Source organism: Myotis daubentonii, chromosome 8, assembly GCF_963259705.1.
Source record: "Myotis daubentonii chromosome 8, mMyoDau2.1, whole genome shotgun sequence".
Lineage (NCBI taxonomy): Eukaryota > Metazoa > Chordata > Mammalia > Chiroptera > Vespertilionidae > Myotis > Myotis daubentonii.
Window position 1 is genome coordinate 32,900,860 of NC_081847.1, and position 144,179 is coordinate 33,045,038.

General features: G+C 46.8%; 3 protein-coding genes and 1 pseudogene across 5 annotated transcripts; 2 read left to right on the forward strand and 2 right to left on the reverse strand.

Annotated features, from left to right (window-relative positions):
- Positions 1-5,716: 5,716 nt before the first annotated feature.
- On the reverse strand, positions 5,717-8,931 carry C8H20orf202 (chromosome 8 C20orf202 homolog). The gene is made up of 2 exons (XM_059707558.1): positions 8,695-8,931; positions 5,717-6,097 (listed from the first exon to the last, which is right to left on the reverse strand). The coding sequence occupies exons 1-2, from the start codon at positions 8,758-8,760 to the stop codon at positions 5,864-5,866; spliced, it is 300 nt and encodes a 99-aa protein (XP_059563541.1). The 5' UTR covers positions 8,761-8,931; the 3' UTR covers positions 5,717-5,863.
- An 18,282-nt stretch (positions 8,932-27,213) lies between these two features.
- On the forward strand, positions 27,214-31,884 carry TMEM74B (transmembrane protein 74B). Of its 2 annotated transcripts, none has more exons than XM_059707559.1 (2): positions 27,214-27,237; positions 31,145-31,884. In XM_059707559.1, the coding sequence occupies exon 2, from the start codon at positions 31,186-31,188 to the stop codon at positions 31,882-31,884; it is 699 nt and encodes a 232-aa protein (XP_059563542.1). In that variant the 5' UTR covers positions 27,214-27,237; positions 31,145-31,185. The 2 variants fall into 2 exon arrangements, with proteins under 2 accessions (XP_059563542.1, XP_059563543.1); XM_059707560.1 differs by lacking the exon at positions 27,214-27,237 and adding an exon at positions 27,288-27,479.
- Positions 31,885-44,175: 12,291 nt separating this feature from the next.
- PSMF1 (proteasome inhibitor subunit 1) lies at positions 44,176-88,648 on the reverse strand. Of its 2 annotated transcripts, none has more exons than XM_059705786.1 (7): positions 88,364-88,648; positions 81,016-81,168; positions 79,399-79,481; positions 64,647-64,832; positions 49,780-49,833; positions 48,295-48,453; positions 44,176-46,549 (listed from the first exon to the last, which is right to left on the reverse strand). In XM_059705786.1, exons 1-7 carry the CDS (start codon positions 88,490-88,492, stop codon positions 46,522-46,524), a joined length of 792 nt encoding a protein of 263 aa, XP_059561769.1. In that variant the 5' UTR covers positions 88,493-88,648; the 3' UTR covers positions 44,176-46,521. The 2 variants fall into 2 exon arrangements, with proteins under 2 accessions (XP_059561769.1, XP_059561767.1); XM_059705784.1 differs by lacking the exon at positions 44,176-46,549 and adding an exon at positions 47,327-47,738 and having other exon boundaries at positions 88,364-88,647.
- Positions 88,649-107,413: 18,765 nt separating this feature from the next.
- On the forward strand, positions 107,414-108,809 carry LOC132240094 (serine/arginine-rich splicing factor 6-like; annotated as a pseudogene).
- Positions 108,810-144,179: the final 35,370 nt, after the last annotated feature.

Genomic DNA, 144,179 nt, shown 5'->3' on the forward strand with positions numbered 1-144,179 from the left:
TCCGGGAACAGTGTCCCAGCAACCACTCAAGCAGATGCCTGAGACACCGTGATGCCCGCCTGGCCTCTACCTTAATGTCCATCCATCAGCAAGCCCACCATCCTACCTTCAAATGTGACTTTATCCACTTCTTACTGTCTCTACTCACTTCACCCTTGCCTAAGCCGCCTTTCTCCTGAAAAAGCTCTAACAGCCTCCTTCATGTCACTTGCCTCTCTTAAGCCCGTTGTCCACACTGAAGCCAGAGGGGTCTTTGAAAAACATAAATCAAGTCACATTACCCCTGACCTTCCCCTTTAGAGCCCTTTAAGTCTTTCTGTTGCTCTTAGAATAAAACCCAAACTCCCTTCCAACAACTATAGGACCTTGCATGGTCTACCCCATGCTTATTATTCTAGCTTCATTTTGGATGGGTGGGTTTATCTTGACAACAGTGAATCTTCAGTTTTAGGGCCCTTGCTTTCATCGGTCCCTCCACGGTCCTGGGGGAAACATAGCCACGTGTTCACCTGGGCACATGTTTTTGGAAATTTGGCAGAAGTAAGATATTTAACTGTAATCCTTTAAGATCAATGTCTCTTTCCACTCCCACTCTCTATCTATCACACTGTGTTGGTGATGGCAATGGAGGACCCGAAGGATGCAGCTAAGGCAGAGTTGAGTTAGGTATACATTTAATTTAGGTTCAGAGATGTTTTGGGCTGAATGTTTGTTTTCCCTCAAAGCTCATATATTAAAACTAGAGGCCCGATGAATGAAATTCATACATGGGGGCGGGGAGGGGGGTGTCCCTCAGCCCGGCCTGCACCCTCTCCAATCCAGGACCCCTTAGGGGATGTCTGACTGCCAGTTTAGGCCCGATCGTTGAACATCCCTCTCGCAATCTGGGACCGCTGGCTCCTAACTGCTCAACTGCCTGCTGGCCTGATCACCTCTAACCACCTCTGCCTTGGTCCCGCCATCATGGCTTTGTCCGGAAGGTCGTCCGGAAGATGTCCAGTCTAATTAGCATATTACCCTTTTATTAGTATAGATCTTAACCCCCAATGTGAAGGTGGGCCTTTGGAAGGTGATTAGGTCATAATCCTCAGGTGAGGATGAACAACAACAACAAAATCATTGTCTTATGACTAGATGGTCAAAGAATATACAGAAAAAAAGTAGAGAAAAATTATTAAAGAGCTATATCATGCAGCTAATTAGTAAAAACATGTTGGCTCTATCGAACAGATTGTCAAACTGCAGCGGGAAGGCCGGTGAGGGTTGGGGGGCAGAAGGGAGGGGGGTAAGAGATCAACCGAAGGACTTGTATGCAAGCGTATAAACATAACCAACGGACATAGACACTGGGGGGTGGGGGAGGCCGGGGATTGTCAAGGGTGGGGAAAAAAAAGGAGACATATGTAATACCCTTTGTAATACTTTAAGCAATAAAACAATAAAAATAAATAAATAAAAACATGTTGGCTCTAGATTGTATAATATTTGTGGTATTTGTCAGCTTTTTAAATTTTGTAATTTGTTATTATTTCTTCTGTTATTCTAAAAATTTTTATTTGCTAACCAAATTCTGTATTTATGACTTTGTATTCTTTTTCTTTTTAAAAATATTTTTATTGATTTTAGAGAGAACGGGAGAGGGGGAGAGAGAGATAGAAACATCAATGATGAGAGAGAATCATTGATGGGCTGCCTTCTGCATGCCCCCTATGGGGATCGAGCCCACAACCCGGGCATGTGCCCTTGACTGGAATCGAACCCAGGACCCTTCAGTCCGCAGGCTGACGCTCTATCCACTGAGCCAAAACAGCTAGGGCTGTATTCTTTCTCTTTAAGAAAAGAATGCCCTTAACTTTAAAAGCTTTAAGCCCCATAAAACCTGGTTCAACCCTGTTCCTTTTGCTCCCTGTGCTCCAGCCATATTGGAATCCCTCCATGCCCACTGCTTAGGAAAGTGCCCGACACATAGCAGTATCAGGAAAATATCTGTAGATGAATGAATGACTCAGAAACTGGAGTGCTAGAATGTTAACTACATAAGAACATGGATTTTGTCTGCTTTATTCATTGTTACCTTCCCACACGCAGAATAGTGGCTGGCATACAGCTGGTGCACAATAAGTATTTTAAAAAACAGATCCAGGCCTGTTCAACTGCAGACTATGCTTCTTTCCATTGCCTCCAGTTATTTCCAGTTCACAAAGCATTTTCCCAAGATCCTCTTCACAGATCTAAGAGGTGTCATTTTCATTTTAGATTTAAGGTTAAATGGAGGCTCAGAGGAGAAGTTACTTGCCCCAGGTGACTAAGGGGCAGAGCTGAAATTGAAGCCCAGATCTCAAGGGCCAGAAAGCCTTATCCTCCTTGGCCCTCCCAATAAGATGCCCCACAACAAGAAAGCACGTGGTGAAGGAGCCAGTCCTACAACCCAGAGCAGGCAGGTTCCGGAAGAATGACTGTGCATGGACAGTAGGTGGCGCCCATCCACACAGTAGTTACCCTGACTGATACCTCTTGGTTAAGAGACACAAAAACATTTGTCGAACACCAAACTTTGAATTGCCAGTATAATTTGCTCCCAATGGCCCCGCTTTTGCTTCCTTGGCCATTGCTCTTTAGGCCTGAATAGAAAAACCGAGTCTTTCCCTCCTGAGTAGGGAAAAACCCAGTTCCCCATCTCCTGTGTGTTTTCCCTTTACTTTTACACAGAACACTTCCAAGCAATTCTCCATGACAACAGCTGGGTGTCTTACGATTTAACACAATTCTGACACTGTCTACCTGGAGGTCTCACGGGTTAAGGGCTCAGTCCCACAAGATGGCTCCCACCCCACTTCAGATGCCAAACAGAAGTAGAAGGTCCCCAGGTTACTTACAACTTCCACCCAACGTGGCTACAAATTGGAGGTTCCCGTGGCCCCCTTCTTGATTCAGTTAATTTGCTAGAAGGGCTCCCAGAACACAGGGAAGCACTCACTTACCTTTAGCAGCTCATGAAAGGATACCGAGGAGCAGCCAGATACAGAGATGCACAGGGCAAGGTCTGGGAGGGTCCCCAGTGCAGGAGAGTGTCTACACCCTCCTGCTATGTGGATGCCCCAAACTGGAAGCTCCCCAAATCCCCTACTGGTGGGATTTTATGGAGACTTCCTCATGTAGGCATGAACAATTAGTACCTCCATTTCCAGCCCCTCTCTCCTCTCTGGAGGATGGGGGATGGGGATGGAAATTCCAAGCTTCCAACCATGACTTGGTCTTTCTGGTGATCAGTCCACATCCAGGAGCCATCTAGGAGCCCACCCAGAATCAATATAATTAAGAATTTACAAGGGTTTTAGGAGCCTGTGTCAGGGTCAAACAAATGTTAGCACAAGAGATGCTCCCAGTGCTCTGACAGGACAAGGAAGCTAAGAGAGACTGGAGCATGTGTCTGACACCCTGGTACTCACCAGACTCTCCCTCTGTTTCCCACACTTCCCAGCCACCTCCTGGAACAGATCATGTGACCTATTCTATTGAATGGGCTGTAGGAGGAAGGGACATATACTAGTAGCACTTCCTGTCTAAAGTGTCATAGAGCCAGTGTGTGACTCTCCAAATGTATCTTCCTAGCTTGGCATTTGGTGGATGCCCATGGGGCCTGGGACCTAGGACCTTGACAAGAGGGTGCTGGTTGGTGCCCTGGGGAGAAATCGCTGCTGTGAGGTGAAGTATGGTGAGGCGGTGCTGCTCATAGGAACTGGAAGCTACAGAGAACAAAGATGAAGAAGTAAATTCTTTCTCCCTCCTCCAGCCGTGGGGTGTCCCTCTAGCCCCAACCTGATTATTGGCAAAGTCTAACAAACTCTAACATGGGGCACCGGTAACACAGAAATGTGGTTCGTAAGCCTGAGCCCCAGCCCCAGCCCCAGCATCACAAATGTTGCCATTTTAGCATTATAAGTGTACAGTTCAGCGTGGCATCAAGTACATTCACATTGTTATGCCACCATCACACCATCCATCCAGAATGTTTTTCATCTTGCAAAACTGAAACTCAGTACCCATTAAACTCACCACTCCCGCTCTCCAAGCTTCTAGAAACCACTATTCTACTTTGTGTCTTTATGGATTTGACTACTGTAGGCACCTCATATAAACGGAATCATACAGTATTTATCCTTTTGTGACTGACCAGCTTATTTCACTCAGGATAATGCCTTTGAAGTTCATCCACGTTGTAGCATGTGCCAGAATTGCCTTCCTTTTGAAGGCTGAATGAAATTCCACTTTATGTATATATCACATTTTGCTTATCCATTTAGCTGTCAATAGAGAAGTATTTTTGTATTATCAACTATTATATTTAAAAAGTCTCCGATTAGTCTGGCTGTAAACATTGTACATATAATGCAAATCCCCCACACTCTGTGTTTGTATGCAATGAGTTTACTTTTTCAAAACCATAAAAACAATATGCTAACAACATGCAAGTCGATTTTAAAAAATAGAAAGGCCTACCAATCATCAGACCATCCTAACAACAGGGCGTTTTATTTTCACCTCTTCTTTTTTTTTCAAAGCTATAACTCCTGCACGCCATCCCACTGAATGTTCTGCCACATCATAAACCTTGTTGCCTGCTATTACAGGGTTGTTATTGCCAACCCAGAATGAGTGAAATGCTGTTTTCTTCATCACTTCCCTCCTTTGCTTCTATGAACATCTGGATTGTATTCTCGAGGACTGTTTTGGTTGCAAATGAGGGAAACCCTACTCAAAGCTGCTTAAGCAAAAACAAATTGGTGTGTGTGGTGGTGGTGGAATTCACTGGCCTCAGTCACTGGAAAGAATGCAGGAGTAACTCATTGAACTGGGACCTGAAACCAGGGACTAAAACGAGCAAGCACTCTACCTCTCAGCCTATCTCTCGTGTGGTCCTCTCTCTACTTCTCTTTTAAGATTAGCCTCTCATGCCGAAACCGGTTTGGCTCAGTGGATAGAGCGTCGGCCTGAGGACTGGAAAGGTCCCAGGTTCGATTCCGGTCAAGGGCATGTACCTGGGTTGCGGGCATATCCCCAGTAGGAGATGTGCAGGAGGCAGCTCATTGATGTTTCTAACTCTCTATCTCTCTCCCTTTCTCTCTGTAAAAAATCAATAAAATATATTAAAAAAAAAAGATTAGCCTCTTTCTTTCTGAGCACAGACAGGTCTTCCCCACCTGGCTGGTTACATGGCCTCTGGCAGCCCCAGCTTTGCAACTGCAATAGAACAAGCATCCAGCTAGCAATCCCAGAGAAGGCTGTGATTGGCTGTGCTGACCCACTCAGCCAACCCACTTAGCCAATCCTGTTGTTAGAGTGGCCATGCATTATAATTGGGCAGGCCTGATCACATGTCCATCCCTACAGCCAGAATGGTGACAGCATCTGTTGCTTTCAGATAAAGGGGGATGAGAAGTCCTGTTGGAAGACAGAAAACAACCATCAAGCTTCACACAGGCTTCTGCTTGTCACCATTGCACGACTAGATAAACTTCCTCACACATTGAGCCCTTTGTTCTAACAATTACTTTTTGAGAAATTCCCAAGGGTAGGATTACTTGATGGTGCTTTCCAGAACCATGTAACATATTTGTGTTTTTCAAAGCATGTTCACACCCAATACCTTATTTGTGCCTCATCAAAAAATGCTCATAACTGACAGAGAAAGAACCAGTGACACAGAGAAGTTGAGTGATGGGTCCAGGGACATTTAGTAGATGAGGACAGAGGTGAACCTAGGGACTTCTTGACTCCCATCCCAGTGTCCCCCACCCCAACAGCATCACAAAACTTAGATTAGTGGTGGGGGGGGTTCAAGCCCAGGGTCATCTCTGACCAGTTAGGGGAGGGAGCTTCGCCGGCCATCTACCCCTTGGAGGAGCTGGGCCAGCCGCCTGGATGACACGGGCTGGTGACCCCGGCCTTCGGAGCCTGCTCGAGCTCTGATGGGCGATGTCCCTCTGCTGGACATGGCATCCTCCCAGTGGGCACTCTCGGAACGCAGCTCCTCCAGGACACTGCGAAGATGCCTCAGTGTGAGCAGGAGCTTCTGGTCTTGGATCTGCATCTCGGCCTGGGAGAGAGAGAGAGACAGGTCTTCAAGGGGTGGGCAGTGCACTGGACACTCCCCCAGAAAGCCTGTTCTCATTACTGTCTCGCCGGAGACAAGCCCACAGCTCAAAGAAGCCGTTTGCACCAAAGCCTCAGTTTCTTCATCTGCAAAGCGGAAAGCAAATTACCTACCTCCCAAGGTTCTTACTGTAACCAGCTCAAGATGGTCCTCTGACCAAGACCACAATCATGCCGCCGGAGCATGGCACAGAGGAGAGAACTCTGGCCTCCAGCTGCACCCAGAACCAAGGTCTCACCACAACCATCCCCCCGCCCCACCTCCCATCCTCCACCTCCCATGCCCCAGCCCGCACCTCACAGAACCACAGGACCAGGACATAACCGGAACGTGAACACTGGAATCCTTTCAGAAGTCAGGGTTCTGTTGTCCAGGAACCTTTTTACCACCGATGGCCAGGTTCCGAGGTCCTCTAAGACGTGCCCCAGCAGCACCAGCACTTCCTCAGAGCCCCTTAAGAACCCTTGGCCTGGTCCAGTGGGCAAGATGGATCTGAGGCACCACTAGGTCTCCCATCTTCTCGGTGGGTGCCTTCTTGATCAATGAACCTTTCCTTATTCCAAACCCCGACATTTTGAGTTTTGGCCTTTCGAAGCATTGGGCACACAGACTTCGGTCCAGTAACATTATGAGGATGGAATGAATTAGTTCCCACTCTAAAATAGGGCATGCGGAACTACCAAGATCTGTGATGATCTTCATTATCATCATCATCAATATTAAACATTGCCGGGAGCCGGTCCATCCTTGCTGTTCCAAGGGATCTGGCATATATGGCATACTGTTCTTAATATGTTTGCTCACCTTCTTGGCACTATGTGTTTTAACCAAGGTCACCTCTCTGAGAAAGGTTGTTTCCCCAGGTAGGGATTTTCCCCTGAAGTTAGGGAGGGAATAAAACCCCTTAACTAAGTGCCAGGAGGGTAATTAATCACTTTAACTACAAACAATCATGCTTAAGCTACATAATCTTTACTCCCTGGAATGGAGATAAGAAATGCCCTAACCTTTGGAATAGAGATTGATAGGATTGGAATCAACTGGTATAAATACAGATGTAACAAGACAACAACACACAGAACCTAGACACAGAACCTACACAGAACCTAGAGACAGAAGAACTTCGCTGGAGAGAACATGGCAAAAGATCCTGGACAGAAACTGGCCACAGAACCTAGACACAGAACCTAGCAAGAGAACCTGGCTGAAGAACCTAGAGACAGAACCTGGCAACAGAACCTGGCAACAGAACCTGGCTGGAAAACCTAGCGAGAGAACATGGCAACAGAACCTGGACAGAACCTGGCAACAGAACTTGGCAGGAGAACCTGGATAGAACCTGGCTGGAGAACCTAGCGAGGGAACATGGCTATAGAACCTGGCTGGAGAACCTGGAGAACCTAGCAAGAGAACATGGACACAGAACTTGGCTAGAGATCCTGGCTAGGCTGCTGATCAACTGAACGCTGTCTCCATGTCATTCCTTCTTCGCCAACTCCGTCCACACCTTTGGGGACCCCTGGACCTGCTGGGGTTTGACCCCAGCAAAACATGATTCTTCTTATTTACAACCCCACTTATATGCTATAACCCTCACTAACAAATCATTTTATAGGCATTAAGGAGATAGTGACTTCATATTAAAGTGAAGTACACCTGCAGGCAGTAGTAATAACACCGAGAGAGCAGGGAGCTAGAAAGAGGAAACCCCCGAGAACACACAGCCATCCCTTCCCAATTCCTGGGAAAACGTTGCCTGTGTTTTCTCAATTTTAGGATTTTCCTCCCACACATTTTAAAAAACATATATTTTTTATTGATTTCAGAGAGGAAGGAAGAGGGAGAGAGAGATAGAAATATCCATGATGAGAGAGAATCATGGATCGGCTGCCTTCTGCAAGTCCCCCACTGGGGATCGAGCCCACAACCTGGGCATATGCCCTTGGCCTCCACTCCCCATTTTCCTCACTCTCACTGCTCTGGGCTTGCACCTCCAAAATGAATTGTTAGTGCCCCACTCCTTGTGCAAGCCTCTGCCCCAGGCGGACACAGAGCGCACCCAGGCTAAGACAGCGGCTGTACTCCACAGCCACCTGGGTCAGGATTGTAGCAGACGTGCCGAGCAGACACTGAGCGAATTACACCATCTTCTCACCGAACCCTTTCAGTAACCCCTGCAGTGTTGGTACAACTGTTACCCTCATCTTGTGATAAGGAAACTGAGGCTCAAAGAGGTAAAGCCACTTGGTAGAAGCCACACAGCAGCAGAGCTGGGCACATACCCAGAACTCAGTGTAATTTCTGAAAATGGTCTGGCACGCAGTGCACCCAGAGCCTCCTATGTAGGCCATGACCTACTTATCCCTGCACCTGAGGTGGTGACTGTGCGCTGTATGGCTGGTCCCAGAGGGATGCCCGCAGGGCCTACACCCCAGCCTGCAGCCTCTGACCCAGCCAATGGGGCACCTGGGAAGGGGGACCAGCGAACCTTGGCATACGTGGGGTGGAGGCGTCAGATAAAAAGAAATGCAGAGCCTTACCAGTTCCTTCCTCAGCCACTCCAGGGTCTGCCCAAGACTCGGGGTTGGCTCTTCTGCTGTTTTCATCTCAGTGTCCTTGGGAGAGACCTTGACGCTGGCCTGGTGATGGGCCTGACGGACCGTTGACTTACACAGTCTCCTGCCTGCTTCAGGCTGGAAGCAGAGTCTGGCCAAATCACCGAGGATGAAGTTAATGAGACCAGGAAGTGGCTCACATTGGAAAATGTAGGGTTTTTTTTTTTTTTTAAGTGTTTCAGTGCTCTAAAGAGAAAAAGTAGGGAGGGCAGGAGGGAGACCGTTGGGATGACAGTGCCTCCGTGCCTGCGAGTTCCAGAATCCAAGATCTGATGCCAATAGGACTACAGAGACTGCAAAGCTTCACATGATGAAAACAACAATTATTATGAGAATAGGGGTCCTCTTCTGAGGGCTCCGAGTGACATATATACCTATAGTCTCTCCCTCTAAAACATGTATTTCTATTATTTATATATGAAATCTCACTTGGGGCAAATACCCCATCTATTCCTGCCGTGTCCCCAGTCCCTGCCTCCCTCCCTCACTTATCCATCGTGTCTAGATAAAGGGGAATGTTCACTCCCCAAGTCCCCCTGCTTCTGGGATTCCCAGGTGTCCGATTTCTAGTGAATGGGATCAAAACAGAAATTTGCTTTGAGACTGCTAGGAAAACTTTTGTCTAGCTGGCAAAAGGGAAAGTGTCAGCGATGCTCCCCTTTCTTCCTACTTTCTTCCCCATCTTTCTGCCTTGAATGTGGGTGCGATGCCTGGAGCTACAGTAACCAGCTTATACCCCTAAGTAAGACAAAGGGCAAGAAAACTGCATAGGCTTTGCGATCACGGAGTCACAGAATCACCAATAGCATCTGCCTGTTTTGTGAGACAGTGAACCCCAGTTTTAATTGGGCAAACACAGCCTTAACTGACACCCCATTTATTCTTCACAACTTGCTATGAAGCAGATATCCTTTATTGTTGTTGTTAATCTTCACCCGAGGATTTTTTCCCATTGATTTTTACAGAGATCGGAAGGGAGGGGGAGACACACAGAGAGAGAAACATCCATGTGAGAGAGACACATTGATTGGTTGCCTCCTGCACGCACCCCGACCAGGGCCAAGGATCGAGCCTGCACCCTAGGTATGTGCCCTTGACCGGAATCGAACCCAGGACCCTCCAGTCCACAGGCTGACGTACTATCTACTGAGCCAAACTGGCGAGGGCTGAAGTGGATACCCTTTAATTCTCTCTTTCCACAATCACTTATTGAGTGCCTACTGTGAGCCAAGTTCAGCTGTAGGAACTGGGTACAGAGGCTGGATTGTCACAAGGACCTCTCCAAACCTCTCCAAAACTCCATGCTTTCAAACAACAATTGTTTATTTTCACCTTTGAGTTGGTGGGTTGTGGGGGTGGTCTGCGTCAGACTTCAGACCTGCAGATTTGAGCCTGCTTCCTGGGTCTCTCGTCGTCCTCCTCCTCGAATCACTGGGCCACTGGGTGTGTTCTTCCCTCCTCAATGGCAAAGGATAAGAGAGCAAGGTGAACCCCGTGAGGCCTCTTAAATCCTACGCTCAGAACTGTCACTTTCAACACATTCCATTGGGCACAGTGAGTCCCATGGCCAAGTCCAAGGTAAGGGGCAGGGATGCACACTCCACCCAGGAAGAGGTCACGTCAAGTGTGTGGAGTTGGGGAGGGGTGGGGAAGTGGGACCAACAATCCTACACCAGGAAGGAAGTTAGTTCAGAAGTGGGGCCAGAGCCTGGAGGGGCCCAGAGGAAAGGCGGCAAGCGGAAACCAGCAGGCGGTGGGAGTCGGAGACAGGAAGTATGGCTGTGTGGCTGTGGCAGGAGACCCAGAAAGAACTAGAGAATTGAAGGATAATGTAGGACAATCAGCATTTATTGATCTACTCCAGACCAGGTATCATGGCATCCATAACTTCATTTCATCTTCAAAACCTTCTGGCTTCGATTCCCAAACCACGTGCCGAGGCACCCTGAGGTATGGCAGAAATCTCACAGATGCACCACTAAGTATTTTAAAATTTGAAGAAAACACAATAACCTCTGTTGGGTACTGTGTAAACTATAATTATTAAGTTGTTTAAAATGAATTGCTTAATAACTGTTAGGTATTTCTTTGGGCCTGGCACACTGTGAAAAAAATTACTGACATGCTAAGGGTGCTGTGAACTGAGGAAGTTTAGGAACCTCTGCCTACGAGGGAGACACCACTGTTATCTGCATTTTATAGTTGAGTACAGATAGATCCTACTATTCGCCCCTTTTTCTAGATGAGGAAACTGACATTCAAAGAGGCCCTGGCCCTGGCCGGTGTCACTCAGTGGTTAGAGCGTCTGCCTGAGGACCGAAGGGTCGCCAGTTCAATTTCCAGTCAAGGGCACATACCTCGGTTGCAGGTTCAATCCCCCCCCCCCCCCCCGCCCCGAGTCAGAGCACGAGCAGGAGGGAATCAATTGATGTGTCTCTCTTATGTTGATGTTTCTCTCACTCTCTCTTCTCCTCCCCCTTGCTTCCACTCCCTCTAAAAATCAATGGAAAAAATATCTTCACTCCTCTGATGAGGACTGAAAAAACAAAACAAAACCAAGAGGCACGGATTTCTCAGGATCACCCCCGCAGGGCTGGAATTAGAACCTGTTCCCCCTGACCTGTGTGGAAGGCCGTGCCTGTTGTTTTGAAGTGATGGAGCGCCAGGCAGGGGCTCGAGCCAGCCATCTGCTGAGCTCCTGGGCAGGCCCAGTGGGTTCTCTGCCCGACACAGTGGAGGGTCGATAGGAGTGCGTGGCAGTTGGAGTCTGGCGTTCGGTCCTTGGCCTCCAGTGCTGACACCTGATCACCTGGAAAGCCGTTTCTCGTGGTTAACTTGTTCTGATGCACTTTCATTTATTTTTAATCTTGGGATTCTGGCTCATTTTACTTCATAAGCTCAGAAAGGCTTGGCATGTGGGGTAAGGGAAGGGGGAGCCAGGAGGCCTGGAACAGAAAGGAACTTAAACTCTGAGCAAGGAAAAATGTCTCCACCAAATACAAAAGCCAGAATCACCATCTATTCATCATCCATGGGCAGCTAATACTATGGCTTCCATGTGTCAGACCCTGCACTGATGCTGAGGGTACAGGGATGCTGGGTTATAGCGGTGAGCAAGAAAGAGCCCCACAGCTGACCTCATGGGGCTTATGGTCCAGCTGGTAAGAGGACCCATTAGCAGTCAAGTGGTTCAAAAATAGTATTTTGTAACACAAACCTGGCACATATACTAGTACTAGAGGCCCAGTGCACGAAATTCGTGCACTGAAGGAGCGGGGGTGGGGGGGGGGAATCCCTTAGCCCGGCCTGCACCCTCTCAGAGTCTGGGACCCCTCAGGGGATGTCTGCTTGCCGGCTTAGGCCCAATCCCCGGAGATCGGGCCTATGCCGGCAGTCAGACATCCCTCTCACAGTCTGGGGTTTTCACAATCTGGGACCCCTTGCTCCTTACCACCTGCCTGCAGCAGAGGCGAGAGAGGCTCCCGCCATCACCACTGCACTTGCCAGCCATGAGCCTAGCTTCTGGCTGAGCAGTGCTTCCCTTGTGGGAGCACACTGACCACCAGCAGGCAGCTCCTGCATCGAGCGTCTGCCTCCTGGTGGTCAGTGCATGTCATAGTGACCAGTTGTTCTGCTGTTTGGTCGATTTGCATATTAGGGTTTTATTATATAGGATATGTAGAATGAATACATGAGTGAAGGAATGAAGGGATTTGCAAATGAAGAAACTGTGGCTCAGATGGAGATACGAGTTGCCCAAGCAATTCAGCAGCTGTGGCAAACATCAGTTGTCCTTTGATAGCCCTTCTCCTAGTCACTCATAGCAAAGACACAGTCCCAGTTTCCCTTGTAGGTAAGTGTGGCCATGTGGTTAAATCCTGGCCAATGGGATACAAATGGAAGTGATCTGTGCAATTCCTGGGTTGTGCCCTTAAAAGGAAGGAGGAGGGGCCCTGCCTCTTCCCTCATCCTCCTGCTGACTGGAATGTAGCCACAAGGGCTGGAGGTGGCGTAGCCGTCTTGGACCACAAAGTGGAGGACAGCAGAGCAACAAGATAGCAGGAACCCAGGTCTCTTGTGACTGATGAAGCCACCATGTCAGTCCTAACTGCCAAGTATACTTTTACATGAGACAGAATTAAGTTCTGCTTTATTAAAAACACTATTTAATACAGGAGTCAAACCAATGTCCTTAGAAATATAGCGGCAGAAGTCAGGTCCCTTGATTTCCGCCCCCCTCTGGCCCTTTCTATAATCCTCCCACCTATTTTATTTTCTTCCAAGTGTTTTCTTGTTCAGGACCTGGCCTGCTCCTCACAACAGCTCTGTGAAGTTCATAGCAGAGAGCGCACCCCCGTGACGCTCACAGGGCTCACAGAGACGCGAGAGGTGTAGTGACCTGCCCTGAGGCACATGGGCAGAGTTCCCATCTCTTGGACGGGGCAAGTGGACTCAGAGGTGTCATTTAGCTCTGCCCCCATTTCTGACTCCCAGTCTAGGGTCCTACCCACCCTTGGGGCTGTCCCCTCTCCTATTCTAGGCACCTTAGTCCTCTCCCCACTTAGTAAAATACACATGAGGCAGATGTGTAGCAGGAAGAAGCTTCCACATGTTAGAGCCCTCAAACCCTCCCACCCTCCCTTCCTCCCACGTGAGCACCTGCCACCGTGCCAACGAGGGGGAGCGTGGGGATGATGCACCCACAGAACACGGTGGTTAAGATGGTTGAGTTAATATTCGAAAAGCACTTAGAACAGTGCCTGGCGTACGGGGAGGCCCATATAAGTGGTTGTAAACTAAAATACACACACAAGTAATTCATTACTATTACTTCACCTCTGAGCCTGTGAAGTGTTGTCCCCTCTTCCAGGAATACTTTCCCTTTCTCCCCCTTCCTTCACCTAGCGAAATCTCAATCTTACCGGGGCTATTCTTTCATATCACGCCCCTTGACACATTGCAGGCTGTTTTCAGTTTTCTCACCTAGAACACAGGGGGTCAGATTTGATCTGTATTTTTCAAACTTCTGCTACTCACGTACCTCCTCCTCAATTTTTCCCTACCATCTCTGCTTTGATTGACATATATTTGTCTTTAAATTATTCTTTAAAGGAACAATTTTTTTCTGAGTGACAGAAATGAAGTGGTCTCTATTTTCTCTCTTGTCTCCTTGCACCTGAGGGAGAATGAGCAACCACAGGGAGAATATTTTCAAAATGCAAACCTCTCTCCTGCTCATTGCCACCCGCCACAAGGTTCACAAAGGGTCTTCTTCGGTTCAAATACACCCTCAGGCTCAGGAGATGATTGTGGGCCAAGGTGTTAGCCCACAGCTGGTAAGAGGACCCATGAGCAGTCAAGTGGGTTCTAAGTCCCACTTGGCATTGGCCTACGCTGCAGGATAGAGTACAGAAACCTCAGCTTGCTAGCATGGCACCCCACAAATGCTAGCATCAGGCGCTCCTCTCTCAGCAGCAGTCCTCGCTGCCATCCAGCAGGCAGTACAGTGCAGGTGCGAGGCTGTGAGATCCCCATCCGTTGGGTACAGGAGCCATCCTGGCTTAAAAGCTTCATGTCCCATGGAGCCAATATCTTTGCACCTGCCCAGTTATATGTGTCACCAGGTTCATGAAGCCCAAAGTATGATTTCCTGCCATGCATTTATAATTCCTCCTAGCCCAGATGTAATTTACCAATCAGTGTCTTTAAAAAACCACTTTATTTATTTATTTATTTATTTATTTATTTATTTATTTAATTTTAGAGAGAGTGGAATGGAGGGGGAGAGACAGAAACATCGATGAGAGAGACACATTGATTGGTTGACTCTCACATGCCCCCCAACCAGGGCTGGGGATCTTTTAGGCCTGCAACCAAGGTATGTGTCCTTGACTGGAATCGAACCCAGGACCCTTCAGTCTGTGGGCTGATGCTCTATCCACTAAGCCAAACCGGTTAGGGCAAAAAACTTCATTTTCTAGAACAATTTTAGAGTACAGAAAAATTGGGAAGGTAGTAGAGAGAGTTTCCATATCCTCACACTCATCTCCTCTATTATTAACACCTTATATCAGTATGATACATTTGTTACAATTAATCTATAATAATAAAAAGGTAATATGCTAATTAGACTGGACATCCTTCCGGACGTCCTTCCAGACAAAGCTAGGGCCAGAGTAAAGCCTGTGTCCCGGGTGCCGGAGGGAAGCCGGTGCTAGCAGCTGGGGGAAGGAAGGCCTACTCTTGCATGAATTTTCGTGTATCAGGCCTCTAGTTAACTAATATTGATGCATTATTAGCTAAAGTCCTTTATTCTGATTTCTTTAGTGTTTACCTAATGTCTTTTTTTCTGTTCCAGGACTACATTGAGGATAACATGCCACATCTAGTCATCATGTCGCTTTAGGCTCCACCTGGCGGACGGTTCCTCAGACTTCCCTTATTTTTGATGACCGTGATCGTTTTGAGGAGTACTGCTCAGGTATTTTGAAAAATGTCCCTCCATTGGGATTTATTTTATGCTCATCTCATGGTTGGACTAGGGCTATGGGATTGGGGAGGAAAACCACAGGGGTAAAGTGGCATTCTCATCACATTATATCAAGGGCATGTACTGTCAATATGATTTGACCGTTGTTGACCTTGATCGCCTGCCGGAGGTAATCAGGCATGTCAGGTTTCTCCTCTGCAAAGTTGCTCTGCCCCCCACCTCAACTCCCTTTCATGGGGGATTGATCTTTTCTCCCATTTTTTCATTTATCATACTTTAGGGTATAATCCAATATCCCTTTATTTATTTTGTTGATCAAATTTTTCCAGGTTTGGCCATTGGGAGCTCTTCCAGTTGGTCCCTATGTCCTTTGACATACCCCAACGTGTGTGTGTGTGTGTGTGTGTGTGTGTGTGTGTGTGTGTGTGTGAGAGAGAGAGAGAGAGAGAGAGAGAGAGAGAGAGAGATTTGTTTATTTAAGCACTTCCTTAGTTTCTGGCACTATATAATGCTCCAAGCTCATCTTGTATATTTCCTGCCCCAGGCCAATTTCTCCCTGATTCCTTTTTGTTGGAGAATGGTATTAGAAACCAGGATCTGGGCACGAGGTGTGCTTATTGTTATGCAGGATCATTGCTTCTAGGACCTTTTGGCTGACAGAGAAAGGAAACCATGCCTGTATACTAACCCGGTCTATATGCATATCTATAAATATTTCTATACGGAGTCAGCTGCATCTATACGAGCCAAGCACGAGTTCATACTGATATCTCCAATCCATCACCACATGGATCACTCCAGCTTCCTCCTCAGGGGTCATTTTTATCACAGCAATGTTGCCTAGTAACATAGTGGACACACATTTATGTGTTTCCAAGGAGACAGTGCTAGACAGTTAACGAAAGGTACAATTCTCAGGCAAAAGAGGAAAAGATTTTAAGCCTTTACTCTCACTGATCAGTGGCTACTCACTGCTCTGAGGATAAAGAACTAACACCTTGGCCCACAAGGTTCTGCAGTGACCTGGCCTGCTGACAGTCCAGCCTTTTCTCCTCCCACTTGCTTTCTGAGCTTCCATGGCAACCACGCTCTTCTCCTTCAAGCCTCATACTCACCATACTCCCTTCTCTCCTAGGGCCCTTGCCCAGGCCAGTCTCTCAGCTGAGTCTCTCTTCCTGGCCCTCTTTACCTGGCTGCCTCCTACTCATCTCTCCGATCTCTGCTCAGTCCTCGCTTCTGCTGGGGGGTCACCCCGTCTCCCAGGCTAGGTCAGCACTGTTTCGGGCTTGCGCAGCCTATATGCACCTTTGCTTTGTAGCACTTACTACAACAGCAGTATTATGTTTCCTTTTCCTTTTCTCCCACTAGAATACAAGCTTCTTGAGGGTGGGGATGATGTCTACCTAGTTAACAGTATATAACAGGGCTCATCCTCTCTTTGTTGAAGTTCTCACTGTGTTCACCATTCTTCTCTGCAGTTCAGTGAGCATCTTTATGACCTATACTTCAAAGTCTTTATCAGGTAAATGATTTATGTCCATTTCATTAAGGTTTTTTCCTGAGGTTTTTGTCTTGTTCTTTCATTTGGGACCTATTCCTGTGTTTCTTCATTTTGCTTGACTCTCTGTGTTGGTTTCTATACAGCAGATGAAGCAACCACCTCTCCCAGTCTTGAAGGAGTGGCCTGTGTAAGACATCAACTTTTGTGATTCAGCCCTGCCTCAGCTCTGGGCTGTCTCTCAAACCTCTGTACTTGTACTTGTCCAAGCAGCCTGTTATATTTTTTTATTAAAAAATATATTTTTATTGATTTCAGAGAGGAAGGGAGAGAGAGAGAAACATCAATGATGAGAGAGAACCGTTGATTGGCTGCCTCTTGCACACTCCAACTGGGGACTGAGCCCACAACCCAGGCATGTGCCCCCGACTGCAATCGAACCCGGGACTCTGCAGTCCGCAGGCCGACACTCTATCCTCTGAGCCAAACTGGCTAAGGCCCTATTATATTCTTAATAGCGCCCAGTAGTTGAGGATATGCCAAGACCTCTCAGTGTCCTAAAGGGGAGGATCTCAGCCCCTAGACATAGGCTGACTGGGAGCCAGATCCTCGGGCACCGTCTTTTAAAAGTATGCAAATATCAACAGTCCGTGGGACTGCTGCTGACCAGCAGAGCCAGGTGACCTGGAGGTGTCACTTGGGTGGCAGTGGCCAAAATCAGGGCTCCAGACGAGTGTATAAGTCTTTTCTGGGTGATACTGGTGAGCTGCAGCAAGGCAGAGGGGGAGCGCCGAGATGGCATCCACAGCCCACACTCCTTGAGAGGAACTCTCTAGGCCCCTAAACACGTGTCAGACCTGAAGCCTGTCCCTCAGACCAAAGCTCCAGGACAAGCAAAGAGGCCTCCTGCACAGAAAGACTGGGGGGTCGGCCTCAGTCCACTGTGTGTGCAGTGCCCCGGGGGCAGCAGCTCTCCAAGAACTTTCCAATTGCCATGGTCCCAGAATGCAAGCCCCACTGGCACCAGATCCAGGCAATCAAGGGGTGTCCCCTGGGCAGAAGCTGCAAAAACCAGTGCAGGCTCATGTAAAGCTCCCTTCAGGAGACACTGGTGCTCCAGAGCACGTCAGAGGGTGAGCGCAGAGACCCCCTCAGGGGTCTCTAGAAAGGATTACAATCAGCCCCTCGATGCATATTTAATGAGAATCCTGCCCCTCAGGCCTCAGGTATGACGATTACCTAACCAAGCTCTTGGGTCTGTTGTCCCTTGCTGTGTGCTGGGGTGGCTGTTAAAACTCCCCAGTGGTTATAGTCCTGTAGGACCCATGAGCATAAGCCCCACTGGCCACCAGAGCCAGAAAAGGTAGAGGTGTCCGTCGGCAGTAGTCATAAACATTGGGGTGCCAGCGAAGGGCATAAGCTCCTTTCTGGGTGGCACCAATTATAGTCCCTGGCTTCTCTGGCCTCCAGAGCCAAGCAACAGGTGTCCCCTAGGCAGCAGCCACAAAAATTGGGACATCAGACATGTGCAAAAGCTCCATTCTGAGAGATGCTGGTGCTCTGAGCATGGCACAGGGCGAGCGTGAAGATGGCACCTGCCAGTCTCCATCCCTGGACAGTCCCAGCAGACTCCCAGACACGTGTGTTACATGAGGTGCCTGGCTCCCAGGCTGACGCTTTAACACAAGCAGGTGAACCTCCTTCACTTTAAGTCTGGGCACGGCCGGCTGCCTCTGAGCTGGGCCCTGAGCTGAGCAAGTCTGAGCAAGTGAGACCTTTAAGAGCAGTTTCTCAAATTGCTTCAGTCTTGTGGGTCTCAGATGGGAGGCACATTGGTTTTCAAAGTTAGACATTTTGGGGGCTCATCTCTCAAATGTATGTCTTTTTTTAAAAAAAAAATATTCTATTGATTTTAGACAGGAAGGGAGAGGGAGATAGAAACATCAATGAGGAGAGAGAATCATTGACCGGCTGCCTCCTGCACACCCCACACTGGGGATTGAGCCCGCAACCCAGGCATGTGCCCTTGGCCGGAATTGAACCTGGGACCCTTCAGTCCACAGGCTGACGCTCTATTCACTGAGCCAAACCATCTAGGGCTCAAATGTATGTCTTAAAAGTTGGAATGCCCAATGTGGGGGTTCAAACCCTTTGATCCTAAGGGAGAAGCTCTGGGTTTTGAGTCCCACTCATTGTGAGTCACTGCACCTGGGGTGGTGTTATGGTGAATTGTCTCCAAGTCTCTCCTAGATGAAGTAGAAGACAGAATCAGTGAACTCGAAGACAAGGCAGTCGTTACCCGTTAAAGCAGCAAAAAGAAAAAAGAATAATAATAAAAAAAGTGAAGATAGCTCAAGGGACTGATAGGACAACCAGAGGCCTGGTGCACGAAATTGGTGTACGGGTAGGGTCCCTATGCCTCGCCGGCGATCAGGGCCGATCAGGGCCTTCTGGCTGCTGGCCGGAGCCTTCCTTCCCTGGCTGCTGGCTGGGGCCTTCCTTCATTCTGTGCCACCCCGTGGTGGTCAGCACACATCATAGCGAGTGATCAAGCTCCCGGTTTCCCGGTCAAACTCCCGAGGGACACTTTGCATTATATATAAAGGAGAAGATAAAGAGAAAGGGGCAGAAGTATTATTTGAGGAAACAATGACTGAAAGCTTCCCTAACTTGGGGAAGGAAACACATCCAGTCCCAGGAATACCAGAGAGTTCCAGATAAGAGGAACCCAAAGAGACCTATACTAAAACACATTATAACTAAAATGTCAAAATTTAAAGCTAAGGAGAGAATATTAAAAGCAGCAAGAGAAAATAACTTATTATGTACAAGGGAACCCCTATCAGACTATGAGTACATCTTTCAGCAGAAACTTCACAGGCCAGAAGAGATGGTATGATATATTCGAAGTGCTAAAAGAATAAAACTTCCAACTAAGAAGTGAAGGGGAGATAAAGAATTTCCCAGAATGGCAAAAGCTAAAGTTGTTTATCACCACTAAATCCGCCTTACAAGAAATGTTAAAGTAACATATATATACAGTTGTTAAAGGAACTTCTTTAAGCTAAAAAAGGGCACTTGTTAGTGCAAGAACATATATGAAAGGATAAATCTCACTGGAAAGTAGTGAATGAATCACTTATAAAACTAGTATGAAGGTTAAAAGACAAAGTAGTAAAATCAACTAGGATTGCAATACTTATTTAAGGGATACACAGGATAAAAAGATGTAAAATGTGACATCAAAAATGAAATGTGTGAGAACCAAGATGGCGGCATAGGTTAACGCCGGAGTTTGCTGCTTTGAACAACTACTTCAAAAGTGAAACCAAAAAACGGAAGGGACATCACCCAGAACCACAGGGGCGCTGGCTGAGTGGAAGTCCTACAACTAGGAGGAAAGAGAAACGCATATGGACACTCAGAGGAGGCGCAGTGCTGAAGTCAAATTCTGAGGTGCGGAGTGCGCGGAGCGGGCTGGCGGCGGAGGGTGCGGTTGTTGTTTTCAATCGGGAGGGAGTCGCAGACTCTGAGCTCCAGATCCGGGCGAGTCTTTAGGGACCCAGACTCAGGCGGGAGAAGCGGGACTGTCTGGCTTCGGTCAGAGCGAGTGCAGCTTTCTCTCCGAGCTTTGCAGCGGGTGCTGGGACTCAGAGAGGCAGAGCCCCTGGGGACAGGACTGAGAGCCGCCATAACTGCTCTCTCCGGCCCACCCTGTTGATCCTGTTCGACCCGCCCTGCCCAAGCCCTGCACAGAGGCATTTGCCGGATAGCCTCAGGCAAAGGCTAGATTAGCACCTCCCTAGAGGACAGAAGTTCTCTCACCGCTGACACAGCTGAATCTCATAGCCACTTGGCCTGGAGGTCAAACCCTCCCTGGAATTAGCTACAGCAATCAAGATTTATCTATAAGACTGCGAACAAAGACCACTAGGGGGTGCACCAAGGAAGCATAACAAAATGCGGAGACAAAGAAACAGGACAAAATTGTCAATGGAAGAAATAGAGTTCAGAACCACACTTTTAAGGTCTCTCAAGAACTGTTTAGAAGCTGCCGATAAACTTAATGAGATCTACACGAAAACTAATAAGACCCTCGATCTTATATTGGGGAACCAACTAGAAATTAAGCACACACGGACTGAAATAACGAATATTATACAGACGCCCGACAGCAGACCAGAGGAGCGCAAGAATCAAGTCAATGATTTGAAATGCGAGGAAGCAAAAAACATCCAACCGGAAAAGCAAAATGAAAAAAGAATCCAAAAATGCGAGGATAGTGTAAGGAGCCTCTGGGACAGCTTCAAGCGTACCAACATCAGAATTATAGGGGTGCCAGAAGATGAGAGAGAGCAAGATATTGAAAACCTATTTGAAGAAATAATGACAGAAAACTTCCCCCACCTGGTGAAAGAAATGGACTTACAGGTCCAAGAAGCGCGGAGAACCCCAAACAAAAGGAATCCAAAGAGGACCACACCAAGACACATCATAATTAAAATGCCAAGAGCAAAAGATAAAGAGAGAATCTTAAAAACAGCAAGAGAAAGAAACTCAGTTACCTACAAGGGAATACCCATACGACTGTCAGCTGATTTCTCAACAGAAACTTTGCAGGCCAGAAGGGAGTGGCAAGAAATATTCAAAGTGATGAATACCAAGAACCTACAACCAAGATTACTTTATCCAGCAAAGCTATCATTCAGAATTGAAGGTCAGATAAAGAGCTTCACAGATAAGGAAAAGCTAAAGGAGTTCATCACCACCAAACCAGGATTATATGAAATGCTGAAAGGTATCCTTTAAGAAGAGGAAGAGGAAGAAAAAGGTAAAGATACAAATTATGAACAACAAATATGCATCTATCAACAAGTGAATCTAAAAATCAAGTGAATAAATAATCTGATGAACAGAATAAACTGTTGATTATAATAGAATCAGGGACATAGAAAGGGAATGGACTGACTATTCTTGGGGGGAAAGGGGTGTGGGAGATGTGGGAAGAGACTGGACAAAAATCGTGCACCTATGGATGAGGACAGTGGGTGGGGAGTGAGGGCGGAGGGTAGGGCGGGAACTGGGAGGAGGGGAGTTATGGGGGGGAAAAAAAGGAACAAATGTAATAATCTGAACAATAAAGATTTAATTAAAAAAAAAATGAAATGTGTGAGGGATAGTAATAATATTGAGTTTTAAAATGGCATCAAATGTAAGTTGTTATCAACTTAAAGTAGATATAAAATGGATATAAGTTGTTAAATGTAAGCCTCATGATAACTACAATGTGAAACCTATAGTAAATACACAAAAGGCAAAGAGAAAGGAATAAAAGCATACCACTAAAGAAAGATATTAAACTTGTGCTCAGAATAAAATTTTAAACTATTTTATCTTTCAAGAGTTGAATTTTTGCCCAGCTGATGTGGCTCAAAGGTTGAGCGTCAACCTATGAACCAGGAGGTCATGGTTGGATTTCCAGTCAGGGCACATGCCCAGGTTGCAGGTTCGATCCCCAGTTGGGGCATGCAGGAGGCAGTTGTTCAATGATTCTCTCTCATCACTGATGTTTCTATTTCTCTCTTCCTTGCTTTTCCTCTCTGAAATCAAGAAAAACATATTTGAAAAACAAAAGTATTATGCTAAGTGAAATAAGTCAGACAGAAAAATACAAATACCATATGATCTCTCCTATATGTGGAATCTATCCTATATAATAAAACCCTAATATGCAAATCAACCGAATGGCAGAACGACTGGTCGCTATGACACGCACTGACCACCAGGGGGCATACATTCAATGCAGGAGCTGCCCCTGGTGGTCAGTGTGCTTCCACAGAGGGAGCGCTGTTCAGCCAGAAGCTGGGTTCATGGCTGGCGGGTGCAGTGGTGGTGGTGGTGGGAGCCTCTCCTGCCTCCGCTGCAGGTGGATGGTAAAGAGTGAAGGGTCCTGGACTGCGAGAGCCCCGGACTGCAAGAGGGGTGTCTGACTGCTGGCTGGCGGACATCCCCCTAGGGGTCCCAGACTGTGAGAGGGCTGAAGGACACCCCCCCCCCCCCCGTGCGTGAATGTCATGCACCGGGCCTCTAGTAAATAAATAAACAAACAAATGAATAAATAAATTAATCCAAGCTCATAGGTACAGAGAACATATTGGTGGTTGCCAGAGGTGGGGGTTGGGGGTTGGGGGAAGATATGGGGTAAACAGATTTTTTTCCCCTTAAAATAAATGGAAAAAACTAAACAAAGAAAAACAAAATTGGCAGGATATTCCTAGTGAAAAGGGGAGTTTGAGGTCAACCGTGAATAGGAAATGTGTGGTTAATAAAGCTACTACAGGTTTCTTTAGAGAAGGACTCCTTAGAGCAGTGGTTCTCAACCTTGGCTGCACATTAGAATCACCTGGGAATCTTTTTAAAATCCTGATTTCTGGGCCTCATCCTCCGGAAATTCTGTTTCTTTGTTATGGGGTGGGGCCACAACATTAGTAACAAAGAAACACAATTTCTGGAGGATGCGGCCCAGAAATCAGGATTTTAAAAAGATTCCCAGGTGATTCTAAAGTGCAGCCAAGGTTGAGAACCACTGCCTTAGAGCCTTTAAGGCCAATATGCTTTGCAAATCTCCGACAGGGGAACAAATTATTCAGCATTTCTCAAATTCACTTGACCCCAAAACTCATGTTTTACAAAGTTCCTCTTTTTATTTATAGAAGTTACAGAAACACTGTGTATGAAAGATACAGTGGGTGATGCAGATGAAGTATACAATATAGTTCCTGTCCTTCCTTTAAGGCAGACATAGTCTTGCTGGGGAAACAAAGCTTTTAGAACAAATGTGCATAAAACAATGATTGACCTGTTCCACAGAGAGCAGGATTTCAGGTAAAATAAGCAGGGAAGGGAAGAGCAGTGTGGGTTGAGACACCTGGAGGTGAGATGATAGGAAAGGTATAATTTAAACTGGGGCTTGAAAAAATAGGGTAAAGGAAAGGGGTGGGGGGATGATGGTAAACAAAACAGACAGAAGAATGAGTGAGTGAGGAAATGGGTGACAGGTTTGCATAAGTCTGATTTTTCATTTGTTCAGATAGATAGACCAACCAAGGGGGGTTTACTGGACAACCTATACACAACTGATTTTATTTTTTATTTTTAAAATATATTTTATTGATTTTTTACAGAGAGGAAGGGAGAGAGATAGAGAGTTAGAAACATTTATGAGAGAGAAACATCCATCAGCTGCCTCCTGCACACTCCCTACTGGGGATGTGCCCGCAACCAAGGTACATGCCCTTGACTGGAATCGAACCTGGGACCCTTGAGTCCGCAGGCTGATGCTCTATCCACTGAGCCAAATCGGCTAGGGCCACAACTGATTTTATAAACTACTTTTTAAAATATGTTTTTATTGATTTTTTGGAGAGAGGGAGAGGGAGAGAGAGATTAAAAACATCAGCGAGAAACATTGATCAGCTGCCTCCTGCACGGCCCCTACTGGGGATCCAGCCTGCAACCCTGGCATGTGCCCTGACTAGGAATCAAAACATGCCTCCTGCATGCCCCAACTGGGGATTGAACCTGCAACCCTGGCATGTGCCCTGACTGGAAATCCAACCATGACCTCCTGGTTCATAGGTTGACGCTCATGGTGCATGGAAAGATGCTCAATGCACTGAGCCACACCGGCTGGGATAAACTACTTTTTAAAATATATATATATATATATATTTTATTGATTTCAGAGAGGAAGGGAGAGGGAGGAAGAGATAGAAACATGAATGATGAGAGAGAATCATTGATCAACTGCCTCCTGCACACCCGCTGCACGACCCCCAACTGGAGATTGAGCCTGCAACCTGGGTATGTGCCCTTGACAGGAATTGAACCTGGGACCCTTCAGTCCGCAGGCTGACGCTCTATCCACTGAGCCAAACCAGCTGGAGCTAAACTACTTTAAAATGTCTTATTTTTAAGCTCAAATGATTACTAGCAATTCATTCTGGACTAGTTTTTCTTAGGAGAAAATAATATCAATAGCAAACATATCAACTGCACATCAAGAGAGGTGCCTCAGGCAGCCTGAAAGTACTCTGTTCTCCCACATATCTACAGTTCCTTATCCAGAACTCCCAAACCCCAAAGCTCTAAGTTCTCTTCTCCAAGTGATTTTCTGGCAAAACCTTTCCTGAACTGATAAGAGGCTATTTATAGTCTTTATCCAGCCCGCTTAGTGTGAATATCCACTCATTTGGGGATGCTATCCCAGACTACATGGTGTATTCTATAAATTGTAGTATAAGTATCATGTCATCTTTCTAAACTCTTAAAATTCTAAATTCTGACAAGGGTCTCTAAAAAGGGACTGTGGACCTATAATTCTTATTTGTACCCTAGATTTATGCTGTCTGTGAAAATGTGTTTGCTATGTAGCACAGCCTATGGGTGACTCTGATTTAAAAGGGGGAAACAATAGATGCTCAGTAAATATTTGCCTATTTTCTCCATTCTCTATTTAATAAATATTTATGAATGGCTTCCAATGTATTGGTTCTGTTTCTCGTCTCTAGGGATACAGCAGGGAGGGAAACAGCTAAAGCCTCTGCCTCCTGCAATTATTTTTGGTAGGAGTGACAATGAACAAAGAGAAGCTAGTGCCTGGAGTCGATCAATCTATGGAGAAAAAAATCAAGGAGTAAAGGGTTCTGGGGCATGTTATTTTTCAAAGGATGGTCTGGTGCCCAGCTGGTGTGGCTCATTTGGTTGAGCAAAAACGTCCTGATGCACCAAGAGGTTACTGGGTGGATTCCTGGTCAGGGTACATGCCCAGGTTGTAGGCTTAATCCCCAGGAGGGGGTGTACAGAAGGCAGCAGATCAAGGATTCTCTCTCATTGATGTTTCTCTCCCCCTCTCCCTTCTTCTCTCTCTCTAAACTAAATAAAAACATATTTAAAAACAAAACACAACAAAGGATGGTCTGGGAAGAAGCCTCTGAGAAGGTCACACTTGAGCAAGGACGTGAAGGAGTAAGAGAGTGAGTCTGGGGATCTCAGGAAGAAGTGTCCCAGGCAGAAGGGATGGCGAAGGCAATGGCTCTGAGGTGGGGCCGTGGGTGAGTGAGGGAGGAAAATGGACGTGGTTTATAGGGAGTATCTCATCTAATCCCCCAAACCCTTACGACGTCCACTTGGCAGATGAGGAAACTGAGCTCTGCGAGGGGAGCCTTTTGCACAAGGCCACACAGCTGTGAGTGGCAGCGCTGGGATTCGCTCTGGAGCGAGGTGTTGCGGCTAGCTTCCCCTCGAAGTCCCTGACAAGCCTTCCCAACCCTGGAGGCCCTGCCTCGGTCTCCCTCCTCAAAGGCCCAGACATCTGGCTTCCGGGGTGACCTTGGCTCTCCTGGCTGCTGAGGACCCTCCTGGCTGCTGAGAACCGCACCGGCCTTTGGAGCAGGGCAGGGCAGGGCAGGGCAGGGCAGGCTCTCCAATAAGGTGGCTCAAGGAGCCAGGGCAGGGCTCCTCCCCTACTTACCTTTCCGGATGGCGGACCTCTGCTAACCCCTCAGAGCCCCGGGAGCCTGCACTTTCAGGATCCCATCAGCAGGGCGAACACTGAGGCTCACAGACAAGAGCACTTACCTGAGGCCACGCTGGCGGCCACCGAGTCGTCCCAGGAGCCCATGACCTTCAGACCAAACTTCTCTTTGGACTTGGCCTGGGCCCCCAAAACGAGGAGCATCTCTTTAACTCTTGTGCTCTGGGCACCTCACTTAATTCACCTTAATCGAGACCCTGTAAAGGAAAAAAGCCGTGAAAGTCACCCCTACTCACCACCTGTTCACTCACACCCACCGCGCTGGGCTCCCGGGGACCAAGAGAGCACCTCGCTGGGGCCGTGCACACCACTGTCCCACTGAGAAAGAAGAGCAGGGAAAGGTGGTTGGTGGTGGGGAGGGTGGGGGTGTCTCAATGGCTTTCTTCCAGCCTTCAGGTGGCGCCCTCGAGCCGCGGAGCCGCACGAGTCAGTGAAGACCGTCGGGACCTAAGGACCAGGTCCTACCTGGGGGCTGTGTGTGCCGGCCAGAGAGGGGAGGGTTGGGGCGGGGAGGCGGCGTCTGAGATCGGCGCAGTCGGGGCGCCCCAGCCGTGGAGACTGGCAAGCGGCGGGGGAGGGGTCTCCTTCAGCAGCTCCCCCCTCCCAGGCCCCGCCCCTGCGCCCTGGAGCTTCGGTCCCCCCACTCGGCAGATAAGCCCTAAGGGGAGGGGAGGAGGATGGCGCCATGTCCCCCGCTCCTCACCCCTGTTTGTTCCCGGCCTCCCCGTCCCTCCCCACGCTAACTCTCCGGGCGCCCTCGCGGGCCGCGGGCGGAGCTCGATCCGCTGCGTTCGGCGATCCCCGGCTCCCTCCCCTTCTCGTGTCCCTCCTCCCCGGAGCCCCGAGCGGCCGCCGCCGCCGTGCAGCCCCGCGCGGCGCGAGCAGGTACGTGCGCCTCGGCAGCAGCGGCTCCGCGCCGGGCCGGGAAGGGGGCGGGAGCTGCGGGAGGCACAGGGTGGCGGCCGGGCCCGCGCCTCCCGGGCTGCGCCGCAGCGGCGACTCCGGCGGGCGGGCGCCGGCTGCCGGGAGGTGGGTGGGCGCCGGGGAGGACGCGCCCTCGCCTTCGTCCGCGGCCGCGGGGCGCAGAGCCGCCCGCGTGGGGAGGCAGGGAAGGACGCCCGGCACAGGTACGCCCGCGGGGACGACTGCGGGGCGGCGGGAGGCGGAGGCCCGAGGCGGGGAGGGCGGCGAGGAGAGCTCGCCTGACCTCGCGGCCCGGCCGAAGGACACGCGGCGAGGGGACCCGGGCGCACGCCGGTCCTCGCGGACCTGGTCTCCCTGGGCCGCCAGGCAGCCCTGCTACCGGCGCCGCTCGGCCCGGTTCCGTCTGTCCCGGCCCGGCCCAGCCCGGCCGCGTTAGTGGTCAAGGGCAGGAGCAGGGGGTGTGAGCTGCGGGCCGGCGGTGCGCCGGTGCGGCGGGCAGCCGGGTGTTGGCGCTTCCTGCGCGGAACTTTGGGTGTAACAGCGTGGACCTGCGTGTGCGTCTGTGCGCGCCCCAAGTCTTTGTGTACAACTCGTGCGTGTATCTGTCGACTGGGTTTTGTGAAGCTTCATCCACGCCGACTCTACGTCTGTCTTTCCGCGTGTTAGTGCGCGCGGGTTGGTGGTGGTGCTGGGCCCCGGGTGGGTCTGGCGTAGACCTTAGCAGTCCTGGGGGTAGTTAACTGTGTGTGTGTGTGTGTGTGTGTGTGTGTGTGTGTGTGTCCAGCCATATCCCTTTTGGGTGTGATTGCCTGTGTGACCCCTGAATCCGTGGGTCACACCGTGTGGCTCCCCATGTCTGTGGGTGCTGCGGGTGGAAACGGCCCCTGGGGTGTGACTGTAGGACTGGGGGGTGCCTCTCAGGTCTTGTGGGACTGCAGGTGAAATTGGAGTGTCACTGGTACAGTTACCATGTGAGCAGTGGACTCCAGCATCTTTGTCAGTTTGTCCATTTCTCCTTATGTTTTGGGTTATTGATTGGGTATGTGGGCATCTCTGAACCTGTTGTGAGAGCGAGTCTCCCTTTTCTCTGCCCTCTTCCTAACTCTGGCATCCCGAGGAAAAAGTTTCGGGCTCCTGCTGGTGAAAGCCCTGCTGCCAGAATTTGGGTGCCCTGGATTTCCTCTGGGACACGGAGGCATCCGTGTGCCAAGCTGGGAAGGTGGTTCCCAGGCCACTCCAAGAGCTGAGTTCTCTGGAGAGTGCTGAAAACTGGGGGTGGGGGGCACATCTGGACATTCACTGGGCAGCAGCTGTCATCACCAGTCCCTGTTTGTGCAGGGCACTCAGGAAAATGCGTTTGGTGCAAAGAGTAGAAAAGCCAAACAATCTATCTCTCCTCTCGGTTTACTGGGAGTGGGAGCAGTCGGCTGGGCCTGGCCTTGAGTTGGCCTCCCTTATCCTTGTGTGGGAGAGATGGTCTCCCTGGGCAGGTTGCCAAGCCACTCCTGGGGGCTGTCTGTGTTCTAAGCCCTGGGCAGGGGGCTGGGGATCCAGATGGAATCCACACATATCCCTCCCTGCCCTCAAGCTGCTCATAGTGGCTGATAAGTAGTGGGAGAAAGTCAGTCTAGAGCCAGGGCGGGTGGAATGATGCCGCTGGTGCAGGCGTGTGTGGGTTGGCAGGTTTGCAGGTGATAACAAGAAGCTGTGCTTGCATTCGGGTGCCCACACGCACGCCATGGGACCTTGGCCACGTTTTGTCAAGTGGAGAGAGTAATTCCTGCGCTCGGGGCTGGTGAGGGTTAGATCAGATACTCCGGAGGGAAGTGCCCACTGTAGGGCCCAACAGGGCGTGGAGGTGCTCAGTAAACACTTACTAAATTGGAACTCAGGAAAGAAGAATGTGGTGATAGAATTGGGTTGTAAGTGGAAACAGGCTTTGTACTCAGATGAAAGGCTCTGTGTGAGCTCAGAGGTGTCCAATGCAAGTCCATGTTGGAAAAAAGATCAGAAAGATAGAAAAACGTGTCTTCCTGCACTGAGGCTCTTTGAGTTTCATTTATTCACTCATTCATTTCATTCAGTTTTCACTTCATTAACTAACTCATATCCCCCCTCCCCCGCCCCATCTCTCTCTCTCTCTCTCTCTCTCTCTCTCTCTCTCACACACACACACACACACACACACACACACACACACACGGAACAACAATGCACTGGAAAATAAATTCAGGCATGAGAGTGCACAGAAACATCTAGAATCATGTGTATGGGTGTATGTAGACACACCAGAGTGTGTGAGCCACTCTGCAACTGGAGGGTCTCTGTACACTGTGGGGACTTGGGTCTGTGTGCCTGGGGCCCTGGGTATGTGCTCCCAGGACATCGGGTGTGTGGGGAACAGAGTAGTTCTGCTGTGGGACCGGGATTTTACATGCCAGGTGGGGAAGGGGGCTTTGATGGGACCTGGGAGGGGCAGCACGGAATCTGCTAACAGGAGGCCTCCATCAACTCCAGCTGAGGTGTTGCGAGGAAATGGGTGCCTAGGGTGTTGAGATTATTCATTTTATAAGAGAAGCCAGGAACCCAAAGCTTAAAATGTAAAATATTTTGCTTTTTATATATTGGCAAATACTTCACCAAAAACAAATGGACAGACCAGAAACAAACAAACAAACACCCCTGAAACTTCTGTGAGCCAACATTGGCCCACGAGCCCTAAATTGGTATCCTTTGGCAGGAATGCACCTGTGCTGTCTACCTGTCTGACTGTGTGGGAGTGTGTTCTGGTTTTGGGTGTGACACCTCCTCTTTGAGCAGCGTGCTCCCTCCCCCTCCCCCTCTATCTCCCCATCTGCAGTCCTCAGCCAGCCCCCTCCAACCCCCAGCTTCTACTTACATGAAGGCATTTGGCTTTGACTTCAGCGTGGCTCTCATGTATGCTCCTTCCTCTCAGTCCCCACCCGTGTGCCTCCCCTGACCACATCAGAGTCCTCCCTGGACCCCTGGCCTCCACACAGCAGCCAGAAAGAGCTTTCTGAAACCTAGGTAGTCCTCCCTGTCCCCACACCTCACCTCCCTGACTCCTTGGCCTGATGTGTAGAGTCCTTTGAGAGTGGATTCCCAGCTGACCTGTGAGCTACCCCATCCCTCTATCCCCACTCATCCTCTCAGATCTGGCTCAAATGCCACCCACTCCCAGAATCTTTTCTGACTTTCTCTGCTTTGTTCCCACATCACCGTCATCACCTCTATCCCTCCCCTGCTCCTCATCATCCTCACTTCATCACAATGGTGTCCATTAATTGAACTGGCTGGGCCTTACATGCATTATTTTATGAAACCCACAAGTTGACCCTGTGAAGGAGGCACTTCGCTTATTCCCATTTAACCGATAAGAAAATTGAGGGTGGAGAGGCCACATTGCCTGCCCAAGCCCAAGTGGTGAAGCTGGGATTTACACCTGACAGCCACTGTGTCTAAGTTCCCTCCACCATAAAATAGCCCGTCGCTGATCCTTACAAGCACTTACTGTCATGAGAGCTTTATATGGATTATCTCAATCCCTACATCAGCCCCATTGAATAAGGGAGGGGTAGTAGTACCGTCATTTAATAGATGGGGAAACCGAGGCGCAGAAAGGATAAATGAATTGCCCAGGGCCACATGCCAGCCAGTGGTGGAGCAGGATCCTGGCACGGATTGTCTTTGTCTCAATCCCACCTCCCCGCTCTCTGGCAGGCTCCCCCTGGTGGGAACTGTGCCTGGCCCATCTGCACATCGCTTGGGGTCCAGTGTGCCGTCCAACACCAGCAGGATCTTGGTCGAGGTTGGCTAAATTTTACTGACTTTCTGTTTTCTCTTCCAGCTGCCAAGGGGCCAAGGGATGAGCTGGGGCCCTCCTTCCCAATGGCATCTCCCCCTGCTCTGGAACTGAAGACACTGAGCAGTGGTCCCCAGACCCCAAGGAGACCAGCTCCTCTAGGCCTGCTGGCCCCATCCAGGCAGGGTGTGGAGAACGCCTGCTTCTCCTCGGAGGAGCATGAGACCCATTTCCAGAACCCTGGGGACCTCAGACTCGGCAGCTCCCCCAGCCCTCCCGGGGGTGTACCCTCAAGGCCCCGATCCCAGCGGGATGACCTGTCCCTGCATTCAGAAGAAGGGCCAGGCCTGGAGCCCGTGAGCCGCCCGGTGGACTATGGCTTTGCTTCTGCTCTGGTTTTCCTGGTGAGTGGGATCCTCCTGGTGGTGACAGCGTATGCCATTCCCCGTGAGGCCCATGTCAACCCGGACTTGGTGACAGCGCGGGAGATGGAACGACTAGAGATGTACTACGCCCGCCTGGGCTCCCACCTGGACAAGTGCATTATCGCGGGGCTGGGGCTGCTCACAGTGGGCGGCATGCTCTTGTCCGTGCTGCTGATGGTCTCCCTGTGCAAGGGCGAGCTCTACCGCCGGCCAACCTTCGTCCCCTACAGGGGCTCCAGGAAGACCTATGGCTCCATTAACCTGCGCATGAGACAGCTCAGTGGGGATGGGGGCCAGGGCCTGGTGGAAAACGAAGTTGTCCAGGTCTCAGAGACCAGCCGCACCCTCCAGGGGTCTTAATTAGGAGCTCCCCTGATCTGAAACCCAAGGCTACAATACCCCCAAGGCCTTGGGTTTTAGACTGAGCTCCACACAGGGGCCTGGGGCAGGAGTCTTGGGTGCTGGAAGGGGAGGCCAGGGGCGGGCTCAGGCTCCCCTGCAGAGGGTGGCCCCCTGATCTGTTTTGTAGCTTGAGGTTTTGTATAAGTTTTGTTCAGAGATGGCTTCTGCTGCTACAAATACAGAAGTTCAGAAACTGCTGCCCTTGGAGGATGAGGTTTCTTGGCATTTCTGACAATTGAGAGCAGTTTGAAAGGCTGCCCATCCTGTTCCTCATGCCTTGGGAAATTCCAGAATCTCTGTATACAGTCCTCATCAGCAAAGTGTGGGTGCTGGGCGACTTTGGAGGGACCCCTTTGAGCCCTGACCATCTAAGGTGGGAGGTGGCTTCACAATGAGGGGAGAAGTCAGCACTGGGGTGGCCCTCCCCTCTCCAGGCCTCTGTCCCCCTGACTGTAAAGTGAGGGTCGGACCGGACGATCCCTTGGGCGCCTCCAGCTCTGCCCTAGGATGAGCACCCATTACCTGCCTCTGGCCATTCCTTCAGGTACTGACCATTCTCTGTGCCGTTTTCTGGGCCACTCCAGGAGCTCTCACGGCCCTGCTAGAGTTCCCTAAGTCTCCCGGTGATGCCAGGTTAAGTCCAAAATTCGCTCCATTTTGGTTTTGGTCTTGGGATTGAATTTCCTGCAGTGACTAGATCTTAGCACACATTTCACAAAGTCAAGTGCACAGTTTTCACCAACTCCCTGAACAAGAGGGGTCTTTTATGCAAGAGAGGGTGAGGGCTTTGCTGTGTTTCTGTGGACACGAGGTGGCCCTGCATCACCTCCCCCTGCTCCACAGTATTTCTCGTGGGCCTGGCTTTATTCTGATAGCAGAAAAAAAAAATTTTTTTTTAGTGCGGAATTTGTAATCTCTCCCTCTCCCCCAGCCCTTCTCAGCAGTAAAGTGCAGCCCCAAAATATCTGGGGAGGAATCAGGCACATTTGGGTGGCCTGGAAACTCCGGCCACATTGATCATGGTTTGTTCATTGCTCTTGTGATCCCGGGCTCTGTCCAGACTCTTTTTAAACCACTGACAAGGAAAGGAAGTGAGTTCTAGGGGGCAAGGAGATGCAGGTGTTTGAGGACTGGGGGAGTCTCTGTCCAGTCTGCATGGCCTGGGAAGGCTTTGAGAGTCCAAGCTTTCTAGGCCATGGGCGGGAAGGGGTCATTTCAGTGAGCCCCCTGACTCCGTGCAGATCCTGTTTCACTCCATCTCCACTGGCCATGTGGGCCTTGGATCTGACTGTCCCTCGGGGGTGGGCAGGTGGGGTGGGCATGGGGTCTGCAGGCTAGAGCAGCCCTGATTAGAGCTGTAACCTGAGCCTCCAGTCTGGTGAGTGGCACATGGGGCAGTGTAACATCACAGCTTCTATGGGAGATCAAGTATCTGCTCCTGCCGGCAGGTTTTGCCAGAAGCAGAGGGCTAGGGGAGGGCTGGAGGGCACAAGGGCTGTTCAGCTTGGCCTTCCAGGTGCTGCTCCTGGTGATGAAGGGATGTGGTACGAAAAGAACAAGGCTTCAAGATGGGGAGAGATTCACGAGCCAGGGCTTCCACCACGGTGCCCGTTTCCCCTGGGCTCCCCGTGAGGAGTGGCTGCAGAAAGTGGCACGAGCCATTCTAGGGAAATGACAGTAGAACTGAGCATCCCAAATGATGAGCCAAGGCCCTTCAAATTCATAATGACAATAAAAACACAAACCCAGGCCATATGGATTCCTGGGATGGTGGGGGGCCCATTTGGAGACTAGACCCGTGGAGTAGATGCACCTGGGATCATCAGTTCCTATAATTTAAATGCAATGAATTGTATTTAGGAGCTAAATCAGAAGATGAAATCCCAGGAATCTCAGGTTTTCTCTAAGCCAGAGAAGCCTGCTTTGCATCCTAATGCAGAAATTCCTTTAGAAAATGTAATGGATTAAGGCAGTCATTACCTTGTCAGGGAATTAGGAAAACCTGAGAGATGCCAAAAACATTTCTCCAGGGTTGCAGCTGAACTCTCCCCACAGTGGATGGGAATGAGGAGTCAGCAGGGAGGGTGCCGAGAACTTTCTTTGCAGGATTTTGGGGGGGTACGTGTGGAGTGGTCCCACAGGACCCGGTGGCCACTGGAACGGGGGGCTCCCCTCCAGGAACGGCCTCTCCCACCAGACATGCTACTGCGGCGCACGTCTTGCTTCTCCTGGTGCATTAGAACAGATAGCGACTTGGGAGTTGGGAGAACTGGGTCTGAACCCAGGCTCTGCTCTTTACTGGCTGTGCGACATTAGGCAAGTTGTACTCCACCTCCGAGTATATTGCCTTCCTTATCTGTGAGGTGAGAAGAATGAAAGCTGGGCTCAGGGAGGTGGTAAGAGGTGAGCTACAGACCTGCGTGGAATGAGGTCCGGTCAGTGCTCGCTCTCCTCCCCGCCGCAGGGGAGACAACTGGATTAAGCCTCAAACCTCAGGGTCAACTGTCTGCCTTTTTTCTCTCACGCCTCATTCTACCCATCGGCAGATCTTTGTTCTGTCTTCAGAATCTGACCCTCTGCTGTCCCGCCCTCCCCCCCCCCCCCCGCCTCTGCTCCCCATTTAGCCTCCACTCTGCAGCCAGATGAATCCTGTGAAAAGGTTACTTGGGGCAGGTCACTCCTCAGCTCAGAGCCCTCCGATGACTCCCTCTCACTCCAGGCAAAAGCAGAAGTTGGTGCCCTGTCCAAAGGAGGGTTTACCGTGTAGGCCCCTCACTTGCATAGGCTCCAAGGTCCCGAGTCAAGTTTTTATAATTTTGATTTTTAAAAGGATGACTCCCTAAATTGTCTAAGTTTTAGGTTCCTCACAAGCCTATATAATAAAAGCCTAATATGCAAATTGTCCCCTCGGGCGGTCATTCGACTGGGAGTTCTACTGGGAGACCAGGAGTTCAGCTGCTCGCTATGATGTGTGCTGACCACCATGGCAACGTGCTGTGACCTCTTGCCAGCTACCTGGGGGTGATTGGGATGGAGGTGCGGTGAGAATGCAGGGTGTCCCCCGAGCTCATTCTCACTCCCCCTACTACCCTCCCCCAGGATGCCAGGGTTTGGCTCCAGGGAACCCCCCCCACCCCCCCACCCCTCATGGTGCTGGTGCCCATGAGGAGCCCTCCCCTGCACCCCCGCTCCCCCCACCGTGGCCTCTTCTGGGTGAGCTGGGCCATAGCCACTGGGACCTGCCATAGCGGCCTGGACCATAGGGGCCGGTCAGTCGGGTTCCCCGTGGGTTAGTGCAGGAGCTGGTCTGCGAGGTTGGCTGGGAGAGAGTGCTCTGTCCATCCAGCTTCTGTGTGGTGCTACTGGGCGGCCCAGAGGCCCACGCTGCGCCCCGGCCTGCAGAGTCTGGCCACGTTCATCGCCCCCTCGTGTGGGAACTTGGGCACCGTGACTCAGGCAGAGGGGCATGTACAGAGGTCACCTGGTACCTGCCCTTCCACACCAGACGCTCCCGCCTCGATCACCGGCCAGGCCTAGAGACCACACTCATGCATGAATTTCATGCGCTAGGCCTCTAGTGGCCTATAGAACACCAAGCAGTATGGCCCCTGGGCCTCCCTGACCTTATTTCCCCATCCCTTGCCTCTGGCTTATTCCAGGAAAGCCAGGCTCGCCTCCTTGTCTCCCACTCCATATGGGAGAGGTGAGGGTCTCCCTGATGGCAGAAGACCCCTCTCCCCAGCCTTGTCAGGAGACAGCCAGGTTCCAGCTCATCTTGGGGACATTTGCCAGGTGTTTAGGAGCCTGAGATCCACCAGCCTGATTCTCCTCACTCAAGGGAGTGCCCAGGCCTGGACCTTTGGAGCGCCAATATCCACCATTGCATCTGCCCATCTCAGGCATCCTCTGTGTCTCCCAGCTGAAAATGCTGCTGCCAGAGAGCCCACCATTACCACTCCCTTCCTTGGCAATAAGCATCATCTTCTTAGGGATTTTATTTATTTATTAATTTTTAAGTTTCTTTTTAAAAAATCTTTATTGTTGAAAGTATTACAAATGGCCTCCCTTTCCCCCCACTGACCCCCTCCAGCCCGTCTCACACCCCCACCCCAGGCCTTCACCACCCTATAGTCTGTGTCCATAGGTTATGTATATATGCATACAAGGTCTTTGGTTGATCATCTCCTACTCATCAATCTCCCTGTCCCACCCTCGCCTTCCCTCCGAGATTCCACACTCTGTTCCATGTTTCCAAATCTCTGGATCTTGAAGGTGTTGGTGGTATAGTGGTGAGCATAGCTGCCTTCCAAATCTCTGGATCCACTCCATTCATCAGTTTATTTTGTTAATCAAATTATGGGTATTCTCTTTAAATAAAATGTCCTCTTCCTTCCATGTATGCACCTACACATACACATACATGCACACCTGCAGGAGCACATGCCTGTGCATGTATACGCACTCACATGCACACACCTTGTGCGTGAACACACACACACTCGCGCACACACAGCTTCTCTGCTGTGACCTAGCTCAGAAGCCAAGGACACATGCTCCTGAAGCAGCTCCCAGCCAGGCAGCCTCTGGGTTATTGATAACGTTTTCTCTCTCCGGAAGCCTCAGGCTTGCAGCTCCCAGGATGCTAACCCACAGCAACAGTTTCCCTCCCCTCTCCATGCTAAGCTGCTCTCTCTGTGTCCTTCCTGCTCCCGACGGGAGGAAGCAGAGAGATGTCCAGGGAGCATTTTCTACCTGGAATTCGGTGTGGTTCTGGGCAGGGAACCAGGTGAGCAAGGTCCTGCAGGTCATCCCTTCCCTGTAGGCCTTTGGGCAAATCATTCTACCTCCGAATAAATATGGGAACCTCCCCACTCTGCCTTCTCCGGGAACTGAGGGAAATGGGGAACCAAGCAGAGGGCTCTTCAAAGCTACGGGCACGTTACCCTGTGCCTGGAGAGCTTTGGAGGAGCACGAGGAGGGGTTGGAAGGGAGGCGTCACTGAGAGGCCACAGGAGGCGGGTTTCTGTCTATAGGTTCTGTTTGGGAGGGAATGGGGTGTCGGTGGTACTGATGAAGTCAAGGAGATGCCTCCAGCTGAGTCTGCTGGTTTCCCTGGGAGAGAATGGGCTTCCCTGGATGTCCACGAGGAGGTAAACTTCAGCTACGGGAAAGAGAAGCTTGCTGAGACCTGCCTGGGTTGGAGTGGTAGGGAGCTCCTTGTCAGTGGAGGTATGTTAGCATTTACTGGTCAATGTTGGGTATTTTCAGGGATAGAGTAGTGGAGTCAGGCAGGATTTAGTCAAGAGGCTCCCCAAGCTTCCAACTCCCCTCCTTTGAGAAAACCCAGTGCCCCAGTGACCAGAGCCTGGCTAGAGAGAGTAGCATCCCTGGACATGCTGTATCTTCTTGTCTTTGGTCTGAACACCCTCTTCCTCACTCATTCTTCTTCCTGGGCCGGGTTGTTAATGAGCAGATGGGAGGGCCCAGGGTAGCTTGATGGCAAGATTATTGCCTCCCTCCTCCTAGGAGGCCAGGCACTTCTGAGCTTTCTGAGTGACTGGGAACAGGCCCCCTTATGGAGGGGGTCCACTGGGGATCATCCATCACATAAAAGTACAAAGGCCCTGGCTCTGGAATCTGATTCCCTGGCTGCTTGGTGGCTGCTTAATGTACTCGAGCCTCTGTTTTCTCATCTGTGAAATGGGGGTGCTAATAACAGTGCCTTCCTCATAAGACGGGGTGAGCAGTAAATGAGTTGATACCTGCAAAGCACTTAGCACAGTGCCTGGCACCTCATAACCCCTCAATAATGTCTCAATAATGTTAGCTATTCCCGTTCACTTGTCCATTCATTCACACCTAATCTGCACTCTTCCCTGGGCAAGGCACTGTGGGGCAAATGGCACCTGCCCTTGAGTTGGTCACAGACCATCTAGGGAAACAGGACAGTGCCCAGGAGGCTGTGTGTGTGTGTGTGTGTGTGTGTGTGTTGTGGGGTACAGAAGAAGTACAGGATTGTCAGATTGAGTTGGGGTCAGAAAAGGCTTTTGTGGAAGGGATATCTAATAGGAATCTTAAAGCAGTGAGGCAGTATTGGATGTGGGGGGCAGGAAAGGTATTCCAGGCAGAGGAACAGCATAAATAGAGGTTGAGGGGCATAAAACAGCCCGGTATGTACTGGGGAGAAGCAAGCTGGGAGGGAGGCCTGCAGGTTCTGTGCTGGAGTGTCGAGATGAGGCATGCGGTAAGGCAGGGGCATCATCATGGGAGTTTGCATTTCATCATCTATAGAATGGGGGCGACCAGTCCTCAACTCATAGGGTGGTTATGAGGACTCACGTTCATGCTGATACAGCACACAGCACAGGGCCTGGTATGTGCGGAGGCTGTCACCATTATGGTTGCTTGCAGATGTGTGAGGCAGGAAGAATCTTTGGAAGCCAAATGTATTGAAGGGCTGACCTCAAAACCCAGGACTCCATCTTGGCAGCCTGTCCCTTCTCAGCATCGGAGCTGCCAAGGCGGAGGTGGCAGCCGCTGCTCTCCTGGACCTGGGGGAAGGTTAATGAGGAAAGCTGGCCAGGGGAGTAGGGTGGTGGGGCATCTGGGCCAATACTGAGGTAGGGTCAAGGGCATTCAGGAAAGGCCATCCCTCTCTCTCGCTCCCAGTTCTCTTCCTCCAATCTCTCCCTACCCTTCTCTTTTTGATTCCTCTCTGTGTCCACATCTCCTTTTACTGAAGCCACTCCTAGGGGTTAAATACCCACAGGTGAATTATTATTGCTGACTCACCGACAGCATCTGACTCTCATCCTGAGAGTCTCCAGCCTCCCCCGTAAAAAATGAAAGCAGGGGCCCAAGTGCAAATGCCTTAGGTGCCATTCACGAATGAAGCAAGTGGCTGTAGGCAGCAGTGGCAGGATGAGAAGGGGTGCCTGTGTCAGGGCTGGCTGGCTGTTGCACTATGATGGATGGGTTTAGGGTTGCCAGGGTTCATGATTTTTTAAAAAGCAGCTGGACATCTGGACCTTTGTGTAGGTAAAAGGATGGAGAAAAGGATTATCCTACTGCTGGAGAATTGTGACAGGCCAAGTCTGAGGACAAGGGAGTGTCCAATGAGATGTTACCTGCTGGGCCCAGGCATCCCCCGCCCCCTGCCCAGGGCTTACTGAATCACTCACAGAGATGGGAGTTCTCTCAGGAAGTGGAGTAGCCTCTGCCTCCCAGCTGGAGGCTGCTGAACTGCATGGCCTGCAGACCATTCGAGTACTGCTCACCCAAGGGAATCCATTCTTCCAACAAAGGTCTGAGTGTCAGTGCTGTGCTGGTTTTGGAGGTATAGCACCAAACAGATGAAAAATATAAGGAAGCTGTTCTTGAGGGCTTGAAAGGCGTCTTCTGGAGCATAAGGGCGACTGTGAACGTGGAGATGAGGTCTGTTTCTACCTGCAGAATTTCTGATGTGGGAGGTCCATGGGAGCAGCCATGCTAGCCTAAAGGGATGGTGGTATTGACAGTCATGGAGGAAGAGGGAAGTCCTGCATCCCCTCCCAGTGTTCTGAGGCCTTGGAGGGAGGTGAAGGACGCTGGCACTCCTGGGCTCCAAGTGTTGATGAAGGGCAGTGAAGGGAGGCTGGAGCTGTGGGGTGGTATAGGTGGCTATGCAGCCCAGCATACTTCCTCAAGAAGCAGATGGACTGTGGGTCTCTGTGGACTGGACAGAGACCCTGACTACCCCGACTCCTCTCTGAGAGTCTAAGATGAAGCCCTACCCATTCCCCAAATTATTCATGTTGTCTACTAGAGACCCCAGCATAAAAAACAAACACAAAAACCCACCAACCAATCAAACAAGCCCCTCCACACACCAAAAGCAGTGTGAATTGGAACAAGAGCACCTCCCACAACCCCCAACATCATGGCCAGTGAAGAGACCGTTTATCTTTCTCCCTTCGTCCTTCCCACCCCACCACAGTGGGGCAAGGATTTAAGAGGCCTGAGGAGACATCCTAGAACTGGCTGTGAGTAGAAAAGTTTTAAATTGGACTGAGTTAGAAAATCAAATTGACCAGTTAGTTATTGGTTGGATGCTCACTGCTGAGATGAGAAAGGGGGAATTGACAGAGGTTGGTAGAATAAAAAGACTTCATGTCACTATATTTCAGTGAACCAGTCATGCATTACACATTAGATCATCAAATTTTTACATGAAATAGTGTCCTCTCTGTGCCAGGCACGCTTTCAAGTCTTTACGTCTACGAGCTTATTGAAGCCTCATAACCACCTTGGAGAGTGGACGCTATCTTACTTCCATTTTACAGACGAGGCAGCTGAGGAACAGGTGGATTAAGTGACTTACCCAAGGCCACAAGGTGAGAGCTGGTAAATAGCAGTCAAGTCTCAGATTTAACAATACGCCATTGTGCACCTTACCAAGTTTAATAACATGCAGGCCAGTCAGAGCATGTTTTGGACAGATATGGGCTGTGGGCTGCCTCTCTCAGGCCCATGGTTTAAATGTGAGCTGGAAAGTTCTGTGGGGGAGAGGGCAGGTGGGAGAGTACTGAACTTGGTCAGGTAGCCAGCCCACTTAAAACCATGGAATCTCATAGGTGGACAGGATCTTGGCAACAGTCAGGCCCACCTTTATCCCCACTTTACAGATGGGAAAAGCTAAAGGACTTGCCTAAGGTCACCATGGCTCAGGGCCCTTGCATATCCCTCTCTTTTTATAGGCTTCTCGCTTGAATTTATGCCCTGGGCACCAAGCAGTCTACAGGATGAAACTGTGCTCCTGTGGTTCCAATCTGGAGGAGGGGACGGACAGGGCTCTTTCCTGGAGGCAGGACACCTACAGCCAGGTCCCCTTCTTTTTTTAAAAAATGTATTTTATTGATTTTTTACAGATAGGAAGGGAGAGGGATAGTTAGAAACTTCGATGAGAGAGAAACATCAATCAGCTGCCTCCTGCACTCCCCGCTGCTGGGGATGTGCCCGCAGTCAAGGCACATGCCCTTGACTGGAATCGAACCTGGGACCTTTCAGTCCGCAGGCTCTATCCACTGAGCCAAACCCGTTAGGGCCCAGTCCTCTTCTTTTAGGGATGCCTGTCTGTCCCAGGGGTGGGCCATCCTGGATTAGGTAGTAGACTCTGACCTAATCTGGCCTAAAGGCTGCCTCTGGCAGCTGCGAGGAAGGTGGGCGCTGACCAAGGTGCTGAACTTGTATGGCTCCTTCCTCATAATGCTCAGACTGAGGGGAAAGAGGGAGGTGGAAGGGAAGAGGACTTATATTTTAGTCACTTAGGGGCCAGTTTTTAGTGGGAAAACATTGTAGCTAGAAATTCTGTGGTCTGCATGACCTTAGAAAGGCCACTTAACTGCTCTGGGCCCGCTTTTTCATCTGTTCAATGGGGAGAGTAGCTCCTATCCTACTAAACTCAGGAGGCAGAGGTGAGTGTTATTTGGTGACAGAGCCCTGCACAGAGCCCAAGCCCTTATCTGGGGTCTCGTGAAGGCTCTCAGGAGCTCACCATAACGGAGGGATTTCGTGGGCCTGTTTCTTCTGTTTAATGCTCCTGTGCTGGGTGGTTGCAGATGCCCCTAACCTGGGTGCCCTGGGCACCGTGGCTGTATGTGGAAGTGCTCCGAATATGAGATACACCTTACAAACAGGAGAGGACTCAGTTAGGAGTCTGAGACCATTCTGGAGTCATGTTCCTGTCTCACACAAGCCCTGACTTCATTTTCCAGCTTCAGAAATAGGTTTTGCCTAGGGATCCATGCTCTTCACTTGCATAGGGTGCAGCGGTTCTACAGAGAGAGCACTGGCTTTAGAACCAGGCTGACCCAGGTTCCCATCATGCTACCACCCCTAGGGGGCAAGTCCAGCACCTCAACCAATGCTGCCAACAGTGTTATGGCAGGGGTGGCTAAGATACCACACATGACTAGGAAAAGCCTAGTATGCCAAGTACCAGATAATGCTTGTTTCCAGCACTGGAGGGCAGCCAGTTTTCTTCCTCTTGTCCATGAGCCCCCAGGCTTACCTACTCACGTGGCCTCAGTAATAATAGCTGGTAGCCACTGAGCTCCAACTATCTGTTTATAAGACACAGTATCTGGCCGGACCCTACAACAATCCTGAAGGTAGAGGCGATACTCACTTTGCAGATAAGGCCACACACCAGCAAAGGTAGGGCTGAGAGTTGCACTCATGCCTGCCTGGTTCTGAGACCCCTGCTAGGTTTTGAACAAATTATTGGACCTTTCCAAAGTCTCTTTTTCTGGCCTAGAAAATGAGGATAGTATCTCATTATGGTTATTTGAAGATATAATGTATTCTATAGTATAAGAATATATGCATATTTAAAAACATATGAAACACATTTGATTCACAGGTCAAGCGAATGGAGTGGATACAGGGGGTAAAAGTAGAAAAACTTAAAACGAGGGGCGCCTGCATGCACTAATCATATTGTGCCATGAACCAAGACTGCACCTGATATCCAGGTGAAGGAAAACATTGCAGTTTGTACACTAGAACATCTTAAACTTTAATATGCATATGAGCCACCTGGGGAATTTGTTAAAATGCAGCCTCGCATTTAATAAGTCTTGGGTGCAGCCTGAGAGTCTACATTTCTAACAAGTTTCCAGGTGCTGCTGCTGATCTGAGTACCAAGAATGTAGAAAGTCTGTTCCTCCCTTCTCAGTTCTCAAACTTGCCTGATAATGTGAATCACCTGAGGAACTCATAAACATGGATTTAAAGGCCCTTCCCTGAGATCTGCATCCCGGTCTGGCTTGGGCCCAGGGTGTACAGGGTGTACAGCAAGCATCGCAGGAGACTCTCTAGTTCGGGTGAGCTGGGGAAGCATGACCGGTAGTGCAGACAGACACAGATCAGGACACCAGACCTCTGTCCCAGTGCACCTTCCTGAATGAAAGGCGGGAAAAGGGAACAAAGACATTTTCCTGGGCTCTCTTGCAGCTATGGTTAGAGAGATGATATAGGTTCTATCAGATGCATTCAATTAAGCCTTGAATTTGAACTGAGCTGAGTGAGAGTCAAGATGGCAGTATAAAGGGCGTTCACTTTCTGTTGCAGATCTATGCAGCTGCTGCATGGCTCTGGAGTTTTCTGATCCCCAGATCATGACAATGATGATGTAACCTGCTAAATCTCTATACCCAAACCTTTTTGATTTTTAAGACAAAAGCCCAAGTCATTTCTGTTTATTGCAGCTGAACCACAGGATTAACAGTTCAGCAGGAGCTCCCCTGCCCCCCTCCCTCTGAACCCCCATCACATCTCTCACACTTACCTTATGCAGCTCATATGGAACATGGCCTTTCATGTGGCCACCCAGGCTCCTCTATTAGACTGCAGTCAGCCTCAGCAGGGACTGGGCCTTCCACTTGGTACCTCCTATCCAGCCCTGCCACTAGTGGAATATTGGAACCTCATTATCATTGCTCCTCTTTGCATTTTAGAGTCTGTCCTCAGTCACCTGGGACTTGCCACTGATCATTGCCCACCATTCCTGCCTTTGACCCACCCTCCAGATCAGATCCAGGGTCAAGCACAGCTGGAGTGACTTGGGTGTGTCTTGTAGTATCCCACGGACAAACAAAAGCTGAGGACTTGGCTGCCTGTCACTGAATCTCTCCTATGGTTGGTAGTGGCCCACAAGCAAGCATGTTTTATGAGAGAAAGCTGTGGATATGAATGTGTGTGTGTGTGTGTGTGTGTGTGTGTGTGTGTGTGTGTGTGTGTGTGGGGCGGGGGGAGTGTCCTTCCTCTTCTTGGTGGTGGGGCCTGTCTATTGGCACAGCACCAAAGTAGACAAGATTAGAAGGTGACATTAACTGTCCCACACATTCTAATTCTCCTTCTCTGGAGAGAGGCATGGATCAGTAACAGAATGTCACCACGACAGTAGAAAAGGAAGCTGTGAGAGAAGCTGAGTTCCAAAGAATGAGGTTGTGTGGAACTTGCTACCGTTTTTTAACTATGTATCCAGCAGGAATATAAAGTCTCCATTTTTAACATAATACATTGGAGTCAGGGTCTCCAGAGACTCATGACTTCATAATGGAGGTTGACACAAGCTCATGAATGAGTAGATGATGCAATGAGAAACACAGCCAGCTCAAAACTGGGAGGAGATAAGACGAGAAGGTGGGGATGTGGGGGCTGCCAGGGATGGTAGTACAGTGGTCTATGGCACTTCACCAAAAGACAGGATTTGGAATAAGACCTTTATTTCACTTGTAAGCCACCAGATAAACAAAGTTCAAACCAAGTGAAAGTGAGGCCATGAGTGTCACTAGACCTAGAAAGGTCAGGGAACTTACCTGTGGACAGCACCTGTCCAATTCACATCCAGCCCAGAACCTTCCCCAAAATTCAAACCAATTCTTCTGTGGCTCACCAGCCATGGCCATCCCAAAGTGGTCATTACCAAAGCCATGGTCTGCTCCCTAAGGGGGACTGGCTCTGGTCTCTGCCTTATTTAGCCTAGGTCAAAATTCTTTTTTAAAAAATTTTCATCCTCACCAAAGGATCTTTTTTCCATTGATTTTTTTTTTTAAGAAGGTGTAGAGGGGAGGGAGGGGGTGGGGTGGGGAGAGAGAAACAACAATGTCAGAGAGACACATCAATTGGTTGCTTCCCATTTGTACCCCGACTGGGGGCAGGGATTGAGTCTGCAACTGAGGTACACGTGCCCTTGACTGGGAATTGAACCCATGATCTTTGGTCTAACCACTGAGAAAACTGACCAGGGCAAATTTTTTTTTTTTAAATAGAGGACAAAACCACAATGAGATACCACTTCACACCAACTACGAGGGCTATACACAAGAAGACTAACAAGTATTGGCAAGGATGTAGGGAAACTGGAATCCTCATATCCTGCTGTTGGGAATGTAAAATGGCACAGCCACGTTGGAAAACAGTCTGGCAGTTCCTCAAAAAGTTAAGTATCAAGTTATATGATACAGCAATTCCATTCCTCGGTTTATATCCAAGAGAATTAAGAACATATCACCACACAAAAACTTGTACACAAATGTTCACAGCAACAGTATTCATAACTGCCAAAAAGTAAAAAAAATCCAAATGTCCATCAACTGATAATGGATAAAGAAAATGTGGTATATTAATCCAACAGAATATTATTCAGCCATAAAAAGGAATGATGCACTGATAGATGCTACAACATGGATGAACCTTAAAAACATTAACTGAAAGAAGCCAGGTGCAAAAGGCCACATATTATATGATTCCACTTATGAGAACTATTCAGAATAGTCAAATCTTTAGAGACAGAAAATAGACTAGTGGTTGCCTGGGGCTGGAAAGGAGTGAATGGAGAGTGGCTGTTAGTGGGTATGGGGTAGTTTTTTTTGGAGTGGTGAAAATGTTCAGGAATTAGGTATAGTGATGGGTGTACATAATGCGGATACACTAAAAACCACTTAAATGCACACTTTCAGAAGGGTGAACTTCGTTAAGTATGTGAATTATATACAAAGTTATTTAAAAAAGAGAACTAGGTTATTAAGTACTGATATTTATTAAGGCTCCAACCTTAAGGTTCCAAAAAACAAACCCGAACCATTCCCATTTGCTGCTTGGCAATTACTTATGGCTGGAAGCAAGGATGTGGCCCGACTACAAGCACAGACAGCTTGACCTAGAAGTTCCTAAAAGCCCCTATGGAACTAAGACATCATCTGTGTTACTCAATGTCCTTGATGCAAGGAGACCCACACACAAAAATGGCTGATTCTTCAGATGAATCACTAAGTTTCTGTTTTCAGAAAACAGAGTTATGTATTGGACTATCCTTTCGACCTTTGCTACTAGTAAAACTAAGTGGCAAATTTACTGTTTTGATCTTGTCTTTTCTTTGAGTCAGGGTCCAAAAAGTGATCTACCCCCCTTCCCTGCTTGTCAGATGGTCTCTGCTCAGATGTTCCTTTAAGCCTCCTTTTAGAGTAAAGGATGCTTTTATGAGTAAATTGCCTATGTCGTTCTGGTAGCAGGTATGAGCCAATTGCAAAACAAAAACATTCCATCTTTGCTGGCCCCTGGGGAAGCAAACTAGGATTGATGACTACATTTGCAGCTCTGCCTGACCTTGGGCCCTTCTCCAGAGCACACGTGTTCTAAAGGACCAAGCTGGTCTTTTACTAGGTCAGTGCTAGAGATGGGGTCTGCCAGAAATGCCCAGAGAGCCCACTCATGCTAGCCTCTCCACCCTGGCCCAGCCTCCACATCTTAGGTTGACCTTGGGCCTTGGGCCTATGCGCCAATTTATTTTACCCCTAACCCACTCTCCGGCAGGGCAAACAGGGAGTCTCAGGCTATAGCACATTAGCAGATACCTCAGAAAGGCTCTGGTAGCCCCTGCCCACAGAGAAATAATATGTCCTAATTTAGGGGAAGGAACCCAAGGAGCTGAGAAGTGAAAGGACCCAAACATGGCTGAAATGCTAGTTGTGGAGCCAAAGTGACTAGTGCTTTGATGTCTTGCGTCTGAGCCTGGTGCTCTATGGTGCTCTCTCCACTCCAGCATAAGGTTCATCACTGACCACATCTGTCAGGCCTCGGGCTGAAAAGGATCCGGAGAACACCAAAGGTCAGGCGGGCCTGGACAGAGGGCACAGGCTTCCAGGGGTGGGGCTCCCTCGGGGTGAATGCCTTCCTGGGCTGTTTCTTGTGCTTGACTAGTTCTTCCATCCACCCCAGCCAGTGGCTTTGAGGCTGGCCTCCTGCTCCTCCCGGAGTTCCACACTGTGCTTACATGGAGCCTGTGCTCCTGTGCTCGGCTGGGCCCCACGGAGGGTGAGAGGCACAGAGTTAGACTCTGTAAGTACCACATAAAGCCTTGAACCTTCATTCTTTTCCTTCTGCCCCAGTTCCCAGGGGTCGACATACATAGCAGACATCAGAATGGGAAGGGCACCTCAGATTTCATAGGTGGCACAAAGCCATGGGAGGGAAGGACTTAGGGTCACTCAGGAAGTTAGTGGTAAAAAGAGATTAGCGCTCAGGTCTGTTGTGTAGGCTGCCACTGCCCAGGCACAGGCTCAGGACTGGGTCAGGTAAGGCAGAATTGGAGGGTTCTGCCCTCCACAGAAGCACGCAGTCTCTCTGCAATGTCCCTGCCCGTGTGAAACCATCCTTGTGACCTATGAGGTTTCCAGTCACTCATTTTTATCCACGCAGCCATACTGGGACCCATCCTGGTGATGTCAGGAGCCAACAGCAATTTATGAAGGGAAGGTGCCTGAGAAGTAAGAAAGGGCCCTGGGAAGGAAAAGTCATTTAGCCCCACAAAGATTCAAGCTCATAATTGGAAGGAACTGTGCAGTAAAGAAAAATAGAAGACGGCAACATGACTTCTGTATTGACATTTGGTTCTTAATAATAACATCCAAAATGCATTTTGTTCTTAAAGTGCTGCACTGGGCGGAGGGTATATGTTGCCGGAGTCTCCCTTGGGAAGTGGGGAGGAGCTGGTGGTGAGAGAGACTGACTTCTCTTTGGGACCTATATGCAGCCAAGTGGAGAGCTGCAGCAGGTGCTGTGGCTCTGACAAGGAGTAGGGAGGCAATCCCAGCCAGCCTGCCAACACATGGGCAGAGTCCCTTGCCCCCAGCCCGTAAGAACACGGTTGCTGATGGGGCCAGAGGTGGTAGCTCCAGGAGAGTGGAGGGAAGGCTGGGATGTTACATTCTTGAGGCGCTCACAGGTACATGTCATCGTAGCCCGGCGGGGGGAGATGGTCTGGGTTAGGTCTGGAATGGAAAGAGGGGCTGGTGAGTTGGAGTGATGGAGGGCCAGGGGCACACAGGCGGACAGGGCCCTGAGCTGAGGGAGCCTGTACTCCAGAACGATGGGGTGGTTCGTGCAGTTTAAGAGCACACGTGTACTCCAGAGCCAGACAGCCTGGGACTGAATCCTGATTCTTCTGCCTTGGCTAAGTTACTTCATCCTTCAAGGCCTCGATTTTCTCTATCTACTAAATGCGGACAGTAATATCTATCCATGAGTGTTGATGAGGATCCAGTGGGTTCCTGACACAGCTCAACACAGCAAGGGAGTCGCTCCTCCTCCCCTGGGTCCTCTCTGAGGGGAACTGAGGGGAGAGAGGCACTGAGGAACGGGGTGCTCCTGGAAGCTTCGGGGAGAAGGGGGGAAGGCATCTGGTAGGGCCTGGAGGAGGCTCCACTCTCTTGCCAGTGGGGGATGGAACTGCTGGCATCTGGGCCTGGTGTGACGCCTTTGTTCCTGCAGCACTGAGATGAGCTGTCATCAGGTCCTACTTCTCAGCATACCTGAGCGAATACCTACCCAGCTGGGCTGGTCCCAATGGGTCCAAAGGGGTCAAAGCGCGCTCCTGGGGGCACAGCGCCTGGAGGAAGCCGGTTTGGGAGGCCCGAGGATGGGTCAATAGGTACTCTTGGGTAGCCAGATCTCAGAGGATCCACGATCATGCCACCTCTCCGATACCTGAGGCAAGAAGGAAAAATGGGTCTGTAGGTACGGCAGGGAGCTATTGGAGAAGAGGTGAGAACAGACTAAGAATACCTGGGCTTCTGCATGGTGGCTCAAGCAGACGCGGGGATGGCTGCCTGAGCACCAGCAGGAAGTGGGCAAAGAACATAAATAGCACAGTCTGGACCTGTGGCTCTCCAGGGTCCCTGAGCGTACAAAACTGAGACTCCTGCCATGACCTGTACCCAACGGGAGCAATTTGATCAAGAACAGGTGCCAGAACTCGCCAAGGTCAATGCAGAGCCATCACGAGGCTCCGCAGGGCACTACTTCAGGTCTAAGGACTAAGGATAACACTGAGACAATCCATGCTGCTAGCTTTTCTGCTGTTCATTTAAAGAACCTCAGGGCCATCTATGGACTGCCTGTGGGTCTTCCATCTGGCTCCTGACAGCATCTCTCTCATGGAGTTCCATGGACCCAACCTCATGTGCTCAAACTAGGACACATGTGCTGACGTTCCCTAAACTTTGAGGTCACTGTTCGAGCTTAACTGTGCACTTCTGTGACTTCATCACTGTCTAAAAATCAGAAGGTCAGGCTGGGACACTTTGCAGCACAGGTTAAATGAGTCACAGTGTGACTCATTCAGAGAAGAGAGTGCATAGCTGAGGCTGTAATGACTTCAGTGGGTGTGTGACAAGAACCACCCAGAGCTTATTGGGGATTAAAGACTCCCCTTATCAAGCAAGGTGACCTCTGAGTAGCCCTGAGATGTCCTAAGGCCTGTAGCCCACACCCGATAAACCCACCTGGTATCCTGCCCTCCTAGGAGGGGGCTGCTGTCCTCCACAGCACAATAGGGGCCAGAAAGGACAGAGGAGCTGCCCGCAGTGCTGGCTTAGCCCCTCCCCCACACTCAGAGCTCTCCTGCACGGCTCCAGGCAAGGCAGAGCAGAACAATGGCAATGACTTCTCAGCTCCTCAGCAACAGACTGGCTCCTTCACCCCAAAGGAAAACTTATGAAAAGCTCTAGAACAGTGGTTCTCAACCTTCCTAATGCTGCGACCCTTTAATACAGTTCCTCATGTTGTGGTGACCCCCAATTTCACTGTTATAAATTAAACATAATTAAAGCATAGTGATTAATCACAAAAACAATATGTAATTATATATGTGTTTTCCAATGGACTTAGGCGACCCCTGTGAAAGGGTCGTTCAACCCCCAAAGGGGTCGCAACCCACAGGTTGAGAACCGCTGCTCTAGAATTAGAAGATGAGCTGGGCTGAAAAGCCAGGAGAGCAAGCTGTATTGCTGCCACTTCCCCAGCAGTACTCACCCAAAGGGGTCTAGGTCCTCTCCCCCGACAGCAAATGGGCCCAGGGGATCACACCTGAAACAAACAAGGGACAATTAGCAGCCAGGCACCTGGGCTCCTAGGAGCCTGAACCTGACTCCCAGGCTTGGGGACAAGGGAAACCCCTGCATGAACCATAACACAAGGGATATTTCAAAGTGGCCCTTGGCAAAGACTAACACTGATAATGTTACAATGGCTGAATACAAAGCTACAAAAGATGGAGAATCCCAATCTATAGAAAGAAAAATATTAGCAGTGGTAACCACCACATAAATTTTATTTTATTCACACCCTTCTCAAACTCTTAAACTTTGGATAAAGAACTTAGACCAGAAGGTTATTCTAAAACGCAAAACCAAAAGCTCAGATTTAAAAGCTTCCAAGGGTAGAGTGAGATGTGTACTCACATACAGTGAACACAGTGCTTCTCAACCTTTTTTTTTCCTGTTTATGCACTGTAGCCCACTGGAGGGCCACAAACCATTGTAACTGCTAAGATTTTTTTTCACCCCTCTCCCATTACCTTCATTGACAATGCATGAGCTAGGAGAATAAATGGAGATTCTGTATTATATAATATATATGCCCACAAAATAGATCTCGCTCTCAAAAGCTTTTTGTATCTTTACTATATTCTTTGATCCAACAATTTTATGTCTAGGTAGCAATCTTAAAGAAAGAACACTTAATTCAAATTAAAATATCTCCATACAAACTAATCAAGGGAAATGGGTCAGCCAAATTGGGGACCAGTTAGGAACATTAGGGCATATCCCTAAATGTAGCCAAGGAAACAATACTCTTAGAATGTTTTAAAATGATGTGTAAAAATGTTTATGTTCAAATGTTAACTGTGGGAGAAAAAGGGATTATCAATAGCCTAAGAAATCAACTGTGAAAAGCGTGGGTGGGTGTGGATAAATAAAACTGGAAAGAAGCGTACTGAAAATATAAACAATGGTGAGTTTCTTCTATTTCTTCTATAAAGAATATGGATATGAATGTAATAAAATAAAAAAGATTTAGTATTTGAAAAAGTGGTCTTTGGAATTCTGTTCTTTGTTACTAATGTTGTGGCCCCATCCCATAACAAAGAAACAGAATTTCCGGAGGATGAGGCCCAGAAATCAGGATTTTAAAAAGATTCCCAGTGATTCTAATGTGCAGCCAAGGTTGAGAACCACTGATTTAGATGGACTATGTTTCCAAGGGAAGTTACTGTTCCCAAGCTGTGGTTCATGGAGCTGGCACTCAAAGTCTCTGGTGGCCTCCCACCATCCTGCCTCACTGGTCAGACCAGCGGGTGCCAGAGGGCAGCAAGCATTTCACCTATCCCCACAAACTGCTCCCTTCAGAGCAGCAGGCAGAGGGGCTTCTAGTGGCTATAAAAATGCTTGGGAGAACAGTCTGATGGCTCCTGAAACATGCAGCCATCTCCATTTCTCTCTCCTGGGCCACAGAGGAGGAAGGGGAGAGAAAATGGAGAACAATGGGGCTTAGAATGGCAGCCGCAAGGCCAACCCCAATAATTTGTGTACTTGAAACTGTCACAACATATCCTTTAGGCCAGTGGTTCTCAACCTTCTGGCCCTTTAAATACAGTTCCTCATGTTGTGACCCAACCATAAAATTATTTTCGTTGCTACTTCATAAGTGTAATGTTGCTACTGTTATGAATCGTAATGTAAATATCTGATATGCAGGATGGTCTTAGGCGACCCCTGTGAAAGGGTCATTCCACCGCCAAAGGGGTCGCGACCCACAGGTTGAGAACCGCTGCTTTAGGCTCACACTCAACACATGCACCCTTCAGTGAGCTCATTATGGCACATGCGCAGAATCCATTTTAAAGTAGTCTCTGTCCTGGAGGTGCTGACTGAGGCTCTAGGGCAGGGGTGGGCAACCCCTGGCACGTGTGCCAAACATGGCACGCCAGTAACTTTTGCTGGCACGTGAAACCCTCTCTTATAATCTTCCATTTACAATTTTTTTCTTAATATCGACTTTTTTATTTTTCAGATAAATTCAGTGTAGGTGCATCTTAGATAAATAATTTTACATAACAAGTTATCTTAAAGACCATAGACATGGATTGACGAGAGAGGGGAAGAGCAATTCCAATAGTGTCAAAAACGAACTATTGAGGACTTGGAATGCCATTCCAGAAAATTTTTTCTGTTTAAAAAACTTTGCAACAGCGTTACTCTCCATGTTTTCATCCACATACGCTTGTGAATCTTTGTTCTCAGTGATGAATTTTGTTAAGTCCCGTAATAGGAGTAGCCTGACGGATGAAAGTAGTAGCTTGTGCATATCTCTGAAGGTCACGAAATATAAACCTGATGTAAAATCTCTGTCATCAGTGATGCAGCAGCAAAAGTCCCACTGATAATATCAAACGGAGTCATAAAGTTTTCTGTTGGACTATCAGTGTACATGTATACATTAAAAAATAAATGTATTTTTCATCATCATATACTGTGTTTTTGTCACTCGAATGAATTTTATTATTTCTTCAAGGTTCTTCACAAACGTACACCTTAAGAGATATCAAGTAGGAGTAACATGTTCTCAAAAAATTAGGGTTGGCACGCAGAAGAATTTTGAGTCAGAGATTTTGCTGGTTTTGGCACGCACTCACAAAAAGGTTGCCCACCCCTGCTCTAGGGTTTAACATAAGAAAGTAACTTTTGCACATGGTCCCTGAAATCCAGCCCCCGCTACTTCATCTGGTAATCAACGGAAGGAAAGAGTGTTGTATAATTAACCCATAGGCACTTCTTGGCTGGCCCACAGGACAGTATGTCCCAGCTCCAAAAGGGGCCCCTTTAAAGGATTTGAGGTGAGTCTAGTCTAGCCACAGTTTCCTTCTTATATGCTCCCCCTCCTCTCAGACACACAACACTCCTCTCCTGGATACACAACTCCGGTGGGTGCCATGCCAATGGCTGAGGTGCTCTGGGGAACTGGAGCGGCCTCAGGGCTGGGATTAAGAGATGGGCTCTGGGCTCTGAACTCTGGGTGGGGAACTATCTAGCTGGTTGGCAGGGTCTATCACCAAACCTCTGCATCCCCATCTCTAAGATGTAAGTCTAAGTAGTGACACTCACAGGGGCTGCTATTATGGTGAAACAGTGTGGCCATGAACAGATTTGCTGGCAGTTCGAAAGGCCTGGAGGGACGATTAACAGCAGCCACCATTTACCGTGAGCTTGCTTTGTGCTAAATTTAGTTTTTAGAAGATTAAAAATTTCAATTTTCGCCCTGGCCGGTTTTGCTCAGTGGATAGAGCATCAGCCTGCGGACTGAAGGGTTGCAGCTTCGATTCCGCTCAAGGGTGTACCTTGGTTGCGGGCACATCCCCAGTAGGGGGTGTGCAGGAGGCAGCTGATCGATGTTTCTCTCTCATCGATGTTTCAAACTATCCCTCTCCCTTCCTCTCTGTAAAAATAATCAATGAAAAAATATATATATTTTTAAATTTTCTGAATATGTAATGCATTCACCAGTTTCAAAATTCAAGAGTAAAAAAGGATACACACATCCATAATCTTAGGCTAGCTGTGTTTTGGAATTCAGAACTTTTCGTATTTTAGAAAGGCCAGGTAAGTACTGTATATTGTGCAATGCTCCCAGGCAGCACCCTGTACCCAATACTCTAATATTTCTGCAAGATAAATGAATAGTCACAAATGGGATAAATGAAAATATAAGGAGCTTCATGACACTTTAGGTCAGGTTTTCCTATCAAATAAGGTTCAGGACCAACCTGATTTTGGGGGAAAACAAACAAAACAAAATACCATGGTTTTCAGATCTCTTTTGATTTCAGAATTATTGTTAGGAGATTATGGACTCTGTAAAAGTAAAAACCTCCTTCTCACTCTCCGCCCTCCCCAACCTACCAAGTCTTCAGTTTCTTGTATGTCCTTCCAAGACACTCTTTGCAGCAGCCCTCTGACTATGTGAACTTGTTAGTTCAGAAAAACAACTGACAATATATGTTGCCAATGATAAAATTCAAGCTTTTAAGTGAAAATTAGCAATTTGGAAATATGTATTTATCACTAATTTGATGGCTTCCCAACAATGATGCTGATGAGATTGGTAATATTAATGAATGTGATTTTTTTATATTGTGTAATAAAATGCATCAACATTGAGCAGATCTGCACATCTCAGTGAACCAATATTTTCCAAACAATTGATACATGATCTAATATCATGCATGGGTAAAAGATCCACTCAAAAGCATGAAAGAGCAGTGGGATTTAAATGTAATCTATATATATAAAACCCTAAGCGACCGTTCCACCATTCGACTGATCGCCATGACGCGCACTGACCACCAGGGAGCAGTCAACTTGGACAGATGAAGAGAGAAACAGGCGATTGAGTCTATGAAAGACTGCAAGCAGGTGGGGCTGAGCTGCAGTTCGCATTGGGCGGCCAGGCCATCGGCCCAAATTCTGCTGCTCCCCAGGCACTACTTGGGAGGTGCAGCGCCCCCGACCCCATCAACACCTCCGGTCGCATCCTCCCCGGGCAGCCGGAACCAAGGGATGGAGGGAGGAAAAAAAGAGACCACGAACTCCATCCCTAGCGCCCACCTTCTCCTATCAGACCAGAGCCACCCCAGGACTTGTAGGACGTGCGCGAAGTGGGTGTCCTCGCTGCACAGCTACTGCGACTCCCTGGTCTGCCCTGGGTGACCCTTGGGTACTCACCCCACTTCTCTGAGCCTCAGTCAGCTCCCCTAGCGAGGCCATGGGAGCTCCACCCTAGGGACCCACTTCTCCACAGCTGGGTGCAGCAGACCAGGAGATGCAAGGGGTGGCGGTAGAAGACTTGAGGGGGTGGGGGTGGGAGGGGCAGATGCTCAACTGACCAGGATGAGCGGGGCGAGGATGAGCTGGAGAGGCTCCTTCCCAGTGCTTCGCGCACTACTACATCCCTTGGGGGATGTTGGATGCTGGTTTCAGCACTATCCACGCAGAGGGATCCCACCAGTGCACAAATCTGTGCACTGGGCCTCTAGTAATGTATAAAGCGTTCACTGGCATGGATTTGGATTCTAAATTACAACTAACCCTTAAAAAAACTATCACATGTCAAGTTCTGGTGAAATGCAAAGAACACCCATGATTATTTGAAAAGCTTATTAAATGATTTCTCTCTTCTCCAACAACCTTTAACAAAAACATTATCACTTACTAACTACAGAAGCAGAAATGAGAATCTGTCTTGTCTTCTATGTTAGGTATTAAAGAGATTTGCAACAATGTAAAACAATGTCATTCTTCTCACTAATATTTTCTGTTTTGGAAAATATAGTTATTTTAATAAAATCTCTTACTTATTTTAACATATAATGGGTTTATTACTGCCTTTTTTAAATTAAATGGCAAAATGTGTATTTTGAAATGTTGGGCTGTAATTTCTAACGTGATAAACACTGACAGACATACCTCAGACAAGAGCTCTTTGGGGTCCTCAGTAATCTCTGAGAGTGCAAGAGGGTTCCTAAGACCAGAATGTTTGGGATCTGCCAGCATGGGAAATATACCTCAAGGAAGTTAAAATATATACACACACTATATATATATATAATAAAACCCTAAGATGCAAATTGACCAAACAACCAGTCACTATGACGTGCACTCAATGCAGGAGCTGCCCCCTGGTGGTCAGTGCGCTCCCACAGGGGGAGTGCTGCTCAGCCAGAAGCTGGGCTCACGGCTGGCAAGTGCAGCAACAGAGGCAGGAGCCTCTCCCGCCTCCGCAGCAGTGCTAAGAACCCCTCTGAGGGGTCCCGAACTGTGAGAGGGCGCAGGCCGGGCTGAGGGGAACTCCCCTCCCCCAGTGCACCAGGGCTCTAGTACACCAGGGCATGTTGTGCACCAGGGCTCTAGTACACACAAACACACACACAAATTTTCATAGTGTGCAATTTAAACTGAAATACTGGAATGCTAAAAATAACCCCCCCCCCTGAGGTTAGGCAAATGATAACATAGCTGTATTATATAATATCAGATGCTAAAAACCATACTTAATACTTTAGTCAATGAATTATGAAATTAAAAAAAAATATAGAACACAAAATATTGGGAACATTAAAAATATGTAAAGATACAGACTGGGATTAAAAATGAATTTTGAATGACATAAGAGCTTTATAGCTAAGAATTTATTTTTAGCAAAGCTGGTTAAGCATGGGAAAAATTATTTTTTCAAAATGGGGAACAGGATTTGGGACAGAGTCTCCTGACTGATGGAGGACAGATGGAGCAAAGGGAAATGGATTAGAATTGTAAATATTAACAAAAAAGTTAGGCTTATATGAAAACAAACAAAAAAAATCAACAACCTCCTTTACAGATGGGCTGTTTTCAGTAATTCTCCCTAGAGATCTCAGGAGTAGATCTACTTTTCACCCTCAATTCTCTCCATCACAATGGAATGTCCTCTCCATCTACACCAACATCAAACCCAGCATCAATCCAGCAGACACAGTAGCCTTTGATGAGCTCTGACATACCTCAACACACGGTTGGAGAAGCAACTCTCTTTATGCACTAGGGCAGATATCCCAACTTCGGTTTGCATTTGGAGGTTTATGGGATAGGCAAGATGAGGGTGTGGAAGGTGAGGGGTGAGACACAGACCTATGTCCTATGGGAAGAGGCAGAGGCTGCTATTTCCCACTGGGAGCATATGCCAAGCTTTTCAGGGATGGGGTAATTATCACCCTGCAGTACCAGATGGGTCTGCTGCTGTGTTGCTCTTTCTCCACTCCCCAATCTAAAGCCCCACCCCCAAATTAGGCATTTGAGGGAAAAACAAAAAGGTGAAAGTGTGAGTGCTGGGCTGCCCAGCAACGTGGTGGTACTGGTGGTGGTAGTGGTGGCTATAATAAAGGAATGGATGTCATTACAGACATCTGGGCTATAAAGAAAGGGGGTTGGTAAAGAGTGGGGGTGGAGGGAAAAGGGGGCTACAGAGAGAAGACCTGACAGGTTCAACTCACTAGTGGCTGACAAAAAACCTCCTACACATCCCGCCTCCTCTTCCAACGATCTGTTCTAGTTCAGTGTCCTAGTCCCGGAAACAGGCTCGCTTGAGAAAAACCTAATGGGGCGGGGGGAAGGAGATGGGTTTCTCCATATGCTCCGCATTGAACTTGTACACAAACTGATTACATGAACTAAAACTGAAGGGTGCAGTGAGGAAAGCATAAGCTGAGCAGGACCCACAGAGGAGCAAACCTCAGTCTTCAACCTCCCAGTTAGATACTTCAGGGAGGTTATGCTACTGCCCGACCACTGTCTCCTCCCCTTGTAAAGTAGGATTGCACTGATCTTCTTGTAGGGCTGTCTGGAACATGAGTAACCACAAATGAAAGCCAAGATCTGGCCTTTACTCCTGTCCTCGATAAATGGCTGCCAGTGCTGATGTAAGGAAACAATGTCCATAAGAGCCTGGGTCCAAACACAGTCACTAAACACATCCTCTGGGTCGATTCCCTCACACCAATGTGGCTCCACTGCCTCAAATCCTTTTATGGGGGGAGGATACTAGGTATTTAAAAACATAAAACAAGGCTCTCTCTGGGGAGACCCTCTACTCATTACACCTTCAGTCTTGTTCTCATCTCTACTGTTGTCTGAATGGGACCTGCTAAGTATTTATTCAACGTTTACTATATTCTGAGCAATGAGCTCAACATGTGACATTCATCAAATTCAATCCTAAGAAACCTCTGAGACAGGAATAATGACCCCAAAGTGCAGATGAGAAAACCAAGGCTCCGAGAGGCTACATGTGCTGGCAGGTAAAGCTACAAGGTTAGGATCTGAACCCAGCCGATCAACCTCCAAAGCTTGTTCCTAATTGCCATGTAATACTCTCTCCTTGACACGGGGGTTGGATGGGAGGCAGAAAGAAGGGGAGTAAGTTCTGCCTGCCAAGGGTGGTGTGCAGGTGTGGTGAGGCTCGGCCTTCTGCCGTACCCCCTCCAACCCACCAGGCTCTTTAGCCAAAAGCACTCTGCCAACAGGATCCTTCAGTGGTTTCCACCTGCCCCTGGGGAGAGTCATGTACTCCACACCAGGGGCCTTCCAAAACCCACCCCATCCTCCACAGCTGTTGTATCCTAGGACTCCAGGCACAAACTCTTCTTCTAATTTCAGGGACAGTCCCATGCATCTGGCCTAGTGTTCCCTCAGTATGAAACAACCCCCTCAAAGAAATGCTATGAAATAGTTCAGACACATAAAAGAAAAGAAAAGAAGCTTAAAAATACTGCTCTTCCCCAGAGAGACACAGCAGAGGTAGCACCTCCTCCAAAGTCTTTCCCAGGGTACCCATGAAGGATCTCTGCACTGACCTCTGTTAATGGCGGCTATCACTTTAATTTACTCCCTTGTTTTCAAAGCCAGAGGAAGAGTGTGTGCCTCCAGGGTCGGGGTCCAGCCCTAGGGATCTCTAACCCACAGGAAACATTTGCAGAATAGAGAACTCATCAAGTATGTGCACGGCATACTAAGTCCAGATGATGGAGCTACAACGAGTTGAAAAAGTCCATACTTGAAAAAACAAAGCCAATAATCTTGGGATTAGACAAAAATAACTGAGTGGGTCAACCCCAGGCTAGGGGCCCGGGGTTCTGGCTAACAAAACACACACAAAAGGCAGGAGAGTGCATAGCTGGCTGTGCCTGCAGCAGGCTGATTGGCTGACACCATTCCCAGGCTCTCTTCTCCATCTTGTGGGCCTAGAACAGTGGTCGGCGAACTGCGGCTCGCAAGCCACATGTGGCTTTTTGGCCCCTTGAGTGTAGCTCTTCCACAAAATACCACGTGCGGGTGCGCATGTACAGTGCGATTGAAACTTCGTGGCCCATGCACAGAAGTCGGTATTTTGTGGAAGAGCCACACTCAAGGGGCCAAAGAGTCACATGTGGCTTGCGAGCCGCAGTCTGCCGGCCACTGGCCTAGAACAATGCCCACCTCTTCCCTAAAGCCTTTCTCAGCCCAAAGACCAAGAGCCTTCACAGAGGCCCATGCCACTCGCTTGGTAATTATCCACCTTGATAAGGAGTATTGTATCTTGTTCCTTCCCTGAGTGGGGAAGCCTGCTGTAGGCTCTCAACCACTCACCACCACCACGCCCCTATTCCATCTGCACCAGCTCTAGCTACCCTGCCTGTCCTTCTAGGGCTCTGCAAAGGACAACCCTTCAGGCTGGAGCACCCTTTCTCTCCTGTTTAGAGGTCAGTTCCTTCTTGGGGAAGCCTTGCCTGAGCACAAGTATGGTTCAGGTTCCGCTTCTTATGTGTTCCCAAGTACCCTGCTGTTCCCCTAGGAGATGAAATGAGAGCAGAGCCCAGGTGCTGTCACTGGCCTTAGTGACTCACCCAGGGCTAGATCTAGTGAGCTCAATGAATAGCACAGACTTAAGAACCTAAGTGGCTCCTCAGCCTCTAAATTTTAAAATAATTATCCATGAATGTCTGGATTATTTCTGGACTCTCAATTTTATTCCCTTGCTTTATATGTCAGTGCCACACTGTCTTAATTACTGTAGTTTTGTAGTAAGTTGAGAAGTATAAGTCCTCCAAATTTATTTTCCCCCAAGACTATTTTCACTATTTTGGTTCCCTTGCATTTCCATATGAATTTTAGAATCAGTTTGCCAATTTCTAAAACAACAACACTAACAAACAAAACCTTCCAACAAAAACACTCTGGGCTTTTGACTTGGATTATATTGAATATGCAGATCAATTTGGGAGTATTGACAATATTAAGACGTTTTACCCATGAACACCGATGTCCATTATTTATATCTTCCTTAATTTCTTTCAACAATCTTTTGTAGTCCTCAATGTATAAATCCTATACTTCTTTTGTTAAATTTATTTCTAAATATTTTATTCTTTGGGGCATTACTGTAAATGTGATCATTTCCTTAATTTCATTTCCGGGTTGTTCCCTGCTAATGTATAGAAATACAAACAATTTTTGTGTATTGATCTTGTATCCTGTCATATTGCTGAATTTGTATATTAGTTCTAAAAAGTTTTTTTTTTAAAATTTCCTTATTCTACATATAAGACCCCATGTCATTCACAAATAGAGATTGTTTTACTCCTTACTTTCTAATCTGGATTCTTTGATTTCTTCAGTGATTGCCCTGGTACTTGTTACACAACAAGTACTATGTTGTGTAAAGGCAGCAAAAGCAGATACCCTTGCTTGTTCCTGATCTTAGGGCAGCCATGGGCAAACTACGGCCCGTGGGCCGTATCCGGCCCGTTTGAAATGAATAAAACTATTGAAAAAAAAGACCGTACCCTTTTATGTAATGATGTTTACTTTGAATTTATATTAGTTCACACAAACATTCCATCCATGCTTTTGTTCTGGCCCTCCGGTCCAGTTTAAGAACCCATTGTGGCCCTCGAGTCAAAAAGTTTGCCCACCCCTGTCTTAGGGGAAAGCACTGAATCTTTCTCCATTACATTGGAGGTTAGCTGTGGGCTTTTTACAGGTGTTCTTTATTGGGTTGAGAAAGTTTCCTTCTACTGCTGATGGCTTTTACCATGAAAGGGTGCTGAAATTTGCAAATGCTTTTTCTCTATTTGAGATGAACATGTGGGTTTTGTCCTTTGTTCTATTAACATGGTATATTATATTGATTTATTTCCAGATGTTAAGCTAACCAATTCTGGAATAAATTTCACTTGATCATGATGTATACTCCTTTTTATATATTGCTGGATTTGTTCTGCTAGTATTTTGCTGACGATTTTTGCATGTATATTCAGAAGGGATACTGGTTTGTAGTGTTCTTCTGATATCATTGGTTTGGTATCAGGATAATACTGGCCTCACAGAATGAGTTGGGAAGTGTCCCTTCTTCTTTTATTTTTTGAAGGAGTTTGTGAAAGATTGGTATTAATAAAAAAATGATTATTAAGGAAATTTTCAAATGGCCCCAAATAGTACAAATGGTAAATTTATGAATCCCCATGCATCCTTACACTCGTTTCAATAATTATCAATATTCTACCACTCTTGTTTCACCTCTACTTACTTCCTAAGGCCTGCTTCTTTAGAGGGTGAAATTACTTTAAAGAAAAAGACTTCATTATAAATATTTGTAAAATATATATCTTTAACAGATAAAGACTTCTTTTCTTTTAATATAACCAAAATTTAATTGTTTCACTTAACAAAATTAGCAATAATTCCTAATGTTTTCTAATACCTGGTCTATGTTCAAATTTCTCCAAATGTTTCAAAATAATTTTTAGAATTACTATGAATCAAGACCCAAAGAAAGTCCAACACTGTATTTGGTTGATATGACTTTTATTAACTGTCCTCTCTCTCCCTTTCTCCCCCATGCCATTCATTTATTTGATGAAAAAAACAACAACACAAAACAAGGTCAATTTACTGTGTAAAAATTTTTCATGTTCCATGTTTGGCTCTATCCTCATGTGTCTGTTTAACCCATTCTTCTATCCCTTATGCTTCTCTGAAACTGAAGGTTCGATCTAGATTCAGGTTGCTAGGAACTTACTTATAGAAGACACAATGTCTGGCTGTCCTACTTTCAGTGTTAAGATTGATCTATGGTTTCAGGTGCTATCAGTCTGATCCATCTATACTAATAAAAGAGTTACATGCTAATTAGACCAGACGTATTCCGGACGACCATCTGGAAGTCCTTCCTGACAAAGCCTGCAGGGTGAAGCTGCCCTCCAGCAGTCCCCAGCGCCAGCGCCTGCGGCTGGCTGCAGCCCAGGAAATGGAGAAGCCGCCCACTGCGCGGTCCCGGGCCGCAGCCAGCCAGAGAAGCCACCCACCCACCCTTGGTCCTGGGGGAGACGAGAAGCCTCCCGCCTGCAGTCGAGGCGCCAGTGCCTGAGGCTGGCTGTGGCCCAGGAAATGTAGAAGCCGCCCACCCTGAGGTCCCAGGCCGCAGCCAGCCGGAGAAGCTGCCCACCCCACAGGCCGGGCGCCAGTGCCTGCTGCTGTGGCCCGGGCGAAGCCACCTGCCCACCGTCCTCTGAGGCTGCAGCCGGCCTGGGTGAAGCCGGCCTGGGTACCTTTGGCTGGCCAGAAGGAGGGAAGCCTGGTCCTGGGTGCCTGTGGCCGGCTGGAGGAGGGAATTCTGGGTCCCGGGTGCAGGGCTGAGGCAGAGGTGGTTAGGGGCGATCAAGCCAGCAGGGGAGCAGTTAGGGGTGACCAGGCTGGCAGGTGAGCAATTAGGAGCCAGAGGGGTCCCAGATTGGAGAGGGTGCAGGCCGGGCTGAGGGACACCCACCATCCCCCACCCCGCCTCCCCGTGCATGAATTTCATACACCAGGCCACTAGTTTATTATAAAATTCCCCATCAACCTTTTATCTAATGGTTTTAGCAACTACCGACAATGTGTATGACAAAGTTTGCAACATGGTAATTTTCTAATTCTTCCACTTCCTCTAAGGATAGGATTTTTTTACTTTTATAATTCTAGACTCTAGGTCTATGATTCCAAAATTAGGATGGCACAGCCTTCAGGTGCCAATTGTGGAAGCTCTGGGGTGTTTTTGCTTGTCATAGTGTCTGCAGAGTCCTTGTGGCATTAACAGACAGAGGCCAGATGCTGCCTGCTCTACAATTCACAGAATCCTACATAACAAAGAATGCAATGCATCCCACACAACTTTTGAAAGTTGTTAGACATTAAAGGAGATGTAAAGCCTACATAAATTATCTGAGTCCAAGACTATTTTACATATGAACACAAAGTATTTTTCATACTGGTCTAATACAAAATTTTCCAGGAATATAACTGATGTAATTAAGAAACACTGTCTATCCATTATTTTGTTTGCCATTCTCCTATGGGCTGTTCACCATTTCAGAAAAGTCATGTTAGCAATAGCAACACAGTTTATATATTCAGTTGCTGACACGACTCATCTGTATGCGCCAGCTTTTGTTGCTGTCAAATTCAAGATAATTCCACATACAACAGCAAATATCTGACTATGTTTTCCAGTGAAATCTTGCTCAGGCATCTAAACAATGAAATACACATTATCTTATTATTAATCAGAGGCCTGGTGTAGGGGAGTAGGAGAGGGGTGGGGAGGGGTCCCTCAGCCCAGCCTGCACCCTCTTGCAATCCGGGACGGCTGGCTCCTAACTGCTCACCTGCCTGCCTGCCTGATCGCCCCTAACTACTCTGCCTGCCTGCCTCATCACCCTTAACCACTCTGCCAGCCTGCTTGATCGCCCCTAACCACTCTGCCTGCCTACCTGATCACCCCTAACTGCTCGCCTGCCTGCCTGCCTGATTGCCCCTATCCACTCTGCCTGATTGCCCCTAACTGCTCGCCTGTTTGCCTGATCGCCCCTAACTGCTCGCCTGTTTGCCTGATCGCCCCTAACTACTCGCCTGCCTGCCTGATCGCCCCTAACCGCCTCTGCCTTGGCCCCTGGTGCCGTGGCTTCATCCAGAAGGACATTTGGAATGTTGTTCGGCTATCCGGTCTAATTAGCATATTACATTTTTATTATTATAGATTATTCTCTTTTTATTTCTCATTTATATTATAGTTAGAATTTTATACCAATCCTATTTGAAACTGAACATTTGGTAAGTAACAATATCTATGAATTCCACTTTGAGAGAGTAAAGGAGATTTCACAGAATATTTATTTTGAAATGCGCAGTGTGTCCAAAATAACTAAATTATTATCTACTTAAGGTCTAAAAATCTCCTCCAATTTGACTGCTGCCCAGGCCTTATTCTGAAATCTTGCCACCATATTCTGGTTACATCACAGCCAGAGTATTGTGCTGGGTGTGAGGATACCTAGACCCCAGCCCTGGCTCTGTCTCTTTACTAGTGGCTCATGACCTTACAAAGGTCATCTTACCTCTGTTCCTGTCTGTAAAATAAGAATGTTAGACCAGATAAGCTGTTACAGCCTCTCAACCATTTTTTATTATTCTTTACTTTCCCACAGGACCCAGTATTTCTGAAGATTGCCAAAGAGACTGCCAATTATTACTTACTACAATAATTAAATCAATTTCCCATAAAAATCTAATCAAAAGTATATTAATTGCCAAAGAGAATAAAATAACAATGATAGTTAGCACTTAATGAGTGTGTATTATGGCCTCAAAGTGAACCTTCCTCCACCCTGCCAATCCTACTATTACTACTACATTGTGGATTCCAAATTGGAAAGTGTGTCTCAGCCAGAGACTAGTCTCCCTGGTCCTTCTCTCTGCCCTTGGAGCAGAAGTCTCCCAGCCCTGAAGGCTGCTATGCTCATCTGCAAAGGTCTTGGGCATGATTCGTTCACACACCATGCTGCTTTGGAAAAGTTCTGAAGTTGTCAAAGGGGTCAGGGGACTCCAATAAACTGAAATAGGCAAGACACCGGGACTACATCCTCTATGGGACAGCACTTCTGCATCTTTGCACTTTCCAAAAAGCCTGTCCAGGGCCCTGCACACACCAAGAGCTCTGGCATCAATAACTGAAGCACCTTGGCAGCCACGTAGGAGTATGCACACAAGCCCCATGGGCACTGGCCCTTGGGCTGACTCAGGCTCTTTGTGGACTCCATAAAGGGGCAGGCAGCCTTAAGATGCTGGGTAGTTAGGTGACTAGTGGCAGCGCAAGAACTCACTGCTCTACTTAGGTCTTCTATCGCCATACACTAGGACTCTGACAAATCTGTTGAAGACACATAGGGGCCAGTGAGGAGGTCATGGCTGGAATCCTTCTACAGAAGCATGGCTGCCCACTGGGGGCTCTATACTCACCAGGAAGGAGGCCGGCTAATGTGTGGGTGCTGTGGGTGAATCCGGAGTGGGTCCACCTCTCTGGCAGTGGCAGGCGGAAACTCCCGATGGGGACTGCTTACACTAGCCTTGTCCCAAGGCTCGTGGAGAGGTGTGATGATTTCAGATGCAATACGAGACCGAAGTTCCTCACTGTTCCTGTAGGTCCTATAGGAGGTAGATGAGGTATTAACTGCTCGTTGCTGCTTGGCAACCCTTAATACAGTATTTTGGTGCCTGCGACGGCCTTGACAGCTCTTGAAAGTACGCTTAGACTGTTTGCAAGGGTGAGAATGGGCCGCCCAGCGGGCCTGGGCTAGGGGGGCAACAGCCCGAGGTTGTCTACGAGATTTGCGCCTAAGCCTCTTAGGCATCTGAGTTGTCCCTCCTCATTTACCACGCCATTAGAAAGAGGTGAGAGTGTAGGGGCACAGGTCCTGGACTGGCTACTCCTCTGTACCCACCCCATCCCATCCCACCCTCAATTATGTGTTCATCATGTGTCATGGGAAGGATCATGGAAGGCAAAGGCTCTGAGGGGAGGATAAACTTGGTTCCTGGTCCAAGTAGGCAGGGCTCTGGGGGCTCAAGGTCTAGTTCTGTCACTAACTCAGAGGCCCTTGGAAGGTTCCTCTGGGCCTCCCTTCTCTGCCAGTGAGAGAGAAGCAATGTGAGCTATAGATGAGGTATTGAGGCAGAGTTGGGTAACAGGTGTTTTAAAATGAGCCATATCCTAGGTCAAAAAGCAAACCTCACAAATGTTAAAAGCTGAAATAATATGTTTTCTGACCATATGGAATAATATTAAACATCAACACAGAAAGGAAGTCTCTAGATACATGGAAATTAAGCAACATTAGTCTAGATAATCCATGGGTCAAAGACGAAGTCTTGAAAAAATACAAAGTATTGAATAAAAATAAAACATATTAAAATATGTGTGATATAGCTAAAGCAGTATTGAGAGGAAACGTCATAGCATTAAATGCTTACATTGGAAAAAGTGGGGGAAAACATCATAATAAATCTCAGAGGGAAGGTGGGGGTAGGGGGTTAGGAGGAGAGATTAAGGAAAATTCTGACTTAAGAACCTAGAAAAAGAAGATCAAATTAAACCCAAAGCAAGCAGTATGAAATAATAAAGAACAGAAATCAATAAAACAAGAAAGTAGTAGGGAAATTTAATTAAAAAGCTGGTTCTTAAAAAAATGAATACAATTGATAAACCTATTGCAAGATCAGCAAACATAAAAAGAGAAGACACAAATCACCCGTATCAAGAAAGAAATGATATTTTATAACAGCTCTGTTGCTAATGAAAGAATAATAAGAGACTACTAAGAATAACTTAATTCAACAACTTAGACCAATTCTTTAAAACCACAAACTGTAACAACTCAGACAAAATGAAATAGATAATTTGAATATAGTAATTAAAACCATATTAAGCACCCCCAAAAAGAAATCTCCAGGTCCAGATTATTTCAATGGATAATTCTACCAAACATTTAAAGAATTAATATTTTTTAAAAAGAACATCAATTTATAGTCACTCCCAGAAAAATACAAGAGGAGGAAACATTTCCCAACTCATTTTATGAGGCCAGTAATACCCTGATATCAAAACTAGACAATGAGTACAAAAAAAGAAAACTACTGACCAGTATTTTCTATGAACTTGGATGCAAAAAATGCTCAAAATATTAACAAATTGAATTAAAAATATATAAAAAGAAATATACACCACAGGATTTATTGTAGGTATGCAAGACTGGTTCAATATTACCATATCGATAAGTTAAGAAAAATCAAATAATTATGTCAATTGATGCAAAAAAAAAATATGACAAAAGACAGTATAGTAAATCTATTCATGAGAAAAACTCTCAACAAACTAGGAACAGAGGAGAACTTCCTCAATTTGATAAAGAGCATCTACAAAAAAAGCCCATAGCTAGCAATATATTTAGTAATGAAAGTCTGAATACTTTAGGAACAAGGCAAGCATATCCTCTCCCACCACTCTTATTTAGCATAATACTGGAAGTTCTAGCTCCTTCAATTTTGCAACTTAGAAATTCACACATGAAACCTACATGTGCATGTTGACCAATGTCACCCCAGTAAAATTTAATTAAAAAAGCACATTCAAACCTGAAAAAAAAATTAAGCAAGAAAAAGCACACAGATTAGAAAACAAGAAATAAAACTGCCCCTATTTGCAGATGACATGATAGTCTACCTTGAAATTCTAAAGGAATCTATAAACTCCAACACTGTGAGCTCACCAAATATTTAATATACAAGACAGCATATAAGAGCAATACACAAAAATAAACAGCATTTCTAGATACAAACAATGAACATTTGAAAATCAAAATTAAGAAAGAACTCCATTTATGATCACCTCTATTCCTGCCCCCCAATAACAAAAACATGTTCAGATTCTATATGTTTAAAATTACAAAATGATCATGAAAGTAACCTAATTAAGACCTAAGTAATTGGAGACATACTATGTTCATAGTAAAAGTGTCAAGTTTCCCCATCATAGGTTTAACGATCAATAGGTTTAATGCAACTTCTATCAAAATTCCAGCAGGTTTTTTTTATAGACACAAACTTATTCTAAAATTTATACAGAAAGGCACAGACCCTAGAATAGCTAAAACTATCTTGACAAAGAAGTGAATGGAGGAATCATTCTACTCAATATTGAAGTTTACTATGTATCTATAATAATCAGTATTGTGTGATAGGGGCAGAGGGATAGACACAAAGATCAATGGAAAAAACAAAACAAAACAGAGAACCCAGAAATAGACCCACACAAGTACAGACTACTGATTTTCGACAAAGTTGCAAAAGCAATCCTATCTAATAAAAGAGAAACATGGTAATTAGCGTACGACCGCTACCCTTCCCATTGGCTAATTAGGGCGATATGCAAATTAATTGCCAGCCAAGATGGCAGCCGGCAGCCAGGCAGCTTGAAACTAACATGAGGCTTGCTTGCTTCAGTGACGGAGGAAACCAACGTTCCCTGCCTGCCTTGCTGGCCTCTGAGCCTGCAGTTTGAAACACTGTAACAAATATAGAAGCTAAACAAAACCCCAGAAACCTGCTTTCAGTGAGCCGGGATCTCAGAGCTGGAGTTATACATTGTTTCAATTATAGAACCCAAACAAACCAGATACCTGCTTTCAGCAGCAGAGGCCTCAGAGCTGGAGCCAGAGCTAAAGCTGGCCCAGAATAAAAAAAAAAGAAAAAAAGGAGCAGTTGGGAGCTTTAGCCCTCAGCCCCTCACCCAGACTGGCCAGGCACCCCAGTGGGGACCCCCACCCTGAAGGGTGTGTGACCAGCTGCAAAAAGCCATCATCCCCTCACCCAGGCTGGCCAGGCACCCCAGTGGGGACCCCCACCCTGATCCAGGACACCCTTCAGGGCAAACCAGCCAGCCCCACCCATGCACCAGGCCTCTATCCTATATAGTAAAAGGGTAATATGCCTCCCAGCACCGGGATCAGCAGAGCCGAGAGGCCTCCTGGCACCGGGATCAGCGTGACAGGGGGCAGCGCCCAAACCCCCTGATCGCCCTGCGGCTCTGTGTGTGACAGGGGGCAGGGCCACAACCTCCCTATCCGCCCTGCTCTGTTCGTGACAGGGGAAGGCACCCCAACCCCCTGATCAGCCCTGCTCTGTGCCTGATACGGGGAAGCTCCCCAACCCCCTGACCGCGCTGCGGCTCTGTGTGTGACAGGGTGCGGCGCCCCAACCCCCAGATTGGCCCTGCTCTGTGTGTGACAGGGTAGAGCCATAACCTCCCCACCGGCCCTGCCCTGAGTGTGAGAGTGGCGGCGCCCCAACCCCCTGATTGGCCCTGCTCTGTGGGTGATAGAGGGCAGCGCCCCCCCCCCCCCCCACGGGCCCTGCTCTGTGTGTGATGGGGTAGAGCCATAACCACCCCATCGGCCCTGCCCTGAGTGTGACAGTGGCGGTGCCCCAACCCCCTGATCGGCCCTGCTCTGTGGGTGATAGAGGGCGGCGCCCCAACCCCCTGATCCGCCCTGCTCTGTGTGTGACAGGGGGCGGTGCTCCAACTCCCCTATCGGCCCTACTCTGTGAGTGATGGGGGAGCTCCTCAACCTCCTGATGGGCCCTGCTCTGTGCGTGACAGGGGGAGCTCCCCAACCCCCTGATGGGCCCTGCTCTGTGCGTGACAGGGGGGAGCTCCCCAACCCCCTGATCGATCCTGCTCTGTGCATGACGGGGGGAGCTCCCCAACCCCCCTGATGGGCTGTGCTCTGTGTGTGACAGGGGGCAGCGCCCCAACCTCCGGATTGGCCCTGCTCTGTGCGTGACAGGGGGTGGCGCTGCAACCTCCCCATCGACCGTGCCTTGAGTGTGACATGGGGCGGTGCCCCAACCCTCCAATCGGCCCTACCCTGAGCGTGACTGAGGGTGGCATCGCAACATCCCGATCCGCCCTGCTCTGTGCATGACAGAGGGCGGCGCCCCTACTCCCCAATCAGCCCTGCTCTGAGCCTGACCAGGGGCTGCACCTAGGGATTGGGCCTGCCCTCTGCCACCTGGGAGCAGGCCTAAGCCAGCAGGTCGTTATCTCCCGAGGGGTCCCAAACTGCGAGAGGGCACAGGCCAGGCTGAGGGGCCCCCCTTCCCCCCAAGTGCACAAATTTTTGTGCACGGGGCCTCTAGTCCTATATAATAAAACCCTAATATGCAAATTGACTGAATGTGGGAATGACTGCTCGCTATAATGTGCACTGACCACCAGGGGGCAGATGCTCAATGCAGGAGGTGCCCCTTGGTAGTCAGTGCACTCCCACAGGGGGAGCACCACTCAGCCAGAAGCCGGGCTCACGGCTGGTGAGAGCAGCGGTGGTGGCGGGAACCTCTCCTGCCTCTGCTGCAGGCGGGCAGTAAGGAACGAGAAGTCCTGGACTGCGAGAGCCCCAGACTGCGAGGGGGATGTTTGACTGCCAGCTTAGGCCAGATCCCCGGGGGAATCAGGCGTAAGCCAGCAGGCAGACATCCCCTGAGGGGTCCCGGACTGCCATAGGGTGCAGGCTGGGCTGAGGGACACCCCCCCCCCCCCCCGCCCCATGTACGAGTCTCATGTACTGGGCCTGTAGTTCAATATAAGAGCAAATGGTATTGAAGCAATGATATCCACAGGCAAGAAACCTCACATCTTACACAAAAGTTAACTTAAGCCTTGGCTGGGTGCTCAATTGGTTGGAGTGTCATCCCGTACACCTAAAGGTTGTATGTTTGAATCCCAGTCAGGGCACATACCCAGGTTGCAAGTTCGATCCCCAGTCAGGGCGCATCCAGGAAACAACTGACTGACATTTCTTTCTCTCTCTCTCTCTCTCTCTCTCTCTCTCTCTCTCTCTCTCTCTCTCTCTCCCTCCCTCCCTCCCTCCCTCCATCCTTCCTCCCCTCCCTCTCTCCCTCCCTTTCCCCTCTAAAATTCAATAAAAACTTATCCTCAGGTGAGAATTAAATTTTTTAAAAATTAATCTATAATAATAAAAGCATAATATGCTAATTAGACCAAACAGCCGAACGACCTTCCAGATGTCCTTCCGGATGAAGCCGCAGTGGCGGGGGCTGAGGCAGAGGTGGTTAGGGGCAATCAGGCAGGCAGAGTGATTAGGAGCCAGTGGTCCTGGATTGCGAAAGGGTGCAGGCTGGGCTGAGGGACAACCCCCTTCCCATGCACGAATTTTGTGCACCGGGCCTCTAGTTTAAAATAAATCACAAACTTAAATGTAAGACAAAACTAAAATGTTTAGAGAAAATATTTGGGAATCTAGGGCTAGACAAAGAATTCTTACACTTAACACACTAAAAGCAAAAATGATAAAATAGATATTTTCAAAATTCAAAATTTATGTTTTGCAAAAGTCCCTGAAAAGAGAAGGAAAAAACATACTACAGAATAAAGTAATTATAAACCCCTACCTAACAAAGACCTTGCATCTGAAATATATACTTGTATAAGGAACTCTCAAAATTACAACAGTAAAAAAATAAAATTAGAAAACGGGCAAAAGACATTTTGCCAAAGAAGATGTACAGATGGTAAATACACACATGAAAAGATGCTCAACATCATTAGTCATTAGGAAAATGCAAGTTAAAACCATAATGAGATATCACTACATATCTACCAGAATAACTAAAATGAAAAATAGTGATAACACCAAATGTTGGTGAAGATACAGAGACCACTCATAGACTGATGATGAAGTGCAAAATGTTATATGTACTCTGGAAAATTGTTTGGCAATTTCTTAAAAAACTAAACATGCAATTACCATTGTACTCTTGGGCATTTACTGCAGAGAAATAAAAAATCTGTCCACACAAAAGTCTGTACATGAGTGTTCATAGCACCTTTATTTGTAATAGCAAAAAGCTGGAAATAAAACTCAGATATCCTTCAATGAATGATTAAACAAACTGGGTATATCCATACCACAAACACTACTCAACAACACAAGAAACAAACTATTGGTGCATGCAACAACTCGGATGGATGAGAAGTCAACCCCAAAAGCTTACATACTGTATGATTCCACTTATATATTTTTGAAATGAGATAATTTTACAAATGAAGAATAAGTAATGGTTGCCAGAAGGAAGAGTAACTGTGGCTATAAAAGACATCAGGAGCCCTAGCTGGTTTGGCTCACTGGATGGAGCATTGGCCTGGGGACTGAAAGGTCCCGGTTTGATTCTGGTCAAGGGCATGTACCTTAGTTGCAGGCACATCCCCAGTAGGGGGTGTGTAGGAGGCAGCTCATTGATGTTTCTCTCTCATCGATATTTCTCTCTCATCGATGTTTCTAACTCTCTATCCCTCTCCTTTCCTCTCTGTAAAAAATCAATAAAATATATATTTTTTTAAAAAGGCATCAGGAGGGATCCTGTGGTGGCTTTGTATCACTGTATCCAAGTCAAATTCTGGTCATAATGTCTAGTATAGTTTGTACAATGTTATCATTAAGGTAAAAAGTATAAAGGACACAAATGGTCTCTCTGTATTAAAAGTTTAATTAAAAACACATTTATTGTATAACCATAAAATAAATGGAGGTTAGACTAGATCAGTGGTTTCAGGTCTTTAGCAAAGCATAGAAGGGGGAGCCCAGGGAGGGCAAGAGAAAAGCAAGTGGATGGGGCACTTGGCATAGGCGTCCTCCATTTCCTGCTCTGCTCCCCTTTCCACCAGAGCACCTCTGCTTTAACCAGTTTAATATCAATCCTGAAGAACACTGTGCTTCAAGGAGTTCATGGTTAGAAAGTGGTAATACCTGCAATGGCCTGAAAGTGCTAAGGGCCTGTGGGGTCCATACATCCCTACAAAAAATAGGTTTCTACTTAGAACACAGAACTCTGGGGACTTTACTGCTTCGCTGACCAAGTTGGTTGGGAGGGATAAAGGAATCTAACTCCTCTTTCCAATCAGATGATCGATGTGTGGTGCACTTAAGAAGACCTCTGATATCCCTATGTAAAATGTTCACATGTAGAACTCAGGTCTGATTCAGAAACTACCAAGAGAAGTTCTCACACAATTTCCAAGTCTCAGTAAAACTGCCACTTTGGTAGTAGCAAAAGAGCTTGTCATCCTGTCTAACATAGAAAGGGCATGGCAAAAAACACAGAGCAGGTTTACACTCCTTGGCAAACCGCAATTTGCTCACAAAGGGGCACAAATAACTAACTAAAACAGACAAGACATGCCATAATGACCTCACAGGGCCGCATGGGGACAGGGGACTAGAAGCAGGCAGCTCAGTGCTACGCCCAGTAAGGCAGAGGGAGGGCGGGCCTTATGATTAGGAGGCAGATCCCATACCCTAGCTCTCAAAGCCTCTGTTTCCATGGAGATGATTCCTAGTGATCAGATTTCCCCCCTTTGCTATTTACTAAGAGCTTGGGCCCAGCACTAAGCACTCTGTGCTGACATCTCATTCAATTCATTCTCAGAACAACAGCTGAAATAGTACTATTGTATCCCTCATTTCACAGTAATCAAAAAAACAAAACACCCACACACATAAGACCTAGCAACAAATGTACTTTAAAAAATAAATAAACATTATTACTATTTCTCTCTCAGTATTGCTGAGGCAAGGAAACGTCCTAATGTGCATGAACAGTTTAATACAGGCCTGGATTCTTACCACAAGTTTTGTCAATTTCTCTCCCAGTGGAATTGCAGAATGAAGAAGTCTAGCGAGACCACACTCCAAATGTCCTTCCCTTATATCTTGTTAAGGGGTTTAGTGGGGTCATGGTGTGGGCAGCTCTCCAAAGGCCAGGCCTGGCCTCACTTCACTCCTTGATTCCTTTGTCTACTATAGCGATATTCAACCTTTTTCATCTCATGGCACACAAATTACTAAAATTCTGCAGCACACCAAAAAATATATATATATATTTTTTGCTGAACTGACAAAAAAAAAGGTATAGTTTTGATTCATTTACAAATGGTTATTGTGTTGACGGCTGTCATTTTTTTTTAACCCTCACCCGAGGATATGCTTTTATGATTTGAGAGAGGGAGAGGGAGGGAGAGAGAAAGAAACATCAATCGGTTGCCTCCCATGTGTGCCCCAACTGGGTATTGAAATCACAACCTAGGCATGTGCCCTGACCAGGAATCGAACCCGCGACCCTTTGGAGCAGGGAATGATGCTCCAAGTAACTGAGCCACACCAGCCAGGATGCTGTTCATTTTTTATTTGACAATCTAAGGGAAAAGAGGTCAGTGTGCCTGACTAAACAGTCAATTATTGCATGTTTTAAAAATTCTTGTGGCACACTGGTTGAAAATTGCCGGTCTACATGCAAAATAGACCCAGGACTTGCTCTCAAGGAGATCACACGCTAACAGGGGAAACCAACTCTAAAAAGTTAATCATAAAATACCCACTTATTACATTTTTAAAAGGTTGTTTCAAAACACCAAATGTGGGGTGGGGCAGGGAGGGCTTCTCCGAGGAGCCGACATTTCAATGGAAACCGAAAGAACAGGTGGTGGCTATGGAGGTGGCTGGGGCGAGCATGCTAGGCAGAGGGAAGAACTCCGAAGAGGGAGGAGAAGCATGGCACCATGGCTAAGACTCAGGGGCAAGTGGCACAGGATGAGGTTGGAAGGCATAGGCACAATGCTTTAGGCCTCAGCAAGGATTTTGCTCTTTATCCTCAGAGAAATGAAAATTGACTGAAGGGTTTTAGTCTTTTTCCCCCAATTAAAAATACTTAAAACTGTTCAATATAACATTTTAAGTGTACAGTTCAGTAGTGTTTAAGTACATTCACATTACTGTGCAACCCAACAACAACCATGTTCAGTACTCTTTTCATCTTGCAACACTGAAACTCTACCCATTAAACAGTAGCTCCCTGTTCTGTCCTCTCCCAGCCCCTGGCAATGATTATATTACTACCTGTGTCTATGAATCTGACTACTCTAGGTACCTGATATAAGTGGAATCATACAATATTGTTTGCTTATGATTGGCTTATTCCCTTAGCCTAATGTCCTCAAGGTTCATGCTGAAACCCTCCTTCCTTTTTAAAAATGAATAATATTCCATTGTATGTATATACCACAGTTTGTTTACCCACTCACCTGTCCTAGGTACTCATAGGTACTTTCGTTGCTTCCACCTTTTGACTACTGTGAATAATGCTTCTCTGAACATGGGTGTACAAATATATCTGCAAGATCCTGCTTTCAACTCTACCAAGTGTATGCCCAGAAGTGGAACTACTGGATCATACAGTAGTTTAATCTTTTGAGGAACCACTTTCTATAGTGACTGCATCATTTTACATTTTCACTAATAGTGTACAAGGGTTCCAATTTATCCCCATTATCACTAATACTTATTTCCTGATTTAAAAAAAATAGTAGCCATCCTAATGCGTGGAGGATTTCACTGAAGGATTTCAAGCAAGGGTTTTTAACCATGATTTAATCTATGTTTTAAAAAGGCTGGTCTGACTGCTATGTGGTAAATCGACGGGAAGGTGGTAAGCAGGAATGGAAGTTGGGCTCTCCTCACATAGTGGTTGTATGGAAGAGGGGAGCATACAAAGAGGGGTAGCCAGAATGATGGAGGTGGGTGGTGTGGAAGTCTGAGCGGTGTACTGAAGATTTAAACTGGTTATTGCTGATTAGATGCAACAGGGTTTCTAGGCAGTTCTGATGACTGCCGATTTATAGTGATGCCAGGCTTCCTCCAAAACCCCAAGAGGTCAATGAAAATGGGGAAAAAGTCCCTAAATGGAATAAAGTGGAAGTAAATGGGACAAACTATATAGTAAACAGATCATTTCATTATACTGGAAAGACAAGCATTAACTTAAGTACCTTTTGAACATAATACTCTTGACTTTATACATCCTCAGTGGGATACCCACAAAGGACAAAAGACCTGGGAAGAAATCATATTTGAAACTTTACTTAGTAGATTTGTTCTTGGTGGGTTCTGATGTAGCAGTTCAGAAACTATTGGTGTATATTTTAGGATCAAACAAATACAAACAAGTAAATATATTGGTGGTGCTGGGCACCAGAGTTCTCACCACAGAAGGAGATAGATACAAGGATGGAATAAGAGAATAAGAATTCCATGGACTTAGATAAAAAGTAGAGGTATTAGCTTGAAATTTAAGACAAACAAACTTTAAGGAAAAAGCTGCCTACCTCTATTCTCTGAGAAGACCTGGAAGCAATGACATCCTTAGTCTTAATGAACATACTCAGGGTGAAGATTTTGGTTTTCAAATAATATTCCCTATGAACAGAAATCATGGTTCCTCAGAAAAATGGCTAATTTCAAGGCAGGGGCAAGGAAAGTGCAAGATGAGACTAGAACTCTTATCGTGCCAGAAAGTATGAAAACACTCAAAGAAGGATGAGGACATGTCAAAAGGACAAAGGAAGCAGCTTGAAGAGGTTCCTGCTGTCATCTCTGGAACAACTTGAGCAAAGAATGACAGAAATGGACTAAAACTCTGGAAAAGAAAAGAAAAGAAAAGAACCTGTAAGTCTGCACTGATATTTTAAAAGTTAAAAATAAAGGGGACAAGAAGAATAGAAAACTTTTTTTAAAAAATGCTAACTAATAAATGTAGAAAGAATAATAAAAAATAACTATTTTATAATTATCACAATAATAATAGATTCAGGCAAGAATCTTTGATAGATGCTAAAACCACTGGGTGAAAGACCAGTGGGAAGCAGATTATTTAGTCTGCTAGCATAATCCCACAGATCACTTATTAAACACAAGCAAAAACAAATGCCTCTATTGCAAAGAAAACTGGAAAATAGTATCCTAACGAAGTGATCAACTGAACAAAATCAACTGAGACAGACGTCATGACATGCCTGATGTGAAACACTGAGAACACAGCCTCACCCATGTACAGTAGGTCCTCGGGTTACATTGGAGATCCATTCCTACAGTGCGACAAAACGCGATTTTCGCCACAAGTCGGAACCTACCTACATAAGCACCTACGTCACTCACATGGAGCACATACACACCAGTAATGAAGTGAAACAGTAAATGAAATTTAAAAGATAACAATTCCTGACCTCTACCTGTGGTAAATAAATAATAAAAAACATAAAGCACCTATGTACATATGTCAAAATGACGAACTTTTTTTTTTTAATAAATAAGTGGGAGATGGCGACGTAACCACGAAACGACGTACGTCGAGTCCAACATAACCCGAGGACTGTCTGTAGTGTCCTTGTGGAAAATGTTCAACCTACATCACACGATGAGGAAACAATCTGATCAATCCAATCCTGAGGAAGAAATCTGAACATTTTACACAACAACTGACCTCAAGTCTTCAAAAATACCAATGCCACACACACAAAAAGTCTAAGAAACTGCCTAGGTTAAAGGTAATTAAAGAGACATGAAAATAAATGCAATGTGTGATCTTGTTTGGACAAGGAAAAAACCCTCAAACCCAAAACCAAAAGACTAGCTAGCTTAAAGGGACACTGCTGCGCTGAATGCAGAAATCTGACCGTGAGCTGTGCAGTAAATGACACTAATGTATCAATGTTACAGCTCCTGAGTGTGATGACCTGTATTAAGGTTACAGGAGCATGCCCTTTTAAGGAGAGAAATGCTAAAATATTTAGGAGTTAAGATCCATAAAGTCTGGAAATAATTCTCAGATGGTTCAAGAACAAAAAAGCATCTAAAAATTAAGCAAATAGGGCAAAATGTTAAAAACATTTGGTGAATCTAGCTGATGGGTATATGAGTGTTCACTGTAATATTTCTGCAACCATCTTTTCTGTAGGGTTGTAAATTTAAAAATAAGAAATTAAGAGAATGAGAAGACAAGACTAGGAAAAAATATTTGCAAAACACATACTATATGATAAAGGACTGTTATCCAAAATATATAAAGAATTAAAACCCAACAATAAGAAAACAATTAAAAATGGGCTGAAGACCAGAAGAGCCTCACCAAAGAATATATACATATGGTAAATAAGCATATGAAAAGATGCTTAACATCATATGTTATTAGGTAACTGCACATTAAGACAAATAATGAGATACCATTACACATCTATTAAAATGGCCAAAATCTGAACTGCTAACACCAACAAATGCTGACAAGGATGTGAGACAATAGGAATTCTCATTCATTGCTGCTGGGAATGCAAAATGGTACAGTCACTTTGGAAGAGAGATGGCAGTTTCTTATAAACCTAAACATACTCCAAAGAAAGCCCACTGCGTGGGAAAACATATTTGCCAATGTCATATCTGATAAGGGCCTAATCTCCAAAATTTATAGGGAACTCATACAACTTAACAAAAGGAAGAAAAACAATCCAATCAAAAAATGGGCAAAGGATCTAAACAGACACCTTTCAAAAGAGGACATTCAGAAAGCCAAGAGACATATGAAAACATGCTCAAAGTCACTAACCATTCGAGAGATGCAAATCAAAACAACAATGAGGTACCATCTCACACCTGTCAGATTGGCTATCATCAACAAATCAACAAACGACAAGTGCTGGAGAGGATGTGGAGAAAAAGGAACACTTGTGCACTGCTGGTGGGAATGCAGACTGGTGCAGCCACTATGGCAGACAGTATGGAGTTTCCTCAAAAAACTACAAATGGAACTCCCATTTGACCCTGTGATTCCACTTCTAGGAATATATCCCAAGAAACCAGAAACACCAATCAGAAAGGATATATGCACCCCTATGTTCATAGCAGCACAATTCACCATAGCTAAGATCTGGAAACAGCCTAAGTGCCCATCAGCAGATGAGTGGATTAGAAAACTGTGGTACATCTACACAATGGAATACTATGCTGCTGTAAAAAAGAAGGAATTCTTACCATTTTCAACGGCATGGATGGAACTGGAGAGCATTATGCTAAGTGAAATAAGCCAGTCAATGAAGGAAAAATACCACATGATCTCACTCATTCATGGATAATAAAGACCATTATAAACTTATGAACAATAATAGATACAGAGGCAGAGCTGCCTCAAACAGATTGTCAAACTGCAGCGGAAAGGCCGGGGAGGGTTGGGGGGCAGGAGGGAGGGGGGTAAGAGATCAACCGAAGAACTTGTATGCATGCATATAAGCATAACCAATGGACATAAGACACTGGGGGGTAGGGGAGGCCAGGGGATTGTCAAGGGCGGGGGGAAAAAAAAGGACACATATGTAATACCCTTTGTAATACTTTAAGTAATAAAATAATAAACAAAATAAAAAGAAAAAAATAAACCTAAACATACTCCACCACCACCAAGGGTGAACTCTGGAAGTAAACTATGGAACTTGGGTGATAATGTGCATCAGTACAAGTTCATCCATTTAAAAAAATGCACCATCTAGTGAGGAATGCAGATAGTGAAGGAGGCTGTGCGTGTTGCGGGGTGAGGGGGTGGGGGGTGTGGGTGAGGGGGGAGGAGGGGACAGGAAGTACATGGGAAGTCTGAACTGCTCTAAAAATAGTCTATTAAATAAATAAGTTGGGCCCTGGATGGTGTCCTCAGTAGTTAGAGTGTCTTCCCATGCACTGAACGGTCATAGGTTCTATTCCCTACCTGGTTAGGCAAATATCCAGGTTGTGGGTTCGATCCCCGGTTGGGGCACATGCATGAGGCAAACAATTGGTGCTTCTCTCTCACATCAATGTCCCCCCCCCCCCCCCCAGCTAGAATCAATGAAAAAGCATATCCTTCAGTGAGGATTAAAAAAAAAAAATGTTGGGGGTGGAATGGAGACCTGATTAGGGACACTTTTTCTCAGGAGCCTACTCTAAATGACCCCCTTGGCCCAGCTCCATCTCTACTCCGTAGCCACTATAGCACTTGTGGATTCTTGATTGCATAATTTTATTTCACGTAATATTTCCCATGAGTCTTCTTTTCAAATAAATTAAAAATAGGAAAAGAAAACTGATAAGTGACTGTGCCCAGGAGTGAAAGACCCTTCTGTTAACCTTCCTTAATTTTCTGGATATCTCTACGCCATTCCTTATATCTGGCCACTGGTGCTCGCGCTCTCGCTCTCGCGCTCTCTCTCTCTCTCTCTCTCTCTCTCTCTCTCTCTTTCTCTTTTCCTCCCCTCCTTCACCCCCCAGGAAAAGCTATCACTTAGAAGTACCTGTGGAAGTCAAGCAGGTTTTCAGAATCGATATAATCATCCAAGTTGAGGGTCAAATCTGACACTTGCTGTGAGCCATATTCCTAGAAAAAAAGAGAGAGAGATGGACTATTTCTGGGCGAAAGAAACATGTATGTGCACAAAGAGACATAGGTAAGGACTGTTTGTAATACAAGAAATACCCTTCTAATGATTGGGGACTTCTCTGATTTAGGAATATCATTTTTTTGAGGCAGAGCCCAGAAAACCTACTTCCTAGGCTCTTTTGCAGCCTGGGCACAGGCATATAACTGAGGAGCCAAAAAGATGCACAAGTTGCTCAGGCTGAGCAAGAGACAGACATCTTACTAAGGAGGGGCTCCAGCATCAGTGGCTCAGGAGAAGCAGCACCAGGCCAGGCAGTACTGGCCAGTCCCTACCACCCTTGTGGTGGCCACAGCAGGGGTTTCAATGGCATGGTTTGGGTCACTATCCTGGAGCCCAGATTTGAACCTGTTTTCTAGCCCTTCCAATAATCAAGGAAACTATCCCAATTCTTCCACAAACCCAATCTGTAAACTAACCTGAAGGGATTTTGTTGTTTGAAACTAAGAACCTTGTCTGATACAAGATCTAAGTGTTCATCAAAAGGATAAATAAATTATGGTATTATGGAATATGGCATAATAAATTAATGAATAAGGTATAGCTACTAGTATATGCATTCCTATGTAAAGACCTCCAAAATATACTTTTCCATGAACACACACAATCAGAACAAAAAGAAAATCCCTGCCTTCATGGTGCTCACTGTCCAGTGATAGAATACAAGCATTAACCCAAAGCATGAATAAGTACATAAGTACACATTGTGGTACCAGGCAGGAAAATGAAAGGATCAAGTAGAGAAGTACACTTTAGATTTTTCTGGCAGGTGAGAGTAGGTAGTTAGGACTGAGCTTTCTGAGGAAGTGAACTAAGAGAGGGCGTAGGCCTGGCTAAAGAAAGGGTGAAGAGTGTGTATGCCTGCGAGGCCCTCACAGGGGGAAGAGCTTCCCAGCACAGGAAACAAGAGATGTAAAGGCTTCAGGCAGCAAGAAGAGAAGCTTAGCTAAAGAACTAAAATATCCCCCAGGGCAGGGATTCTCAAACTACGGCTGGCGGGCCACATGCAAATACAAATATTGTATTTGTTCCCGTTTTGTTTTTTTACTTCAAAATAAGATATGTGCAGTGTGCATAGGAATTTGTTCATAGTTTTTTTTTAAACTATAGTCCGGCCCTTCAACGGTCTGAGGGACAGTGAACTGGCCCCTGTTTAAAAAGTTTGAGGACCCCCGCCCCAGGGGCTATGGTTTTTCCTCCCAGATTGTCACCGAATGGACTTATCTTAATTTACTTAACCATTCCCCAGCATGGAAAGCCCTCCTCACCACCACCCCCACCCTCGCCATACCAGTGGTGAAAATCTTTGAGCACAAAGCTTTCTATCTTTAGGGTTCTTGCCTCAGGATAAAGATCCAGAAGTAGAATCAATGGGTAAAGGCTTCACAAATGTTTAGGGCTCTTCATCCATACAGTTAAATGGGTTTCACATCTACTCTCATCACCAGATCCCTCCTTGTCTCAGACACTCACCAGCACATTGATGATCATGCTCTTCTCCACAGTGACAGCCTTCATAAGGAGCTTTCTGGACCCCTCCTTCGACTCATACCGGAGGACGTACAGGTCTTTATTGTTGTTCCATCCGACAGGCAGCAGTTCTGATTTCTTATCACTGGGAACCGGCTGAGAAGACACCAGGGTTGAGAGGAGGAAGGTTACAACCTCAGAACACAGCTATGAAGGATTTATAATCTAATCACATTGCTTGCTTCAGAGATGAGGGCATAGGGGTCAGGAGCTCTGGGACCCAGGTCTCTGGACTCACGCTCCTGCTCCTCTCTCGTCTCTGACTGCCTTTGTCACACTGCACTGGAACCTGTCAAGAATCTGCCTTGCTTCAATAATCTCCTCGCCATCCCTCTGCCAAGAATAAGGCCAATCATTTCAAGGAAATCTGTGAAATTCTAAGGTAGTGTTTTTAAAAGTCTGGAACGTGGGCCATCTACAACAGGATCACTAAAGTGTTGACTAAAATAGAGATTCTAATGTACCCCCCTCCAGATTACTGTAGTGGCTTAACAAAAATTATGAACAATTTCATACACATACGAAATATAGCATATGTACAAGATAAAGAAGAACTATAAAATGGACACCTATGTATCTGCCACCAGCTTAAGAGATAAAATATCACCAATACTGCTAATGCCTTGAGTAGTGTACCCCCCAATGAAGCTCTCCCCCTCCCCCTCACGGGTTATTACTACTCCGTATTTCTAAAAACTACTTTACTTTTCCTTATAGTTGTATTACTATGCACACAACCCTAAAAATAAAATTTTCAAATGTTTTTGAATTTTATATAGATTGTATCAATTTATCACTTGCCTTTTTCATTCAATGGTTTTTTGAGATTCATCCATGTCAATGCATTTCACTATAGTTGATTCACTATATAGCATTCCATTGCTCTACAGTTCACAGCTATATAGCATACCATTGTATGAATATCATACAAGTTACACTTTCACTTGTTGGTAGGTATTTGGAGTGTGTACAGTTTATCCGTTTAGCTATTATAAAGACTGCTATAAACATTCCTGTACACATCTACTACACATGTGGATAAATTTCCATACAGTATGTCTGGGGGAAGGACTTTTAATTTATAAGATAAAGTGTAACTGTATCCCAAAGAGGTACTGATTTATAATCCCATCAGCATAAGAGTTCCTGTTGCTCCGTGTGGTCAGCAACGTCGCTATTGTCCAATTTAAATATTTTTGCCAACCTGGTGGGTGAAAAATACATCACTGAGAGTTGTGATGTCTTCCTTCCTTTTTTTTTTTTTTTTTTTAGCAACCCTAGGACTTTCCTTTTATACACTAGAGTTTGAAAAACAGTTCTCAAACTATTTCTATAGTAAGAACTAATATAGTGACTTCCAGGTGGGGAAAGATTTCTTAAAACAAAACTGACAAAAGAAAAAAAGTGCTGCCTTTGAGACTATTCATAATTTAAAGCTTCTCTTCAACAACAGACACTACAAATAGGCAGCCACAGGTTAGGATGAGGTATCTGCCATGGCTACAAATGAAAAGAATTAATATTTAGCACATAAAGGGAATGCTTGGAAATGAACAAAAGTTGTGAACCCACTTGAAAAACTAGCAAAAGATATGAATAAGCAAAAGATAAGAGCAGCTAACAGTGTATAAATGATTGTTTAATAGCACTTAGAGAAGCACTGGTTAAAATAATGAGATACCAGGTTACACCCCAGATTGGTTATTATCCATATTTCTACTTTTTGTCAGGTGTTTGTGTGGGTGTGGGGAGAATAGGACTCCCCAGACACTGCTTTCTGGTAGCCACTCTTACAACCACTTTGGAGGGCAATCTGGTAGTATTCAGTGCAATGAGGCGAGCTGACACGCCATGACCTCCACTCCTGGAAGAAAACCTGTGCACAGAGGCACAGAGGACATGACAAATAATTTTCATCACCAAAGTGGAGGGGAAATAAGACATCTCCTCATAGAGGAGCATGATATAGCAGTGAGAAAGAACAAACTAGATCTAAAAATCTATACTAATAATCTATACTCGTGGTCGGCAAACTGCGGCTTGTGAGCCACATGCGGCTCTTTGGCCCCTTGAGTGTGGCTCTTCCTAAGCCTTAGGAGTGCCCTAATTAGGTTAATAACAATGTACCTACCTATATACTTTAAGTTCAAAAAATTTGGCTCTCAAAAGAAATTTCAATCGTTGTACTGTTGATATTTGGCTCTCTTGACTAATGAGTTTGCGGACCACTGATCTATACTAATAAAAGGGTAATATGCAAATTGTTAGGATGCCCTCATGCAACAACCGAGCAGCAGGCTGTGTGGGGTGACCAGGCCAGCATGGGGGGCAGTGAGGGGTGACCAAATGACCGAACAGCAGGCTGTGTGGGGCGACCAGGCCGGTGGGGGGGGGGGGGGCGAGTGAGGGCGATGAACTGACCGAACAGCAGGCTGTGTGGGGCAACCAGGCCGGCAGAGGTGGGCAGTGAGGGGCGACCAGGTTGGCAATGGGGGACGGTTGGGGGTGACCAGGCAGGCGGGGGAGGGGGGCAGTTAGGGGTGACCAAACCAGCAGGGGGGGCAGTTAGGGGCAATCAGGACAGCAGGCAGAGGCGGTTAAGGGTGATCAGGCCAGCAAGGGGGGCAGTTTGTGGCGATCAGGCAGGCAGGCAGGCAGAGGCCGTTTGGGGCAAACAGGCAGGCAGAGAGGTGAGTGGTTAGGAGCCAGCGGTCCCGAATTGTGAGAGGGATGTCTGACTGCCAGTTTAGGCCTGATCCATGGGATTGGGCCTAAACTGGCAGTCGGACATCCCCTGAGGGGTCCCAGATTGGAGAGGTCCCCCACCCCGTGCACTAATTTCATGCACCAGGCCTCCAGTGTGTGTGTGTGTGTGTGTGTGTGTGTGTATGACAAAAAAGGTTAAGAAAAAATGAGATTTATAGCTGGGTGACATTTATGCACACATTTTAAAAATGCACATAAAATATTTTTTTTTCATGGATGCATATTTATACAGCTGAATATGGAGAAAGTGGACTGGGAAGATCTGTATTCATGAGAATATAGTATGAGAGAGTGGGACCAAAGATGAAGAACAAGGGCAAAAGACAAAGGTCCAGCAACCCCAAGGACAGCGGGAAGCCAAGAGTGGAGAATTGGGGGCCTCTCTGATCACCCCTGATATTCAGGAATCCAATGGGGGGAGAAGTTCCAAATAAAAGTCAAGATGTTGCAACTGGCATGGTTTAAAACCTGGATGGCTGACAAGGAAACTCACAGGCTTGAAGCAGAGAAATGAGAGTAAAGGAAACCAAAAGTGAAACTAATCAAATCACTCTGCTAAGTGAGTAAGAGAAACTCTCCCTTCATCCCAACTGCTAAGTTTCCTGTAACATGGTTAGCATTGTGGATTTACGGTTTATTTTGGAAGCCAAGAATTTGATAAAAATCTGTCTTTGTTCTGTTAAGGGCCTCTGAATATATGTCCTCCATCTATAGCAGTGATGGCGAACCTATGACACGCGGGTCAGAGGTAACATGCAAACTCATTTTTTTGGTTGATTTTTCTTTGTTAAATGGCATTTAAATATATAAAATAAATATCAAAAATATAAGTCTTTGTTTTACTATGGTTGCAAATATCAAAAAATTTCTATATGTGACACGGCACCAGAGTTAAGTTAGGGTTTTTCAAAATGCTGACATGCTGAGCTCAAAAGGTTCGCCATCACTGATCTATAGCAACCCATCAGAATTTTTTCTTAGAATATAGGTAACTCAGTCTGTTCACTATCCCATAACCTCTGGCTTCCAGAATAAGAGAATCCTGGGGCCAAGTGAGGTGATGCCTCTCACTGCAGTGGAACCGATGTTCCTCAGCCCAAGGGCTGCCTTGATATGGGGAAAACAGGTGGGACAGAGAGGGACTGGCCCCAGTGATATCAGTCCAAATATAGAGGGCATTCACTGCCCTCTAGGCCCTGACAGCAAATATCAGGTCTCCCAGAAAGCTACAACTGGAAAGTAGCCAAAGTGCAATTGTGTAGTTTACTTCCCTTGGAGGAAAATCTAAGAAAGGGCTGACAGGGCCTGAGAATTGCCCAAAGTCACGGTAAGTCAGGGACAGAGCTGGATTTGGTAGTCAGAGCTTCTGGTTGCCCTGGCTATGGCTGGAGAAGATTTTTCCCAGCCAGAACCACCAGGTTGACTTCAAGAAAGGAAATGCAGTTGTCCCCTTAGGCAAACTGCTGGGGCTGGATGCCTTCTTTAATGGTCTTGAGTTCATCCCAGTGCCTCTGGGCTAAAATGTGCCCAAAGAAACTCAAATTGATCATTCTGGGCATTTTCTCTCTTTCACCATACTACAACACAAAACAATATTTCTAACTAAATCTATGACCATCTCTATCCCTTGCCACCTAAGCCACTTGACACAGCTGTAAAGCTCTTATGAGGCATGGCACTGACTTCAAGAAAGAAATACAAATTCAAATATTGGCTTTTTATTGAAGCCAGTGAATGCATTGTTCTTCTAATCAAGTATTACGTACACAATTCCCCAGTACCAAAGGAGACAAAACCAAATAGAGGAGACAATTTAGCTTCTTATTTAATTGCCAATAGATTATATAATCAAGCACATACACACTTTTGGGACCTTCCTCTCTCTTTTATCACTCAAGAAGGGTGGGGAGCAGGAGGTGGCTAGATAGGCAACACACACACATCCTCTGAGTTTGGCAGACACTACTGGTCTCTGCTGAGTCTTCCGATCCCAGGCCAGAAAATTAAACTCCTCTTAAATAAATTACTAGGAAAGATGCCTCAACTCTGAAGAAGTAGACTCAGCAGAAGTGAGAGGAGGACACATGCAACCTGAGCTCCAATGACAGTTAAAAAAGAGAGGCCAAGAACAGCAGAAATATACTCAAACGTGCAATACAAACACCCATCCCATCCAAGAGCATGCACACTTTAGCACTGGGTAGTCATGTGAACAGTGGGCAGTGCCTTCCGAAACCCTCATTCCCACTCTCCCTGGCCTCCCCTATGATGTGTGGAGCTGAAACATTTTCTGTATGAACTCAGCACATAGCACTATGAATAGAGTGGAACTAGATGGACCTTCAGGAATTAAGGATCTTTTATTTACTCTCTAAAACCAGTATTAAAATGAGATCATATTCTTTCTGATCATTTCACCTGAAAATTTTGGGGTCCAGAGTATATGGCAAAGGGGATGGTGCTGGCTGGAAGGAGGCAATAACCTAAGCTGTCGAAGTGAATCAGAGTTGCTGACAGGATGCGAGAGGGACGAGTGGTAGAAGCAGATCTGCAGTGTTGACATGTCTTTTTAACGTGGGGAGAAGAAAAGGGAGTCACACAGGCCCTCTGTAACAAAAACCTGCTCCTGGGGAGAGAGGTTCTGACAGTGCGTTAGAGAAGCAGTAGCTAGCCGGCAGGAGATAAGGAGAGTAGGGCAGGCATGTTAGATCTGAAAGACAAGCAAAGAGGTGGGGGAAGCTCCAAGGTCATGACCAAGTCTAACTCCCCTCTCCCATCCCACTGTTCCTTGTTCTATCCCACACATCAGCTTTCTGGGAGAAGTTCCCAGGAAAGACTGAAATGAAATGATTAGGGCAAGTGAAAGTGTTAAAGATGAGAAAGCTGGAGTGGGGCAGGTGAGGAGATGCTGGGGAGACTATACACCGAAAGGGGAAACGGGACTCTTGCGAGTGGGGACTGTCTCCACCTTGTCCCAAGGTCTGAAGTGCAGGGTAAACAGGCCACAAAGAGGCGTTTGGGAGGGAGAAATGGCTCTTGCTGTGTGTGTGTGTGTGTGTGTGTGTGTGTGTGTGTGTGTGTGTGTGAGAGAGAGAGAGAGAGAGAGAGAGAGAGAGAGAGAGAGAGAGAGAGAGATTGGCCCTTCTTTTCCGTCGTATCACCAGCCCTAGAGTCCACACGAGGGATGAAGTATGTGTGAACCTAGAGGTGGGAATAAAGGAAGCTACGTGTGTATTGGGGGGCCCGTGAGAAACTTGAGATCTGGTGGTAGAGTGGGGGTCGGGGGGAGAGGCCCAGAAACCCATGACAGTTCTTGTGCTTCTGCTTCCTGTCCTGGGAGTAAAGTGTGAGAGGAGGGTGGTGGTCCTGGCCACTAGTTCTAAGAGACAGCGGATGGGGCAGCCAGGGATGTGGGGAAGGACCTGGCCCTGCCCGCTCAGGGCGGATAAACCACCTTCGGGGAACGATTCCGAAGCTCTGGGCAGAGAGGAAAGGTTCAAGACTCTGGATGTACATCTGAGAAATAAAAAGGGTTCGCGAGCTCGAGAACTGAAGCAGCGAGCAGTGAGAGCAGGGTCCAACATCTCACTGTTGGACGCAAGAGGGGAGGGGCCCTGCTCCCAGAGCTGGCGTAGGTTCTGCCCGGGGGAGGAGCGGAACCGGGAGCGGTCTTGGAGTTCTGAGTGTGTGTGCCTGGGAAGCCCGGCAGGGAAGGTGTTCTCTCTGGAAGAGCAGAAGGAAAATAAAGGGGCAGGAGGGGGCCAGGCCCAGGTCTCAGGAAGCTGATGTGCAGGATGAGAGTCCCAGGGGAGGGGCAGGCGACGCGAGTTAACCACAAGGGGCTCAGTGGGGATAACGGCCCCGGAGGCAGAGGGGAGGGTGGGAGAGCAGGAGGGGCTGGTCCTGTAGGGACAGCTGTGGGGAGGAAGCCTTCCCTGGCCCGCACGCGCGTGTGTACGGGTGTGAGGTGCTGGTTTTCCAGAGCCTGCGCTGGGGACGACAGCAGCGAGTGGTCTGCAAAGGATGGAGGGTGTGAGCTCTCTGGGCCCAGGCCGAGGCGTGAAGAAAGGGCCCTTGACAAGGGCTGAGTAGGTCCACGCTCACCCCGACACCCGTGCTTAGATCCCGCTATCCGGTGGGGACCCCGGTACAGTATGAGGGCAGCCTCCCCGCCCCGACTGTGTGGGAAGGAACTTAGCGGACTCTCCAAGTGGGTGAGGCGTGCGCAGGGGGGCTACCCCCGTCTCGGTGCCAGGCCCACACAGTCCTGGCCTCGGAGACTGGCAGGCTGTGCTGAAAGCAAGTTTCTGACCGTGGGTTTTCCACACACTGTGTTGTGAGGTGCTCTGAGCTGAGCTGGGGCAGCAGAGCCCCTCCCCAGCCGCAGTCTGTACCAATGGTGCCGTGAAACCGAGACCTGGGAGAGGGGAAGGTCAGAGCCCTGCACCAGGCCTTCGGTCCTATGGGTTTGGGCCGAGAGCACCTTCGCCCCTCCGCCCTAGCTCCGAGCCGCTCCGTGGCGTACCTGCTCGCCGGCACCCACGCTGTAGTAGCCGCGCGTCACCAACTCCCAGTGCAGGAAGCAGACCAGCGCGTCCTGCGCACAGGTGATCGCCGGCGCCGCCGACGCGAACAGAACCTCCAAGCCCGCCATGCGTGCCCCCGGCTTCTGCGGGCAGAGGAAGGGAGTGAGGAAGTGCGGTGAGCCGACCGGCCCTCCGGGAACTGATGACTCCGCACCGATAATCCACTCGCTCCGGCTGCTTCCAGCCACAGCCAAAATGGAGACGCCCTCGGGTAAGGGGGCGCGGCTGCCGGGAGTAGCTCTAAAGCGCGGCGCAGCTGCGCGAGCGCGTCCGGGCTGGAAACATGAGCGCAACACTTAAAGGTTCCGCCAGGCAGTGCGCGGGCGGGGCTGGCGGGGTCCCCAGCTGGAATCCCGACCTTCCCAGGTTGCTAGCAGGACCGCTGCAGGCAGGGTGTCGCGTCCTGGAGGAGAGGCCCCCTTATTCTAAGCCACAGACTTCCCATCCGCAAAATGGGGTAGGCGCATGCTAATGGGGGGAGATGTTATGAAATATGGCAAAAATATACTATTAATAGTAATGGCCTTTTAGTCATTTCTTGCTACGTGCCACATTATTCGAAATGCTTCACTACTCGTATTTATTTACTTAATCCTCATGACCCATATAAGGTTGGTATTATAGCCCATTTTACAGATGGGTAAACAAAAATGCAAAGGGTTAAATTTGACCAAGATAACACAGCCATACAGTGAGTATGGCAGAGATGGAATTAGGACTTAGCTGACTGGCTCCTAGAATGGCATTTTTATTATTTTTAATCCTCACCTGAGGATATTTTTTCCCATTGATTTTTAAAGAGAATGGAGGGTAGGGAAGAGGGAGAGAGAGAATAACATCAACGTGAGAGAGACACATGGATTGGTTGCCTACCCTATGTGCCCGGACCAGAGTAGGGGATCAAACCTGCAACTGAGGTATGTGCCCTTGACCGGGAATCGAGCCCACAACCCTTCCATCAATGGGCTGAGGCAACCACTGAGCAATCGCCTGGGCTAGGATAGCATTTATTAAATGTTTATTGTGTACTAGATGCTGTGCCAAAACCTTTACATCACCCTAACAACAATTCTGAGGTATGTTCCATTATCACCTCCATTTTTCAGATGATAAGACCAGCTCAGTGAATCAAGGCCACTTCCCCCAAGAAAACAGCTGCCTGCCACAGAGCTGAAGTTCCTGATCTACTACTAAATTTCAATAGTTTATTTGCCTGTCTCCTTCATGATTTTTACCACCTATTATTTCTTCAACAGGTTTCTTGAAATCTAGTTTCCCATCCCAGTCAGCAATTGGCTGCAAGCCATTGTCATCTCTCATGTTGATGCCTAAGCTAGCCTCTGAACTGCCCTCTCCTGAACGTGTCTCCTACGTTCTGCAACTAGAGATTACATTGAACATACGCTAGCTGACATCCCACATCTGCTCAAAACTCCCAGGGCTCCCATCACACTCCAAGGAAAAGTAAAGTCCTCCCTATGGTCTGCAGGAACCTGCATGTGGCCTGCACCCCCATCCCTCCCTCAACACTTAACTCTCTCTGACATTAGCTACTCTAACTCTCCCCTCATCACCTGCATTCTTGGTTGCAATAATCTTGACTCCCATCTTCTCTCACACCCACATTTGCTTCAACAGCAAAGCTAGTCGACTTCTTGACTGCCTCCACCTTGATCTGATTCTCTAGCCTGTCATACTTGGATTATTGCAGTAGCCTCCTGCCCAGTCTCTCTCTTTCACATGTTCTATTCTCCTGGCTTTTCTCTGCATGAGCGGCTGTCACTGCCTGGAGTGCTCTCTTTCCAAACATCTGCATAGTTCATTCCTTCCTTCTAGGTGACTCCTTCCCTCATCTCCTACTAGCCTCAGCAGAGGGCTTCCCTGACACCCATCCAAAACAACCTCCTTCATGCAACCACTTTTTTTTTCTTTCCTGAAAAGTATTAATCATAACCTGATATTATATTAGGTATTTGTTTATTTAATGACTGTGTTCCCATTAGACTGTGAAAAGGAGCAGAGACCGTGTTTGTCTTGGATACAGGTATGCCTGAGTACCTTCCCAGTTCAATATATACTTATTGAATGAATGTATGGATGAATGCATGCATGCATGTGTGAATGAATGAATGAATGAATGAATGATGATGTTACAGAAAAACTGGACCAGAACCAAACAGCGCTCTGAGAGTTTGGAGTTACACTTTATTCACTGCGGCGGGCTCAGGGAAATGAATCCAAATCTAAGCAAAGCTACAAGCAGAACTTCCCTTTTTATAGAAGACCCAGCCCTTTGTGTGCTTGCTGGCGGCGGCCTTGAAAACTATACAGTTCTATCCAATTAAAAAATGCACCTGGCATGGCATTGGGTGTATCTAGTCTCTGGCCTACAAGGTCAGATAGCTAAGTTTATCTCCCCCACTATTCAAGCAGGCTAGAAAGCAAAGTTACTTTTTCAGAATAAGAGGCCGTCCAAAGAATAGCAGAGAATTCCAAACAGTAGTTTTACAGAATAGGGGTTTTCCTTCACAATGAGTGAATGAATGAATGAATGAATGAATGGATGAATGAATGATTGGGCTAGTCTCACTCACCCTTTTTGCAGTCCACCACTCACTTTGTTAGTTGGCCTTGTATCTCTCAAAATTTTGTGTTCTTGAGGTAACCTTTGGATGCCCAGATTCTTACACCTCATCTGTGGAGATTCTAGATGAGCAGGTCTAAGATGGAATGCGGGTATGTTGACCACACTCTGGGTGATGCTACAGCTGGGGACTGTGGAACTCCTGAGATGTATTGCGGGTGGCATAGGCTATTTGCTCTTTCCACCAAGATTCTCTGCATTTTCAGGCATCCCTGATTTTATTTGCTCTGTCTCTTCTGCTCCCAATCTCTTTCACCAGTTATGGAAAATTCCACCAATTCATTCATTTAATCATTAACTAAACCTCCATAGGCTGGGTTGCCCTGGATGGTGATGCAGGCTATGTACTGCACAAAGGTGCCCACCCCAGTGGCAGCCCTATCCCTAAGGGCCTACTGTGATTCAGGCCCAGATGAACAAGCCATAGTTCCTGCCACTATGGAGCTCACTGTCTAGTGGTAAAGAAAAGGAACCCCAGTGTGAAAACCGTTATGGCAGAGGGACACTTGGTGGTCTGTGCAAGCCCAGAAGAGGCAGCTAATTCAGGGTAGGGGTCATGGAGGGCTTCTTAAAGAAAGAGATGCCCAACTGCACTGAACTGTAGTGGAAGATAGGGAGCAAAAGGTGTACCAGAAATAGGGAGCAGCATATGCAAAGGCTTGGATGTGTGAAATGCAGCCAGTACTCTGTGATTAGAGGGTCAATGCTGTCTCCTGAATGAGGCCTCCCTTCATCTCCTCTGCCCCAAATTAATTACGCTCTCCTTAGTGCCATTGGCCAGTGGGGGTGCCAAAGGGCGAGCACGGGACAGAGAGCGCTAGCAGACTCAGTGGGGAGGAGAATTTTATCTTTCCAGATGATTAAAATGCCTGGTTCATGGTGATAATAAAAAGCAGACTGGCTGTTGATCAGTTTTATTATTGCTTTAAGGTTGTTGTTGTTGTTTTTTTTTTAATAGACAGTGTGTCCCCACCCTTGCCTGCACTTGGGCAGACAGCGCCCCATGCCCCTTGGTTTGTCCACCACTTTGGGTACAATTGGTTATAACTTGAATCCCACAGAATTTTGGTTCCCTGTTATACATCATCACCCCTGTTAGCTTGTGTTCCCTCAGAAGCCAATGTGAGGCAAGGATTTGAATGGTTTATTTGGGACCTGATTCCAGGAAATAGCAATAAGGGAGGAGAGGAGTGAGACAGGGGAGGAAAGGAAGCCTTAAGTGTTATGTGATCAAGCCAAGGTTTCACCTCTTGGCATCTGGACATGAGTTGTCCCAATTGAGAGCAAAGGAACGGGGTGTTTCTTGTTCAAGATGCAGCCTGCCGCAGGTTGAGTGAGGGCTGCTTCTGGGGGCGTGAAAAGCCCTCAGGCAGAGAATTGCAGAGTTTAGAGAAGGCAGCCTTTGGTGCTTAGTGGTGAGTGCTGAGGAGTGAGTGGGGCACCGTGGCATTTGCTTCCCCCTCCTCTCCCCCCTCCCCCCCCCCCAGCCCATTAAGGGTGAGCCATGTCTTTGAAAGTTTCTGGCCCAGCAGCCACCATGGAGTAGGCACTAACATTTGTATACTGAAAGAATAAGGTAAGCTCTGACTATTGCACTAGGCTGTGAGTCCCCTGAGGCCAGGACTGTGTTCTGTCCACCCTGGACCTCAGGGTCTCCATGGTTCTCCCTGGATGGGAACAAATAGGAGGGTCCCGTGGGGCTGGAGCTTGTCCATGTCTGCCCCTGGTGCATCCATCCAGCACTTTCTGTGGACTTACCTTTATTACCAAGAGTCTCAGTTGTTCCTGTGAGGCCTGTGTGCAGCTGAGAAGGTAAACAGGTGGAAGGTGCCTTGTTAGCTGGGCACCCGCTGCCTGGGCGGTGGAGAGCCCATGGGCCCAGGATGATGGAAGAACATGGCAGGTGGCTGCAGCCACCAGTTCCTGGTTGCCAAGTAACAGCAATGTGAGTATTCCAAGTTATCTGGAAACCGTCTCCCTGGAAACTGTAGAGGTGAGCTAAGGGGCAGGTCCCATGTGGACCCGGAGGTAGAATCATTCACCGCTGGAATCCTTCTTCTGTTCCTTTTGCCTAGCATGAGCCCAACCACCTCACCTCCTCAAGGAAACTCTCCATGATTAGTACTGCTCAGTACTAACTGAAACCCAAGACCTCCCATTCTCCTTTTCAGTGGGGTGCACAGCATATTTGACATCTGGAAGAGATAACTCTATTTTTAAATAATATAACTAATATCACTCTATTAGGTTTTTTTTGAAAGATTTTTTTGTGGTAAAATACACATAATATAAAATTTAACTGTCTTAACTATTACAGTAGTATTAAGTACATTTACATTGTTGTGCACTCACTTCCACCAGTATTTTCAGAACTCTTTTCATCTTGCAAAACTGAATCTCTGTGCCCATTAAACAACAACTCTCCATTCCTCCCTCCTCCCCATCCCTGGCAACTACCATTCTACTTCTGTCTCTAAGGATTTGACGATTCTAGGTACCTCATATAAGTGGAATCACACTGGATTCGTCTTTTTGTGACTGGCTTATATCACTTAAAATAATGCCTTCAAGGTTCATCTATGTTGTAGCATGTGCCAGAATTCCTTTCTTTCTAAGCCTTAACAATATTTCATGGCCGATGTCTATATCTACCCACATTAATATATGCACAGTGGGATACTTATATTTATATCTGTCACATTTTGCTTATCCACTCGTCTGTTGATGGACACTTGGATTGCTTCCACCTTTTGGTTGTTGTGAATAATGCTGCTATGAACATGGGAGTATAAACATCTGTTTAAGACCCTGATTTCAATTATTTTGGGTATATACCCAGACATAGAATAACTGATCAATCATAATTCCATTTTTAATTTTTGGAGGAACCTCCATACTGTTTTCTTTGATGGTTGTACCATTTACATTCCCACCAACAGTGCACAAGTGTTCCCTTTTCTCCACATCCTTGCCAACACTTGCTATTTCCTGTTTTGTTGTTGTTGTTGATTTGTTTTGTTTTTATAGTGACCACCTAATGGGTATGAGGTGGTATCTCACCGTGGTTTTGCATTTCCCCAATGATTAGTGATTTTGAGCATCTACTCATGTGCTCTTCGTCTATTTCTATATCTCCTTTGAAGAAATTCCTATTCAAGTCCTTTGCCCATTTTTGAATTAGGTTGTGTTTTAAATAGCCATTATTTTTTTTTTAGAGCAGTTTCAGATTCACAGTAAAATTGAGTGGGAGATACAGAGATTTCCCTTATGCCTCCTGTCTCCGCACGTGAATGGCTTCTCCCTTTTACCAACGTTCCCCACAGAGTGGTGCGTTTGTTGTAACTGGTGAATCTACATTGGCACATCACTATCACCATGGTTCATAGTTTGCAGTAGGGCTCACTCTTGGTGTTGTACATTCTGTGGATTTGGACAAGTGTATGATGACATATTTCCACCATTACTGTTTTATAGAGAGTGCCCAATCCGCTGTGCTCTGCCTATTTGGCCCTCCCTACTCCTAACCTCGGACAGCCGCTGATCTTCTCATCTTGCAAACTATGTCTCCATAGTTTTGTCTTTTCCAAAATATCATATGGCATACAGTATATAGTTTTTTTCAGACTGTCTTCTTTCACTTAGTAATATGCATTTAAGATTCTCCCTTGTGTTTTCATGGCAGCTTTTTTTTTTTTTTTTTTTTTTTTAGTATTGTATAACATTTCATTGTCTGGATGTGCCAGTTTACTTATCCGTTCACCTACTGAAGAGCATCTTGGTTGCTTCCAAGTTTTGACAATTATGGATAAAGCTGCTATAGACATACATGTGCAGTTTTTTTACGTGGACATAAATTTTCAACTCCTTTGGGTAACTACCAAGAGTGTAATTGCTGGGTTGTATGGAAAGAGTATGTTTAGTTTCGTAAGAAACTGCCAAACTGTCTTCCAAAGTGTCTGTACCATTTTGCATTTCCACCAGCAACGAATGAGAGTTTCTGTTGCTCGACACCCTCACCAGCGTTTCATGTTGTCCATGTTCTGGATTTAGGCCATCCTAATAGGTGTGTGGCAGTGTCTCATTGTTTTAATTTGCATTTCCCTGATGATGTATGATGTGGGGCATCTTTTTATCTGATTTGCCCTCTGTATATTTTCTTTGGTCTTTGGCCCAAGTTTTAATTGGGTTATTTGTTTTCTTATTGCTGAACAACTCTTATTATTGTTGAGAAATTTTATATATATTTTGGATTAATGTCCTTTATCAGATGTCCTTTGAAAATATTTTCTCTCAGACTGTGGTTTGTCATTTTATTCTCCTGGCAATGTCTTTTGCAGAGTAGAATTTAAAAATTTCAATGAAGTCTAGCTTATTGATTCTTTCTTTCATGAAACGTGCCTTTGATGTTGTATCTAAAAAATCATTGCCAACCCTCAGGTCATCTACATTTTCTCTTATGCTATCTTTTAGGAGGTCTATGATTCATTTTGAGTTAATTTTTGTGAAGGATGTAAAGTCTGTGTCTAGATTCTTTTTTCTTTTCTTTTCTTTTTTATTTTGCATGCAGATGCCCATCTATTTCAGCACCATTTGTTGAAAAGATTACCATTTTTCCATTATATGCCTTTGTGAAATAAATTGACTATATTTATTTGGGTCTATTTCTAAGGTCTCTATTCTGTTCCACTGATCTATTTGTCCATCCCATCACCAATACTATACTGTCTTTAAAAAAAAAAATACATTTTTATTGATTTCAGAGAGGAAGGGAGAGGGAGAGAGAGAAACAAATACTTTTATAGTTTTAGGTCTTATATTTAGAACTTTGACTCATTTTGAGTTAATTTTTGTGTATAGTGTGAGGTAGGGGTTCATCTTTATTCTTTTGCATGTGGATATTCAGTTTCCTAGAACCACTTGTTATAATCACTGTCATTTCCCCAAGGGCGAATGGTCTTGGCATTCTTGTCAAGAATCACTAGACCAGATATGAAAGAGTTTATTTCTGGGCTCTATATTCTGTCTCTTTGGTCTACATACCTACCTTATTCTAGTACCACATTCTTTTGATTACTATAACTTTACAATAAAGTTTGAAACAGGAAGTGTGAGTCCTTCAATGGATCCCCCATCTATATGACAAAAGTCTTTAAAATAATAATCACATAGTAATAAATAGAAATTACTTTCCTGATTCATTCTTTTTTCATGAAGCTATAACTTATATATAGTACAAATCCCCCTTTTTCATGTACAATTCTATTTTGACAAATGTACACAGTCCTGTAACTATCAGGCACTCTAGATATTTCAGGAAGGCAGAGATTTTTAAAATATCATCTTTATTGAAATATAATTTGCATACAATAAAACCACAAGTTTAATTGTACACTTCAATAAGTTTTGGCAAATGTATACACCAGTGTCACCATGGCAATCAAGATGCAGAACATTGACATCGCTTCAAAAGTTTCCTCAGACGTCTCTGCAGCCAATGTCTCTGATCTCTGGTGCAGGCTACTACTGGTCTGCTTTCTGTCTCTATTGGTTAATTTAGCCTCTTGAAATTTCACAAAAATGAAATGTATCTGTTGGCTTGGGACCCTGGGAAGCGATGTCAGAATAGAGTTAGTATGCTAGAGAATTATAACAGATAAGGCTTCTTTAAAAAGGGGGGCGCCCCAATAAATTTAACAAAAAAGGAAAAATTAAAACAGAAAAGGGGGTGCAGAACAGGAGTAGGTGGGGAGGACTTTCACACGATGATGCAGGTCTGACGCCTGGGAAAAAAAGGGGAACGATGAGAATTGGAAGGAGGAGCCTCAGGCTTCAGTGCAGCCCAACATGGAGCCCCAGAACAGAGCCCCACAGACTCCCACATCGGGCAGAAGTGGCGCGGCGTCCCTCTGTACCCCCTCTGTGCCCATCGCGGGGTTGGCTGCTGTGAAGAGCATGCCCCCAGCATTGTTCTACAGGTGCTGGAGGTTGCTGGTGACCTTTACTCCGATAGCTGACTGGCAGTTTCTTTCTTGAAGAGAGATCGCTATCCCTCCACGGCTAACACTGACAATACTCTTCGTGCCTGCATTTTTCCACTCCTCATTATGTCTGAGGTTCATCTATGTTGTTGTATCAGTGCCTTCCTTTTCATTCATGAGTAATTTTCCATTGTACGAATGTATCAGTTTATCCATTCCCTTCTTGATGGACACTTGTGTTATTTCCAGTTTGGGGTGATTATGAATGATGCTACTATAAATAGTCATACGCAGGTCTTGGTGTGGACATATGTTTTCATTAGTCTTGGGTAAATTCTTACAAGTGGATTTCCAAAGTGGCTGTACCATTTCATACTCCTATAAGCAATGAGTGAGAGCCCTGGCTGCTCCACATCCAGCAGGAAGGCTTTAGTATGAAAAATGTGGCGCTTACAAAGCCATTGGGTGGGTTGGGATGTAAAGATTAGGCTGGAGGCAGCTTTCAGAGAGTCTGGAAGTTGCAAGGACTGCAGAAAAGCACCAGCAATGACCACAGCTGCCCTCCTGTCCCAAGGCAGAGTCCAAAACCTGCAGAGGTGACTGCAAAACGGAACCCTGAAACTCCGGATTCTGCCAATGCTGCTGGAGAAGCAATAATGTGCCTCTGCTGCCTCCTGTTGGCGGAATTTAACCCAGAACCCTGTGGGCAAGTCATTCTGGGAAATGTCAGACTCCAGACCCCTGCAATACAGAAGGTGTGTGTGTGAGCCGGTGGGAGACAGGGACTGTTTTGTGGTTTTAACAGACAAATTGGACAGTGAGTATTATCTCATTTAACCCCACAACTCTTTAAGGTAGAAGCTATTTTGAAGTTTCATAGAATCATTTAACTCTTTAAAGTAGGTGGGTGTATAACACTGATAACATAAAAGCTAATTAAAAAAAACACCTTTTGTGTACTATTTTCACTAAGTTCCTTCAAAGTTAAAAATATTTAATATCTATATTAGATTCTGTGTTTAAAACAGACTTTGAGGATGAATTATGATGGGGGCTTTAAGGTAGGACAGAAGAAAGGGCAATGCAAACTGCAAAGAACTTAGGAAATGGATCTATAACCCGCTTGCACAGAACCCCTGCTCTTTCATCTTGGCAGTATGTTTCATTAAATATTTGAAATAAAAAGAAATTAGGACTCTCGTTATTAAAATATAGAAAGAAAGGCACAGCCAGGTTGCACAATTGCTCCTAAGTGGTGCAGTCAAAATGTGAACCAGATGTCCCGCTTACAGGCTACAGCACCACACGGCTGTGCCCGCCCGCGGTGGCATCACAGGGGCTTGCGGGCACCCAGGCTTTGTGTCCTGAGGTCTACACAGGAAAGGGGGAGAGAACTCCTGTCCGGGCCTGGGCTGGAGGCAAGAAAGGCTGGGTTAGGGAAAAGGGTCCAGGCTGGGGAGCAGAGAAATGATCCAAGCACGGGAAGCCCCTCCAACCCCAAGACACATGGAGGGCCCACGCAGACAAGGGAAGCCACAAGAGGGCGCCCGGGCCCACCCAAATGCCCACCAAGGGCAGCCGTGCAGGGTGAGGTGCATATCCCCTTCATCCTGACTACCAGTACGGTCAGGGGAGCCCTAGACTGGGGGACCTGCGTAGGCTCTGTCCTCAGTGCAGTCACAGTCTTCATGCAGGGAAATACCTGCTTTGAGCTCTGGACATTGTTGACCCTCAAGGAGAGACAGTCCTCAGGGAACCCAAGTCTCCGGGGCACAGATGGTCAGCTCTGCTCGATTCTGAGACCATTCTCCTCCCCACATCCTCCATGCCCCTCAGCAGACATCTTTGTATCCATCCTTTCATAGACTTGGTTCTGATCCTTGCCCATGCCTCCAACACCAGCCATGTCCAGCTCCGGCCCTAAAGCCCCCTCGGGCACCAACCTTAAAGGCCAGAGCTTTGTCTGATTGATACTCCCCTAACTAGAATATGAGCTTCATGAGCACAGACATTTGTGTCTGTTTGATTCACTACTGTACCTCTAGCTCCTAGAACAGTGCCTGGCAGACATGGTAGGTGCCCAATAAAAATTTGTTGAGTTAATGAATAAATTAGTGGATGTACAGAGTGGAAAAGTGTCTAGGTCTTGGAGTCAGCAACCTGGGTTTACATCTCGGCCTCATTGCTTGCCCTTTGTGCAACTTTGGTCACATCATTTAACTTGTCAAATAGGGATTATAGCGGTATTTTCCCAGGGGTGGGGATGATTCCTAAAGGTGATGCCACTAAAGTGCCTCCCATAGTGCCTGGCACATGACAGGGGCTCCTAAGTGGTGGCTCATTATTTGAGATAATGAGACCTTGGAAAGCAGCTGCTGTTTATTGAGGATTTACCATGCGTCTGACACTTGGCTTTTATTATCTAACTAGAGGCCCAGTGCACAGATTTGTGCACTGGTAGGGTCCCTTGGTGTGGCCTGCAGTGATCGGGCCTAAACCAGCAGTCCAACACTGCCTGCTGCTCCTGCCTGCCACTCCCACTCATCCCAGTCCTGCTACACCTGCCGCAGGCTCGCGCCCAGTTAGTCCCGATTGGGAGAGCCGTGAGCCCTGTGTCTGGCACCCGTGGGTTAGCTGAGCGGCACTCCCGCTGTGGGAGTGCACTGACCACCAAGGGGCAGCTCCTGTGTTGAGCATCTGCCCCCTGGTGGTCAGTACACATCATAGCATCTGGTTGACTGGTCGTTTGGTCTCTTAGGCTTTTATATATATAGATTCAATTTTTGTAACTACTTCATGAGAGATTAAGCAGCTCAGAGAGGTTAAGTAACTTGGCCAGGATCACACAGTGGAGAAGAACAAACTTGGGTGTAAGTCCAGGTCTTGAAGATTGACGCAAAGTCAGACTTCCTGGGTTTAAGTCCTGCCTCCATCACTTACAAATACTAAGACCTTGGGCAAGTTTCTCAGTGGAGAGATCTAGGAAGGAACAGAAGTGAGCCACCACATAGGCCTGGACTGTTCTTCAGGATTTGGAGGAATTAAGGACACCACCAACTGTGGTGCTGCAGCCTCACTCCCTTGAGATTGAGCAACCTGCCATCGCCTCTGGGACCTGCTCTTTAACCACAGCATCACCTGGCTCCCATCACACACAAGCAATTCCCAAATGAATTCTTTGGTTTCTACCTGGAGCTGGATTCACAATCTATTCAAGGAGGCAGAAAACACACACACACACACACACACACACACACACACACACACACACACACCCCTCCAGAAAGAGAAGGTGTTGGCTTAGCTGTGTAACTGTGGCTATGTTGCCTTGCCTCTCTAGTTTCTAATTTCCTACCTGCATGAGGATTATCTAGAAAATACACATGGGATGGCTGAGTCCTGAGCCCTAGAGGTGAGCACGGGGCAATGGAAGGATTGATTTCCAGGGCTATTGCCATAAGAATCAGACATGATGTCTAAAGCTCATTAAAAGAAACTTTCATTAAATGGTAAAAATCATGACTCTCTTACCAATAGAGATGACCACGTGTTAAAGATTTTATTTTACTTGTTAAACAGCGAGAGAACCAGATAGATGTTATAATTGGTTCAAAGGAAAAGAAAAGTTCAAATGTGTACAGAGTAAGGGAATTGAATTCTAAATGGAGGCAGCTGGTTTTTCCACAAGGGAAGGAAAGTCAATTGTATCAGACTAGATAGCGTTTGTATCAGTTACCTACAGTTTCCAAAGAGGCACAATAGAGCTCAAAGACAATGAGCAGGGCCAGAATCAGACCGCAGAAGGGTGTCCTATAATTTTGTCTGTAGCCCATTTTGGGAAAGTGTTGTACTTCTCAACTTTTCTGGGTTTCAGTTTCCTCATCTGCAAAATGGGGTTACTAGTTACATTGCCTGCCAGGTTGTTGTGAAGGTGAAGTGAGCTGGTAGAGTGCTTAGAATGCGGCCTCGCACAGAGCAAGCGGTTGTTTCTCTTTAGGGTTCAGACTGTTCTTGTGGGGAGAAGCCATCCCAGGCTGAAGGACCGTGTTTTTGTGTGTGTTGCTTCATTTCATCCTCACAACCCGATACAGAGGAGACGGTGATAAACTTTGATTAGGAAACCGAGACTCACAGAGGTGGCACTTGCCCAAAGCTGCTCTGAAAGTAAGTGCCAACTGGAGGCAGACCCGGGTCAGTCTGGTCTTGGAAGCCGCGTGCTTTGGTTGGGTGCCTGTGCTACCTTGGGCTCACATGCTTTCATTTCATCCTCATAATAAGCTCATCAGGTCGGCACCATTCTCACCCTCATTTTTCACCTGTGGAAACTGAGCTAGAGAGAGTGCTGTGCTTGCTCGAGGTCAGAGCTTGACTGCAGAACGTTGTTGCTCTTCTGTGAAGCTGCCCTTTGTGTAAAGCACCGAGTTAGCACTCCTAGGCTAGATCTTATTGTTATTGTCTTCTCGGTCCTTCCTCTCAAGTGCATTGTAGAGGATGCTACACTTAGAAACCAGGGGATTTTTGAGTTCTAGAAAGGCCTAATTCTGTCACCAATAACCTAGAAGCCCTTGAGTGACAATGACAATAGCCTTGCTGATCACCAGGTCTTCGGTCCACCATCTGATCTGCTATTTGCAGGGGTCCTGGAAGGAGATGGGGTGGGAGGGCTGTTAGCACCATCCTGCCCCGTAGGTAAGGAAACGGGGGGACTCAAGCTGCTTGCCACCGGTTACTTAGCAGGTCAGTTAAGAACATCTGTGATCTCCTCCCTGCTCCTCACTGGGCCTCAGTGTTCTCATCTGCTGAACCGGCAGAAGGGCACGTGGGCTGGACAGTTTCAAACCTCAGACCTGGTGTGAAGTTTCTGGAGTGAAAAAGAAAAGAGAGAGAGAAAGAGAGAAGGGAGAAAGAAAGGGAGAGGAAGAGATACAGAGTGTTAAAGGGGTGGCTTCAGTTTCAGCTTTTCTTTTTTTTAGATCATAATGAGAAAAGATTCAAAGCAGATGTTGTCCTGGTGACTTGCAGTAGCAGAGAGTGAAACTGTGGTGTGATAATGCCACACTAGCTGCGAGCAATGTATCTATCGACAGCCCCAGTCATCAGAGCAAAGCAGCTGGCATTTGCAGGGACTGAGTCCCCCACGCTTGCGTTTGGTGTTCGAAGGGGCCTCAGACTCCAGCTGGGTTTACAGGTTCTTCTGGGAAAGGCCCATTCTTCAGAGGTCGTCCAGCCCCCAGCTCCCACTCACACCTCTGGGGAGAGCCTCACTCACAGGGCAAGGCCGGGACCCCAGCCGCTCACTTGGCGACACACTTGAGGCAGGATGGGGAGGCAGCCGTCAGAAGAGCCAGGCTCAGTGGGGGCAGATGGAGCGTGGCCCAAACAGCCCTCAGGATCACAGGCTGCATTGTTATTACTTTTTAATTAAAAGGGCGTCTTTTTCCCTTATTACAAAAGCCATGTCTGTTTATTTTAGCAAAATTAGACAGGCCAGACCAGGAAAAAGAAAAAATTAAAAACGACCACGATCCAGAGAGAGCCATTGTTAGTGCCTGGCACATTCAGGAGTCATCAACCAAATGCTCAGGGGCCAGGCAGTTAATGTAAATGTGAATTGGATGGTATTAAAACGAATGTAAATGTGTGAGTAGGGTAAACTAATTTACATAAGAATTAATATAAATATATGCATTGTGATCTTAAAAATATCAGAAACGTTGGAATCTGTGGAGTAATAGATAGCCAGTGTAGACATTTAAAAGTCAAAGAGATTTTAAATAATGAGTTGGGCTCCAAGGGTCACCAGTTTGAAATAACTGCTGCCTATCTTACACATGTATCAACATATATATGTATAAAGATATACACAAGCATACATATACATATACACATACATCAAGTGGAATTTTATGGGACACTCAATATGATATTCAGATAAATGTGTAAGTGCTTGGGTTGAAGAAAGATTGGGGGCTAGTACCTCCATCCCTTCTTGCCACTTTCTCACCCAACAGCAGCCTCTACATAACTCTGGGCAACACAGGAATCTGATTTGAAAACCAGTCATCTTATTCCACTGGTCCCTAGTCTTTACCATTTCATGGGCTAGTACATTCTACCTTCCAAAAATCTAGAGTTACCAACTATTTTTTCATCAAGTGTGGCAGGCATGGCTCGCTCCCCTCTCAATAGTTGTTTCGTACCCCCCTACCCCTTTTTTCTTGGTGTTATTTGAGGGGCCATGCACTCACTCCCAGACAATTAATCATCATTAGTAAGCCCAACATGGTAATCTCATTTCCTTTTGCCAGATTATTGATTTCCTAGACTTTCTTGCAGCTAAGAGTGGCCTTGTGACCTAATTTAGCTAATGACACATTGAGGAAGTCTGCTGGAGACTTCTGAGAATGCTTTTGCTTTCCTGTAAAAAACAAAAAGTCATTGGTACCATCTCATCCCCCTTCTTCCTACCTTGACCCATGGATATAATGCCAAGAACAGCGGCAACTTTCTTGGGACCTGAGGGGAAGAATCACAGAGAATCCTATCTGCCTAACATTGGTGAGCACTGAAACGTCCCCAGCGATCACTATCTCCAGACTTATTTTAACATGGAAAAATAAGCTCCTATTTGTTTATGCCACCATCCTATATAATAAAAGCCTAATGTGCTAAGTGTCCGGCCATCCAGTCTGCTGTTCAACCAATCAAAGCGTAATATGCTAATGATATGCTAAGGTTGCTCAACTGCTCACTATGACATGCACTGACCACCAGGGGGTAGACACTCCAACTGGTAGGTTAGCTTGCTGCTGAAGTCAGGCCAATCGAGACTGAGCAAGATGGACCAGACACTCCCTGGAGCCCTCCCATGGTCCCTCCCTGGCTGGCCAATCTCCCGTATTCCTCCCTGGCACTGATCGTGCACCTGTGAGGTCCCTTGGCCTGGCCTGCACCCTCTTGCAATCCAGGACCCCTCGGGGGATGTCAGAGAGCTGGTTTTGGCCCAATCCTGCAGGCCAGGCCTAGGGACCCCCCCTCCCTGGTGCACGAATTCGTGCACTGGGCCTCTAGTTAATAATATTTTGTTATGTGCAGTTTGGAAAGAAGTAAAAGCTTATCTATTATCATCATCAGGCCAAAGAAGTAAAATGGAGATAATGTTACAGGGGAAAAAAAGTTTTATGAACATCTTTTTGCTATTCCTATTTTTCTGAGTTTGCCATAGACTAGCAAAAACTTTTTACTGAGCAGCTTTGGCCCATAGACAAACATCTGGGAACTGTCAATCTTCACCACAGCAGCAGATCAAATGCATAAAGAATAGTCCATCATCAGATCTCCAAACCAGACCCTTAGTGTTGGACAGCCAGATGGTTTCCAGCTATTTCCTATATAGTGTTGCAATGAACATCCTGGAGGCGAAATCTTTGCCCTCATCCTTACTAATTTTCTTAGGATAAATTCTTAGAAGTACAATTTGAAATTTGAAGAATATGTATGTTTTTGGCTTTAGCTCATATTGCTCAACTGTCTTCCAGAAGGAAAGTACCAAGTTACACAGTCATCTCCCCACAGACGTTTCACACAACTTGGATGGATAACAAGTCATCCCAGGATCCTTACCAAACTGTGCTTTGGGCCAAGGTGGTCTGAGTTGGCCAACTTCTGCCCCCTACAACCAGCAGTCCTGATTTACATACCTGTGCCACTTCCAGCCCTCCCAAGATCAAAGCCACTTGCTTATTTATGAACGGTGACTGCCCATCTTACAATCCACCCTTCCCTGTTCCCCCAGAGCTAGGGGAATAAAGTTAGGGCCCTGGCCAGCTTCAGACACAGTTTGTGCCATCAGCACCTGCTTACATCCCCAGCCTCATTGCCCACTTTTATCTGGCACATCTAGCGATAGGGAACTATTTACTGTTTTACAACCACATCATGAGCGTTTGTGTTTCTATGGCTTTGTACATGATGTTCCCGTCACTGGGAAGGCCTTTCCTCTCTTCCTCGCTAACTGGTGCTCATCTTTCAAAATTCAGCGTAAACATCACTGCCACCAGGAAGCCTCCTTGATCTCCCCAAGTTGGGCGAGGGCCCTAACACCCTCTCTAAATGCTTGTCCCATGATAGCTTGGTCACACTCTGTGGCAACTGTCTGTCCATCTGTCTTATTCTGCCACCAGACTGTTAGGTTCTCAAAGGAGAGAGAGCCGGGAGAGAGAACTCCCTTTGAGGAAACCCCTGTCTTCCTCCCTGCTCTCCACACATACAAACTCAGCCCATACTTCAAGCCCTTGTGCAAGACCTCACAGCCCCCGCCCTGGACATCTTAACTGGTGGCCTCAGACCCACTGGCTCCCTGGGGGCCTGGCTCTTTTGGCCTTGCCCCTGAGGAGACCGTTGCCAGAGAGCAGGGCCTAGAATCTTGCCCAGGCTTTGGCAGGTGGCAGTAAGAGAGAGAGGGCACTGGTCTCTTCCTCTTCTTTCCAGGACACTAATCCCACTGTGGGGCTCTGCCCCCATGACCTCATCTAAACCTAATCACCTCCCAAAGGCTTCATTCACCTCCTAATACCATCCTGTTAGAGGTCAGAGCTTTAACTACCAGTTTTAGAGGCTCACAGACATTCAGTCCATAGCACCACTGACAAGCTGACTGACAATAGGCACATCCCTCCCCTCTCTGAGCCTGATCTCTCCTTTTGTACAAGGAAGGGATCGGAAAGGAAATCCTTGACCAGCCAGTGCATTCTAAAGGGGGCATTCATGGTTTGTGACTCCACCCTCCCAGCATCCATTCCCTTTTCTCCTGGAAAATGCCCTGGTTTCCTTCCCTCCGTCCAGGAGGACTGGGCATGGAGCACTGGACTTAGGTATTGCTTAGTCACAGTGATTGCTTGGGCATGTGGGCACTGAGAGCCAATTAGAGTGAACCCCCAAACTGCTGCTGGGATTTCTGGAAGACTGTCACTATTCTGTGCAGCCCTGGGACCAAAGGCTGGAGCTACCTAGGTTGCTATAGAATGGGATCCACAGGGATGGGCCAGGAGAGAAGCCAGATTCTGAAATGTTGTTTGCACGCTGTATCTAGCCTATTTGATTCTATCTTCCCTCCCCTTTCCTCCTTTTTTCTCCTTCTTTCCTGAATTTTCCATCCTCTGCCTCTCCATCCCGCCCCCACACTCCCCAGCTCCTGAGCATCTTGCTCCCTCTGCTGCCCTATCCCCACATGTACAGATGTTTCAGGCTCGGGTCTATCGCAGGCTGTGCACTGGCCCAGCTGCAACCTTGATCCTAGCACGGGTGGGAACTGGGTCCTCAGAGGAGCTGTGAGGAGCAGGCTGCAGAGGACACACGGAAGGGGCAGAGACTGGGTGACAGGCAGTGCTCCCAGGGCCCTCTTTGGGGTGTTTCTTTATTCTAGGCTCATGGCTCAGTTGATGTTGGCAGTCTCATTAAGAGCTTAAGAGCGTGCCCCATGCCAGCTTTGCTCAGCACTGTCCCATTTGCTCATTATTCGGACAGCTTAAAGTCAGCACTAGACAGTGCAGGGAGAATTCAAGGGAAAGGTTTCCATTACGGCTTTAATATCATTCTTGTGTCGTTAATTGGCAGGAAGCACAAAAGACATGTATGCCATCACCTGGGTCCATACAGCTCCCACTCAAGCCTGGCTCATCATCTCTTCCTGGGACCATTGCCTTTTTATGCTTGCCCTGCCAGGAGCTTCTAATCTGGTGTCCAAATCACCGACAGTGTGCTTTGTCTGAAATGTGAGGTGTTCATTCAGGTCACTCCACAAATCCAGGGAGTGGGTTAGTTCTATATCGTGGCATTAAAAAAATCACAAAACGAAGTGGCTTTGCAAACCATTGTCCTCAGAGGTCTGCTAACTGTAGTCCTCAGGCTAACCCTGGCCCACTGTTTGGTTTTGTAAATAAAGCTTTATTGGAATACGGCCATGCCTATTTGTTTACGTATAACCTATGGCTACTTGTACAGAGCTAAATAGTTTGAACAGAGACTATGTGGTCCACAAAGGCTAAAATATTTTTACTCTCTTTATATAAAAGTTTGCTAAACTCTGGATTAACACAATACCAATCATTTGTTATCTCTCATGGTTTCTATGGGTCAGGAATTTGAAAGCAGCGCAGCCAGGTGGTTCTGGCTCAGGGTCTTTCATGAGGTTCCAGTTAGGGGCTTGCTGGGGCTGCGCTCATCTGAAGGCTTGACTTGGGGCTGAAGGATTCTCATTCAAGGAGGCTCACTCAGGAGGCTGGCCAGTCAGTGCTGGCTGTAGGCTGGGGGCTTCGGTTCCTCTGTACATGGGCCTCAACGCAGGAGAGCTTGAGTGACCTCATGTCATGGTGGCTGCTCTCCCCCGAGTGCGTGATTTAAAAGAACAAGGTAGAGCCTCACTGCCTTTGTGAGCTAGATTCAGAATCCATACACTGTCACCTCTGCCGCATTCTACTGCTCACATCGGCCAACCCTGATTCAATACAGGAAAGGCTGGAGCCATTGTGGGCTGGACTTGGCCGCGGCTGTCCTGTGAAGTGGGGTTTGGGCTCTTGCCACCCAGTACTGGACCGCGGCTTCTGCCTGTGGTCAGCCCTGGCGGTGGTGGTGGCAGGTGTGTGTGTGTGTGTGTGTGGGGGGGGGGGGGGTTGAGGGGAGGGGTGGAGTGGGGATCTCCAGCCACAGATACGCCACGTCTCCATGGGAGAAGGACATCCAGCGCCTTTTCAGATGGCCAACTCCTCGAAACAGACCTTAAAAATGGGTACTGCTTCGTGGAGTTGGAGGACTCCCTACGCCCTGTACAGATGAACCGCAAGACCCTCTGCGGTGCACGATCACCGAGCACAGGGCGCTGTCTCCATGGCTACAGCTACCTACGGACGCCGGACCGCGGGGTGGAGCAGGATACAGCAGGCAGAGAGCGGCGGGAAGAGACAAATACGGCCCACCTGTGGGAACGGAATTCAGGCTTAGGGTAGAAATCTTTCTAGTCGTTACAGTTGGCAAGATTTAAAGCGTTTCATGAGATAAACCGGCGAAGTAACCTATGCAGACGCTCACAGAGAACTCACAAACGAAGGGGTCAAACTGAATCCCGCTCCTACTCTCACATGAAGCTTGCTTTGGATAAACTGGATGGCACAGAAACAAATGGCAGAAATATTAGGCTCATTAAAGATAAAGCACGAACTAAACTTAGGTGGTTTACACTGGAAGCAGATCAAGGTCACGAGTCGAGCAGCCGCAGCAGATGGCACAGTATCTCAAAGAGTCGTTCCTGATCCAGGTCTCTGAGCAAAGGTCGTTCACGGTCTCTGGCAAAAGGCTGGAAATCTAGATCAAAGAGCAAAGCGAAGCCCAAGGCCGATGAGGCCTCCCATTGCACTCTCGAAACAGGTCTAGGGATGAGCATGGGGAGTCTCCACGCAGGTCTGTTCTCGATCATTCCCCCCGAAGAAGATGGAAAAGGTGATATAAAGTAAAAATCTAGATCGAGGAGCCAGTCTCGTGCCAAACCTCCCCTACCTACTCCACCCTCGAAGGCTCCTTGTGTGTCCTGCCACCCAGAAGAGCTTCAAGTTCCCGTTCTAGATCCCATTCAAAGTCATAGTCATGGTTCAGATGGAGTTCCAGAGATTAACCCAGAACTCTATGCTATTTGCATGCTAGTTCGGAACACTTTCCTGCTTGCCTAGGCAGTTACTCTTCCATGTTTGTACTTGGCCTTTTCTGCAAGAGGCATCTGAAAACAAGGGCGCAAAGAAATTTGTTTGTGGCCAAATTTGATGAAAAAGAGGAGGTTCTAAAGACATGGTGCCATAAAGACCTCCCTTCTTTGTAGATTTAAGATGACTGATTTTATAGCTTTTAAGCGAAAATAACTTTTGAAAAGATTAAGCTCGTTTAGATTATTTATTTATTTGTTTAAATTAATTTCAAAGAGGAAGGGAGAGGGAGATAGAAACATCAATGATGAGAGAGAATCATTGATCGGCTACCTCCTGCACATCCCCTACTGGGGATCGAGCCCGCAACCCCGGCGTGTGCCTTGATTGGGAAATGAACTGTGACCTCCTGGTCCATAGGTCAATGCTCAACCACTGAGCCACACCAGGTGAGCTCATTTAGATTTTTAAAAGCATTTCAGCAGGGTCTGCTGCAGGGGTTTTGTTGTTTCGTTTGCTTACTTTTAAATTAACTGTTTCAAGCTTTGGTTACTTAAGCCTTTACAGGGAGAACCTATTTTTCAATTATGTTGGCTTTTTAATAAAGCTTGAGTTAGGTAAGGTTTCAACAAAAGTTTGCCACCAAGATCATTGCCCATTTGAACAGGTCATTATAAATTCCTTTAAATATTGATATCTGCTGTTTGTGAAAACAATGTAAATTCTACTAAGTGTAAAACAAGGCAAGCCTCAGACCAGCAATGAATTATTCAATTTGCATAACATCATTCTGTGCTGTTAATCAAATTTTCCCCTTTAACAAGTTAAATTAAAAATAAAATATATTTTGTAGTATAAATATATGAAAGGATGATGCAAGAGAATAGGTATCAGGAGATGGGATCATTGAGGCCATCTGAGAGACTGGCTGCCATGTGGAGGATGCATACTCACGCTCCCCTGAGCATTTGATCCATAGGTGTATTTTGCACCATGCTTTAAGTCAATATTTTTAAATTGGGACATTTCACAAAATCTCTAAAATATCTAAATGATCCAACATTTCTACATGTTACAATAGGATAGTGGTGAACATGATTCTTTCTGGTTACCACATTCCCTACCATTTTTACAAGGAAACGATTTTTGGTGATCATTAATAATTATTCGTGGTCTGTTTCCTTACTGAAGAGAAATATATCTCTGTGCTCTCATCTGTATTAAAAGAGGGCAAAGAAAAGATACACTAAGAGGGCCTCCCATTTTAAGAAGAACCAAGGGGAGAAGACTATTTCTGTATATTTAATATGCAGATAAAATATACATATTTTCAACAACTACAACCACCACAGCTTGTAAATGTGGCTGCCTGGCCTGACAAACTCCTTAGTTTGTCATTAAAGATCTTTTGTAATCTGGCCCTTCCCCACCTTATAGACAATATGGCATAGAAATGAAGAATGTAGACACTGAGATCAGACCACATGGGTTCAATTTTCTCATCTCAAAAATGGAGATAATAATAGTATCTATCATGCAGGGTTTGTGACTATCTTTTCAGCTCTATTTCCTGCTAGCACTCTACCTACCTGAACACTTCAGACTGTTTTAGTCCTTTGTATCCTTGCCCATTCTGCTGCTTCTGTCCACAATTCGCATGTCCTGTTTCTCTGCTTCAGGGCTTAGTCCAGTTACTCACTAACGCCGGCCTTTACACTGTTCACCAAACACATCTGGTTCTCCTGGGCATGAAACCTGGGATGGTACTTCCCTGTGGTTGGGTTGAGGCTATGTGACAAGATCTGGTCAGTAATTTGTGGGTACAAATAACACATGTCTCTTTCAGGCTTGGAGCATTTTACAGCAGGTTCAGGCTCCCCAGAATTCTCTCTTTCCTTCTGCCGTAGTAACTGAGTCCTGGAGTGAGAATGGTGGTGTGGTCAGCGCCACAACCAAGCCATGTTAGATGTGTGGGCCAAAATTCCACCTTCGGTTTAAGACAGAGTTGTTACAACAGCAAATGTAGCCTGTATTGACTCCTTTAAGAAAAAAAAAAAAAGCTTCCTTAAGCTTTCCACAAACAGAGCTGATAATGGTCGATGGGTTGCCATGGCAACCAGTGCAAACCTGTATCAATGAGTTACCCTCTATGATCCTGTATTAAATGACTGGCTTGTATATATCATGATGTCCACTGGCACTGTTCTCTTCTCAGAGTCATCTTCCCTAACTAGCCATTGTAAAGACATTCTCTGCTCTCTTCTTTGAATGAACACCAGTTTAATTAATTGTTGGTACTTTATTCCCAACAGCAATTATTTTTATTTATTGTTTATTGTTTGCCTCTTTCACTAAACAAGTTTACAGCCCTGGGGCCTAACTCAGTGTCTGGCACGGAGATGAATTAATGATTGAATGAATGATCAATGAAAACTGTATATCCAGTGCTTAGAATTGGTGCTTGGTGTACAGTGTGTGAGCCTAAATGAATGAATATCCTCTCCCCCACCCGACCCCCCCATACAACTCAACAATTCATCCACCCTTGAACATATGCACAAGTGTTCTCTCTTAGGCCGGATTTGAGAGGCAGCAGAAAGCCAGTAAGGAACTCCTGATGCTGCCTTTATGTTTCCCCTGCCGCAAAATCTCCTGTGACCGTTTAAAGCCAGGAAGCAAAATCAAAGAGCGCTGGATTCAAAGGACACTAATTACCTTTCAAAGCGTTCGCCTTGGCTTTAGCCCCACGATTCCCGTCAGAGGCCGTGGGAGTCTGTGGTTCCTGTGTCGGGCTTTGAAACTGGGAGGGATTAATGGGACTTGATTAAACCACAAATGTCAGGAAGTGTGGAGGGCAGCTCAGAATGCTGCCACCTCCATCCATCCTGGGAGGAGGGACAGTCACTGACCTCCCCTCCTCCACTCGGCTTGAGCTTCTGATAAAGTAGCTAAGAGGGAAGGCACCCTCGCCTCCACTCAAGGGTACCATGTTCATGCTTATGATGAGGCTGACTGACGTGCCAATGAGAATTTAATTTTGCATATTGTTAATGCAGGTGTAATAAGAAACCTGCCCATTAGTTTTTCATGTCCTGACATCTGGACAGCAACTTCCTCAACTCTACAACACTAGTTGTGTGCTAAAATAATTGATGATAATGACCTTAATAGGTACCAGTTCACTGAGCACCTATCTTATATACCGCACAGAGCTCATTGCTTCATATGGTTGATCTCATTTCACCCTCATAACCTCTCTGGGGGGAGATAAGGACTCTCATTAGCTCCATTTCACAGATGAAGAAACTGAGGCTCAGAAAGGTAGAGCCACTTGTCCAAGTTCACGCAGCATGAAAGTGACAGACCACTTCTGAACCTGAACTGCTCTATCCTGTTCACTTCTTATGGTAAATTCTGAGTGCCCATCCTTCTGATATTCCAGGAAGTATGATTCTGTGAAAAACAGACCGTTAAGATAAGATAAGTGGACAGACACGTTGGAGAAATCTGTACCAGCTGTGGTGGAGCCTCATTTTATTTGCGTACCAAACCTGAGCCTGACTCCCGAACCATTTTATTAATCCCCCAACTACTGAGGAAGAAGCAGGTAACACTTCCTGTCAGGAACTTTTCAGCTGGAACTCAACTCAGCGAGAAGACGCTGTGGATTTGCCCATCCGACATCATCCCCAGCTTTCTTTGCCTGCCTCTACTATACAGGTTGGAAAAACCGAATTTCCCAGCCTCCCTTGCTGCCAGAGGTGCCCGTGTGCCAATTCTGGCCAATGAGACATACGTGGAAGCCTCCACTTTCCCCAGTAAGAGGGACAGAGAGTGCTTGCTTCCCCCTGACTGGGACATGATGTGACACCTGATCTGTGGCAACCATCCTGGGCTCGGAGGGAAAGACCAAGAAAGCCACAGGCATTGCTGAGCCATCGAAGCAATGCTAGGCACTGCCTACTTTTAGAAGTTTAGAAAGCGAGGAAAATAAAACCCCTACTTATTTAAGCTCCTAGTAACCGGATTTTCTTTCGCTTGAAACCAAAAGCATCTTAATGGGTACAACCTTTCATCCTACGTCTCTTATTACGAATGTACACATTTCCCAGATGCTCCCTCCCTACAGATTCCCCTCACATCTCTGTCCAGAATTTTGTCCGATGTCTCTCTGAGCTAATAGCTGATCGGAGGAAAGGGGCCAACGTGGGCTGCGTGGACCAGTGGTTCTAAAACTTGAAGTGCATCATAACTAACCCCTAAATCTGTGCGTCTGGGGTGCTTTCAGTACAAGTAGCAAAGTAAGTCAAAGTGGCTCTCACAATTGAGAGGCAAGGCATGGCTGAATCTGGGGCCTCTCACTGGTGTCATTAGGGCAGTCTCCCTCCATCTACCTCTCTGCCCAGCTGTTCTCTCTGTTGGCTTCATTCTCAAGCAGGAATCCCCATATGGCAGTAAAGATGGTTGCCAGAGGCCCCAGGTTTACATGATTCTCATCGTTGGTATCCCTACAGAAAACACGGAGACTGTCTCTCCCCTAGCATCCATGAGAAGGATTCTGATTGGTCAGCCTGGCCTTGTGCCCACCCCTATAGGAACACACGACTGACAGCCCCACTAAAATCACTGGAGTCAGAGATGGAAGGGAGAGTTCCCAAAAGGAGAAGATTGGACAGGGGAGTGATGCTAGGTGACCATAATGGCAGAAGTCCAGTACCAGGCAGTCTCCACTGCCTCTCACTGACTGGGGTGGGGAGACAGGAGGCCTTGGCATATTGTAATTTCTGGGACTCTTACTTTGCTTATCGGGAAAATGGAGAGCCTAATCACATTGGGTGGAAATCAGATGAGGAAATGCATGGAAAAGAAGACCTACAAAATAAGACATTCTGTAAGGAATTGCTTGTATCATCATTAGTCACCCTTCAGCTCAAGAATATTGAATGGTTTCCTATTGCCTGACTCATCAAGTTGAGGATCCTCTATAGGTCTTAAAGTCTCTTCATAGTCTGGGCCCCATTGGGCGACCACATTTCTCCCTAACCCACCTCCTCCACTCTAAGCAGGCTGATCTCTTGCCCCTCACACACGTGTTGTTCAGAGCCAATCCCATGGTTCCGCCTGGTATGAACCCACCCATTTGCTTGAGTGACCCTGGGCAAGTTATGTACTTTCTGTGAAACTCAATTTGCTCATCTCTCAAATGGAAACCATTGCTTCCCAAAGGTCATTGTGATGCATGAAAGAATGGATATATAAAGAGGCCGAGAGTACAATTCTTATGGTCTGTGTTCCCTCTTCCCTTGCACACTCTTTTCTGTGCAGTCCCCCTGGGATTGCCTTTGAGAAGGTAATTGATCAGTCAGGAAGGAATTTCCCTCTTGGGAGCACTTGGGCACCAGAGGCACCTATGTCAGGTTTCAGAGAAGGAGTGGAATCAGCCTTCTATGCCCCAGGACTTAAGATTCTCCTAGGAAGGAAGGAGAGAAAATGGTAGGGGGTCTGGGTCCATGAGGAAGTGGATGCCTCAGCCATGCTGAGGATGTGCTCTGGGTCAGGCTGTGGCTTGGGATGGACCTGAGCCTGTGCACAGGGAAAGGATGGCGGTGAGAAGGCACCGTGATGGTGTGTGGATTGGGGTCTGGACCAGGTCTGACTTGGCTGTGTGTTCTAAGGGAAGGCCTCCCTGGCAGACAGCCATCTGCTCTTGGCTCCACACCCGTATCTCTGTCCTGGGGATGTTAGTGCTGGTCTGCACTCCACCGTGTAAGCCAGGTCTTCCTTCACTTCCGCCCTTGAGAGGTGCTGCCAGCAACATTCTGGCCAAATCCAGCCTGCAGACCCATTTGGCACGGCCACACGGTGCATATAAATGGATGTAAATTCTCTGAAAGTCCTCCCATCAAGAAGTCTGTGTAGCCCTGGCTTGTTTGGCTCAGCGGATAGAGCATCGGCCTGTGGACTGAAGGGTCCCAGGTTTGATTCTGGTCAAGGGCACATGCCTGGGCTGTGGGCTTGATCCTTAGTAGGGGCATGTAGGAGGCAGCCAATCAGTGATTCTCTCTCATCATTGATGTTTCTGTCTCTCTCTCCCTCTCTGAAATCAATTAAAAGATATACTAAAAAAAAAAAAAAAAAAGAAAAAAAAAGAAAGAAAGAAAGTCTGTGTATTCTTTCCCTGAAATCTGCGTGGGTCTGTGGCTACTTTGACCAGTAGAGTAGGTGGAAGTGACACTATGAGACTAAAAGGTAGATCATAAAAGGCCATCCTTGAGTGCTCCCTCTCTGGATGCTCAGTGCTCCCCGTCTGCCTATGCACTGCTGGCCCTCTGGGCACTCTGCCCCGGAACCCAGGGCATGGTGTGAAAAGCCCAGGCCACATGGAGAAGCCACGTGTAGGCGCTCCAGCGGACAGTCCAGCTGAGCCCAGCCTTTGAGTCATCCCAGCCTGGGCACCAGCTATGTGAGCAGAGAAGCTCCCAGATGATTCTAGCCCCGGCCATTTGAACCTTCCCAGCTGAAGCCCCAGTCTGTGGAGCAGAGTCAAGCCGTCCCCACTGTGCCCCATCCAGACTTCTGACACAGACAATCCATGGGCCTAATAAAGGTCTGCTTTACGTCACTACAATTGGAGTGGTTTGTTACATGGAAATATTAATGAGAAAATAGTGCTTTAAAATTTTTTGATTCTGTTGCCAACATTTAAAATTGGGAAATTTCACATACAAATTTGGATTTCTGGCTTTTAATGAGAAATCAAAAAATCTGGCCACATTGGTATCCCTGTTTGGCAAAAATTGGTCAGAGCTGCCCACTTAAGAAGGGATATGGATGTCCTGTCTGCCTTGGCTTCTATCTGTCCATCTTTGCTTATTTATGTCATCTGCCTGGTCCCCATGGGCACATGGGTGTGCGGGCCCAGGGCCAGAACCATCATATAGCCTCATGGGCACCCACTGGCTCACGATGGCCTGGACATCCCTGACCTCCCTGGGTGCCCCCTTTTTGTCTCTGGAGCTATGTAAGTCCACCGAACTAAGCAGGGTTATACCCTTTCCTCTGCTCAGAAAATCCCTTACATGAAATAAAAACCAGGCGAGGCTGGGGGTGGTGATGGCTGTGTCTGGAGCTTGCTTGTCCTGTAAACAATTTCCTGGTGATAATCTTTCCAATTATCCCTCCGAGCTGGAACTGCTGTGTGAATCAAGCTGGGTGCCCTTGGCTTATCCTGTACATCTTGGAGTCATTAAAACCCAGCTTTCTATTTCAGGGTGAGCTGTCCAGAGCCACCAAGGTTGGGATGTCTGTGATCCTTGACACAGACACAGAGAATCACAGTATTATAGAAACTTTGAAACCAATGCAGGGCAGATTATAGAATTTTACACTCAGCAAGACTCTTAAAAACCAGCCTAAGCACTAAGCATAGATGATCCAGGTCCAAATTGCAGGAAATATAACTTTCTTTTTCCTTATATAAATTTATTTATTAACTTCCATTCATATAGGTTGCTGAGATTTGATTAATTAGTTAAGTCATTCAACAATTGTGTCTCAAGAGCACCTGGGTACCAGGTATTTTCTTTTCTTAAGGGGTAGGAATATAACCTTGACATGTCAGATAAAAATCTCTGCCACTATGGAAGCTAATTTGCATCCCAGTAGAAGAGACAGGTGAAAAGCAAATAAATACATGAGAGGATGTCATTAGTGGTGAGAAGTGTTCTGAAGGAAAAGCAGGCAGTAGGGAAGAAATATGTAGTGATGGAGAATGAGTGTTATTTTATCCAGGGTGTTCAGAGGACATGCCCCACGAGGCAGCCTTTATGGAGAGACTCGGAAGATGTGAAGGAATGAAGCTCATGAAGACCCAAGGAAGAAGGATCCATCTGAGTGAAGGAACAGGAAGTGCAAAGGCCCTGAGGCTGGGCTAGGGTGTGCGTGGCCTATTGTGGGTTTAACAGGGGCAAGACCTGAATGGCAGGGCAGAGGTGGGAGAGAGGAGGAGGAAGAGAGATTGAGGTTGAAATCTCAGTCTGTTTAATATTCTTCTTTTCTACTGGGTTATGTCTAAATCCTCAGGGGCTCACATAAGATGGGAGGGAGCATCTAGTAGTCCTTCATGTTATGCATCTATCCCTGCAGCCATGCTGGCTGATCCTCATATGCCCACCTGATTCTGATTTCCAATTGGGACTGTTGGCTTTTGGTGCTCCACCCATGCCTCTTTCAGGTGCTTGGCTCACCTTGATTCTCTGACCTGTGGGAATCTGTGGGAGGCTACGTGCCTGTCTAGGCACCTCCTACAGATTTTTTCAGCTATATATGTACTATGCCAAGAAGGAGGGATCTGGCTGGGACTCAGCCAATACCTGGTATCTCCTTGAAGGCATGGAAGGCTAGGGCTTCATCTAATTTGTGTGAGGTCAAAGCTTACACCATTTTGAGTGACCCTCTTTTAAAAGAAGAAAAGAAATAAGAAAATATATTTAAGTATGAATGTAAATATTTATTTTGAATGAAAGACGAAAATGAAAATAAATCACAAATTTTAAAAAGCTAACAAATACTACAAACAATACAAAATCCAGAAAAATAACACTATTTTTATTAACTGTATGACATTCCTCTATAATACTTTGCCATTTTTGGCTGCAGATTTTACATCAGAAGCCATGGAGATGAGAAGGAAATAAAACAACATGTGTAAGGTGCTGGAAGAAAAGAACTGTCAACTCAGAATTCTATACCTAGAAGAAGTAACCTTCAGGAATGAAGGTAAATAAAGACATTGCCAGGTAAGATAATTCATAACCATTAAATCTGCTTTCAGAGAATTGCCAAAGGAAGTTCTTTAAACAGAGGGAATGGTAGGGAACTTGGAAGGTTGGGAATGAAAGAAGAGCAACATAAATGTTAATAACAGGCCATAAAATGGTAAATATCTTAGTAAAAATAATGGGCCATTTTTTTTCTCTTGGGTTTTAAAAAATATTTTGACAACTAAAAGTGAAACTTTGAACATTGTCAATTGGAAATGTTAATGTATGTAAATGTAATATACAAGACAACTATAACATAAATGAGGAGGGTAAACACATATGATGGCAAGGTTTCTAAATTTCTCTTGAAGTGATAAAATATTGATTCTATATAGACTGTAACAAATTAAGCATATACTGTAATCAATAGAGCAGCTACTAAACATAACTATACAAATACATACAGTAAAAATACACAAAAAATTAAAATGGAATACTAAAATATGTCCAAATAACCAAAAATAAAAGAAAGTCCAGGAAAGGAAGAACAGTAGAATAAAAAAATAAAGGGAAGAAATAGAAATAAAATGGTAGACTTAATTCCAAACATATCAATATATACATTAAATGTAAATGGTCTAAACATACCAATCAAAAGTCATAAATAGCCAAAATGAGATTTTTTAAAATGACCCAACTGAATGCTGTCCACAAGAAATTTACTTGAAATTTGATGAAATAGGCAGGTTAAAATTGAGAGGATGAAAAATTATATACCGTGCAAGCATTAATCATAAGAAAGCCACATGTATCAGTGACTATATTAATATCAAAGTGAATTTCAGAGCCAAGAAAATTACTATGGATAAAGAGAAACATTACATAATAATAATTGGGTCTATTCACTAAGAAGACAAAACAATTCTAAAGTGTATATAACAAAATAGCTTTAATATACAGGAATAAAACTGGCAAACTGAAAAGTGAATAGATAAATCCACGATTATTTTTGAAGCCTTCAATACTTCTCTCTCAGTAACCAATAGAATTAGCAGACATAAAATCAGCAAGGATATAGAACTGAACAACACCATCACACAACTCTATTTAATTTATATACATAGAATACTCAACCCAACAACAGCATAAAGCACAACCTTTTCAAGGGCACATGGACCTTTCACTAAAATAGACTTTATTCTGCATGAGGAAATAGGATAAAAGTTATAAAAAGTAAAGGGAAAATTCCTTCAGTTAATATTCCAAGTCTTTGAACCTTGGAAACAAATCCAGAGAATCATCTATAATAATAAAAGCATAATAAGCTAATTAGACTGGACAGCCAAATGACCTTTCGGACGTCATTCCGGACGTCCTTCTGGACGAAGTCACAGCGGCAGGGGCCAAGGCAGAGGCATTTAGGGACAATCAGGCAGGCAGGCGAGCAGTTTGGGGTGATCAGGCAGGCAGGCAGAGTGGTTAGGGGCGATCAGGCAGGCAGGTGAGCGGTTAGGAGCCAGTGGTTCTGAATTGTGAGAGGGATATCTAACTTCCAGTTTAGGCCCGATCCCGCAGGAATTCCTGCCTAAACCTGCAGTTGGACATCCCCCGAGGGGTCCTGGATTGCGAGAGGGTGCAGGCCAGGCTGAGGGCCCCTCCCCCCCAATGCATGAATTTTGTGCACCGGGCCTCTAGTAGAAATATAAACACAGATTCTTTGGAAATGTAGTTACATTGACTAGTTGTTGAGTCCTAGAAGTATATAACAAAAAAATATGAGAATCTTGAATATTTTAAAAGCATATAATGTCTTATGCAAAGCCCCACCCAGCACACAGTCACATGATCAAATCCAGCTAAGATCAACAGAGTTCCAGCTGATCCAAAGTTGCACGAGCTACAATAATAAATGTTGTTTTAAGCCAATGAGCTTTGGGGTGGTTTTTACACATCAACTTCTGATTGATATAAGGAAGTGACTTAGCGACACTAATGCATTTCCCTCCAGTTCTCTTTCCATTGCTTCAGTGTCTCCTCAAGTGAGGATGGAGTACCTTAGGGAGGACCTATGCAGGACTCAGCAGAGTTCTGAAAAGCACTGAATCACACAGGGGGAGTGTTAGTTCAACTCCAGCTCTTCATTAGTCCAGATGATAACTTGAAGAAGGTGCTAATATGTTTTTAACATCTCTCCATCACTTGCTAATCATTTTTTTTTAACAAAAAGATTGTCTCAGGTTCAAATTTTTCAGGTAGGCAAGAGCATCTAGCAAGAATTTTATGACATTATTTAGTTTTTAGAGTATTAACTTTTAAAGACACCTTTGAGTCATAACAAGGGTACTGCGTTTTTATTTATAGTTGTGATATGATTTCTAAATTTTAAAATATATCTATTTAAATATAGCAGGCCCTTGAATAATGTTATTTCATTCAATGTTGTTTCATTACAACATTGATGAGATGCCATAGGAACTTAACTCTTTTTTTTTTAAAATATATTTTATTGATTTTTTACAGAGAGGAAGGGAGAGAGATAGAGAGCTAGAAACATTGATGAGAGAGAAACATCGACCAGCTGCCTCCTGCACACCCCCTACTGGGGGATGTGCCCGCAACCCAGGTACATGCCCTTGACCGGAATCGAACCTGGGACCTTTCAGTCCGCAGGCCGACGCTCTATCCACTGAGCCAAACCGGTTTCGGCTGGAACTTAACTCTTGTTTGTAACAACTAACATGGTAAAACTGGTTTTGTTATATATCATTTCACTTAAAGTCACAGAACATAATACATTTTAAGATATTTATTTACAGAAAGAAAAAATAGTCAAAAAGAAAAATATGGAGTCAATAAAAGACCAGATGTTGGTGGATCTGGTCAAACCATACCATAGTGATACAATACTTCAGGATTGTGGCAGAGGGCACAGCTGGGCAGTTCAGCTGGGTGCTGAATTCAGGGGAGTGGAGGATTGTTTCAAATAAACATCACCAAGGTTACGGGTCTGCCTTGAATGGACCTGCCAAAAGTTCTCTTCTAGAATTCATATTTTAAGGCTGATTCATATGATGTGATGACTCTGGACTATGATTTGGAACCAGGAGGGTCCAGCTCCCCATCTCTCTATGTAGCTTGGCTGGACCCCTTGCCGTTTCTGGGTTTGACTCAATGGGCCATTCTCTGATCTAAGAAAAGTAAGTGAAGTAAGATTAATTTGCAGTATGCGCTGGTGTGGGCTCCAGCTCTATTAGGAAAGCATGCTGCTCACGTCTGCCTGCTCGCCCTCCCTTACTAGTTTCATCTGGGGATTTCTCCCCAACTAGTTTAGCAAGAGGCTGATCAGGGACCCTCAATACTGCCTGGAGAAACACAGATAACATGTTACCACTCTCAGTGGGCATATGTTTCCCCTCCAAATGATTGGAGAGATGTAGGCGTGAATTTGAGTTTTCTGGAGTCTCAAAGGACATTGGGCCTATGGATTCTCTCCCAAAGAGAAACTGGGGAAATGCAGTGTTGTAGGTTAAATTGCAGCCCACCCCCTCAAATCATGGGTTGAAGGCCTAACCCTAAGTACTTCAGAATGTGACCTTATTTGGAAACAGGGGTCACTGCAGATGTAGTTAGCTAAGATGAGGTCATACTGGAGCAGGGTGGGCCTCTAATCTAGGTAACTGTTGTCTTTATAAAAGGGGGGCAATTTGGATACAGATGTGCTCACAGGCAGACCACGTGAAGGCTGGAGCTTGCTGCCACAAGCCAGGGAACTGTCAGAACCTAGGAAAGGCCTGGGACAGACCCTTCCCCAGTGCCTTTGAAGGGAGTACGGTCCCATTGACACCTTGCTTTCAGACTTCTGGTCTCCAGAACTGTGAGACAGTAAATTTCTCTTGTTTCAAGCCACCTAGTTTGTGGGACTTTGTTATACCAGTTGTAGGAAATTCACATACCCTGAGTCCCCATAGTTCAGGGGTGCCAAATTCAAAAGCCTATGGGGTCAAGCAGATACATAACTAAGTGAAGCCAGTTGGAATGGGGCTGTGGTGACTGGAGTGAACACATACCCTTGGGATGGGGTCACCACTGTACAGACCAGCCCACTGTTGCCATGTAAGCCCAGTGTATCCAGAACTCCCAGCTTATCCAGAGGAGTCAGAAAGCTGAACTTCTATTTGCAATCTTGCTATTATTAAAGGTTGACAACTATTTGAAAATATTTAATATTCTCCTTTAAAATACAATTGCAACAGCAGCAACAGTCACTACCATGACCACAACCACTGCCGGTTTTTGATGTTCACCTTATCGTCTTAAGTGAAAGACTCAGGTTTGAATTTGGTCCAACCTAAATTTAAAAAATTCTTAGGAAAATTCTGGGAAGATAGCAGCAAGGATAGAAGCACGATTTTTGGATTTTCCTAATCCCCCACATAAAAATACTCATAGCAGATAGATAGCAAACCAAAACCCATGGACAACAATTACAGCAAAACTCAGCAACAAAGTGTTCCCTTTAACTCTAAGCATAAGCACACTGTGGGGAAACCATCAATAGTCTCAAAATCTGTGGGCTGTTAAGTCTGTGCCAGAAGAAGCCAACGTAAGCAATATGCGTCTGACAGACACTGAAGATAAAGTAAACCCCAACGCTAACAGGAATAAAACTGAGCAGGACAGAGATGAGTAGATAAAATGAAAAAAAGGTCCCCACTAAAGCTGGGGAGGGAACCAGACTCAGGAAGCAAGCCATCATATTTGTTGGGCATTATACAAAAGCAACAAAAAAGGGAGCTCTAAGTATTTCAAAAAGTTCACCTGAATTGTGGGGTTATTCTAAATGGTCTCTTCCTAAAACATCCAGGTAAATGAATTTAACATAAAAATTAGCCTCAGAAAAGTATCAAGGTCAAATACCATACAAAAGTATTTTTTTAAAAAAATCTAGATCATAAGGTCTCTACAGATAACGAAAGCACTCCAGAGAAACATATTCATAAAGTAGACTAGAACTGCAATGTACGCCTTCCAATCGAGCTAAAATACATGAGTGAAAACTCAGAAATTACATTTAGAAATAAAAGGAACACCATTAAAAAGTGAAGTCTAACCTATCAGGAACAGAGTGAATCAACACAATAAATAAAGAAGGTGAGAATGAGGAAGTTCTTAAATGATTAAAAAGAAATGAAGAAGAGCATAAAAATTTTCAAGAAAAAGTGACATTGGTAGGCAAAGAAGACATATCATATGGATAATAAGAGTGCCTAAGAGGGAAAAGCAAAGGAAAACGCCAAACAGAATAAATACTAAAAACTACAATTCAAAAAAACTTTCTTGAATCAAAAAACAAAATTGAAATTATATATTGAAAGAGGACACTACACACCTGATAATATTGACCTGGATTGACCAAGACATATTCCAGTAAAATTACTATACTTTAAAGAAAAATAAACAAAAGATGAGTAACTAGGCCAAAAAAGTCCTTTCATAAAGAAAGACTTTAGATTGCCATCAGATTTTTTTGAAAGCAACATTTTATGGCAGAGGAAAATGGAGCCACGTATTTAAGATACTCAAGGAAAGAAAACCATAACCAAGGATTTTGTATCCATCAAAACTGACTTTCAAATACAAAGGGCATAAACTGTTAACAACATACAAGAATTTGAAGAATACTGTTTTCCTGATCCTTTCCTGAAGAATCTATTAGAAATGAGCTTCAGATAACAAAAATAAATAGAAAGATGTAAAAATAAAGGCTGGTAAGTGAGCATTCATAGACCCATGACTAGGTGATGTTTGAAAGGAAGAGCATGTAGCATTAAAGGTTTTTATATCTAATTGTGTAAACTTAAAAATGGGGACTTAAAAACATATGCAAAAATTTTCAATCTGAACTCAGATGAGCAGATAAAATGAGCAGATAATGGTGATAGTATTAGTATTATTAATTTAAGACAGTTGTATGTGTAGCATGGATCAAGCAAATGACTAATTACGGACTATTGCTATCATCCCCTGTGCCATTAAGAACTAGAATTGTCAGTGTGTAAGAAAAAAGATACAAAAATATTGAAAAGAAGTTTAATAAACAATCTGAGTTCTTAGCTAAAATTGAAAATACCGGCATGAACAGAGAACAGGATAGCTCTCTGTCCACTGACAAGGACTAGAAATAATGACCCGAATAGTATCAATGAGCATCTCTAGCATTCAGATCGTGGTCTTGAAATAACATTTAAAAGGAACCAGGACTCGGAGAAATGGCTGTTCTGGGTCTGAGGCAGGAAATGAGGGCCTGGAAGAAAAGCCTGGAATATTTTGTCGTACCACATAGCAGTTTCACTCGATACAAACTCTAATGGAGACATGGTAAAATGACTCAGGACCCAACTTGGACCCTGGTCCAAGATGAGACAACTTAAGTATAAACCATAAGTGCAAAGGCCCTGTGGCAGGAGTATTGTTGGCGTGTTTTAAACCATCCTCACAAGTTTCTTAGAACCACCCAGCCGGCCTCCCTGGATATTATATCTGGAGCCCCAGTGACTCATTTGGTTGCAATTTTGGTGATTTGTAGCACTTGGTGCTGGGGCAGGGCTGCCTCTAGAGTTGTTAACACCTTGTAAATCTGTCCCTTGTAAGCAGCACCATGTGCACATGCTTTGATACAGCTATAATTGTGGTTTTGGGTTTAATTAGAGGAAGCCCCTGGGGGATTAACTATGTGCTAGTGAAGGCAGTGAGATCCTCCTGCAGAGGGCTCACATGGGGGGTATCCTCCCGCTGCTGGGATAGGCTGGTCTACCAGGACCACCTGGGAAATTTGGGGCTGAGCGATGGTGAGGGCAGCTGAGCAATCCCCGTTAGGTGGAGGTGGCCACCAGCCCTTCCTCCAGCGTGGGCTCCTTGGGGTGGCAGCAGCTCTTGTTGTGCCCAGATTTCAAAGTTCCCAAGACCCCCAGGGAGCCAGTCAGTCCGATGCAAAAGCAAAGAGTCATCAATTTCAAACCCGGGTTTGGCTGCCCTGCCACACTCACCGATGCAACGGTAAGCTCCAGTGGCCGAGAGAGAGAGAGAGAGAGAGAGAGAGAGAGAGAGAGAGAGAGAGAGAGGCCTGATGGGACAGGGGTTTTTAAAGGGGGGTGGAGTGAGGGCAGGAGAGGGGACTGTGGGCCCCGCTGATTGGCCAGGCGCGAGTCGGGTCATTTCTATGGCGCGCACGTCCCTTGATTGTCCTGGGCGTGGCCAGCAGGGGCCTGGGCTTCCGGGAAGAAGGCACTCTCCTGAGCACATGGCGGCCACCCCAAAAATGGAGGACCCAGGGCAAGATGGAGGGTGCAGTCCTAGCCCCCCCCAGGGCGAGCTGAGCCCGGGCTCCAGGGGCCAGTCCGGTTGCTGGGGGTCCAGTAGATCGACCAGTTCCAGCCCAGGCAGGAAGTCCACGTCCTCCGTCTCGTTCCCGGGGGCGTCGGCGATCGCCTCCTCCTCCATCTCCTCGGGCGAGGGCACGCGCCCCGCCCCGCCCCGCCGCCGCTGCTGCCGCGTGGGTCCGGTCGGGGGCGGCGGGCGGGTGGCAGCCTGCGCCGGGCTCCCGCCGTGGGCTGGGGAGTCGGTGCCCGAGGCCGCCAGCAGTGTGGTCAGGCCCCGAGACGACTCGCCCTTTCACTCTGTGGCAGGGATATCAGAACCACTTGCCGCTTTTAATGGGGACACTGAGACCAGACAATCAGAGTTCCTTCAGGTAAATGCCATTCAAAGCATCCGTGAAACATATTGAACACCTGCTCGTGGCCAGGTCTGTATACTCACCAGAGTTAAAAGAGTAAACAAGCCATGGTTGCTGCTCTTAAAGAACTTAAGGCATTTTCACATATTCCCGTCTTAGCGGAAGCAGTTCTGAGCTACCAAGCTGGAGACCTGAGATCTAACCTCTGATTTGAACATTTCTTGGGTAGAAGCACAGGAAGGTGTGGTGGGTAGTTTATGAACTCAGAGTATTGCCAGACCTTCCTCCTATTTTTCTCTCTTCTCCTCACCCCTACCCCTACTCCCTTCTTTCCCCCCAAATACCTGTATCTTTCCTTCTGTCTCTTTCACTCTTCCAGGCACAGACTCCAGCTGTAAATAAGACACAGTGTCTGCCCTCAGGGAATCTAGTGGGAAAGCCAAAGAACCAGTCAATTTACAAATCAAAGAATTGCAGGCCTGTAGGTGCTGAGAAGGATAAAGATTGTGATGTTAAAGAATAACAGGTGGGTCAGGGTTATACTTTTCAGAGAGATAACACAAAAACAGCCCTAAAGGATGAGATGGTGCTGGGCAAGCAGAGACCCAGGGAAATAGAAGAGCAGGTGGATGGAACAACAAATGCAAGAAACAGCCAAATGTGTTTAAGCCGGGACAGAAGGGGGAGTGTTATGGTTGGAGCCCATAAGCTGGGAGAGAGTGGAATAGATCAGGCTGGGAAGGGGGCAGGGGCTGAGACCTTATGCCAAGGGAGAGGAGAAGTGTTGTAGGAGTGAGCCATGGTATGGTTTATGATGTTCAGGGACCATTCTGGCCGCTGTCTGGAGAGGACATTGGTGAGGGAGTAGATGAGGTGAAGATACTGCCGACACCACCCAGGGGAGAGTTGGGTGTCCTGCCCCGGTGTTAGCAGTGCAGGTGGAGAGAAGAACAGAACTGGGGGACATGTTCTGGAGGTGGAACTGACAGGGTATAACCAAGGATTGCACGTGGGGCTCAAAGGGGAGAGAAAAATCAAGGATAACGCTAAGGATTTTTTGCCTGGACAACTAGAGGGATATACGGCAGGTCTCTGATAACATCATTTTATTCAAAGTCACTTTGTTATGATGTTGATGAGATGTCATAGGAACCTAATTCTTGTTTCTATCAATTAGCCAATGGTAATTTGGTTTTGTTATAGGTCCTTTTGCTTCAAGTCACAAAACCTATCCATGATGTTAAGAGAGACTTACTGTGGTTGCAGTCTGCTGAGATGGGGCAGATAAAGATGTAGCATGTTCCCCTTCAGATGTGTTAATGTTGAGGTGCTTGCAAATCATCCAAATGAGTGAGTAAGTGGATACCCTGGGCAGTAACTCGGAAGACGAGTCTGGAATATAAATCTAGGAGGAATGAGCATTTAGGAGTTAGGAGAGCCAAACCAGTGGCTCTCAACTTTGGGTAAGAGTGGAATCACCTAGGGAGGTTTATAAAACTCTAGATACCCAAGATATAATGCAAATAATTAAAACCGGAATCCCTTGGGGATGGGGCCTAGGCATCCGTATTTTAAGGCTCTCCCAGAGGTTCCAATGCGCAGTCAAGGCCAAGAACCAAAGCTCTGAATGCTGGTTGCGACATTGACTGGCCCTCCAGGTGTGGTCCCAGGACCAGCATCATCACCATCACCTTGTTAGAAGTACGAATGTTCAGGTGTCATCCAGATGTATGGAATCAGACACTATGGGGTGAGACCCCCAGCCATGTGTGTATTAACAGGTCCTCCAGGCAATGTGGCTACATGTCAAGATTGAGAAGCGCTGGGATACATGGTGGAGTGGGGAGAAGACAAGGGCTTGGCTGTGAGTCCCCAGTCAGTCAGTCAGTCTGCATTTGGCTACGAGGTGGAGGAGGAACAGCCAGGGCTGCAGAACTTCAGGAGTCAGAACAGGACTATGTAGCAAGATGGGAGGGGTTGACTGGTCAACTAAAATAACATGAATGCTAACAGGGATTCAAATAAATATAAGACCAGGACAATGAACACAGGATGGGTAGCATGGAGATCCTGAATGGCCCAGCAGAGTCTGCTCAGCCCGACTGACATGGTCACCAGAGGAGAAGGGCTGGCAGGTAGGCGTCGGTGGTCTGGGGGCCTGGGTTGTGCTCATTTAGTATGTCCTGTTCTCTCCGCCTTTGAAAAGTCTGTTGTTAAACAAATGTAAAGTATTATTGCCCCTTCCAATATTTTTTTTTCTCTTAATAGGTCGTGAGTGACAATAAAGATTATTGCATAAAATGCTTGGGGCCTTCCGAGTGTTATTAGCAAACCCAAGTTTTTGTTTGCTTGTTTGAAATATATTTTTATTGATTTCAGAGAGGAAGGGAGAGGGAGAGATAGAAACATCAATGATGAGAGGGAATCATTGATCAGCTACCTCCTGCACGCCCCACACTGGGGATCGAGTCCACAATCCGGGCATGTGCCCTTGACCGGAATTGAACCCAGGGCCCTTCAGTCCGCAGGCCCATGCTCTATCCACTGAACCAAACCAGCTAGGGTGCAAACCCAAGTTTTTGCCAAAATTCTATGCGGTAGAAAGGCAGCCCTGGGCTGATCACCCAGGAGCCCAATCTTACCCCCTTCTCCTTTGCTGACTCTCACCAGGGAGGCTGGAGATGAACGTGTAATTAATACTGATGTCCCCACTTTCCTTACCTAGGGGAGTGGCTGTGTGGCCATGGCTTCCCAGGGAGATGGAAGGGAGGGCTCTGGGGACGATATTTTGTGTCCTCATAAAAGAGACAGGCCTATGAGAGGAGTTCCTAGATGCCACCCTTCATTTCAAAGCTTTCTTCTGGCTAATAAATCCACACTTTGTCTTATGTTTTTGTCCTTGTGTCTGAGTTGAGCATCTGCCATTTGTCACTAAGGGATGGCTGGCTTATGCAATAAGTAGAAACTTTTGTTCAGTTCTCTTGCATCACCAGTGGTCCAGAGGTTTTTTGTGGGGAGTTAGAGGTAACCGAACCCTCCAACCCCAGGGGAACAGGCGGGGAAGGCATGGAGGATGCCCGCTGTGGCAGACTACTCAGGACTCAGAAGCAACGGTTGCACACACATGGAGGCTAAATCTTAAAACATAGTGTTGAATGAAAAGGGCAATGAACAATAATATTAATAACACACTACACACAAAATGCAACATTGCACCTTCTCAAGGGCATTGCATATTTAAAGACATATACCACACGTGTCTGAGGGGGTCCTGGGATGGAGAAGAATTAGAGTAAGGATGGAGCATGAAAGGGACAAAGAATAAAACAAAGGAGGGGCTTCATTCTGACCAGTAACGAGTGTGGCTGGAGCTAAGGCTCCCTGCACCTGACTTCCACTTAGAAGGGAAAAGGAGTGAATGTGTCTTTGGGGAACCGAGGGGCAGCTCTGTGTGGCTGGGCAGAGGGTGGGAGGAAGGTCGAGGAAGATGAAACTTGACATTTGAAGTCATTGTGGCTTCTCCCCTGGAGGCCTCTGAAGCTGGCTGTTGAGCTCTGTTTTGTAGACAATGGGGCGCTTTGGCAAGTGTTGGAGCTGGAGAAGCATGAGATCTGAGTTAGGCTTTCGAAGATCCCTCTCAGCCCTGAACAGTTGGATCGGGGTAGAAGGCGGTGGAGCGATGTTCTTCAAGTTGTACCTATTAAAAATAATGACAGCAGACAGCATGTTTTAAAATGGCTCTTGGTTGGGAAATGTCAACTGGCGGACTTTGGGTCCCTGGACACTCTCTCCAGATGGTGATCTCAAAATGCAAAGCAGCACGCATGGCTAGTGACTCCGGACGATGATGGCCACGTAGATGCTCTGTACACGGTGCGTGGCCTGCATTTCTCATCGGGTCCTCACGGCACCGGGAGTGGCTGCTCGGACCTCCATCTCTGAGATGTGGGAGAGGAGGCTCAGAGCCCACCCTCTTCAGGCAAGAGCAGGCTGGACTCTCCACCCACCCCCTTCCTATTTATTTTCTGTTTCCCAGTTTAATTTTGGGCCATGTTTTTTCTATTTAAAGTTATTTGCTGACAATAGAACTCAGTCCTCAAAGAGACAAAAATACACAGGGTCTCCTTAATGAGAAACAGGGGAAACTCCCTTAGGGAGAGAAGGACGAAACAGCTCCAGGCGGACAGAGCAAGATGGGGAGAAGGGCTGGGGCAAGGGATGAGGAAGACCTGTTGGGGCGAAGGAAACAACTGGCTGCTCATACCACTCAAGCAGGAGGGTCCTAATGACCGCGCCCCCCCTCTCCCCGCACCGTGGACTCAGATTTCTGATCTGTAAGATGAGACAGAAAGTAAGAAGGAGTTTGATTCCAGCACAGGTGCAAGGATCTGCCCTGTCAGCTTAACATATAGATCCCCAAGCCCCAGCACAGAGATGCTGGGGCATTAGGACCGGGACGGCCCAGGTATTGTATTTATTTTCAAGTAAACCAGGCCAGTCAGGTGTGTGCAGGCAGAATTAAGCTGACTTCCCAGGGTTCCAAAAAGTTATAAAATTTTCAATGTATCCCTTTTCCTTTTGAAAATAAATTTTATCATCCTCTCCCGCTGCGGACCGCCACCTTGATTACTTGATTACAAATGCATTTCCTTGATGCTAAGACACCTTCCCCTTACACTTGAACTTTGCTGAAATCTGGAGAAATCTTACAATTTCCTGTGGTAGGATTTCCTTCTCTCCTCTGAAACAATGCTGTCCAGGTGACAAGGCATCTCAACGTTCAGAGCATCATAGAATTGGAGAAGCGTGGCATAATACTCTTCCAAGCTGAGAGTTTGGGGAGGGGTTGGGGAGGAGGGAGAAGGGAGAAATCACAAAGAAGACAACAAAGTCATCCATAATCTCATTCCCAGAGAGACTTTTGCCAGAATTTGGTGACATTTCTTTCTAGTCTCTTGTTTGTGTTGTTCCAAGTCTTTTCCCACAAACCGGGACTTCCTGAGCACCCCGTGGGGACCTAGAAGTACGGTAAGAATTCCAGCCACTCTGTGTGCAGGGGCGGCTGTTCCCTGACATGAGCACTGTCTGTCCCGCAAGCTGGGCCCGGGCCAGAACGGAGATTGCTTTCTGCGAAGCCCCCTTAGAGAGTGGCCTTAGCTGATGACCATCCTGACGTCAGTCAGCACCCCTCCCCTGCCTCCTGCGGTGTGCTGTTCCTGGAACAGGTGGTTGTCCTGACCTGGTCAAGCATGTGAAGTCATTGCCGTACCTGGCAGCATTCATGTCCTCGTCCCGGTGAGCATTCCTTGCCCTCCCCCCGCCTGCCCCCGGCCCTTTCTGCAGGAATCCATTTTGTCTTGCTGCTGCCTAAGACGTGTCTCGTGTGTAAGTTTCCCTTAACAGACTATGTCAGTTGCCAGGCTGGACTGGCCTGTTTCTTGCTTGGGTCTCCGCTTATGGAGGTAGAATTTCAGTCTCGGGCTTTTCCCTCAGTCGCTCTGTGCTGGCACTTTAGGTACATGACTGCTTCATTCCATGGAACAGCCCTAAGAGGTGGGGGAGAGTATTTCTATCGAACGTGGGAGGACACAGAAGCTGAGGAGGCGAAGGACTTGTCCGAGGGTCATGGTTAGTGAATGGCTGAGTTGGGATTTGAACCAGGCAGCTCTCAGTGCAGACGTCAGTCCGGCCTAAGGAGAGAGAGTTCCTGGATTATGGGTCAGGACTGTGGGGCAGGGTCTCCTGGAGAATCATGCAGCGGCGATGTTAGCAAAACATGGCTCTGCAGTCCTGGTCCTTACAGATCATTTAAACACTCCGAGCCTCAATTTCCTCATCTGTAAAATGGCGATAAATGGTCTTCCCTCGAAGGGGTATAGAAAGGATGAGAAATTATATATGCAAAGTGCCTGGCTCAGAAATATTACTTAATATAGAGAAACTAGAACTGCCAGAATTTGGATCAAAGCTGTAGAGGAAATATTAGAAGTCTTTCTGACATGTCAATATCAATATAAATAGTCTAAGAAGGGGTGCCTATTTTAGGCAAGTTCTATCTGGGATATTTTGATTAAATTATAGGTGATATATTGGGGGCTTCTATTATTAAGTGATATATATTTTGGGGGAAATCAGTTTGGTTTACTATGAAGGAAAAACAAAATTAACCTCCAAGTTTTAGGTCTGTAAAAATAGTTTATCTCCTCTGGCTTGAGACTTCACATGTTCAGCTCAAGTTAAACTCAGGACTTCTATCTTTTCAATACCAGGGATGGGTCACGGGTGTCTACACTTTTAAGGGCTTCCAGGAAATTCTGATGAATAGTCAGAGTGGAGCTGGGCCCATCTGAGTCACCCTTGCTTGAACCATTGGCCCTTATCTACCCTCCTGATGCCCACAGCTTAGCTGTGGGGATGGGTAGATGGGTGGGTGAGTGGGGCAGGATACAGTAGAGCTGCCAATCCCTGGTGCCCAGGTTCAAGGCCAAGACAGAGGAAAAGACCGAGGTGAAACTCTGGAGAGGGGTGAGCATGAAGAGAGCACCTGCAATGGGCCAGCACCAGGATGGGCCCTGAAGATGAAAGGGCTGGGATCAGGATGTCGGGTTAGAATCCCAGCTGCCCCACCTCCCTGCTGCTTGTTCTGAAGGGAGTTCCCAATCTCTCAGCCTCTCCATTCCCTGTCTGTTAAGCAGGTTGTTGTGTATATTAAATGAGAGTATGCAGGTAGGGGCCTGGCTCAGTACCTGGCATATAGCAAGATTCAACAGATGTTAACTGTTGTTATCATGATCTTCTTGACTCTTTTTAAAAAAATATTTTTATTGATTTCAGAGAGGAAGGGAGAGGAAGAGAGAGATAGAAACCTCAATGATGAGAGATAATCATTGATGGGCTGCCTCCTGCATACCTTTCCTGGGGATCGAGCCTGCAACCTGGACATGTGCCCTTGACTGGAATCGAACCTGGGACCCTTCAATCCGCAGGCTGACGCTCTATCCACTGAGCCAACCCAGCTAGGGTGTCTTCTTGACTCTTTATCACAACACTGACCATTCGGTGCTATTGTCTCTGCCATTATACAGATGAGGAAACTGAGGTTCAGAGATGTTGAGTTGCTTGCCCAAGGTTACACAGATGGTAAATGGCAGGGCTGGAGTTCGGACTCAGATCTGTCTGCTTCAAAATCCATGCCCTTTCCTTTTATGGGCTGGACAAAGTGAAAAGGGAGACATTTTTGTGAGTGATAATGCCGGGAATTGATCAGCCCCTCCCTGATGTCTGTGCTTATTGGGAACATAAGAGAACCTCCATCCTTTGCGTATGACTCAGGCCACACCAGCCAGACAGGACCCCCAGGAGACAGGGCTGTAGAGGTTCCAAGACTGGAGGTTTTTGACAACTGGGCCTTGTTTGGGGTTGGTTATGTTGGAAAAGTGGAGGGGGACATAGGAGAAATGGTCTCACTCCCAGGCATATGGGAGCCGGCTGTCAGCTAATATGGAAAATGATTAAGACAGCTTAATTTTCTTATTTTTTATGTATACTAATAATGAAGCAGGAGGAATTTGGAGGAGGAGGTCTACAAGGAGAGGGGAAAGTATTACAGATGTTGGAATCACGCACGGGGATGGCTCTGGTCCCGGTGGGACTGCAGCCCTTGTAGCCAGGAGGGGAGGAGGAAGGAGGAGCTAGTGGCATCTGACTGTGTGGCCCTCAGCAATGTGGGAAAGCTCCATGGTCTGTTCAGAGGCAAGCGTATGTCTGGTCTGGGGCTGGGGGTGGACAGGGCAGCAGAGGTTCCTCTCTGGGCTGATTCTAGTCCCCAAATCTTATAATGACACACATGCCAGGCAGGAGGGCTGGGGGAGCAAGGTGAGTGTTTTCTCAACAGGAAGCATGAAGGGTGTGGGAGGTGGGCTGAGGAGGTCAGTGGAGAACTTGGCCTTGGATGGCTAAGAACCTATGGTCACAAGGCCATCAATCAATGTGGTGAGGCCCAGAAGGGCTTCTAGAGCAGGTGGAAATGGGGCTGGCAGGATGAAGAAGCTGGTAGGGGTGAGGAGGACCAGCACTGATTGAGCACTTGCTGTGTGCATGAAACTAAAAATTAGACTAGAAATGCATTCATTCAACAAATATTTCTTGAGTAGCTACTTGTGGGGAAGCATGGGACTTGGTTGGAAAGTCTGTAAGGAGGATTCTCTGAAAGGTCGGGGGCTTCTAAGGGGAAGGCGGCAGCCTCTGCCTTGACTTTTCCAAACAAGTCCAAACCCCTGGATGTTTTACTGGAATCTCTATGTTTAGTCTTTAGACATGACCTTGTAGAAACATGTGCTTTCTCAAGGATACTTACCCTGCTGATTGTATCTAGAGATTAATTTTAGTTCAAGCTTTTGTTACAATAAAAGCCTAAGGAGGCAGGTGAACAGGGTGGTCTGGTGCCTCTTGCCAGGCAGCCCCTTAGCCCTCTCTTTCACAGAAACATGTGTCAGAGTAATCCATTCATCTGTCGCTCAGGGTCTGCTGCTCAGTCCCAGTACCTATCTGGAGATAAAGCAGAGAATAAAACAGACATAATCGCTGCCCTCATGATGGTCACGTTCTGGTGGAGGACAGGGACAATGATCACATAAGAAGATAAATATCCTGCTGGGTGAGTGGTGACACATGTAAGAAAAAGAAAGAAGGTTCCCTATCATTTACTGAATAGGTACTGGTCTAGGACTCTGTAGCTATTGCTCCTACTTTAATACTAGCTTAGGTTTACTTATCACTTATGTGCTTGGCACTGTTCTAAGTGCTTAAGTGGATGAAGTCACGTGATCCTGACAAAACAAGGAAGGAGGTATTATTATTGTCGTCCTTGTTTTACAGATGAAGAAACCAGGGTGAAAGAACTCAGTGAGGGTCATGTGTTTGAACCCAGGCAGGCGCTAAGACCTGCACATTTAACCCCAGTTAGGGGTTGGCTGGAACATTTACATCTGGCTTCTCCATGGCGCCTGGGCTTCCTCACAACATGGCAACTCGTTTCCCAAGACAAAGAGCCAGGGAGATGCTGTATTATTTTTCCTAACCCAGCCTTGGAAGTCATACAGTGTCACCTCTGCTGCATTCTATTCACTGTCAGTCACAAGTCCTGGCCAGGTTCCTGGGGAGGTGAAATAGACTCCCTTCTTGGTGGAGGAGAGTAGCAATGTTCTTGAAATGCATGTGGGAATAGAAATATTGTTATGGCCATTTTTGGAAAATACCACCTGCCACACTCAGCCACTTGACAGATAGGGGAAATGGAGCTCTCGTCCCCTTCCCCAGGGAATGTCTTGTCTAGGTTTACACATGGACAGAACCCAGTGGTCATGCTTCCTAGCCTGGGGCCCAGAAGTTGGCTCGCCTCTCCCATCCTTTGCCCTGGGAGACCCACTGCTGCCCTGCCAGGCTAGGTCTCTGCAAAAGCGAGCCGCTCCATGCTCAGCTGGTGGTGTTACAGCTGAGGTGGAGGGGGGTTAACTCCGTTTGCGGCTACATGCTTCTTCTCCTTTGGGATGGGCAGGTGGATAGCCCTGGGAGAACTCATTCTTTCTTGGATTCTAGGGGAGATAGCCCTAGGTCCTGGTCCCATTTCCATCTCAGCCACACCTCTGACAGCCAGGATGATCTGACTGGCTGAGCTCCAATCAGGAGCCTATCTCTGATCCAATCAGCCACAGGGAAGGGACCAGGTTATGAGCTAAACCGAGTTACCATGGGTGGGAGGTTCTTAGGGAAGGGAGGAGGTGACCTAAAAAGACTCCCCCAAAGTATCCACTAATATCAATTGTCTCCTACATTAGATTTTGTTCAATGGTTTGTGGATTATTTAGTTTCCCTTGCTCTCCATAACCAACCCATCAGCAAGCCCTTCAGAATATACCCTGAATTAGTTTACTTCACTTCCTTCTTATTGCTCCCAGCCTCATCCAGGCCACAGTGCTCAACTGCCAGGATGACTGCACCACCTCTCTCTGGTCCCGTGTCCACTCTTGCTTCCCTCCTGCTCATCTCTGCACAGCAGCCAGAGGGGTCATTTCAAAATGTGAATTAGATGGGATTTCTCCCTGCTATGGTCCCACTCACAGTGGCTTCCCCTAAAATCTGGACTCGTGACTGAGGCCACTGCCTGCATGCCTCACCTCTTGTGCCATTCATTATGGTCATACTGGCATCCTTTTGGTTCCTCTTGTATGCCAAGCTCAGTCCTACCTTGAGACTTTTGCATCTGCCTGCAGTGCATTAACCCAGTTTGTCATGTGTCATTCAGGTCCCAGTTCAAACATTACAGTGTGCCTTATGTTAGGCTAAAGTGCTGTAACAAAAAGACTCTGGAATATGTGATGGCTCTAGCACACTAGTTCATTTCTCAATTAGGTAATGGGTGTGCCAGTGCGATGGGTAGCTGCCTTCCATGTGGTGATTTAGGGATCCAGGCTCTTCCATCCTGGGGCCTTGCTGTCATTTGAATTCAGCCAGGGGAAAAGGAAAGCACCTGGAGGAAGCTCACTCACTTCTGAAAGCCTAGGTTCAGAAGCGACACTCATCACTTCCGTTCCCATCCCATTGGCAAGAGCTGGTCACATGGCCACACCTGGATGCAGAGAGGGCTGGGATATGTTTTCCCTGCTTGGGCAGCCACTTGCCAGCTCCCCATACCTGTGAATCATGGATTTGATTGACAAGTAAATACCTCGGCCATGACCACCTTCTCAGAGAGGCCCTCGCCAACCATCTCACCCACGGAATGTTCCTTCTATCCCTGTCCATCTAGTATCCCAATTTTATTTTTTTCATAGTGCATTTTATTTATCCACTTGTTTATCGCCTCTTTCCCCATCTAAAAGGCAAGTCTGTGGGGATGGAAACCTTGGTTAACCTGTTAGTGCCATATTCCTAGCACCTATATCAGAGTTTGGCCAATAGAAGATATTTAATGAATACATGTGGAATGAAGGAAACGACAAATAATTTCAATTTTAACTGTGGGGACACCGAGAAGACAAGTGACTTCACGAACAGGCATGCTTGGTTAATGGCTTGGCATAGGGTAGGAGCCATCTTCATGTTAATTCTTTTCCTGCTCCAGGCTCGATCTTGAAGTTGCCGATGTCAGGGAAAGGCTAGGCTGCGGTCTGTGAGTTGGGAAGCCTGGGTTTGAGTCTGGCTCTGTCCTGACTTCTGTGTGTGCCCCTTTTCTCTCCTGTATGGGCCTCGGTTTCCCAGTGTGCAAGATGCGGGTGGAGCAGGTTGGGCCAGACAAACTTCCACATTCTTCGTGGCCGGGAATAGACGACCACCCCTGAGTACGTCTGTACCTTCTTTTTCCAACTGCTGACCTTTGGGAGAAAGTCCCCCTCCCTTCCTTTCTCCCGCTCTGTGGGTTTAATAAGGCTTAATGAGGGGCCTGGGCGGGCCCACCTCCTCAGTGGCCACCAGCTCATACTTCCATCCAAGGGCGGGGTGGGGGAGCATGGCTAATAACAGGGTCCCGGTGGGGGGTGAGCCGACAGCCTCAGCTGGCCTTTCTGGGCCTCTATTAACAGACCACACAGGGAAATGTCTTCCCCGGGCCCGTGATTTTCAATTTTCCACTGGAAAAGGCAGCTGGGAGGAGGTAGCCAGGAGGCCAGAGACACTCGCCTGTGCTTCTGTCAACAGCTTCCTGTCTGTCCTCCCATCTACTCTTTCACGTATCCATTCACTTAACCACCCCAGTATTCAAGCATCTAAGCATCTGCCCACCTATCCATACACCCATTTTTCTACCTAACCTTCCACCAATGTACCCTTTCACCCAGCCAATAATCTGTCATCCAGCCGACAACATTCCATCTATCCATTCATCTAGTCATCATCCATTCACTCCCCTGCCCATTCACCCCTTTATTCATCCTTTCATTCACCACACACACACTATCTGTCCTTCCTATACAGGGTTATCCAAGATCTATCTGGCACCAATTTTGAACCTTAGGCTAAAATAAAGAGGAATAAATCATTCATTTCATTCCCTTCAGCCTTTGTTTTGTCATATGATGAAAAGTAATAATGAAAAGTATTACTTTGCTGACTATGAGATTTGGGGTTGATCTGAGCTCTGCCTTCATTAACTTTGTGACCTTGTGTTTAAGTACAGGATGCCCCCTTTCCAAACTCTGGCCTTTGTTTCTTTGAGGGGAGTCAGGGAAGAAGAGAAGAAAGAGAACAGAATGTGCTGGTTTCATGATGTGCTAGAAATTGAGTCTTTGAGGGATGGTAAGAGCTGTGAATGGGGAAATTGAGTCCTGGAGAGACCCACAGAATCCAAGGCTTTAAGATCCTCTGATGGTAATGATGATAAACAGCAGGATGTACTCAGAGCACTTCCTCTGAGCTCAGGCCACATGGTGCCCCAGTTTGCACAACCCAACAATGGGATTAATAACAGCTCAAACCTCACAGCGTTGCTGAAAAGATTAAAGAAGTTAAGACACGCAAAGGACCTATCACTATGCCCGCCATGAAGAAAGTGCTCACTACATGTTACCATTATTCAGAATAAGCCCACGAAGCCCTGTGAGCATGGAGCCTTTTCTTTCTCCAGGCTAGTCTGAGGTCAGACAAGCAGGCCATGGCTGCTGCCTCCCAGCTCTTGTGTCTCTCCAGATAGTCCCAGTCGAGTTTGCTCCGAGTGTGGTTTTACTTAGAGCCAGTGCTGCCAAGTGTCGCTGTCAGGCTGTCTGAGAGGGTGCCCAGGAAGGCCTCCTGGGAATGCCATCCTCGTCCTAATTACGCAGCAGCAAGCCCGAATTCTAGCAGATGTTGCCTGGAAAGCAGGATGCCGGAGCACAATCAGAGTTTGGGCTCTGCTGCCAGACAGAGATGGGTTCGAAGCCTGCCTTTGCCCCTTCAAAACTGTGAGCATGACCTTGCCCCTCTGAGGCCACTTCCTCATCTGTAAATCAGCAACGTGAACAACAGCCACCTAGTGTACAGTAGGCTCTTACAGTAAAAGTTGGATGCTTACCTCCCTGGAATCCATTCCCCCTTCTTCCAAAATTTCCCCTTGTCTCCATTTCCTTCCTGCTCTTTGGTCAGTGTTATCACGCCTCCGCCAATCAAGGTGTGGCACTCCTCGGCCACAGTGACGGGTCCAGACAGATGCTGCCGCCGCCGCCATGCTGCTTCCACAGAGATCCCAGAGGCGAAGCCAGCTCGGCGGGATGCTGAGTGGAAAATGGAGAGAAACCCACTCCCACGACTACATTTGAGCCCTGGACCAGGCCACACCTGCAGCTCCCTCCTGAGAGTTTCAGTCCAGTAAATCCCCTTTTCTCATGAGCTGTTTTCCTGAAACCAAGAGTCAACTGATGCAGACACAGTGACTGTGGAGTGGAGGCTGGGGGCTCTGCCTGGAAACCCCACCAGCGACCCATTCCAGGTGATGGACATACCAGCTGCTGACGGTTCCCAGTGGGGAATTGCCCTTGGAAGCCGGGAATTGCCCTGCCCAGGGATCATCCTTTCCTGGGCCCAGCCCCGACCTGATGTGCAGTACAAACACTCAGCTCCGCCCCCCAGTTGGGGACTTTTTGAAGGGCCATCTCAGCTCCAGAGCTCCTCGTGGGATCAGCTGAGAGCTGTGCTGCAGCTCCACGGTGTGTCAGCTTTTCTGTCGTCCCAGGCCTGTCTTCCGCACTCCCTCACAGGTGTCACCCTGAGAGCCCTCCCTGGCAAACCCCTGAGCACCGATCTCCCCATGAGGAACCAATGGCAGGTAACGGGTGTGGCAGGAATTCTAGTTCTCCTACAGGGAAAGGGCGCAGGAATCTGGGAGGGTGGGAGATGGAAAGAAAGCCCAGAGCAGGAAGGGTTAGACACTGGCCCGGGCAAAGCTGGGCAGCCCAGTCCTGGGTCTCTGGAATATTCCAGCCTTCTTCCTGCCCTGGTTTTCATGACTACCCTCATTCCACAGGGATGGGTGTTGGCTGTGGGGCCTACCCTTGAGTTTGAATCCCGACCCTGTTTCTGACCCACTGTGGGGCTTTGGGCAAGTCCCTTCACCACTGGGGGCCTCAGTGGTGCCAACTGTATAATGGGGCTGGGGAAAGTCAACAAGGGGTGCCACAGAGCTCCTACTGTAGAGCCCGAGGTCTCTGGGGCGCTCATAAATGCTTCCTCTTAAGCAACCCCTCCTCCGGGATGAGGAAGGCAGTTTACAAATCATCCGGAGGATGAGGCCCAGAAATCAGGATTTTATTTATTTATTTTTTAAATATATTTTATTGATTTTTTTACGTGGAGGAAGGGAGAGAGATAGAGAGTTAGAAACATCGATGAGAGAGAAACATCGATCAGCTGCCTCCTGCACATCTCCCACCGGGGATGTGCCCACAACCCAGGTACATGCCCCCAACCGGAATTGAACCTGGGACCCTTCAGTCCGCAGGCCGACGCTCTATCCACTGAGCCAAACCGGCTTCAGCAGAAATCAGGATTTTAAAAAGATTCCCAGGTGATTCTAATGTGCAGCCACGGTTGAGAACCACTGGCCTAGAGGTTCGTAATCAAGCCCCCAACTCATCCCAGTTGCAGCTGATTTCTTTGGCCAGACCCATCTCTCTCTTCTCCCGCTTGATTAATGCTGATGGGTAGTGGGGTGAACACTTAACGCTTAATACATCCTCACATACCATCCCCCTTTGGTTACTGACATTGCCAGCACTCTGTGTTGCCTTGGGCTTCCTGATGAGTGCCTGAGCATCAGTGCACAGCAGGTTTAATCATTTATTCACTTACCTATTCAGTCATTCATAATGAATTTGTCTCTTTGCTGAACAAACATTTCTCCAGGGCCTCCTCCATGCCAGGTGCTATGTCAGCATCAAGACAGTCAGGCTCCCTGAGCTGGAGGAGCTCATGGTCTCCTGGGGAGCAAGGATGAGAACTATCTCAGCCAAAAAAAATAAAATAAATAAAGATAAAATAGCTGGTGATGAAGTCTGTGAAGGTAGCAAGCAAGAGGTTGAGAGATGGTGTCAGAGATATCCTGCTGTCTATAGGGTGGTCGGGGAAGGACCCAGAAGAGATAACAATCAAGCAGAGGAAGGTAAAGGAACAGGTATGAGAAGAGTGAAGAGAAGGCCATTCCAGGCCACGGGAACATCGTGTGTGACAGCCCTGGTGTAGGAAAGGAGGTGGCTGTGGAGGACCTGGAACGAGGTCAGTGTGGTAAGACTGAAGCAAGGCAGAGGCTGGGAGTAAGAGGCGGGGCCGGGCCTTCAGGGCTTGTAAGCCGTGGAGAAGAGCTGGGTTTTGTTCCGTGTGTTAGGAAGCCATTGGGAGGTTTCAAGTGGGAAAATGAGTAGATCTCTCAGTTGACAAGATGGGGTAACAGGAGGTCCGAGGGGTAGATGCTGTAGGCATGTGGGCAAGAGATGCTGGCTGTTTGTCCCCTTTCCCTGTTCATGATTTTTTTTCCATCCCTCTGTTTGCACACCTTGGATTCTTACCTTGGAATGTGATTCTTCCATAGTTGGGTAGTTTGAGCTGAAGGAACTCAATCCCTTTGGTCAGTGATTCCTAAACATTTTAGTCTCAGGACCCCTTTACACCCTTAAAAATTATTGAGGAACCCAAAGAGTTTTTGTTCATGTGGATTATATCTAGAGCCAGGACTGGGGTGAGTTAAAAGAGCATAAAATTTAAGGGGTGCCCCAAATCTCAGTAATCAAGATAAACATTTTAATGATATTTTGAAAATGCATATTGGAGACTGAGGCAAAAATCAGTAATATAGGTCTTGTCTTTATTTAACATTTTTTATATTTTGTTCAACATGAAATTTTAAAAAATATTTTTAATTGATTTTAAAGAAAGAGAGGAAGGGAGAGGGACAGAGAGATAGTAACATTGATGAGAGAGGACCATTGATTGGCTGCCTCCTATACATTACCAACTGGATTTCAAACCCAAAACCAGGCATGTGCCCTGACTGGGAACCTAACAAGTAACCTCTTGGATTCTGGGTTGATGCTCAACCACGGAGCCACATTGGCTGGACATTAATTTTTTTTACATGACTTTTTTTCATTGATTTCAGAGTGATGGTGCTACCATATATATCAACTATGGACAATTCCACTGAGAGTGAAAGGGGCAATTGATGTCTTAGTGTTATTATGAAAGTAGTTTTGGCCTTGTGGACCCACATTCCCAGGGATTTCAGATTGTACCTTAAGAACCATTGCTTTTATTCATTTAAAAAATTTTAATGTTAACATCATTGCAGGAGTCCCCCTTCCCCACCCCTTTGCCCACCTCCACCCTCCCCATCTACCCCTTCCTTGACATTTACCAAATTATTGCCCATGTCCACGGGGTATGCATATATGTCCTTTAGTTATTTCCTTCGCCTTCTTTAGAATCTCAAGACACAAATCAGAAAGAATATATGCACCCCTATGTTCCTAGCAGCATTATTTACAATAGCTAAGACCTGCAAACAGTCCAAGTGCCCATCAGCAGATGAGTGGATAAAAAAAACGTGTGGTACAGGGGGGAAGGTCAATGGGGGGAAAGGGGAGACATATGTACTACTATTTGTAATACTTTAAATAATACAATACAATAAAATAAAAAACCCTGTGGTACAGCTACACAGTGGAATACTACACAGCTATAAAGAAGAAGGGAGTCTTACCCTGTGGGACAGCATGGAGGGACCTGAAGAATATGCCAAGTGAAATAAGTCAGTCAGAGAAAGACAAATGCCATATGATCTCGTTAATATGTGGAATCTAATGAACAAGAACCATGGCTTTTAATGCAATTGTTTTAAATTATTTAATTGTCATTGAATTCACTGAGGTGACATTGGTTAATAAAAGTATATAAGATTCAGGTGTATTATTCTATAATACATCATCTGTATATTGTATTGTGTGTTCACCACCCCAGGTCAAGTCTCTTTCCATCACCATTTATCCCCGCTATACCCTCTTCTACCTCCCCCCAGCCCTTCCCCTCTGGTCATCATCACCATGCTGTTGTCTGTGTCTATGACAGAACCATTGCTTTTTTAAAAAATATATATTTTATTGATTTTTTACAGAGAGGAAGGGAGAGAGATAGAGAGTTAGAAACATCGATGAGAGAGAAACATCCATCAGCTGCCTCCTGCACATCTCCTACTGGGGATGTGCCCGCAACCCAGGTACATGCCCTTGACCGGAATCGAACCTGGGACCTTTCAGTCCGTAGACCGACGCTCTATCCACTGAGCCAAACTGGTTTCGGCAGAACCATTGCTTTTAATGGAACCAAAACCTTTTCCAGGGAGTTTCCACGCTTTGGTCTTAGATCTAGCCCCAAGGACTCCCCCTGTCTTTCCACTGCCTTCAAGACGCTCAGTGCCTGAGAGGCTAAGCTTCAGATTTCATGCTGCTTTCCCATCTGCTCCAGGCTCAGTCCTCACAGTGCTCAGGGTTCCCATCCACCTCTCCCCTGTCTCTCCTCTGGACAAGCCCCACTTGGTTGATGTCTCTGAAAGGCTGAGAGCCCCCAGATAGGACCTGCAAGTCCAGGTGGCCTGAGTGGCATGGAGCCCCTGAGCTTATCATCTCCCCCTTAGACACCCATCTCTGTTCCTGCCCCTGGGTCTGTCCATCCCCCCACCACATGCCCCACGGTTCCTGTCCTCCTCCCTCCTAGGCTGGTGATTGGAGTGTTCAGAACCTCTCTGGGCTTCCTCTGGGATCCTGGGGAGCAGGCACCGAAAACCTCCACCGTATTAAGCTGGCTGCTACGAGGCCAACTCCTGAAAATTCAATTTGTTATTAATATAAACAGGATATCAAGCCTGGCGAGGGCAGGCGCGGAGGACAGCAACTGAGGGGGAAGAAAGGAGGCAGCCACCTGCAGGGGTACCGGTAACGTGGCCACATTCCTAAGCAGCATTAAACCCCACCACTAATCACAAGCAGATCCCAGCATGCCCAGGGCCTGCCTTTCTTTGTTCGGTAGAATCTCTCTCTCCAATCCCGCCGCCAAGTCCGCCAGGCTCTGCCTGTCTGTGGGCCTCAGTTTCCTTGTCTGCCGTGTGAGAGCTGCACTTGGGTCTAAAATCCCAGAGCCCAAACTTCTCTTGTTTGAAGGCCCCCAAGAGTGTGGAAATCCAGGATTGTAAAATGCCTGGGTTTTAAGATGCGGAATTTGACAGGTCAGTGACGGTGTGGGTGCTAACGTGCTTGATTTTAAGATTCAGTGGTTCTCAGAGTCTGAAACTTTCTATGACTCTGACATTCTGAGTCTCAATGATTTTTAAGTGTCTGAGGCAGTGCAGTGTGCCCTCAAGCCAGACAGCCTCGGTTTGCCTACTGCCAGCCCCAACCCCACTGACTGGGTGACCTTAGGCAAATTACACATGACCTTTGGGTGCCTCGATTTCCACTTCTGTAAATTAAGGGCATAGCAGTAACTGTCTCATGAATGGTTGTGAGGACCATCTGAGTTGATGTTTGTAAACAGTGTCTAGAGCAGTGGCAGGCAAACTGCGGCTCGCGAGCCACATGCGGCTCTTTGGCCCCTTGAGTGTGGCTCTTTCACAAAACACCACGTGCGGGCGCGCACATACAGTGCAATTGAAACTTCGTGGCCCATGTGCAGAAGTCGGTATCTTGACCTTACCCCCACTCCATACCCCACCCCGTTAACATCATTGATGTTTCTATCTCTCTCTCCCTCTTCCTTCCTCTCTGAAAGCAAATAAAACTATATTAATTTATGTCCACTTCAAAAGTTGAGGTTATCTGCAATGGGGAAGGGGGAATTGGGATAGTTCCTTTGGAAGTTACTTCTAGGTCCATGTACCTTTGTTTAACCATTTCTTTACTCCACAGATACTTATTAAACATCTACTATATGCTAAGCT

Coding starts and splice junctions, on each gene's coding strand:
- C8H20orf202 (XM_059707558.1), bottom strand. CDS start 8,760: ATGAAAACAGCAGAAGAGCCAACCCCGAGTCTTGGGCAGACCCTGGAG. Junction 6,098..8,694: donor AGTGGCTGAGGAAGGAACTG/GTAAGGCTCTGC, acceptor TCTCTCTCCCAG/GCCGAGATGCAGATCCAAGA.
- PSMF1 (XM_059705784.1), bottom strand. CDS start 88,492: ATGGCGGGCTTGGAGGTTCTGTTCGCGTCGGCGGCGCCGGCGATCACC. Junction 49,834..64,646: donor ATTAGCCGGCCTCCTTCCTG/GTGAGTATAGAG, acceptor TGTTTGTTTCAG/GTGTGATCCCCTGGGCCCAT. Junction 47,739..48,294: donor ATTGGGACCAGCCCAGCTGG/GTAGGTATTCGC, acceptor TTTCCATTCCAG/ACCTAACCCAGACCATCTCC.
- TMEM74B (XM_059707559.1), top strand. CDS start 31,186: ATGGCATCTCCCCCTGCTCTGGAACTGAAGACACTGAGCAGTGGTCCC.